General features: G+C 43.8%; 3 protein-coding genes and 1 long non-coding RNA gene across 11 annotated transcripts; 2 read left to right on the forward strand and 2 right to left on the reverse strand.

The window, feature by feature from the left end:
• Window positions 1-2,700: 2,700 nt before the first annotated feature.
• JAKMIP1 (janus kinase and microtubule interacting protein 1) lies at window positions 2,701-84,555 on the reverse strand. 8 transcript variants are annotated; one of them, XM_072126105.1, is made up of 23 exons: window positions 84,405-84,544; window positions 58,089-58,121; window positions 56,101-56,393; window positions 52,240-52,734; window positions 44,331-44,555; window positions 43,893-44,012; window positions 42,264-42,410; window positions 41,844-41,981; window positions 40,098-40,157; window positions 30,127-30,255; window positions 29,127-29,255; window positions 27,929-28,012; window positions 23,722-23,784; window positions 23,446-23,544; window positions 17,329-17,430; window positions 14,308-14,361; window positions 12,094-12,159; window positions 9,842-9,922; window positions 9,360-9,437; window positions 8,613-8,816; window positions 4,806-4,871; window positions 4,146-4,190; window positions 2,702-2,957 (listed from the first exon to the last, which is right to left on the reverse strand). In XM_072126105.1, exons 3-23 carry the CDS (start codon window positions 56,227-56,229, stop codon window positions 2,925-2,927), a joined length of 2,547 nt encoding a protein of 848 aa, XP_071982206.1. In that variant the 5' UTR covers window positions 56,230-56,393; window positions 58,089-58,121; window positions 84,405-84,544; the 3' UTR covers window positions 2,702-2,924. The 8 variants fall into 8 exon arrangements, with proteins under 8 accessions (XP_071982208.1, XP_071982211.1, XP_071982206.1 ...); XM_072126107.1 differs by lacking the exon at window positions 58,089-58,121 and having other exon boundaries at window positions 2,701-2,957; window positions 8,613-8,807; window positions 84,405-84,555; XM_072126110.1 differs by lacking the exon at window positions 58,089-58,121 and having other exon boundaries at window positions 2,701-2,957; window positions 4,146-4,221; window positions 84,405-84,555.
• LOC140079780 (uncharacterized) lies at window positions 6,979-23,387 on the forward strand. The gene is made up of 2 exons (XR_011849907.1): window positions 6,979-7,054; window positions 23,323-23,387. It is a non-coding gene; the product is annotated as an uncharacterized lncRNA (long non-coding RNA).
• On the reverse strand, window positions 34,594-35,097 carry LOC140079764 (uncharacterized). The gene has a single exon (XM_072126112.1). It carries the CDS (start codon window positions 34,777-34,779, stop codon window positions 34,618-34,620), a length of 162 nt encoding a protein of 53 aa, XP_071982213.1. The 5' UTR covers window positions 34,780-35,097; the 3' UTR covers window positions 34,594-34,617.
• Window positions 84,556-109,592: 25,037 nt separating the features above from the next.
• On the forward strand, window positions 109,593-129,110 carry WFS1 (wolframin ER transmembrane glycoprotein). The gene is made up of 8 exons (XM_072126113.1): window positions 109,593-109,893; window positions 112,284-112,453; window positions 115,609-115,685; window positions 121,157-121,301; window positions 121,468-121,638; window positions 122,881-122,958; window positions 124,396-124,541; window positions 125,572-129,110. The coding sequence occupies exons 2-8, from the start codon at window positions 112,324-112,326 to the stop codon at window positions 127,378-127,380; spliced, it is 2,556 nt and encodes an 851-aa protein (XP_071982214.1). The 5' UTR covers window positions 109,593-109,893; window positions 112,284-112,323; the 3' UTR covers window positions 127,381-129,110.
• The last annotated feature ends 4,634 nt before the right edge of the window (window positions 129,111-133,744 follow it).

A 133,744-nucleotide genomic window follows, 5' to 3' on the forward strand; every position in this document is an offset into this window, starting at 1 on the left:
TTAGGGCTCACTCCTGTCTGTCCTTCCAAGTGCCCCAAGCTACACTCTCTGTACATCAACCCTATGATCTCTTACTTAACCGTCTAATGTGCCCGTTTTACTTAATGACAATTATTGAGAAAAGTCCTCCTAATGTTCAGTATTAAACAATATAGACGTATCTACCAGTCCCCTATGACAATTTTGGGGTCTGGGTCCTGCTTGGGACCATATTGGAACATCCTCTTTTATTTAACCATCTCCGGGCAGGATCAGTTTACCGCTCCCTTTTTTCTGGCTTCCATTAAGAAATAAACAAACACTTGTAATAATGAGATTTTATACTTTATTGACCCTCTAAACCAGTGGTGGCTAACCTATGGCACTGGTGCCAGAGGTGGCACTCAGAGCCCTTCCTGTGGGCACTCAGGCCATCACCAGAGATGACCCCAGGTATCTTCCTGTAGTCCCAGACAGCCCAGGACTTGCTGTGCACAGAGCTATTTTAAAGTGACAATTCTTCCTGTTTATGGGACCCTGGAGGGAAGCTACAATGATCATCCAAATTTCTTCTATTTTCTGCTTTATTGGTGTCCTCATGGTGCTGGCATCAATGAAAGCTGTGACAGAGAAGGGAGTATAAATCACAAATTAAATTTCTGTGTTGGCACTTTGCAATAAATAAGTGGGACTTGGTTGTAATTTGGGCACTCAGTCTCTAAAAGGTTCTCCATCACTGCTCTAAACTGTTTTTCGTCTGCATATGGTTCCCGCTCACTTTGTGCCACCTAGTGGTGGTTAGAGGGATTTTTTACAGGTCTGCGGATCTCTGCTTGCTAATAAATAAATTTAGCGCAAACTAGCTTCACCAGTCTCAAAGGATGAATGAGACACGATTAAGCGTCTTATTGAATTTTATTGAAAGACAACGCGTTTCGACATTGGAATGAAATCTTCTTCAGGTCAGATAGCCTTCAGGGTGTCGAGGTATTACAGTGGAGTGTGAATATCTGCTTCTCATTAGTAACACGGATATGCTTCTCCTTATTGGTGAAGAACAACTATCCAGATTCAATTGTACAGGCTCATAACCTGAAGATCTTGACACGTGTTTTTTTAGTTGTTCAATAAAATCCCTAAGAGACCTCATCATCATGATCTTCCTTTTACTCCAAGGCAGGGTCATTGCACCCAGCTTTCCCAGACCTTCTACAAGAATGATTTTACCCATTTTGGGACACAATTCTTGGTAAGTATTGGCGGCGTGCAAAGGATTGGCGGAAACTAACGTACATTGGCTGTCATTTTTACCATTTTGTTGTGTACTGTATAGGAAGGGAAGAAAATACAATATTACACATTTTACAGCACTGTTTTTTTAGTCTAAACGTGGGTAACTGAACAAAATACATGGGGGACCTGTGGCTTCTTTGCTGTTAATCCAGACGTATAAATTCAACCATAAATCCTGGAGTACAGGACTTTGTTGATCTTTGGGGATACTTCACCTGGGGTGTGTTTGGAGTATTAAGACAGGAGTGTACCCAGGCTACGAGCTGTAGCGGGAGGCCTGAATGACTACGGCATCGTGAAAAGGAGCCAGGAAGGGGTTAACTGTGGGAATGGTGGAGTAAGAATTGATGGAGCACTGGTTGGGCACTTAGTGAAACACACCATACTCCGTTTCTGAATCTAGGGTTCTGTTTGTAGGGGACGGTGCACTGTTGTTGGTAAAGGTGTGTTTGGTGTTGCCGAAGGGGGTAGGGGTTGTGAGGTCGGACAGGGGTCCTTGCAGTTTATGAAAATTGGGTGGGGGAGGGATTCAGCATGGGATGGTCCAATGGTCCTAGTTATTGGGCTCCCATTCGGGGGTGTCTCCCGGTTGATAAGTACAAAGCCAATGCATTTCGAACTCTTCAAGTCCTCTTAGGTCTTATTCACACTGCCATATGCTTCTCTACACCACATCCCAGACATAGCATAGAGAAGGGGGGGAGTAAGTGCTCCTCACCCCTCCCCTCATGACATAAAGCAGTGTGGCTGTCTGGCTTGGTCACGGTGCACTACACATGCACACTACACCATGGCCGAGTACCATCGACGTATATTGTGACCATGATCACGGCCACAATTAGGATGGTGTGAATAAGGCCTAACTCATAGATCTTACTCAAGAATTTTGGATTTTACTACGATTGATGCCAGATCAATTCCTTCATCTTTCCAGTGAAGTGGCGCGCCAGATTTCTCGCTTCCGTTTCCTATATTTAAATATTACATACAAATGGAAACTTGTCACAGAAACACCATCCATATCAATGTTATATTAAATTATCCTTGTAGCCAAATCGACTCCATCTCCCATTTCTGTGCATTATTTGGGGAGAGATGGGGGAGGTGGAACCGAGTCGGTAAGTGAAAAGGAATAGTAGGTAGAAACCCGGTCTCCTGTGGACCTGCCAAAAATGGCAAAGATTGAGATTTGCACTGAAAATCTACAACAAAAATGAACATCCACTATGTGGCATCTGTAAGTAGCTGATGGTGATTACGTGGCACGGCCGTGGCTCTTTGATGGCGATCTGTACTTGTATATCTGTGGTCCGGTGTACACAACTGGTGGATCTCGCACCGTGTTCCTTCCATGTATGGTTTCATTAGGTTCACACTGACCCCAGTTTCCAAACATTATAAGAAAACTCTTCCAATACTGTAAGTAATAGTTATTTTTTTTCTTTTTATTATTTACTATCTTTTCATCCATTTTATTAGAGTCTCTGAATAGCAGGACTATATCGTAGCTGTACAACAAATTTAGTCCAGTTAAAAACTAAATTAGAAAACTCAGAAGTAAAGAGACGCCTGGGGGTCTCCAGCCACGTCCGGGGGGGTTATTACAAAATAACGGGAAATCGGTGATGTCTGTTTTTGGCAGTTCAGAAGTATCAGATGCTCATCCCATGTGCTCTCTTCAAACCCTAGAAAAGAGAATCGAGTAGTTATATCAGTGTTTGTAGGACGAGAGAATTAGTCACCGCTAATGTCATCTGACTAATTAAACCCCTACTATGTAAAGGAAATCTACCCGCAAAATCCATCCTGATAAACCAGGGAAACTTACTCACAGATTCCGACACTGACTGTGCTTATCTTCTTTTTATTTGTTATCCATGGCCTCCTTCCTTCTAAAATCAACTTTCGAAATTATGCTAATGAATCTGAAGGGCTCGTTCAGGTGTTACCAGAGCCCATCCATGCTCTGGCTTCACAGGCTGTGACACAGTCACTCCCTCTGCTTCTGCTCACCCAGCACTTCCCTCCTCCCTCTGTCTGATGTAATCTCACTGCAGTGGAGGAAGTTTCCACACGCAGAGGGAGGGCGGAAGTGCTCCTGCTCAATGTAACAGCCTGTGAAGCTGCAGGACTAATTACTCTTCTATGCTCTAATTTAGCTTTGTCGTTCCATTTGTGGTCTGCCTATGGAGCAGGTCATGGGAGCAGTGTATGCTACTTTCTATATGGAACTATTTATATGGACACTTTTTCATTGTTTTTTATTTTGGTCCCATATGGCACTATTCATATGGTAGTCGCACTGTACGGTACTTTTTATATGGGGCCTATATGCCATTAGTGTCCTATGGACACTGCACTGTATGGTGCTTTTTATATGGGGCCTATATGGAACTATCCATATGCAAACTGAACTATATGGTACTTTCTATATGGGGCCTATATGGCACTATCCATATGCAAACTGCACTATAAGTTAATTTCTATATGGGGCCTATATGGCTCTATCCATACGGACAAGGTAATTATGGTACTTTTTAAATGGGTCCTATGTGGCTCTATTCCTATGGATATTGCACTATATGGTACTTTTCTATATGGGGCCGATATGTTTTATCTTGTCTCTATATAGAACTACTCATATGGAGGTTGCACTATATGGCAGTTGTTATGTAATTCCTATTCTATGCAGTCTATATGAATGTCATGTACTATTATTTCTACAAGATGACATTTCTATGTATATGTATAGTTATCCAGAAGCAAATATAACCATGTAAAGATCTAAACCTTATAGCACCAAGCCACATCCATTGAAATATATAGCAGATTTCTATATAGTAGATGATATATATATATAAATATATACCAACCATGATTGATTGCTGGAATAGATCGTCAAGGCCACAGAATGAATGCTAGTGAGAAAAACAAAAAAAGGAACAAAAACTATAAAATAAGATCAAAAGAAAAAAGAAAAGAAAAAAGGAGAATGCAGTGAGAGGTGGAGAATAAGATCACAACGCGATGCATACATTTCCTACACACAACTTGGAGCTGTATCATCTTCTTATAATAAAATGCTTTGGGGGAACTGATTGACTAAAAACATGCAAAACTAATTCTATCAGATCTCCTGCAGTCTATAGATTGTATGCCCCACCGAAACAAATGTGCTAATTTGCATATGCCCCACCCTGTTGGCTTTTTATGAAAATGTGCATATGCCCCACCCTCATTTACGGTCCAGTTTTCTCTCTCTTGTGTAGCCATTTGGGATGGCCCCAGAATCTGAATGCTGGACAATTACCTAAATGTTGCAATTTATTCTTATTGCCAATTAGTGGATTATTAATGTATCCCCTGCAGTCAGCCATGAATCTCTATTACTGTTGCTAGGGCTGGTGACTCCTCTCCGGATCTGCTGAATGCATCCTAATGGATCCATTTACTGGATGACACATCAGCAGTCTAGACACGTCACATAACTGAGCTCACATAATAACCTGCCTACAGAAGCCAGAGCCACCTACCTTCTCCTCGATTTCCTTCAGTTGTCGCTTTTGAAGTTCTATCCTGTCTTCAAGCTCGCGAATTCTCTGCGGAGAAAGGGGTGAAGATCAGAGGCGACTATTGTGTATTATAGGCTTATTAATACTGGTCATAGAAGGATATTACTAGAAGAGATAATAATGCTAAGAGCTGGATCACAGGTTGAGATGAGCAAATCTATTTGTCGATTCACAGATTTGGAGCGAGATTTTCCGATGACAGATCAAATCAGAATTTTCGGAAATAAAATCCGATTGGCTTTGGAAGAACCGATTATGTTCTATTTATTGTTCTATAAAGTTGTATATTACCGTCTAAAACACAGATTTGTTAAAAAAAAAGGTTCTATCTAATTTTGTTCATTCTCTATGAATTAGGGTTAGGGATAGCGTCACTTAAAGGAAACCTACCATAAAAATCATGATAAACCAGGGACATTACTCATAGATCCAGGCACTGTGACTGTGGTAATCTTCTTATATTTCTTATCCATGGCCTCCTTCCTTCTAAAATCAACTTTTCTAAACTATTCTAATGAGCCTGAAAAGGCTTTGAGGGATTTTACCAGAGCCCCCCCCCCCCCCCCCCCCCGTGCTGTAGGTTCACGGGCTGTTACTATGTCACTATGCAAGAGAACTTCCCCCTTTCACTGTGTGAGATCACAGAAGGCAGAGGAAGAGGGAAGTGCTCCTGCACAGTGTAACCGTCTGTGAACGCCGCGAGAGACCTTCAGAGTCATTAGCATAATTTTAAAAGTTGATTTTAGAAGGAATGAGGCCATGGATAACAAATATAAGATGCCATAGCGGAGAGTTTTGTGATAAGGAGGAGATAAAGTGAACCTGTCACCAGGAATGTCATATAGACTATGCTATGCTGATTTTAAAAATGCCTCTGTCAGCATTCTGAATGATTTCAGTACTTTATAAGACTTAAATTCACATTACCTGGCTCCATGCCAGCAGCGCGTCGCGAGTCCCAGGGAGGAGGAGCTTTTGCCGTTGTGTGCCTGTGTCAGTCTTTTCTCCTCCACCCTCATCCAGCTCCCTCCCCCTTCCCCAATTCCTGCCATGTGCATTGAGTAGGCAGGCGAGGGAGGGGGATAGTGTAGAGTAGAGGACAAATGTAGAGGACAAATGTAGAGGACGAATGTAGAGAACTCACCACACACTGCTGGCAGGGAGCCAGGTAATGTGAAATAAACTTTTATAAAGTTTTGAAGTCATACAGAATGCTGTCAAAGACATTTTAAAAATCCGCATAGCATAAGCTATTGGAACTCTTGGAACTAACTAAAAATTACATTCCGTGTGACAAGTTCACTTTAAGGGGGTGCAGCGGTGCAGTCAAAGTATCTGTAAGTCATCACAAGGATCAGCTGTCTCTATATAGCCACTTAGATGAGCTGTGCTTTGTGCTGTGGGCTGGTCATACTCTATGTATATAGTAGGATATACTGTAGTACATCTCACTCGGTGAACCAGTAAGGGCCTAGTAGGATCCAATATGATTGGACAGTGTTAGCCCTGTATAGGGAAATGTGTGCCTAGAAGGACATCTTATCACTAGATGGCAACCTAGAGGCAATCTGATCTTATACAAATGTATTCACAGTGAAATCCATGCCCCCCCCCCCCCCTTCTCCCCAGTTCTTGCAGGATAATAGGCATAAGCGGGTGGGTAATGCTATTTGTAATAATCCTATAACAATGGAGAGCAGCGACAGGCGGCGTGGTGATCCTGCCTCCCGCTTCCTCAGTCTATGACCCACAGGTTGTCATTACTACAAGGACTAATACACATGAAGATTTCAGTGTCTGGGAAAGCTGGGTAACAACCAGTATGACTTCCAAAAAAAACCACCAAAAATCTGCAAATAAAATAAAAGAGAAAAGATCCACATTTGTTCCAAGTGACGTCTTGTGTGGACGTTCCCATAATAGGCAGATTTAGGGTCCTAGAGGTCATACCCCTAACCAGTCTACAGATCACTGCCCATAGATGGCTATAGTGACTTATAGTAATTCATTGATGAGCTCAGTGATAGGATTTTACTCCACTAGGCAAAGTTTAAAGCATGTGAAGGGTGCAGGGCGAGGGCAGACTGCTAAGCCGATTACTGTGTCTGTATTATCAAATGGGAGGACAGGTATATATATATAGTCTGACAGGTAATCAATGTCACATATGTGGGTGAAGACGCAAAGGGATGTGATAATTGAGGAGCAAGGTAAGGAACAATTTATAATTTCTGTAGTAAGAGGTAAGGTAGGTAGGTAGACTCTGTTGGCTTGCACCCATACATGAAGTTTTAGTAGTACTGCTATGGAAGAAAGATAGATAGATGTGAGATAGATGATAGATATATAGGAGATAGATAGATGATAGATAGGAGATAGATAGATAGGAGATAGATAGGAGATAGATAGATATGAGATAGATAGATAGATAGGAGATAGATAGATGATAGATAGGAGACAGATAGACAGATAGATAGATAGGAGATAGATTGGAGATAGATAGATATGAGATAGATAGATGATAGATAGATAGGTGATAGATAGATATGAGATAGATAGATATGAGATAGATAGATGATAGATAGGAGATAGATGATAGATAGGAGATAGATGATAGATAGGAGATAGATAGATAGATAGATAGATAGATAGATAGATAGATAGGAGATAGATAGATATGAGATAGATAGATAGATAGATATGAGATAGATAGATAGATAGATAGATAGGAGATAGATAGATAGATAGATAGATATGAGATAGATAGATGATAGATAGGTGATAGATAGATATGAGATAGATAGATATGAGATAGATAGATGATAGATAGGAGATAGATGATAGATAGGAGATAGATGATAGATAGGAGATAGATGATAGATAGGAGATAGATGATAGATAGGAGATAGATAGATAGATAGATAGATAGATAGATAGATAGGAGATAGATAGATAGATAGGAGATAGATAGATATGAGATAGATAGATAGATAGATATGAGATAGATAGATAGATAGATAGATAGATATGAGATAGATAGATAGATAGATATGAGATAGATAGATAGATAGATAGATAGATAGATAGATATGAGATAGATAGATATGAGATAGATAGATGATAGATAGGAGATAGATGATAGATAGGAGATAGATGATAGATAGGAGATAGATAGATAGATAGATATGAGATAGATAGATAGATATGAGATAGATAGGAGATAGATAGATAGATAGATAGGAGATAGATAGATAGATAGATAGATAGATAGATAGATAGATAGATAGATAGATAGGAGATAGATAGATAGATAGATAGATAGATAGATAGATAGATAGGAGATAGATTGATAGGAGATAGATAGATGATAGATAGGAGATAGATAGACAGATAGATAGATAGGAGATAGATTGGAGATAGATAGATATGAGATAGATGATAGATAGATAGGTGATAGATAGATGATAGATAGATAGGAGATAGATAGATAGATAGGAGATAGATAGATAGGAGATAGATAGGAGATAGATAGATAGGAGATAGATAGATAGATAGATAGATAGATAGATAGATAGATAGATATGAGATAGATAGATAGATAGATAGATAGATAGATAGGAGATAGATGGATGGATAGATAGATAGATAGATAGATATGGGATAGATGCCACTGCCCAAGTGATCACTAACCCTATAAATTTTGACTTTTTAAGTTACTTAGTCCACCGATTTTTCTGTGCTTTCATTGCTAGTCCTTGTGTCCTGTACCTGATGTGCCTGATGTAAGAGCTCCATGCGCTCATGTAAGATCTGGCAGTCAAACTCTCGGCTTTGCCGTAGGATTTGCCTTCGTAGTTTTTCCACGGCCGCCCTCAAGTCCTCCCTCTGCGTCTCATTCAGACATTCACTGACTCTCCTCCCGGGCTCGTGCTGCAAGGCATTATAGAGTGTGGCCTCCAGCTCCTGGATTTTCTAGCGCAAGTCATCACGTTCACCAGCAGTCGCATGTTCAAGGGATCAAAAAGAGAGAGAAGCAAATAAGAATACAGCAATGTACCACGAATATACTGATCCAAATATAGATGGATTGGCTTTTATACGAAGTTATGGATTTGAGAAAAATGGTGGCATGAACCATCAGGGGATATAACAGGGGCTTTGGTTATGACCAGCGAGACCAGGAAGATGATTTAGTAACCCACTCGAAGAAGTGAGGTAGGAGTTAGTTTGGCGACAACATATTTTTTGGGGTTGGCAGAAGAAGGGCAGGGGCGTAACTATAGGGGGTGCAGAGGTTGCAGTCGCACCCGGGCCCAAGAGGTTTAGGGGGCCCTTATGGTGTCACTTTGCCATATGGGAAGACTATTACTATAAACCATACATTATAGTCGGGGGCCTGGCACAGACTTTGCACTGGGGCCCATCAGCTTCTAGTTACGCCACTGAAGAAGGGTCCTTAGAGGCGTCAAATTTTAAGGTGAATCCAAAGTACCGTATGTACTTCCTTATCCTTACCATGTGTGCTTGATCAAGTGCTTGCTTCCGATAATCAAGTTCTTCTTCTAAATAGCCCTTCTGTTTGCTGAACAATTCCTAAACCATGAAGAAGATAGGAATCGGTGAGAGAAAAGTGATCCAAGCGAGTGACCATATGACGTCCTCCTCAAGCTTGACGTTACGTAACCGAATATCTGACTCATGGATATGGAAGCTTCAGGAAATGATGGAGAATGAGCTTCCAACTCTACCTAGCAGCTCGATGACGCAAGGTAAAGCTATTGGTGCCAATGATATAGCAGATAAATTACAGATCACACGCATGCCTAGGATGACAAGGTAGGTTGAACGTTTCCCAACATCTGGAGAAATGAAAGGACCAAGAATCTAATGGAGCTTTCTTCTGAAAGATGTAAACAATGGAAGACTTGTAGACAGGGAGCTGAGGAGAATGAAGACGGTTCTGGTGATCTGAAGTATTTTACAAAATCTCCACTTACTCGTAATCTTACCTTCTCATTTTCCAGATCGATCATTTTCTGGGTCAGGGCGGCTTCTGTCACCTCAATCTGTTTTAACCACTGTAACCAAGCACAAAAATGATATCCAGCCAAAGACTCTAAGCAAGGCTTCTTACCTCTACAAATGTATTGTGATAGATGTATAAAGGACAGGTTATCACAGATTAGACTAGGTTGCAATCGAGACTTTTGTTGCTTTTTCCGTTATAGAACCATAATATGTATGGCATCAATAACACCACTTCTTGGGCACTATTGGTGTTTTGTAATGTGTGTATTTGTGTGGGGGGGCAGGATATTACGGTAAGTAATTTAACATTTTACGTATATTAAAAGTTCTGCTCCGCTTTCTTGATATGTAAAGTGAAACCTCCAGTCTTTTACTTCATCAGCCGGAGATTCCTGTCCATAAAATGGCCGCAGATGGAGGGTCATGTGATCTCTAACTGTCCATGAGCAATAGCTCTGCCAGGAGCTTATGATAGTATTCATCAATATAAGATCAAGGTCCTGGCAGGGTGATTGTTCATGGACAGATAGAGATCACATGAGCCTCCATCAGTGGCCATTTTATAGACAGGAATCTCTGGACAGGAGGCTTCACTTTACATATCAAGAAAGCGGAGCAGAACTATTAATAGATGTATATTGGTAAATTATCTTATATCCTGCAACACCCTCCCCCCCCCCCCCCCGCCACACTCACACGTTATAAAAAACACAAGGTAAACTGGCCAACCCCTTTGAAGTGTCCATTATCTTACTGGATAAAAAGGCCTTCAATAAAGGGGTTGTAGCAAATGAGAATCGTATCCCCTATACACATGATAGAGGATAATAAGCTAAACAGTGAGGGTCCGACTGCGGGATTCCCACCGATCAAGGCAACAGATCCCAAGCAACTGCTTTGTTTATCGCTACGTGACAGGAGAACCATGCGTCCGGCTTTCTATGGGAGTGCTGGAGATATCGGAGCACTGTGCTTAACAATTTCCACACTACTATACTATTGAATGGAGTGGTACGATGCATGTTGGACCCGCTGCTCCACTCATTAGGGAGAGCGGGACCTGTATTTTCCTGATTGCTGGGGGTCCATTTTTGCGATTGTTCTGGAGTTATAGCAGTCATACCCTCACCAATAAGATCCTGTGTATAGGGGCTAACATGCAAATTCAGGACAATCCCTTTAATGAAAGATGGTTGGTCAGTCCCACTGATATTAGTGTAATCGCCCAAGTCTTCGGTGAAAACCCCTCATAGAAATTTTTTTATTTTTCCTTAGCTAAATTGGGTAGAGAAAGGGATTCCAGTACAGCTTATCCCTGAAGGTCCTGTGAAGTCCAAGCAAAACCACTGGTCACATCACATTTGTGCAGCGGGAAATGCTGTTCAGACTTGGGTCCCGATAAAACTGGGGTCTCACGTGAACAGACTCTCCAGTTGAGGTGTTTTGGGCCCACAAATTTCCCGGTGCATGGGAGAGGGAGTACGGCAGTACCTCTCCATAGAGATACATGGCGCACGGCGCCGTAATACAGGGATAGATAGGACATGTCCTATCTTGTCCCCAGGTACGGAGCGTTATGGTACCGCACGTGTGCTACACCGTACCACTCCGTGCACCCCTATTCCCGGCCTATGGGGGATGTATATACGGCCGCAATCTTGTCCCCCATCGGTCGTTTGAATGTAGCCTTAGTCTTAGCTAAAACTAAAGTGAACTGTAAACCCAAAACGCGTCAGTACAACCTCTGATAGTGGAACCCATGTTTTAACGAGACCCCAATAAACCTCAGAAATATTTTACTTCATACAGGAATCCATTTTTTTGTTTCTTCGTTAAATTATGAAGCCTCTTAGTCCAATCACACGTCCTATACAGAAGCGGGCGATTGAGAGACGCTAAGCAACCAGGAGACAAAACTGTGGTCTCTTTACCAAAGAAAGAAGCTTCATAAATTATCTCGCCGGCTCTTTCAATACTAATCTCTAATTAGTGGCTGAACCAGATGAATACAAGCTCCATTATACTCTGAGGCCTCAGAGCCCGGTTATATCTCCACGCGTCAGGTACAATATTCATCATTAAGTATTTTTGTTAAATACTCAGAATCTTCAAGCAAGTCCATCTAATCCCTCGCTGCTTCCTCGCAGGCATCAGGAGCAGATTATACCTCTGATTTACATGTATTCTGTCAATGGAATAAGCAGAGGGGAAAGGATTGTACCTTTTCGCAGAGAGAGAGTACGGTGCCCGCCTGGATGACCGCCACCTGCTCTTCATTCCGCAGATTCTGAAAGAAAGCCCCATATTACACATTTACCCCCGGATTATAGGGTCTTTACTTCCTATATAATAGAGTAACAGTAGAAGGGTAGACAAGTGCGGACATCCAAAAACTAGTTTGTGGTAGAATGCTATTTTTAATCTTAAAGGAAATCAACCATGTGGATTATATGGTTATAACACAAGCATCTGGTTTCGGTTTTCGTTTAGCTCTTAATGGCTTATTTTTTTGTGAAAAGAATACTTGTAAAGATATGCAAATGAGCCTCAATGGCTCCTGGATATGTCACAAAACCCCTTCTGCCACTGTCAGCTGTTAATTCCTGTCTCCTTCCCCAGCCAGAAAGTCAGTGACGGAGCTAGAGGGGCGTGACGAACACAGGAGCCACTGAGGCTCATTTGAATATCCCTTTTCACGATAAATAAGCCATTACCAGCTAAATCCTATTTCAGGAGGCACATACCAGCTTATGATTGGTTAAAAACAATAATTTCATGTGATTGACTCCCTTTAAATCACCCTTGAATGTAAACTCCTTTAACACAAAGACATAGGAGAATCTAGCCAAAATATACAACCTCTGACAGTCCTGGAGTAATTTTATCCGTGTTGGACTGGCCCACCAGAGCATTGGAGGATCCTTCGTTGGGCCCACACTCTAATCTAACACTGGACACCATAGAGACAAACTAATTTGGAGACTGGTAGGGGTTCTTTTTTCCTGCGGGATAATGAAGGGTGGGCCCAAGGCACCCCGGCCTACACCGAGTTTTATGGAAAGGTATTGTGCAGAAACATGTCATCTATGGGTCACAGTCTGATTCCCAAGCTGTAATACCACACAGAACAGAAGCTGTAATAATCCTTCAATATAGTATGCAGGATATAAGTACATCCTCCTTTCTGAATTTCATAAAGTCAGATTTTCTTTAATTTGTGTCTTTAACTAGAGAGTGCAGCCATCATCAGGGGGACCTACAATATCAGGTGAAATTCTTCATTTAATAAGAGATCACAGACCATATGATATTTGGGGGCTGATGCTCTTTATCCTGAGGATCTATCACACCTCAGTGGCTTGGCCTTCACATATTAGATGCGCTCTAGGTATAAGCTGGTGATCACTGGCCCATAATAAATCCATTTTTTATAAATGCTGAAAATATTAATGGAAGAAAGCTATGGAGAATCTGTTTTATCCCCAGATAAGGATCCTCAGACATGGTCAGTGATTCCTGAGAGGGCAATGAAGACCACAATATCGATCTCAATATATCGGCTACTTTAGTCCTTCAAGAAAGACCCAATGAACTAATAATCAGTCATAAACATAATCTGACACCTGTATGTAGATAGAGGAAAGGTTGGACTTGGTGCATGGAAAGGTGCACATATCCTTGTAGGTTTGGCAACCTCCAAAAACACTTATTTGGGGATAAATCTATGTCATCTATCAATAAGATAGATCATTAACATAGGATCAGAGGGAATGTAGCACCCAATTATCGCTCCGATCAACCGCCCATAGCGTTGCGGCTATCAGGCTCACTGAAGACTCAGCATCTTAAAGGGGTTGTAACAAGTTTCCAAGTAATCCACAGAATAGGGGATAACCAGCTGATTCGTGAGGGTCCACATGATGGGAGTCCCGATTATGAAAACAGGAACCCCAGCGATCCTGGGATCTGCTGTTGGGAAAAAAGGGAGAACTTGCAAATTTGGTGGAACCTCTTTAAAATAAGCTTGGATCGCCAATACCCTGTGGACATAGCTGTCGGCTATCAGCACCCCCTGTGGGCTGGGAGTGACAGCCGCAGGACCAGTGTGAGATCAACAATCCTGCTAATATGAAAGAGGCCGCCATTGATAAATCTTAATAAAAATAACAATTTCTTCCAAGAACAGCACCACCCCTGTGTAAAGCAGCAGGACTAGACACAACCGATGAAGCGTTATGTGGTTCTGTTACAGACATATATAAAAGCTGGACTGCCAAAGTATTGGGATGGTTGAATGGAAAAATTGCCCATTTTGACCACTTTTGTCACTGTTCCAAATCTTTACAAAAGGAAAATGGATCCTTCGGTCAAAACTTGTTCTTAAACCATAAATAAGCCTCGGATTATTCATTATGAAGACAAATCGTGAAGTTACCCCATTGTCTCCCAGTATATCCAGCTTCTTCATTAGCTCCGAAATATCCACGTCCTAAAAGAAAGCAACCCCGTAAGTAAGAGCAGGTCATAGCCTACAGCGACAATCCAGATACACGGCTGAGAATGACTGAAACCAAATGTACATACAGAAATACAGCTGAAAGGTGAAGGTTGATGAGGAATACATACCATGCAGTCTGAGGACTACAACAGATTGTAGAGCAATCAGCTGCAGGTCCCACCGTCACTAAAGAGCCTCAATCACTGCTCAAGCGGCAATACAGACTGTGCTATACAATGGCACGAGAGATATGGAGACACTAAAGGCGGGGGGCGTAGATGATCTTCAAGGAACACTCCAGTGAAAGCCAATTCATTGAATACTACATGGTGCAGGGCCTAAAGGAAGGAGCAGGACTCATTCTCATTGTATTCCTAGAACCTGGAGTCCTGCACAAGGTAGAATCCAATGAATCAGCCTTGACCGTTGTGTATATCTATGTGTTGGTAGTGTAGGCCTCATCCATTATAGTGAACACGCCCTAAAAATGGACCATCGTCCAGCCGGATTACACGGACTTACTGACCACCAGCGTGCCACTGGCCTTATTTATGGTGCCCATCTGATCACTGGCTGCAGTGTTTTTGGATCTGATCTGTTGGGTCGTGTAATGTAAGTGGATGCCTCTACTGCTTTTACCACATTTCTATGTCTACTATAGTGTTTGCTAATTTTGGATAGCCTCACCTTTTAGGTTCACCGAAGTTCGGGCAAACCTCGAAAGAAGTTTCGTTAGGGTACGCAAACCCCTGCCGGTAAAACCTGTAATCGGTTCTGGCACTGATAGCAGGTGTTAATGCTTTAAATTCCAGCCGCAGATCAGCTGTAATGGCACCGATCAAAGGTGTTACCCATGGGGGGGTGACCCGAAAGTGCAATATTTGGCAGACACTGTAGTTGGAGGTCCAGTCTGTTACCTGGAGGTCCCCAAAGTCCATTTGCATGTCTGTTATTGCCACTAAATAAACCTGATCGGATCGTGATATGCACTGCGTGTGGACTACCTCATTGTGCTATAAAAATGGAGCTATTCCTAGCTAAATGGTTTGTAACAAGATTTCACAGTGACGGCAGCCATTTTGAACTGAGCAACGGTTACTAAATTATATTGCCCAATGAATGAACAAGAAGCCTCTCTTATAAGGACACCATTTTCATCCATGATACAAAATGCTATGGGAATTGTTTAAAGGGAATCTGTCAAAAGATTTAACTATGAAAAATTTTGATAGGTAACCATATCTCTTTGTAGGACTGTCATAAAAAAATAGGATTGTAGCTTCTCTATCTGCACTGGGGTGTGTCCTCACACTGCTGTGCTCTTTGCTCTCTCCATTTAACTGCTCCACATCAATGCAGCAGCAGTGTGAGGACACCCACCAGTGCTTTTGGAGAAGTTACAATCCTAAAACATACCACTTTTCAGGCTAAGAGACACACTTAGCAAGAAAAAATTTTTTGCTAAAAAGTGCCAGCATCTTATAGTCATAAGGTCAGGAGGATCCAGCACTGCCAGACCCTCCTGACTGCTATTCTGGAGATTTGGTGAGGCGCTGACACAGCATTTCAACCGATCTCCTGGAGAACAGAGCCCCTGCACTTCACTCTCCCACAATCGAGCATGTCCTATCTTGCAAGGCCGCCCGGCCAGTCTCTGTGCGGTGAGTATAGCAGTGCCCAGTGTGTTCTCATCTCTTTGTATAGCAGCACCCGGTGTGTTCCTGTCTCTGTGTATAATAGTGCCCAGGGTGTTCCTATCTTTGTGTATAACAGCACCCAGTGAGTTGCAGTCTCTGGATGGCAATGCCAAGTGAGTTCCTGTCTCTGTGTATAGCAGTGCCCAGTGTATTTCTATCTCTGTGTATAACAGTGCTCAGTGTGTTTATATCTCTGTATATAACAGCACCCAGTGTGTTCCTATCTCTGTGTATAGCAGTGCCCTGTGCGTTGCGGTCTCTGTGTTTGGCAATGCCAAGTGAGTTCCCGTCTCTGTGTATAGCGGTGATCAGTGTGTTCCTATCTCTGTGTATAGCAGTGCACAGTGTGTTTATATCTCTATGTATAGCAGCAGCCAGTGTATTTCTATCTCTGTGTATAACAGTGCTCAGTGTGTTTATATCTCTATGTATAGCAGTGCCAAGTGTGTTCCTATCTCTGTGTATAGCAGTGCCCAGTGTGTTCCTATGTCTGTGTATAGCAGTGCCCTGTGCGTTGCTGTCTCTGTGTTTGGCAATGCCAAGTGAGTTCCCGTCTCTGTGTATAGCGGTGATCAGTGTGTTCCTATCTCTGTGTATAGCAGTGCACAGTGTGTTCCTATCTCTGTGTATAGCGGTGATCAGTGTGTTCCTATCTCTGTGTATAGCAGTGCACAGTGTGTTCCTATCTCTGTGTATAGCGGTGATCAGTGTGTTCCTATCTCTGTGTATAGCAGTGCACAGTGTGTTCCTATCTCTGTGTATAGCAGTGCACAGTGTGTTCCTATCTCTGTGTATAGCAGTGCCAAGTGAGTTCCCGTCTCTGTGTATAGCGGTGCACAGTGTGTTCCTATCTCTGTGTATAGCAGTGCCCAGTGAGTTGGTGACTGTGTTTGGCAATGCCAAGTGAGTTCCTATCTCTGTGTATAGCAGTGCCCAGTGTTTTCCGGTGTCAATGTGTGTGTAGCAGTGCTCTGCTTGTTGGCAACCAACAGGGTAATATGGTGCAAATTCTACTTTTCCTGTTTTTTCCCTCTTGCAAAATGTAGCGCTAAACATGGGAAATTACAGAACCTTCAATTGCAGAGTTGAAACATTACACAACAGCTGTACGTACAATGGCAAGATGACCATGCATGACCTCAAGTTTAGGGGGTACCAGTAATGAAATAAGTAAGGGATGCTGACTGAACATGGGTTAAGGGGTTAATGGCAGTGGGAACACATAGTATGCACCAGAAGAGAGAAGTGAATCTGCATCTACCTTAATTCCTTCCTGCTGACAGAATAGCTGCAGAGCGCTTCCATTATTTTCTGGGAAGCTGGCTACATGGAGGTTAAAGGCTGGAGACCTTCGTTCTCTCTCCTGGGAAAAAATGTGTCATTTTACTTTTGTACCTAGTAGATTTTCATGGAGAATCGCCCTGATATACACACACATCTATTCTCTGGCTGTTTACACTTGCCTTTAAAACAGACCTCACTTTGACATTCACATAATAATATACAGTGAATCTTGTTAAACTTGCATGAAGGTGCACGGAAAACAGGAAGTTCATGTTGCCTGAAGGTGGAGCCACATGTAACAAAACCTAAGAAAAGTTCTGCAACTTTCATATTTTATCTAAAAGAGGTTTACAGTTTATGTACATTCAATATAGAACATATTTGTATAAATCTGCAGAGAGAACATATACCCTTAAAGGAAACCTACCATGAGGAATCTAGGTTCAGAAATAGATCTGATGGTAGATTCCTATAGCCTTACTTATACAAACTCAACTTAACACAGCTTTGAAAATTGCTACTATACATAATTACAATTATCCCTATATTGTTATTCCCCATGCCTGAAAAGTTCCATAGTTTGTTTGCAAAGTTGACTCACCATTTATGCAAACGACCCTGGAGAGAAAACAACCATTGTCTAGGACAGTGATGGGCAACCTTTTGAGCTTGGTGTGTCAAAATTCGCCAAAAAACCGAGCAAAACGCGGGTGCTGTGTCACCTTTAGAAAAAAAACCTAATTTTGTAATAACATGTCCAGCAGCGGCCTCCCCTTATTAATAACATGTCCAGCAGCGGCCTCCCCTTATTAATAACATGTCCAGCAGCGGCCTCCCCTTATTAATAACATGTCCTGCAGCGGCCTCCCCTTATTAATAACATGTCCTGCAGCGGCCTCCCCTTATTAATAACATGTCCAGCAGTGGCCTCCCCTTATTAATAACATGTCCTGCAGCGGCCTCCCCTTATTAAGAACATGTCCAGCAGCGGCCTCCCCTTATTAATAACATGTCCTGCAGCGGCCTCACCTTATTAATAACATGTCCTGCAGCGGCCTCACCTTATTAATAACATGTCCTGCAGCGACCTCCCTTCCCTAATAAAATACCCCAGCGGCCTCCCTTTACTATTAAAATGCACCTAGCGGCCTTCCTTCCCTAATAAAATGCCCCAGCAGCCTCCCTTTACTACTAAATTACCCCTGGTGGCCTCCCTTTACTACTAAAATACCCCTTGCGGCCTCCCTTTACTACTAAAATACCCCTTGCGGCCTCCCTTTACTACTAAAATTCCCCTAGCTGCCTCCCTTTACTACAAAAAATACCCCTAGCCGCCTCCCTTTACTACTAAAATACCCCTAGCCGCCTCCCTTTACTACTAAAATACCCCAGCGGCCTCCCTTTATTAGGGAAGGAAGGCCGCTAGGTGCATTTTAATAGTAAAGGGAGGCCGCTGGGGTATTTTAGTAGTAAAGGGAGGCGGCTAGGGGTATTTTATTAGGGAAGGAAGGCCGCTAGGTGCATTTTAATAGTAAAATGCCCCAGCGGCCTCCCTTTACTACTAAAATACCCCTAGCCGCCTCCCTTTACTACTAAAATACCCCTAGCTGCCTCCCTTTACTACTAAAATACCCCTAGTCGCCTCCCTTTACTACTAAAATAACCCTAGCGGCCTCCCTTCACTACTAAAATACCCCTAGCGGCCTCCCATTACTACTAAAATACCCCTAGCACCCTCCCTTTACTACTAAAATACCCCTAGCGGCCTCGCTTTACTACTAAAATACCCCTAGCACCCTCCCTTTACTACTAAAATACCCCTAGCGGCCTCCCTTTACTACTAAAATACCCCTAGCGGCCTCCCTTTACTACTAAAATACCCCTAGCGGCCTCCCTTTACTACTAAAATACCCCTAGCACCGTCCCTTTACTACTAAAATACCCCTAGCACCGTCCCTTTACTACTAAAATACCCCTAGCACCCTCCCTTTACTACTAAAATACCCCTAGCACCCTCCCTTTACTACTAAAATACCCCTAGCACCCTCCCTTTACTACTAAAATACCCCTAGCACCCTCCCTTTACTACTAAAATACCCCTAGCACCGTCCCTTTACTACTAAAATACCCCTAGCGCCCTCCCTTTACTACTAAAATACCCCTAGCTGCCTCCCTTTAAATATAATATAATAATAAACTTCTATAGTTACCCAGTGATGTCTTCTTCCCTGTAGCTTTACGGCAGGCGGCTCGGCACCTCCAGTTTGCACCGCGCGCCTCGGGTCACGTGACTGAAGTGACCTGACGTCAGGTCGCCTCAGTCACGTGACGAGCAGCGCGCATTGCAGCCTGGAGGAGCCGGAGGAGTTGCAGACGGTGGGCGGACCAACGCGGCGCTGGACAGGTAAGCAGGGGGCAGAAACACAGGGACGGGGGCGGGACATTTACACAGGGACAGCACATTAAACAGGGAGGGGGGGGGGGGGGCAGACCGCAGGCGCTGGGCGGCCGCGTGTCACCAAAAATGGCTACGCGTGTCATAGGTTCGCCATCACTAGTCTAGGAGGATGCTAGAGGAACAGCTGATATAGAAAAACACGAATATGCATAGATTGGTGAGTCAACTTTAGACACTGGTAAGCACTAAAGCCTTGCAGCACTGAGGTCCAAGTCCCTTCAGGTCAACATCTGGAAAGAGTTTGTATGTTCTCTCCGTATTTGCATGGGTTTCCTCTGGTTCCCTCCTATACTCCAAAAACATACTGGTAGGCTGATTAGATTGTGAGCCCGGTGGGACAGGGACAAATTTTGCAGCGCTACGTAATCTGTGTGCGCTATATAAAGGAATTATTACAGACTGTGGAACTTTTCAGACATGGGGAATAACAATATAGGGATAGTTGTGCTGCTGTATACTGTAATAGTAGTTTTCAATTATATTTTTGGGTTAGTTTCAATGACAGGTTCCCTTTATGGCGAAACTCCATCTTTGAAATTTTAACAGCCAGTCACCTAGCAAAGCTTCCAATCAGTAACATATCTTTTCTATTCATAGATAAAAAAAATTATATAAGACCAGTTTCCTAGGGCCAGGTTCAGAGCATGAAATAGAACATGTGAGGAACCGAACTCATCCAATCTATTGTCACGTGGATAAGGGCTACCACGTGACCTAACACAATTACCTAAACCATACTTGAGCTTTCACAATAAACCCAACTCAAGCACCGGGTGAATTCAGCCTAAGGGAGATCAGTAATCTCTGATCTGGACAGGGGGGTTAAAAAAAAAATAATAAAAAAAAAATCTTTTTTTGGAGAAGACTTGTAATAGACCACTTCTTGGGTATATTTTGCATGTGACACTCCACGTACCGTATATACTCGAGTATAAGCTGACCCAAGTATAAACCGAGGCCCCTAATATTACCACAAAAACCTGGTAAAACCTATATATTTTTTTTACTCAAGTATAAGCCGAGTTTGGGTTTTCAGCACATATTTTTGTGCTGAAAAACTAGGCTTATACTCGAGTATATATGGTATTTAAGTTGGTTTTCAATAAAAGTAAAAAAATAAAAATTACTGTCCAACTGGAAGACAAATTTTTTGTGTTTTAATGTGTTTTTGGAAGATTTCATGTATCAGTATTTCAATGAGCTTTACAGAATGAAGAAAACCTCATGAAACTGGAAACCAAAAGAAGATAAGTCAAGTATATAAACAGTAAAACAGTATACGGTGAACTGAAAACTGTTTGGTGAAGGTAGGGAGTCATAGTCACCATGAAACCTGAGCTGAAAACCTACAGTTTTTACCTCCTAAAACTTGCAGCCCCCCTCAGATTGGGAATGAAATGTCCTTACTAGAATTCCCTCTTTCATGTGAACTCTTGCCTGCTTAGATATTTAAAAGAAAAATTTGGCACGTGATGATGAGCAGAGAAGAGTCATATTTGCCCAGGGGGAGAATACAATATGTGTTATATTAAAAAAAGTTAAGAATACAACCCCCCTCTGGTTCTGTAGCTTTTAACAAGCACATATGAAGGATAAGAGTCTTATCTCATGTTTGTAAGTAATGAAGAACTGAAGATAACGGTGCCTGAAGTGACCCTCGCCTGCAGCCTCTAAACTTGACTCCTCTCAGGTAAATATGACTCTTCTCATTTTCACATGACTTTGGAGAGAATTTTAAAAGAGGGAATTCCAGAAAGGATCTGCAATACTCTTCCTGAGGCTGCGCTCACATGGTTGTATTTTGAGACGCAATTCAAAGACTCCAACCGTGATCACATGGCGAGGTAACCTTGCGTTTCTATCACGTTTGCTAAACATGTGGTCACAGGGGAAGCATTCATATTGGTAGTTGAGTGGGGTAAAAGCTGGCTTTCGAGGGCCTTGATGGTGCTGTCCAGTTAGTGGTCTCCCCCCCAATTTAAAATAATACCAAAAGTAAAATCATACTTGTATTTGTGTGTCAATTTTTGATGCTAACTCTTTGAACCCGGATCGTTTTATTCACATTGAAATCTATTTTGGGAAACCGGCCTCAGGCTATCTGCACATGAAAATGCTTGGATGGTAGAAATATGCCCACGTGCTGGTGGGATAAGTGTCAGCACAGCCGACGGGCAGGGAGTCCTTGCATCACATTTCACTATAATGCAAGGACTCTAGTCCATTGCACTGTGTTCACTCTGTGTGATGGGACCAGCACGCGGGCCCGTTTCTACGGATCGAGTGCTTAGGCTGATCCATATGAAAGCACTTCAACTCCCAATTTTTTTTTTTTTTGCCACACTTCGTTCTACATCTTAAGAGTCAAGCCAAGTTTCAAAATAAAGACATGTGGGAGCTGCACCTACATTTAAAGGAAATCTACCATTTGATTTGGTGCATTATGAAGCAAACATACCTTGAGAATGCTGTAGCTACACTGATGCAGGATCATAGTTTGATTAATACTGGAGATGAGTGGTTTTGCTGAAAAAACAAATTATAACATTCAGGACCTCGGGAAAGCTGGGTCAGCATGGCTGCCTAGATAAACACATTGGACACGGAGCTTGTAATTACAAATGGAGGATAGTCAAGACATGAGTAATCAACGTGAGCGGGATCACTCATACACAGCAGCTGGGGGATGGTGCAGCAATTGATTATTATGTCTGTCAGGGAGACCAGTGATTACATCATCCTCTCCTGCAAAGAAAAACTCACAGGCTAGGAGAACCTCGGAACCAAGCGCTGAAGGAGCCATAGAAGCGACAGAGCTTTATTATCATAATGTTACATCTGTTTAATCAGACAAACCACTCAGCTCATGGATTAACCAAGATATGATCCTGCATCAGTGTAGCTACAGCATTCGCAAGGTATGTTTGCTTCATAATGCATCAAATCACATGGTAGGTTTCCTTTAAGATTAAAACCCTCTTCTATACCCTTCCTTCTGTCATTGATGCGTGAGCAGTTCTAACACATTGATGACACAGGGGCCACAAGCAACAGACCAACATGAAGCGATTGTCAGATTTTAGTATTTAAAGTGTCATTGTGAAATTAATAGTCAATGGTTTCATGCTGGAACAAAAAGATATAACCAAAAAAAAAAACTAAGAAACAAATAACACACACCGACTTATTACATGCTGGAAAATTAGATGGACGAAATTAAAACAAAATTAACTTGTGGAAAAGTTTTTTTATTATGAGAATTTTTTTTTTAAAACAATATTTAGTTGCTTATTGAAGAAAAACAAAACAAAAAACAGGTTTAAACATGCAGAACACAAAGACATAAAAAAAATGAATAGAATGAACAAAATTCACAGTGTGCACATTAGACATGCAGAAAAAGAGACGACTGCAACAGGGAAATATGTACAAGACATAAAGTGCAACATAATGTGCCGATTATTAATCTCTCGCAACGTATAAAAGGCAATGTGTTTTCTCTTTTTTTCCTAGTTAGACGTCCCCCGCTCCCATATATCCGTGTGCTGTAGGAAGCATCGTGCATTAAATGTATTTAATTCGAGACTCAAAAACAATGTCTGATCCCGAGGAGAGTTTACAGAGAGAATCTCTTACTTCCAGTTCCAGAACGCGGAATTCTAAGAGTTCATTCTGGTCCCTGGTGTCCTGGATTTCATTTTTCAGCTGGCTCTCTTCTAGTTCATACTTAAATATCTAACATAAAGGAATTATCATTATAAATGACAATTATTAATTATTATTATGACAAAAAAAAAATTGAGTTAAAATTCGAAATCTTACTTTTTCACAGAAAAGTATCTAAAGTGAATGAAAAAAAAAACAAAACAAAAAAACTAACACTTAAATTTAAATTAACTTCAATTTTTTTACCTTTTCTAACAATTCTTGGTTTTTCCTCAGAAGATGCTGCTTCTCTTCCACCCATTTGGAATCCTTAGGAAGACAAGATGTGCAAGAATATTTATATAAAAACATATTTAAATACATATATCAAGATCATAAATACTAAAACACAAGAGGAAGTAAAAAAATTCCACAAAATTTTTCATATCTTTGTCTCTATGTTCTATAGAAAATAAGAAGTGACACGCCCCTGCAGCCTCTAAAACTGACTCTTCTTAGGAAATTTTATGGGTAAACAAGGTGAGATTTCACATAAGAGTGGAAATTCTAGAAAGATATTTCATACCCTACCTGAAGGGGCTGCTAGTTTACAGGGTAAAATCTGATGATGGATTCCTTAAACCCTTCTCGACGCATGCTAGAATAGTAACGCACACGTCGTCTTTGGGTGCTTGGAGAGGGTTCACGGGCTGAAAATCCCCAAATACTGCCACACTGTAGTATGGCAATTTATGGTAGGATCAATCAGACAACCTAGGGTTAAAGTACCCTATGGGGTCTGAAAAAAAAAGTTCTATTTATTATTATAATATATTATATAAAAAAAACCCCTAAAAATTCAAATCACCCCCTTTTCCCTAGAAGTCATATAAACAAACAGTAAAAATCATAAACACATTAGGAATCGCTGCGTCCGAAAATGCCCGATCTATCAAAATATCAAAAGTTTTTTCACTGCGTTTAACCCCATAACGGATAAAAATCGCCCTAAGTTGAAAATGACACTTTTTTGCAACTTTGAAAAATACAAAAAAAATTCTATATAAAGTGATCTAAAAGGTTGTACAGTCCTAGAAACAGAAGCATTGAAAACGTCATCAAAAGTTGCAAAAATGACACCACCCACAGCTCTGTGCACCGAAGTATGAAAAAGTTATTAGCGCCAGAAGATGGCAGAATAAAATAAAAAAATAAATAAATAAAAATTGTGTACAGGAGGTTTTAATTTTTGTAATTTATGAAAACATTATAAAACCTATACAAATGTGTTATCCTCGTGATCGTAAGCGATCCAAAGAATAAAGTAGACATGTCATTTGGGGCGTACAGTGAAAGTTCTAAAATCCAAGCCCACAAGAAAACGGCGCAAATGCGTTTTTTTCACCATTTTCACAACATTTGGAAATTTTTTTCCTGCTTCTCAGTACATGGCATGAAAAAGTCAATGCCATCATTATGAAGTGCCATTTGTTACAAGCCCATACACAGATCATTACATGTAAAAATAAAAAATAGTTATAGATTTTTGATGATGGGGAGTGAAAAATGGAAACGCAAAAACTAAAAAAGGGCCAGGTTTCTTTGCTAAACCATAACCTTCCCGATGTGACCTCAGATACCATTGATGTGATGCTTAGCGTAAACAATTGTCTATTTCAGAAAACTCCCATCACTCTTGCAGCGTCTGCTGGCTGGAAAGCTGACAACCCGGGGTGAGAGGACATGCTGAGTTCAGTTCAGTAGTCAGGGTTTGGGTCAGACGATACGGCCAGCACAAGCTGCAGGTGGTACGCATTACACTCATGTCTAAGGGGACATATAGGTTTATTTAAACTGTGGGGTTATTGTATATCAAAATGCTGGAAACGGGTGAGTACAGCAAGCGGTGGTAGAGGATCATACTGCATGAGCAGACGTCTTGGAGGGGTCACATTCCAAACTATCAAAGTAAGTACCAGCGTAAGTAAATGTACAGTGCATGTCAGCCTGACATACTCAATCCAAATCTTACTACACAAATATGTGTATGAGGCGAGTTGAGCCTCTTGCTTCAGGCAGCACCAACTGCAGCAAAATAGGGGGGGGGGCAACGTCAAGGGAAGAGTCACCAGCCATAATGACGGCCCTGACTCTTAAAAATAAGGTCCCTTCATACCCGCTTACTAAAAGAAAAATCTGATATATTACTTCTGAATGGGGTGGAGTGGGTGGCGTTCTATGGCTCGCCTCAGGCAGCTGAGAGTTTAGGTTCACCCCTAAGTATGGGCATCTCTAATTTCAAACAGATTGGGAGTCACTTCGTGCATCACCGTAATCCCGAAGAAGGACCAGAAAGTGTAATTTGCATTCACGTGTTTACAGAAAGTGACGAGAACTGAAAAATCTAATGAACATGGGTGCAGCCACCGAATAGTAAGAGATTTTTGGGCTTTCCGCATATCCATGGAGGGGGGGGGGGGGGGGGGCGGGTGTCATTATTTCTCCTAAATCTTAGGCCTCTATGCATCACACTGAAATTTATAACGACCTCTGCAGGCCGGGAGAGGCGAAATATTTCCCTGTGAAGGCAGCCTTGCATAGATGGAAATGTGAATTTGTTGTCTCTACCACCACCTTCAGTAGCTTCTGTAGCAATTTTTGTAGAAGCTTTGTGATAGAGTATGTGCGAAACCAGTGAATCTGAGAAGGAAGTAATAACAGCGAGCTCATCATCAGGGTGTAATATCAGAGGCCTTTAAATGTATGTAAGGCCTAGTTCACACCTGCGTCTGGGCTTTCCATTACATTCTCAATATAAAAGGAATAAATCATCAGTTTTGACCATAACAAACTATTGTCTTTGGATATCTGTGTAAAAGTAGCTTTGTATTTGTAATATGCTTCGGCTCTAAAAAGTTAACTTTTAATCGAAGTCCTCTGGGGCGGTTCTTTCAGCCTGAAGAGCTTTCTGCTCTTTTGCAATGAACTGTTGCACGGCTCCTCCCCTCTGCTCTGAATGACTGATATAAGTAGCCAACCACAATCCAGATACAGCTTCAACTCCTAGCAGAAGGGAGGGACTGTGAAGCAGCACTGTGTGGAAAGCTCTTCAAGAGCTGGAATTTAACTTTCACAATCCAACTTTTATGTGATCAAAACTGCTGACAGATTCCATTGAAGGAGATCGGAACGAAAACTAAAAACGCTAAGTCTTGCCTTCCCTCCCATTATGAATTCATTAGTAAGAAATGTTGCCAAATGAAAGGTATGAACTTGGCCTAACAATAACCAAACCTCCAGGTCTAGTCCAAACATGATGCAAGTGCCTGGTGGACAATGATGATGTAGAATGAATACTGTACAGAACACACAGGTGGATGATGGGTAATTGTATGTATATAGTTTTGTTTTTAGAGGAGAACAGTGTAATATGTCTCCTCACAACTTCTGTTTTATGTAAGAGAAAGCTCTGGCAGCTCGGCGGCTCTCATGTAGGAGTTTGGAGAGGGCTCTTGCCAGGGTTTCTGTTCCGCACAATGATAGATTATTATGTGTGGGCACAGACACAGAATATTAACGAGACTCCAATCTAATCCTTGTTTCCCAGGACCAAGGTCAGAACTTCTGTAGCACTTTATCTGCCTGTATCTTCATTTCTGTAAATCAGAGAACAATGTGTTGTTTTGTAAAGACATAGTTGGAAATGTAAGGTGCAGATAAAGATCCAGTTCCCATCTAGTCCTTTAAGCGTCTGTATCTCCAGTTCTGTTGCCTGATAGGATGAGATTCTTATCTTTGATATGACACCAGCAGCATGTTTTTAGGTGCTATAGAACTGAAGATAGGGGCAATCTGGATTGACTCCTCAGGCAAACCATGGCTCATCTCTGCTCATTTTCACATGACTTTAGATATTTTATCACCAATAAAGTCATGTGATAACGAGAAGAGTCATATTTTGCCTCAGATGAGTCAATTTTAGAGGTAAATGGGTGAGGTTTCACATAAAACAGGGAATTGTAGAAAGGACATTTCATAACCTATAGGAGGGGCTGGTAGTGTAATGGGGTAAAACCTTGTTCCCTTTAAGAGGAGAGGAGTCAAATCAGCAGTGAGGAGAGAAATCTAGGAGATGGGGGCTGCATAGATAAGAGCTGTTAAAAAATGTAGACTACAAGTCACATACAGGCGGCAAACTGTGCCATTCCTTAAGAAGAAACTCCAGACCTCCGGATTTTGTAAAACAAGGTGAAGTATTTTACATGGAAATTATGTGATTTTCTATAACTTGCTCTATGTGCTACACATGGATTCATGGCAAAAAAGACAATAGTAAAAGTCATTATAAAGAGTTTTTTTTTTTTTTTTTTCAAAAATACATCGCCAACCACCAAGACACCAGGCTGAAAACCATGGTGCAAAGAAGCACCGACGAGACAGACTTATCCAGAGAGGCTTTTCCTCCTGTGGTTACCTGTCCTTTGTCACATAGGGAGTTCTCCAGGTCTTCAATCTTGGCTTGGCACCTCAGTAGGTCAGCTTGTAACTGCTCCCTAGTCTGTGTAGGATAAAAAAGAGAAAATTGCAATTAAATCCCAAAAATTTTTTGCAGTAATTTTGAAAATCTAAAGAAAAGAAAAGTAATAAAACCATGGTAAGATACAGTATGAATTGTTGCTCTGATGCATTAAAGGGGTTTTCCCACGAAGGCAACTTAGGCCCTATCCATGGGATAGGGCCTAAGTTGCTTATCAGTAAGGGGTCTCAGCGCTGAGACCCCAGCAGATCACGTGAACGAGGGGTCTGGCCGACCCCTCACCGCTCCTTAGACTAATGGAGCAGACAGCCGCACAAGAATGTTCTGCTCCACTAATCTGTATGGCGCTGACGGAAATTGCTGAGCGATGCGCTCACTGATCTCCGATAGCTCCATAGAGATTAATGAAGCAGAACGATCATGTGCGGCCATCTGCTCCATTAGTCTAAGGAGCGGCGAAGGGTCGGTCGGACCCCTCATTCTCATGATCTGCGGGGGTCTCGGCATCAAGACCGTCACTGATCAGCAAGTTAGGCCCTATCCATGGGGAAAACCCTTTGTGGGAAAAGCCTTCAATGGATGCTAAATCTGGGAAGGAAGAACATAAAGGCCTTGAACAGGAATGCATTGCCAGGGGTAGCAGAAATCTACCTTTATCGTGATAAACCAGGGACATTACTCATAGATCCAGGCACCGCATGTGGTGTCTTTTTGTACTTGTTATCCATGGTCTCCTACTTCTAAAATGTTTAAAATTAAGCTAATGAGCCAGAAAGGCTTAGGGGGCATTACCATATCCCTTCTGTGCTGCAGCCTCACAGGCTGTTACACTGTGCAATGTACACCTTGTGAACTTATAAAGGCAGAAGGAAGGGGGAAGTGCTGAAGGAGCAGAGGGGGGAGACAATGTAACAGCCCGTGAAGCTTCAGCATGGAGGGGCTTTGTTAACGTCATCCAGAGCCCCTCAGGCTCATAAGCATAATTATAAAAGTCTGATTTTAGACGGAAGGAGGCCATGGATAACAAATATAAGAAGATTATCGCAATCACGATGCCTGGAGCTATGAGTAAGTGTTTATCAGGATGGATTTTGACGGTATTTCCTTTTACAAGGAACATAAAACGAAAATGTACCCTGGCTTCTCTCTCAGCGTCAAGCGTTCCTCCCACTTGTTCTTGCAGTAAGGCGTACGCTCTCTGCAGGGCCTGGTACTCTCTGGTTAGCTGACGAAACCTTAAATCAGCTTCCTCCTTAGGCGTGCTCTTCAAAAGAGATGAAAGATGGAGAAAATTATCACTGAATATGAATCATATAAATACTTAAATTATAGCTAGATTCAGAATGTGATTCACGATTTTACAAGCGCAATCAGATTACAGCCCCCTATAGTCATGAGTCTTAGGATATAGCTCTGCGGATGCAGGGCCTGAAAACAGGAGCGAGGCTATGCCCACACAGGTGTACGCAAAACCTACTACTACAAAAAGTCTACCCTACGCCAACTCCTGGTTCCAGAATCACGTTGGTCTTCGGGCTCCGGGGAAGTCTCTTATTTTATGTCACCGTTTGGCTAAAATGGGTGACGGGAAGACTGATACTAAGCCAGAATCAGATTCCAGGTAACATCCCTTTAAAGAGTTTTTCAACTTTACTTGGGTCAGGTACTACAGCGCAGTTCCAAAAGAGACTTGGTTTATATAGAGGAATGGACACAAGGCCTCGGACACAATTCCAGCAAAGCTTTTTGTTGGACTATCCGTAACAGTGTCTATAACTTCATAAATGTAGTGCAATCCACTGACAATGTATTTTTGGTGCAATTTACAGCAAGATTGTGTTGTAAACCAATGAATGAATCTGCCCGTGCCCCTTTGCCGTGATACTATGCAACCCCTTCACCACTGTTACACCTGACCAAGGTTTGTACTGATATTGCAACTCCTATCCATTCATCTCAATACAGTTGTTGCAATACCATGATCAGACGGGGCGCCGTTTTTTAGGAAGCTAGTGTACATGTTTTTCAACCTCCGGACAATCCCTTTAAGAGAATGCAAGCAGGGTGACCCCTATTTTGCCAAGGAAATCTGAACAGAGTGGCTCACATAGCAAGCAGTGGTAGAAGTGACTTACATCTTCTATGTCTTCTTCTGGCGTTGCTGGTGTTCTGTCCGTTTTATCCGTGTTGTAGGAGGTGACCGAAGAGGTTTCGGAATCGACGGATTCCTCGTCAAATCCAAAAAACGTCTCCACAACATGCCTCTAAAAACGAGAGCCGCTGGTTACTCCAACAAGTATCTATACTTTATTATACAGAGAGAAACCTCTCAGTAACGCATACAGTACAGTAATGTGCAATGGTTAAGGATGTTGGGTAAATGGAATCAAATAAAGGAGGATAAAAGCTTTTCAATTTACAGGGCGATAGATCTGCTGCTGCTTCACAAACTACGGAGCATGTTTTCACAGTATTCAGCTTTAAAGGGGTTGTCTGAAGGTTAGAAAACATGGCTGCCTTGTTTCAAAAACAGCACCACGATGTGTGCCAGTATTGCAGCTCAGCTATATGGAGATGGAGCTTAGTTGCAATACCACGCACTACCCAAAGTCACATGTGGCGCTGTTTTTGGTAGAAAGCAGCCATGATTTTCAACCTCCGGATCACCAATAAGGAACCTTGCAAGTGCATCATCCTTACTTCGGGTTATTATTTGTATTTGTGACTTTTACGTTCAGGAAAAAGAGCACTTTGGTGCACTGTGGGCGTGACTTTGTCAGTCGGGGCAAGAAAGAGTGCACTGAAACTCAATGGAGCTCATTTACTAAGGGTCCGAATCGCGCATTTTCGTCAGGTTTCCAGAATATTTCCGATTTGTGCCAATTTTGGCGCACGCGATCAGATTGTTGCGCATCGGCACCGGCTTTCACGCGACAGAAATCGGGCGTGGCCACCAGAAAACCCGACGGATTCAGAAATACTGCAGAATTTTAAAAAAAATTTGTGTCACAAAATAGCACTCGCATACACTGGCACAAAGAAGGTAAACTTCAGCGCAGCAGCGACACCTAGTGGATATTGGGCGATCGCGAATGGACCGGGTAAGTAAATCTGCCCCAATGTCCTGCTCCACTCGTAAAACTGGCCATGAGTCAGTGCACTGGACCCTGTGGCCATGTCCGAAATTCTAATTTGCATATAGGTAAAAAATTATGATTTTTCAGCATTCATGATCTAGATTTTCTCAGCCAACACATGCTTATAATAAAGAGCACTTTATGTTTACTTTATAATTGACCCAAGAGCTGACAACAACCAGAGGCTCATAGGAATTTAATACTTGTAGCACCGGATACCCGGGCAGCATCATCAGTAATGGCTCAGATGATATTAGTTATAATACATCCACTTAGCACCCGGTGAGGGGTTGCTAACGTTACTGCTCCCAGGGGCCACATTGTCATCATCCCACAGCACAATGTGATAATTTATGCCTACATGTGCCGAAACCCAAGCACAACAATAATTAACAAGCATCAGTAGACAACATACAGCCTACAACCACACACAAATTCACATTCTATGTAACCTAGTAAATACCCTCACGTTTTATGCTAACACACATTTTTTTTTTCTCCAGTGATAATTAAAGCAAATTAAAAAATAAAAATAAAAAAATTTGAGGACTCTTGTAGATTAGTTTCAAAGAAACCAAAGTTCCGGTGCACATTTTTCAATTTGGTCCATTCTAAAGTTCAGAATTTTAGCTTTCAAATGACACCAGGATCTATTTCTATGTCCTGGGCACATCGCTGCTTTGAAGTCTCTTTAAGGACGTGGTAGAACTTTTCTTCCATGTCATCACTCTTCTTAATAATCTGGTGGCTCTGATTGTCAGATTTAGTGGGAACCTATTATTTTTGATACCGAAGTGATGAGAAGATGAGCAGTTACACATATTATCACCGCCCCCGCCTATAATCAGACCAGTTGTCCGCAAGTCAATGCATTCCAGATGTCCGTATCTTTTATCTCTAAGGCTCCACATTGGATATAACACATTGGCTCCTGTGTGCTGGATATCAGTGGATATAACATGCAGGTGTCAGATATGATATGACAGTATACATGGTGGTAGAGGTACAGCCTGATCAGTGTGGATTGTACAGATACTTCATTAGGTTCCTAGTCCTGTAGATAACATCGCAGTCAGAAATAATGATACCCGACTACGAAACCGAACCAACTACCCAGTCCTGCCGCAGCACATCTCATCATTCACATCGTCCTGTAATATCATATATTTTTCGGACTATAGGGCGCACAAAAAAATCCTTTGATTTTCTCAGAAATCAAAGGTGCGCCTTATATATATAACCGTACAGACAACAGCTGCCTTGAACTGTGCACAGTCATTCATCCTAATAATCAGGTGCGCCTTATATATGAAACTAGACATTTAAGCAGGCATTTATTGATGGTGCGCCTTCTAATCCGGTGCGCCTTATAGTTAGAAAAATATGGTAACTAGGAGAGTCCTGGAAGCTCCGCTGAAGGAGTTGTAAGGAGCTATGACATTACATATGGGAACATCCACTCAGCTCCTTCTCACTTCTACTGCGGTTCTGGCATATTCATCAAACAGATGGTATATAGTCTAGAGCACCACTTTATGGCTCCATTCACACACGAATATACTTATATACTTAATATATAATAATAATATAAAATATACTTGCCTAAAAATGTCTGTTTATTACATAAAATAATACAAAACAAAAATACATACAAATATAAGCAAAGTTATTCATGAAACAGGGAGATCAGGATGGGTCTTTAGATCAGACACAAGTCTTTACAAAATAGAAGATGTTAGGCAAGTTCCATTAGTTCCCCCAAGGGGTATCTGTACGCACCCCATCACCCTTCAAAATGCAGTCAATTATTTTAAGACATCTTTTTGCTGTATTTGCTCCACACCCTTATAATCTCTCATTTTGTACAGTCACTACTTATTGGGCATTCTGGAAGATGGGCCACAGTGGGGGGTATTACGGTATATATGGGATCCACAGGGGAACATTACACAGATTTGGATTTGGCCACCGGACAGGAGGCTTTATAAAAGGTGTGTTAACACAGTAAGGTGACATTATATTATGGAGGGGGCCCACTATGTTGTATATTAGCTGTAAGCTGGTGTCCATCTCCTAGAGCAGTGGTGGCGAACCTATGGCACGGGTGCCAGAAGTGGCACTTAGAGCCCTCTCAGTGGGCACTCAGGCTGTTGTCCAATGGTAGAGTTTGCCAGACAGGGATCCTACTACAGTCCCAGGACTTGCCATGCTTAGTATTAGCATACCTGAGACTGCAGGAAGAGGGAGGAGGTGTGGGCAGGGTCAGGTTATCATTGGAGCTCCTTCTGTGTGACCCCTGAATCATCCTCTGCAGGAAGCTGTCAAGGGAAGCTCTAGTGGCAATCCAAATTTCCTCTCCTTGGAGATATTGGTGCCCTCAGGCCCATTGAAAGCTGTGGTACAGCACAGACAAGAAAATCGAAATAGGTTACTTCTTTAATTGCTGTTTTGGCACTTTGCAAAACATATGCAGGTTTTGGGTTGCAGTTTGGGCACTCGACTTCCAAAAGGTTCGCCTTCGCTGTCCTAGAGGGTGGATTCTTTAAAAGAAGGATTTGGTGAAGTAATGGGTCAGAAATATCATTTAATTCATCTGCCGTAGAGATACATTTCTTCAATTGTATGTTATATAAAAAAAACTACCTGTGTGAAGATAATGTCCCATAAATGTGCCCACATTGTCCCTTAGAAATTAGAATGCTGTCCTTGGATACGACTGAAGTGATCGCACAAAGAAACAAAATCTTTTTTTCCCCTCCATGTGAAATGGATGGTAGTTACTGCCTATCCTATGGTAATGGACAATGAATACAGGTGGTCAGGCAGGGCTCAACAGCCCATGTGTGGCTACCACTGGCAGAGTGCGGGGGTGGTTGTATCCAAGGACAGCAATGTCGACAACATGGCTACATTAATGGGAAACTATAATCGCACAGGAACATTTTTTTTTCTTTAATATAACATCCAATAGAAGAACTGTACATATATATCTATATCTCAGATGAATTAAATGTAAATACCAAGGGGACACCCCTTTAAGTGGAGACTGGATGTGAGGCTAGAAACTACATTGCATTACTTGGGTGAGTACCGATCACCTATTGCAAGGAAGTTATGAGGTCACTTCTACAGTAGGAAACTGCAATTGAAACACAGCCCAGAGAAGCAGTACCATACGGGTGGTACCAAGCTCATACGCCAGTAAACTAGTCCCCCAAACCCAGTTGTATCTCCGTTGAATGAGACAAAGTCCTAGCTAAGACATAAATAATACAAGACGCTGTGATATCACAATAAGGTTATGCAAGCGACTGCAGAAGGTAGAATTAACTCCGATGCTCAAAAGCTGCGCTGGAGATAAATGACAAACTCAGCTCTACTACATCTACATACATTACTTATGGCAAATCTAAATTGTAATACAAATATACAGTATAAATGAATATGCGCGCACACACACACACACACACACACACACCACATTCATACTCAGGCTGTAATGGAGCTACGCAGATAACGTAGAAAGGAACCGGCGCGCCCGTTACCGTCGTGTTTATAAGTCAGCTCCTGGCATCCGGAGAAATACAGGCAGACCAAGGCGCAGAGGCAGATGAAGAAGGAGAAGTACAAGATGAGTAGGAAATCTTCCATTGTGTGCGAGTGAAGAGCATCCACTTCAGTAACCCCTCATCTATTCCTCAGCCGCACCGGGCGGCACAGCAAGTTCCCCAGCCTCATTCACAATGAGCGCCCGGGCAGAGGGAGGGGGCATATATCAATGGCCGCTTATGAAATTATCAGAAAAGCTTCTCCTCCTTCGTGAGGACTGGGTGCAGGTAGCACCGGGTCCCCAGACTATTCCATATGAGCTCTGTATGGCTAGCAACAGTAACCTGGAGCCGGCAAACAGGAAAACTAAAAATACTCTAAAAAAACCACACAGCTCAATAACCTTCACTGTGCGGTAATGGACGACTATGAAAAGTCTGTCGTCCAATTTGTCAGGAAATAAAGACGATTCTCTAAAATCCTAGCAACAGGTAAAAAGCAGGGCAGGGGGAAAGCAGGGATCGATCGGGAGAGCAGACTCCATCTTCATGAATTAAGACGTCTATATCTGTTCTGTCCTTCATAATACAACATGCTGAAGAAAGCCCAGACATGTGGCATGGCAAGGAAAACTTTTTATTGTACCGTATTTTTCGGACTATAAGGCGCACCGGATTATAAAGCGCACCATGAATAAATGCCTGCTAAAACGTCTAGGTTCATATATAAAGGCGCACCGGATTATAAAAGCGCACCTGATTATAAGAATGAATGACCAGCAGGTGGCAGACCTGTGCACAGTTCATGGCAACTGTTGTCTGTAAGTACGGTTCATATATAAGGCGCACTGGTCTATAAGGCGCACCGGATTATATGGCGCACCATGAATAAATGCCTGCTAAAATGTCTAGGTTCATATATAAGGCGCACCTGATTATAAGGATGAATGACCAGCAGGTGGCAGACCAGTGCACAGCTCAAGGCAGCTGTATGGTTCATATAATAAGGTGCACTGGACTATAAGGTGCACCTTTGATTTCTGTGAAAATCAAAGGATTTTTTGTGCGCCTTATAGTCCGAAAAATACGGTATATAAAAGAGGAGTTCTGGCTTTAATATCACATTTCCTAAGAGAAAGGGGGTCCCTTATCTAACAGCCAATGAAGAGAGCTGCTACAAATACATTACTGTGTAATAGCTGAACATTCTCAGTCCTCCAGAGAGCCCATTGATTTGAATGAGAAGCATGTAATGCTCAGTTCTACCAGAGGAGGCGCTGCAAGCAGATTGAACATATTTTTTTTTCACTCACACTGAGGATATCTTCTGATCATCCTATCACCATAACATCTTAGGCCCAGTTCACACTATCCTCCTTCGCGGTGTCCGTTGTTAACTTCAAGAATTTTGAAACTTTTGCCATTATAAATTACAGATGCATCACAGAAGCGAAACTTCCTTACATTCAAGACAATGGCAACAAATTGTAAACAGAAAGTCTTCAGATTACCGTCAGTCGTAGGCATCACAAAAAATAATCCATAAGGCAAAAGAGTAACGGACACCACAAGCGATCTCCTAACTTAACGTATTTTTTCGCACTAGAAGGTGCAAAGTTGGCTGGACCGAGCAGGCACATGCCGATGACAGACCCAGGGACCTTCATTAGGACCCCAGCTGCCCGGCAGTGAAGACGGGAACCCGCGATGCAGGAGGGAGCACCCTCCCTCTGAAGGTTCATAAATCTAAAGGGTTAAACAGGCCAAATTGGAACACATTCCATTCCGGACTGTTAGAGCAGGGTCCTGGCTGTCATAAGACACCTGGGGTACCTATCCTACAAGACCCTTTAATAGCTACATCTAAAATTAACCCTTTCCCTTACACCTCTACGCAGCACATTCAGAGTTAAGACTTGTAACAAGTGATGCAGATATCCTTAATTACACATCATTAGTCGCCTTGGGGGACACAGGAGCAGTATGAAGCCTCTTAATCTCCTAATCCTGGCTGTATAACATATCATTTCTCCTGCCGCTCATTGCCGTAAATCCCGGGAGGAACGAGACAGGTGAAGCCCTTCAGGCTCATGTTATGCAGATGAGCAGGATGGCGCTGATGATAATGGTACCGCGTGTATCAAGAAGTCATTTGTAAGAGGTTATTAGTGACATAACGGAAGGGGAAACGAGAAGGTTATTGTAATTCAGCGAAAATCCACTCAAAGTGATAACATTTACATCTGTGACCATCAGGTCTGGTTTCTGAAGTGGATCTTACAGAATATGAAGAGTAAGGTGTAGGATAGCCGTAGTCCCGATTTTGTAACCAGTGGGGGTCCCAGCAGTCGGACCCTCACTGATCAGCTCCCTTATATTGTGTGTAAGTGATAACAAAGAGAACCTGTGACCGGTTTTTACCTCCCTAAACTATAAGTTCCCTCAAGTAAGGTATAAAATGCCTTATTTGAAATCTCCAAAGTCAGGCAAATATGACTCTTCTCACCTCATTTTCACATGAGATGGTAGCAGACAGAGTGTCACTTCAGAAGCCCGCATCTTCCATTCTGTAGCTCCTAGAAACATGATTGTGAGCTACAGAACTTGAGACCCGGGCCGCTAAAAACATAGTTGGAAATGCATTTATTTAACTCCATTTATGTCCATTTCTGTAGCTCCAAAACCAAAAGCCTGATGGTATCTGAAAGATGAGATTCTTATCTTTAATATAACACAAAAAAGGTGTCTCTAGGTGCTATAGAAAATACAGATGATATGACACTACCTCTGGAACTCCTAAACTTGTTTTCTGTGAAAATTAAAGAACATCTATTATTTGTTTTCATGCATTATGAACCAAACATACCTTGAGAATGCTGTAGTTACACTGATGCAGAAACATATCTTGTTTCAGAGTGGTTTTGCTCAAAAAACAATTTTAAAATTCAGGACCTTGGGAAAGCTGAGTGGAGCTGCCTGAACTGTCCAGACAGGACTAATGAAGCTGAGCTGGATAACTCATATACAGCTGCCTGGGGATGGTGCAGCAATTGATTACTTCTGCCTGTCAGGCACAACAGAATTAATGCAGGGTTCTCTGACGGAGTACATAATTAGAGTAAGCGGAGAAGCCCTGGGCCAGCCACAGGAGCGACAGAGTCTCATCATAATTTTATAATTTTTTTTTTTTTTCAGCAAAACCACTCAGTTCAGGAATTAAACAAGATATGTTTCTGCATCAGTGTAGCTACAGCATTCTCAAGGTATGTTTGGTTCACAATGCATGAAAAAAATTTGGTAGATTTGCTTTAAGTGGAAAGAGACATTTCATACTTTACTCTGATGATAGGTCCCCTTTAAAAGAGCACTCTACAAAGACTGGATCCATTGTGTTATGCCTTGAAAAAACACAAGCAGTCTCTTTTTAGTGTATGGTCTTGCACTGCCCTCTACAGGCATTAGCTACAACAATTAAAACAATGGGGCACATTTACTTACCCGGTCCATTTGCGATCCAGCGGTACGTTCTCCGACGCTGATTCGGGTCTTCCGCCGATTCACTAAGGTAGTGCGACCGATGTCCACCAGGTGTCGCTGCTGCGCTGAAGTCCGCCGGAGTTCACCAAACTATCCTGGGTGCAGGTAAGCACGGCGGTTTTTCCGAATCCGTCGGGTTTTCCGACGGCCACACCCCCGATTTCCGTCGCATGCATGCCGGTGCTGATGCGCCACAATCCGATCGCGTGCGCCAAAAACCCGGGGCAATTCGGCGCAAAACGGAAATATTAGGGAATCCCGACAGAAAAACATGATTTGTAAATGACCCCCAATATGTCTTAGCGTTCGCCAGTCTCTGGCTAGAACACACTAGTCTTTTGCTACGACTGATTCATCACTGTGATGATAATAAATTCTGGTGCAGTATAAGACTGTCAGTTCCTACTTTAGAACTACTTTTAGTTGGTCTAAACCGTTTTTGGTGCATAAACCATTTTCCACTGGCCACACCCCTTTCCCACAAGGGCACACCCTTTTTCCAAAGGTCAAGCCAACTTAGTCAGACAAGTGCTGAATATAAAAAGAATTTTTTCTTTTGTCCCTAAAACAGCACTGACCACAGGCCATGTGTGGTATTGCACGGTATTGACAGATATATTTTAGCTGTATAAGGAGGTTTTTTGCATTTACAGTACAGTACTTGCCTTTTATTCGATTTTTTTGGTTTACAATGCATGAACCGAATGTGGCCATGAACTCGGTTAATTAACATTGTTGTGGAATATGTCTTTAACCCCTTAACGACCTGGCCCTTTTTTCTATTTTATTTTCCTTTTTCACTCCCCACCTTCAAAAATCTATAGCTATTTTATTTTTACACGTTAAGAGCTCTAAGATGGCTTGTTTTCTGCGTAACAAATTGAACTTTACAGTGATGTTATTTAATTTTCCATGTCATGTATTGGGAAGCGGGAAAAAAAATTCCAAATGCAGTGAAAATGCACCGTTTTATTGTGGGCTTGGATTTTAGAGCGTCCCAAATGACATGTCTACTTAATTCTTTGGGTCGGTGCGATCGCGGGGATACCAAATTTGTATAGGTTTTATAATGTTTTCATACATTTACAAAAATTAAAACCTCCTGTACAAAAAGTTTGTTTTTTTTAATTTTGCCATCTTCTGGCACTTATAACTTTTGCATACATTTTTTGCGACTTTTGATGACCTTTTCATTGCTACCATTTTTTAGGACTGTACGAACTTTTGATCACTTTTTATAGAATTTTATGTTTTTTTTATAATGGCAAAAAAAAATGCGTCAAAAAATTTTCGACTTTGGGCGCAATTTTCCGTTACGGGGTTAAGCTCAGTGAAAAAACGTTATTATATTTTGATAGATCGGGCATTTTCAGACACGGTAATACCTAATGTGTTTATGATTTTTACTGTTTATAGGACTTCTAGGGAAAAGGGGGCGATTTGAATTTTTAGGTTTTTTTATAATAATTTTTTAAAAATTTTTGCTAATTTTTCAGACTCCCTAGGATACTTTAACCCTAGGTTGTCTGATTGATCCTCCCATAGACTACCATACTACAGTATGGCAGTATATGGGGATTGTCATCCTCATACATTACAATGTGTAATGAATGGGTTAAAAGGAGACAGCTTCGGGTCTTCAGAAGATCCAAAGCTGTCATAGCAATGGATAGCCATCATAGGGAGCAACGATCTTCGGCAAGATGGTGGCACCCATGCGTTGAGCTAACACCCACAATCGGTGCTGGCACCGATCGTGGGTGTTACCGGTAAGTCTTTGCGAGTCAGCCTGCGAGTCCTCTCCATGCACTGGCACCCAATGGTAAGGGGTTAAGAAGATCACTGTGTAAATACCAAAGATATAAAACAATTCACATGAAATACCTTTGGATGCTTTAAGCTTTTTCTTTTCGGCTTTTTGAAGCGCAGCATCCGGTCTTTCTCCTGAGGACACAAACATTACATTATAAAACTGATCAGTAAGAAGTGAGGACAATGAAACTACATCAAAAACACCTAAACATACTATTAGAAAAGAGATGTAAAAGAGAACATGCGTTTATTATATAGCCAATCCTCCACAACCTTCCTGGAGTACACACAATGCCTGCGACGTGTACCATGCTGTGCCGTGCAGCCTCTCCTGTGCCGCACATCTGTATCTGTGCTTCCAGCATCCGGATCACAATCCTGATCACACGTTCTTGGATGAAAATGACAGGACATAGGAGCAATCTAATACAATAAAGTTCCAGTTATCTGGTACCCAATGATCCCTTATTAAGCCCATCTCGACCAGAAGGGATTTAATGTCTAGGACTTCAGACTCCAGTGTATCTCAGGGTCTTGAAAACAAGGTATACTATAAATAAGAAGCTGCTGCCCATGTGTCAGGCTCTAGGTATAAAGGAATGTAATGACAACTGTGTGGGGTGGTAAACGTGATAGTACTCGTGTAATACACAGGAATTCACAGCCATGACCTGCATTTCATGGCTGTGGTGTCATGAATGATCTTCAAATTAAAAGTATTAATATCAATGCTGTGAATATTACCACTGTGATGTCATCAGTGCTCTGCATATATCATGTGCACTACCACTGTGATGTCATCAGTGCTCTGCATATATCATGTGCACTACCACTGTGATGTCATCAGTGCTCTGCATATATCATGTGCACTACCACTGTGATGTCATCAGTGCTCTGCATATATCATGTGCACTATCACTGTGATGTCATCAGTGCTCTGCATATATCATGTGCACTATCACTGTGATGTCATCAGTGCTCTGCATATATCATGTGCACTACCACTGTGATGTCATCAGTGCTCTGCATATATCATGTGCACTACCACTGTGATGTCATCAGTGCTCTGCATATATCATGTGCACTACCACTGTGATGTCATCAGTGCTCTGCATATATCATGTGCACTACCACTGTGATGTCATCAGTGCTCTGCATATATCATGTGCACTACCACTGTGATGTCATCAGTGCTCTGCATATATCATGTGCACTACCACTGTGATGTCATCAGTGCTCTGCATATATCATGTGCACTACCACTGTGATGTCATCAGTGCTCTGCATATATCATGTGCACTACCACTGTGATGTCATCAGTGCTCTGCATATATCATGTGCACTACCACTGTGATGTCATCAGTGCTCTGCATATATCATGTGCACTACCACTGTGATGTCATCAGTGCTCTGCATATATCATGTGCACTACCACTGTGATGTCATCAGTGCTCTGCATATATCATGTGCACTACCACTGTGATGTCATCAGTGCTCTGCATATATCATGTGCACTACCACTGTGATGTCATCAGTGCTCTGCATATCACGTGCACTACCACTGTGATGTCATTAGTGCTCTGCATACCACAAGTACTAAAGTGATCACGCGTACTACCACCGCAATGTCTTGAGATCTGAGAATCACATGTACTACCGCTGTGATGTCATCAGTGCTCTGCAAATCACGAGTATTACCACTGTGATGTCATCAGTGCTCTGCAAATCACGAGTATTACCACTATGTCATCAGTGATCTGCATGTCACATGTACTACTACTGTGATGTCATCAGTGATCTGTAGATTACGTGCTTTACCATTGTGATGTCATCAATGATCTGCTGCTGCTCCATGACTTGAAGTCGTAGGAACTCGATCTCCTGCTCCTGAGCGTTACTCAGATCATCCAGCGATGAATGGCGCTTCAGGGAGCTCACAGACGACAACTTCTCCTTCTGTGAACGCAACGCAGACCCATGAATAGCAGTTTACATCACATTTGTACAGATAAATAGGGATTTTATCCATTGCTGTATGCGAGTATGGAAATATAAAAATTACCCTCACTTCAGGAAAACAAAAATCTACTCTCAGATGATAATACCCCCCTCCACCTCCTGGTGATAAATGGGGCGTCCCCTCCCACTTGTACAGGAGGATCCCGGAATACTATGATGTCACTATATGTCTAGATATCCTGTGTAAATCCTCTTCCATGGGGGACACTGTTCTCTCACCATCTCCGCATTGTCCCGGGATAAGGCTTTGATTTTTTCCTCCATCCTCTGGATGGTCTGTAACGTGTCCTCGTGTTTTTTGGACATCCTCTTATTCTTTTCCACCAGAGGCTTCAGCTGCGTTTCAGTCTCCCGAACACGTTTCAGCTTTAAAATAAAATATGTGTAGGTGAACATTTATCCACAGGGCAGAGGCACCACTAGGGCGGAAGAGGCGGGTGCACGACATTATGTCCAACATTGAAAGTGGACAACAAATTCATGGATCGATCTATAAGATGTCCAATGTTAAAACGGGGTATAAAAAAAATGAATCCCTATCACAGGCTGGTGACCATAGACATTTGTAGTCTCTTAAGCATACAAATATTTACCATATAGTGTCAGGAGTTATATCTGCTATGTCTGTCTATGGTGGCCACCTAGTGGCTGTTATATTGACTGCAGGCAATCAAACATTTTAACAACATTATCTCCCTGTCATTGTACAGGGAGGGGGAGGAGATAAGCTGTGACATCATCTATTGTCAGTAGTGATGTAATGATGGGTCAGTGTTATCTATATAGATGTCATTGTACAGGGAGGGGGAGGAGATAAGCTGTGACATCATCTATTGTCAGTAGTGATGTAATGATGGGTCAGTGTTATCTATATAGAGGTAATTGTACAGGGAGGGGGGGGAGATAAGCTGTGACATCATCTATTGTCAGTAGTGATGTAATGATGGGTCAGTGTTATCTATATAGAGGTAATTGTACAGGGAGGAGGAGGAGATAAGCTGTGACATCATCTATTGTCAGTAGTGATGTAATGATGGGTCAGTGTTATCTATATAGAGGTCATTGTACAGGGAGGAGGAGGAGATAAGCTGTGACATCATCTATTGTCAGTAGTGATGTAATGATGGGTCAGTGTTATCTATATAGAGGTCATTGTACAGGGAGGAGGAGATAAACTGTGACATCATCTATTGTCAGTAGTGATGTAATGATGGGTCAGTGTTATCTATATAGAGGTCATTGTACAGGGAGAGGGAGGAGATAAGCTGTGACATCATCTATTGTCAGTAGTGATGTAATGATGGGTCAGTGTTATCTATATAGAGGTCATTGTACAGGAGGGGGAGGAGATAAGCTGTGACATCATCTATTGTCAGTAGTGATGTAATGATGGGTCAGTGTTATCTATATAGAGGTCATTGTACAGGGAGGAGGAGATAAGCTGTGACATCATCTATTGTCAGTAGTGATGTAATGATGGGTCAGTGTTATCTATATAGAGGTCATTGTACAGGGAGGAGGAGATAAGCTGTGACATCATCTATTGTCAGTAGTGATGTAATGATGGGTCAGTGTTATCTATATAGAGGTCATTGTACAGGGGGGAGGAGATAAGCTGTGACATCTATTGTCAGTAGTGATGTAATGATGGGTCAGTGTTATCTATATAGAGGTCATTGTACAGGGAGGGGGAGGAGATAAGCTGTGACATCATCTATTGTCAGTAGTGATGTAATGATGGGTCAGTATTATCTATATAGAGGTCACGGTACAGGGAGGGGGGAGGAGATAAGCTGTGACATCTATGATATACAATCTGTTACTGTAGCAGTCGTTCCAATCACTCACCAGCTCATTGCGCTCATCTGACAGCAGAGTATTCCTATCTTCCAGCTTCCTGATCACGGCATATAGCTCGGCAATCTTTAACTGGAACCTCCTAAGATCTCGATCTTCCACATGTTGATCCTAGGATTGGACAACACAATACACGGATAAGTGTGAACTGGAAGGAGACCTATTGGAGCGGCTTTACTGATGGCCGGAATTCCTTAAAACACTCTCCAATTCTATGTTCTAAAATAGTTTCCTTTAGAATTAGAGGTCGGGTGTAGATGTGAATGTTGTAGTCTGGACTCCGAGCACCAAACAAATGCAGGGACAGAGGACACAGAACACCCTTTGAAGGGAGGCTACATGCTTAACTTAAATGACATCTTTCATAGTCAGAAAATATCATTAAAAAAATTCTGGAGAAACACCCAGGACCCCTATTATAGGATTTACCTCTTTTGCTTTCACCACGTGACCCATCAGCTCGGAGATGTCAGCGACACCGGTGGGAAGCTCTTTCTTCGGACTGCTGTGGTAACGTTCTGCTTCTTTTGCCTGCACCAGCTGCTCATCCAGAGCCTCCTTCTGCAGCAGTAATTTCTGTGTGTGACCGGCCTGTACACCCAGCTCCTTCTCCAGGGCCAGGATCACCCGCTCCTTGCTTTTAATTTCATCCATCTGAAAGCGTGATAAAATATTACAAGAGCTGAATATGGAGAGAGGAGAAATTATTCTCAAAGAAGAGTTTTATTAACCCCTTAACGCTGAAGCCACTTTTCACCTTCCTGACACGGCCCATTTTTTAAAATCTGACATGTGTCTATTTAAGTGGTTATAACTTTGGAACGCTTTAACATATCCAGTTGATTTTGAGATTGTAATTCATGTTGGTTGAGAAATTTAATCAATATATTTAGTATTTATTTATGAAATAAATGGAAATTTGGCCAAAATTTTGAAAAAAACAATGTTTTCCAAATTAAAAATTTTCTACTTTTTGGAAAGTTGGTCATATCACTAAACTAACTTGATAACAAACATTTTCCATAGGTCTGCTTTAACTTGGCATCTTTTCCTTTTTTTTTTAGGATGTTAGGAGGCTTATAACTTTAGGTGCAATTTTTCAGATTTTCACTAAAATCGTCAAAACCTACTTTTGGAGGGTCAATTTAGTTAGAAGTGACTTTATAAGGTCCAGAAATTACAGAAATGTAAATGGCAAATATGGCTGAAAAAGTTTTCATGTGTCAGGATGCATTTGGAGAGCCATAATGGTACCAAAACAGAGGAAAGCCCCAACAAGAGACACCATTTTGGAAAGTACACCCCTGAAGAGTTTAGCAAGGTGTCATTTGTGCATTTGCCCCAACAGGTGTTTGATTCAATTAGGCCCCAAAAGGGAAAAAAGGTGAAAATGTTCTCAAAAAAGTCACTTTTACCCCAAATTTTTGTAAGCCACAAGGGATAAAAGATGAAACAACCCCATAAATGTGTAAAACTATTTCCCCTAAGCACAGAACTGCACCACTTTTGCATATAAAGTGTTGTATGGGTACGCAGTGAAGCTCAGAAGGGAAAGAGGGGCTATGGCCTTTTAGAAGCCAGATTTGATAATCATCCTTTACATGTGTCAGGATGCATTTGGAGAGCCGTAGTGGTACCAAAACAGAGGGGAACCCCAACAAGTGTCACCATTTTGGAATGTGCACCCTTTGGAGAATTTAGCAAGGTGTAATATGTGTATTTGTCCGTAAAGGTGTTTTATGTACGTATATACTCGTGTATAAGCCGAGTTTTTCAGCACAAAAAATGTGCTGAAAAACCTCGCCTCGGCTTATACACGAGTCAATATCCTATAAAGAGTAAAAAAATACTTAAAAAATAATAAACTTGTATACTCACCCTCCGGTGGCCCCGATGTGCAGCGCTGCTCCCCCGATGTCCGCGTGGCTCGTCTTCAGGCTTCCGCGCCCGTCTTCTTTCTTCTGCTGGGCGCCGCCATGTTTTTCCCCCAGGCGACGCCTAGTATGACGTCAGCAGCGGCGCATCATACTAGGCGCCAGCCGGGAGAGAACAATGGCGGCGCCCAGCAGAAGAAAGAAGACAAGTGCGGAAGCCAGAAGACGAGCCACGCGGACATCGGGGGAGCAGCGCTACACATCGGGGCCACCGGAGGGTGAGTATATAAGTTTATTTATTTTTTAATGCTGGGGGCAAGCTGTATGCTACAGGGGGCGGGCTGGCCGTATGCTACAGGGGGCAAGCTGTATACTACTGGGGGCAGGCTGTATACTACTGGGGGCTGGCCGTATGCTACAGGGGGCAAGCTGTATACTACTGGGGGCAAGCTGTATACTACTGGGGGCAAGCTGTATACTACTGGGGGCAGTGCTGTATACTACTGGGGGCAGTGCTGTATACTACTGGGGGCAAGCTGTATACTACTGGGGGCAAGCTGGGCTGGCTGTATACTACTGGGGGCAGGCTGTATACTACTGGGGGCAGGCTGTATACTACTGGGGGCAGGCTGTATACTATAGGGGCTGGTTGGCTATATACTGGGGGGTTCTGTGACCAATGCATTTCCCACCCTCGGCTTATACTCGAGTCAATACAGTATTTAAGTCCTAATTAAACCAAAACGTGAAAATTTTCTTATAAAGGTCATTGTACCCCTAATTTTTTATAGCCACAAGGAATAAAAAAAATGTAATAACCCCCCAAAATGTGTAAAGCTATTTCTCTAAAGTGTAGAAGTACCCCACATGTGTATATAAAATGTTGTATGGGCGCACAGTAAAATGAAAGGGGGATGTATGCTTTTTAGAAGCCAAATTTGACAGAAATGTTTGACATGCATTTGGAGAACCCTAGTGGTATACAACAGAGAAGAATCCGAAAAGTGACCCTAATTTTTGAATGCACACCCCTTAGAGAATTTTGCAATGTGTAATATATGTATTTGCCCCTACAGGTGAATGATCCAATTAGGCCCGAATCATTAAAAAGGTGCAAATTTTCCTATAAATGTCACTTTAACCCTAATTTTTGTAAGCCACAAGGGATAATATATTAAATAACCCCAAAAAAGGTGTAAAACTATTTCTCCCGAGTGTAGAAGTACCCCACATGTGCATATAAAATTATTTATGGGTGCACAGTAGAGGAAAAGAGGGATGTTTGTCTTTTAGAAGCCAAATTTGACAGAAATCCTTCACACGTGTCAGGATACATTTGGGGAGCCGTAGTGGTACCAAAACGAGGAAAACCCGAAAAGTGACCCTAATTGTTGAATGTACACCCCTTGGGGAATTTAGCAAGGTGTAATATGTGGTGTAGTGTAATACACGTGGTGAAATGAGCATTTTGGACACATAGGTGGTTTCCAAATATGATGTGCAATGGAGTCCAAGATGGAAATTGCAATTATTTCTGGAACGTTCAGTGCCCGTTATGTGGCGCCCCTTATGAGATAATGGAGGGGTATAGGGAGCAACGTAACCAAAACAGTTGTTACAATTACTCATTTTACCGAAATTAATTCACAATAGGTTGGGCGTGAATTGTGAATGTGTTGCGTATAAGGAGGTAGAATATACCAGGGGACCAACTAAACTTTTGTCACTCTGGAGGTGTCGCAGGTCTCTTAGTAGTATGTAGTGTCCATACAAAATACAGGAACATCTAAACCAGAGGTACTGGGGCCCCGTCCTTCTTGTCCCAATATTAGTTTCCTAATAGAGGCAGTCCCCGGGTTACGTACAAGATAGGGACTGGAGGGTTGTACTTAAGTTGAATTTGTATGTAAGTCGGGTTGCTGGCAACTAAGGATGCATTAGCTGGTGCGATCTCACGCTTCCTTAGTTACCTGGAATCTCCGTCTTCTAGTGCACTGGCTGGTAACTAAGGAAGCAAGAGATCGCACCAGCTAATGCATCCTTAGTTACCTGAACCCCCCGATACTGCCGGCAATTACTTCATATCGGCAACGGATTGCGATCCCGGGCACCTCCATGGCCGCTCCAGCCTTTCGTTCGCCCCGCCCCAATGATTCCCGTCACCTCATGGCCCGTCCAATGAGGAGGCGCTGCACTCCAAGCAGCGCTAGTGAAACTCAGAAGTGGACTGCGCATGCGCGGGGTGCCAAGTGCCCAGTTCGTATCTAACTCGAAACGCCGTGAGTCGGGGACTGCCTGTATCTTCCTCTTGAAAACGGAGAAATGATATGGCAGGACGTGCACATTGGAACAGCACGTAAGAGTTGTACAGCGTAATCTGTACAATGTACACGGCCAGCGCTTTTGTACCAAATCTTTGTTTTTCGTAGGGAAATTATCGCCAAGTGTTGCTCTTATTCACCCTAGCGATGCCCATTGTGACGAATATTGCTGCTTTTGGCTGGACCAAAATCGACCAGCCAATAGCGGCAAACATGGACAGAGGGGGGAAACAAAACCCCTCTGAACCACAAGGCAAAATTGGTGGCTGTCAGGAACAGCCGCCACCCTGCCCCGATCACCGTGTCTACAGACATAGTGACCTGTATTACTGACGTCATAAGTAAATTCGCTTCTATTGGCTGGTCTGAATTGATGAGCCAATAGCAGCGATCATGAACTGTGGGTGTGGGGGGGAAGGAACCATTCTGGTCCATGGGGCAGGATGGATGGCTGTCAGGAATAGCCGCCATCTTGCCCTGATCACTGTGTCTGACCGGTGTTGGCAAGTCACTACCCGCCGCACCGTTCTATAACAACGCGCATTGGGAATAGGCTATACAATCTTTATTTATTTTTTAAGCAATGTAGACAAATAAGGGCTTATTTTTTGCGAGACGAGATGCACTGTAAAAAAAAAAAAAACCTTCATTTTAGTGGGTTTTTAGCTTATTGAATCAATTTTATTAACTTTTTACGTGTGGAGGAAAATAAAATCATCAATTCTTGTTTTGAATTTTTAGCATTTTTTTGGGGGGGGGTGTTCACTGTAGCATAACAATAATATATTATCTTTATTCTACGGATCACTACGATTACGGTGATACCTCATTTATATAGTTTTATTTTATATTTGTCCAATTTTATTGAAGGAAAACTAGAATAGAAAAAATTTGTTTTAGTATTGCCATTTTTATAGCGGCATAACTATAGTATTTTTTAGTTGACAGAGCTGGTTATAAGCTTATTTTTTGCGTGACAAGTTGCTCTTTTCAGTGGTATCATTTTGGTGCTCGTAACTTTTTCGGATCACTTTTTAGAACATTTTTTGTAAAGCAATTTGATAAAAATTTTTGGCAAGTTTTTGGGTTTTTTTTTTTTACCACGTTCACCGAACTGGTCCAATTATGATTAGGATTTATTGTACAGATTGTTACAGACGCAGCGATACCAAATAAGTGGGTTTTTTTTGACAGTTAACAAAGAAGAGAGTCATATTTTGCCAGAGATGAGTCAAGTTTAGAGACTGAAGGCGAGGGGCACTTCAGATGCCCCCATCTTTTGATCTTTTTGAAAGAAACATACTTTTGATTCCATATTCAGCTTGTGCTTCTGCAAGAACGATAGATGGGAAAAATGAGTTTCTTATCTTTAAAATAACACCAGAATCATGTTTCTAGGTACCATAGAACTAAAGATAGGAAGGGGGGGTCTTAAGTGACTCTCCCACTGCAACCTCTAATCTTGCTTCATCTTTCATCTGAGGGGGCTTTAAATACATTATAGCATATAACAAAATCACAAGATCAGTTCAACACATGTAAAGTTATTCTATGCCAAGGAAAAGACAGTGTAACATGGAGTTTCCCTTCAACCCTACTGAAAACATAAAACAAGGCATTTTCGACTTCCTAAAGTTTGCATGAGTCATGGAATAGTATCCAAAGTAACAGGCGGTTGTCATGGTTATGTGACAGAGAAGACCATAGGATGCATTCACATCTCAGAATGAGGAAGCTCAAAAGCTGCCAAGTCATTGCCCCCCATGGCCCCTGCTACAATATCACTCAATTTAGAAGGATTATCCCCAGATGGATAATAAAAGGTCCAGAGATCCAAGTCTGTATCCCAGAGTCACAGGAAGGAAGACTTCTCTTATATGGTGTATTATATGTAAGAAAGACCCGAATATATTCTGTGCATCTACTAGAATTCATATTGGACTCAGCAGTGATTTAGGGATTCAGCACTTGGTCTCTATGGTTCAATTAAAATGAACCTGTCATCAGGTGTAATTTTTAGCTGGCAACAGGTTCCAATAACCTTTGCCATGAGGATTTTAAAAATGCCTTTAGCCAGCATTCTGAATCATTTCAGTACTTTATAAAAGTTTGGGCGGGGCAGGGGCCGGCAGGCTACATACTGGCGGGGCAGGGGCCGGCAGGCTACATACTGGCGGGGCAGGGGCCGGCAGGCTACATACTGGCGGGGCAGGGGCCGGCAGGCTACATACTGGCGGGGCAGGGGCCGGCAGGCTACATACTGGCGGGGCAGGGGCCGGCAGGCTACATACTGGCGGGGCAGGGGCCGGCAGGCTACATACTGGCGGGGCAGGGGCCGGCAGGCTACATACTGGCGGGGCAGGGGCCGGCAGGCTACATACCGGCGGGGCAGGGGCCGGCAGGCTACATACCGGCGGGGCAGGGGCCGGCAGGCTACATACCGGCGGGGCAGGGGCCGGCAGGCTACATACCGGCGGGGCAGGGGCCGGCAGGCTACATACCGGCGGGGCAGGGGCCGGCAGGCTACATACCGGCGGGGCAGGGGCCGGCAGGCTACATACTGGCGGGGCAGGGGCCGGCAGGCTACATACTGGCGGGGCAGGGGCCGGCAGGCTACATACTGGCGGGGCCACACTGGATAAAAAGGAGACACCTAGTGGTTGGAGATGTCATTACATTATCCATCTATGCAGCCCCATCATACAGTACAGCAGTAGCAGTTCAGCAAATCTGTAGGGGGCGCCATAGGGCTGCAGCTACATGTATTGTCTGGTGTCTAAGTGTGAACACACATCACGTCTCTCTGTTTAGAAACCATTCCAGGGGTAGGTAACAACTTATGTATATATGTATATATATATATATATATATATATATATATATATATATATATATATATATATATATATATACACACACACACAGTATATATATATATATACACACACACACACTCACTGGCCACTTTATTAGGTACACCTGTACTCACAAAAGTAGATTAAAAAACAGGCCTTAAAAATAGATTGTGGTGCACGTTCGGCGTCAATACCCGACTTGAGTTTCGCCAGTAGCGGCTTCTTCCGGGGTGGCCGTCGTGCACAAGTTAGGATTTTTTTATAGTTACCTATATATATAAAAAAAATCCTAACTTGTGCACGACGGCCACCCCGGAAGAAGCCGCTACTGGCGAAACTCAAGTCGGGTATTGACGCCGAACGTGCACCACAATCTATTTTTAAGGCCTGTTTTTTAATCTACTTTTGTGAGTATAATATTAAAACATTTTCTTCACTAAATAGAAGCTCTGCTGCACTATTTTTTCCGTATCCCTTTCTTTCCTATACGGACCACTACGGAGTAAAGTGGAACCAAAAGGGCTGCGATCGAGTTTCCATCTGGAGGAAATAGTAACTCACACAGCCGCCCGCTGCATACCGCAAGTGGAAACATGGGATCCACGTGAACATCGCAGAGCCAGTGACACATGGAGAACCTGATGATCTTACCTTGTTATTACATCGCTTACCAGATTTAAGGTACTGTCCCACATCTACATTGAATACCTGAAAGACGTTGATGCAGAGGGAAAAGCTTCTTAGGCAGAAAAAGAAAACCTTTAAATTGATCCTTGACAAGCTCTTTACACCTTATGTAGTACAATCCCAATCCTGAGGTCACTTACAGACGCACCCGCCAGTACAGAAGAGACATAAAACGCTGAGGGTTACATAAAGTTCTTCCTTCTGAATAAGCAGATTTTAGTATAAAATGACTGTTTTGTGCGGTGCGTACACTGAAAACAACAGATGTAAAGGCCCAAATCGCATAAACAGCTTTACACTGTAATTTTCCAGTTGCCACGTAGGACAGAAGATACCAGATGGCTTCACCATTCAGCCACAAAACTCTAAAATTTTAATACTGCAGAATAAAAAAAAAAACTGGAGGAAACAGAGGGGACTTGCTTGGCATCACTCTGCGTTTTGGCATCTGTATTTATTTTGCAATCTGGACCTCTAGTGGTTCTACAGAACTGAACCGAGATAACCCAGAGGTTCAGGTTATCTTCTACCAGATTTAGACCCATCGAGGACAACGGGTGCCTAATGACCAAACATTACTGTGATATTCTCCACAACTCACCAGCCGGCGGATATCCCGCTCAGATTCCCGTTTTATCCGGGTAATTTCGTCCTGGTGCGTCTGATACGCTATCCGCAGATCGGACGCCTTCGTCTTATCCGCTTGCATGACATTGTTTAGCGTTTCCTCCAGTTGTCTTTTGCCGGTTTTCAGTTCTAGAATCTCCTGCTGTAATTTGATCCGTTCGCTATCGAACGACCTCTTGGCTTCCTCCCTGGCTTCGTTCAATAAAGCCGTCTTGACTTTGTCTGCCGCTCCGTCCCGTAAGACGTTGACCGTGGACTGTAAACGCTGGATTTCACCGTCTTTGATTTTAACCACACGGGCTACATCGAGTTCATGCTGGCGGATCAGCGCCTCCCGGACGGACTGAAGCTCCTTCATCTTCTCCTCGTGGAGCTTGGCCTTCAGCTCCGTTACATAGACCGTATGACGGTGCTGTTCCTGCTCCCTTTCCTGTTTGGCATCTTGAAGCTTTTCTCGAAGTTTTGTCACCTAAGAATACACAAAATATACAGAATATTTATACAAGTATAAGTCCTGGTGATATAAATGTCACATAGGTCAAGACACACCTCTCTCTCTACCTCCATTCATAAAAGAGTTGTACCAAATATTTAAGTAATAAGATAACAATCAGTCTGACTCACGGGACCTCCCCATGATCACGAGAACAGGATCCCCAGCAATCTGGAGAACAGGGATCCCATTCTCACAGGTGTAGGAGCAGGTCAAGCATGGGTCCTGCAGCTCCAGATTACACAGGAGAGCCCTTACAATTGAATTAGTTGGAGTGAGAATCTGTTCTGGCGACCGATGAAGGTCCCATTCTTGTGATTACTGGAGGTCCCCGTAGTTGAACCCTCACCAACAGTGTCGGACTGACCTATTGATGAAACCACCACTGGGCCCCTCGCATTTTAGTCACTGGCTCTGCCTCAGTCATTAACTCCGCCGTACCCCCCCCCCCCCCTCCTCGCTGTGCCGACACAGAGAGAGTCGAATAAGATGACGGTGCAGAAATCCATGAGCTCTCTGCATCATCAGTGTTCTGCTACTTTAGCTGCATGGAGAGGCTGGTAGACGCAATGTGATGATGTCATGATGTATGATGCATCACTGCACACAGACAGCAGGCAGAGGAGAGCGGCTGGGGAACAGGGAAAGGAGAGTATGTGGGGTTTATTTATTTACTTTCAGCTGAAACAAGGACAGGAGGAGAGAGGGGGTCTACAACATGATGGAGGCCCACAATATGAGGGGGAGGATAGGGAGGCCACAATGTGAGAGGGGGGAGGAGAGATAATGAGGCCGCAATCTGAGAGGGGGAAAGAGAGATAATGAGGCCACAATGTGAGAGGGGGAGATGAGAGGGAAAAATGAGAAGGGGGCCATAATATGAAGGGGAAATTAAGGGGGCCACAATATGAGGAGAGCCCTATAACCACCAGTCCGACCCTGCTCACCAATCAACTTATTATGCCCTATTCTGTTATTAAGGGATTACAAATGGCTATGGCTTCTTGCAGCAGACAGAATTCTATAGTGAGAAAGCGGAAAAAACTTCTTTTCTTTCAGTAATAATATAAAAACCAGTTTAAACCCCCTGCCCTACTGACTACCATCAATTACATCAAATCACAGTATGAGGTAATGGATCTGTGGCCAAATTGAGAAAACCTGTAGTTCTAAACTCTAGTAAAGCGAGTGATAACTAATTAGGGCAGTAATGAGTCTTATTGGTTCCTAAGCTGTACGTCAGCTGTAAGGAAGGGCCCAACTTCCACCCCAATGGCAGAAAAGGGAGGGGTATTTTGAATTTCAACATGTCTGATCTTTTTGTTTTTCGAAGATCAACAGGCCCGAGAGGTGTCTGACTTCTTCAGGTGAGAGTCCAGAGGGCGGTCCTATACAATTGTTTAATTCCAGTCTCTTTGTATCCAGTTTAAATGGAATTGTGTCAATCATTTAGGAAGACACTCAACCCAAATCACTAGACCCAAATGTCTTCTGCTGCTCTGCAATTATTTCCATGTGACAATTGTAGAATCCTAATATTTTCCTATAAGGAGTTAATCTCAATTCTGTTCTTCAGAAATCCTTAATATATGAAAGGAGGACTAAGCCTGGGGCACACGTCTGCTTACTCCTACCATTTATTAGAGGAAGAAAAAAAAGCCAGACGTTCGCTTTCTACTTTTCCCAAATAACCCAAAGGAAAAACGTACATGTATTTATCATCTTTTCCCAAAATAGATTCAGTTATCCAATTTCCTATAGAAGACTCCTTTGTCTTACCAATTCTCTATGTAGGTCTCTGTGATAAATCACACAGAGAAAATGTGGAGAAAGCGGAAAGAGTTGGTAAAATTCAAGAATATAGATATTTTAATAACTAATTTTAAAGAAATAAGCAAAAATCTACCTGCATGTAGGACTCTTCCTTTGGCCTAGTCAAAATGTGAAGTTTCCCCTGCCGCGTGGACAGCTCTGTAGCTAGACACTAAATGAAGCTGCTCTTTCCCCTTTCCCTTAGCAGGAAATCCCAGCAGTTAAAGTAGATGAATTAATTCAGCTAATATGATGTCAGTGAAGCACATTTTTTTTAAGTAAGTTAAATAAGATAAATGAAACCCAAAATATCAATAAGCAATGCGGTATATTTTGTCTTGGGTATATATTACATATTGTTCCCTAAAGTCAGATTCAATGTCACAGACTGCAAAATTTCAGATGGTTTATTTTACCTCCCACAATGGTCACCATAGCATGAAAATAATAAAACACACAATACATTGGGTCACTTTTGTAACTTTCTTTTGTAATGAAATAATTGTTTCATTACCTCCCTATCCCCCAATATAAGGTACTGCTATCCAATTTTGGGTATCCCCAGGATCCTTTCTCTTCAGTTGAGTCATATGGTCTTATGGGGACCCCTAAGAATTACATGCCTTTTACCAAGGAGGTTGCCATCTAAGGCACTAGGCTGCATATCCTGGACAGTACCACACTGGTTCTGCACAGGGGGGAGCACAACTCCTATCACAGTGATGAATGAAGATGACAATGAATGTATCTTTAGTGTTTTTTTTAGATTTTGAGATGGATGAAAAAACAAAGAATTATCACACTCTCCTCCCAGCCAGCAGAAATAGTACTGTGCTGAGGCATCATGGGATTGAGAACAGATTACCGCAAGTACTGAGAAAAAGAAATCTAACAAAGCTGTTTTGATCAGAGAGTTTTACCGGGAAAGGGTCCATTCACACGCGGTATGCCCGTCGTGCGGGCATACCGCCGTGTGCTGGAGAGGAGGAGGAGGTGACCCCTCCTCCCCCCATAGAGAATAACGGCGCACGGGCGCACACACACACCAAAAGATAGAGCATGCTCTATCTTTTTGCGGTGTGCGGCCCGGATCGGTGCCACACGTGTGGCACCGTATCTGCGCCGCTATTGCCGTCTATGGGGACGTACATGCGGCCGCAAATTTGCAGCCGCATGTACGTCCCCGCAGACGGCCAGGTGAATGTGCCCGGCCTCTCAAACTTTACCCAAAGACAGGGCAACAGTTGTAGGGATCGAAATTAATAATTTTTTTTTTTTTTTTGCTGGAGTGTTTATTGGGCATGACATTGTTAGGATTTTAGTGCATCTAAATCTTTATCAACTTTGCCTTTAATGCCAGTGAATAGGGTTTTTGAGGGAGGATTTTTTCCATAAAGTTTTTTCTAGAAGCTCCGTAGGTCTATCCTAGGCTATACAGTCCCAACAAACAGAGAGAATATAGATCGACCATGTGGATAAGGATACGGATGAGCGGATATGAAAAGCATGGAAGAGCGGGGCGTATTTTACCTTGTGTTTTTCCTGTTGAAATTCTATTTGGATTTGTGTGAGCTTTGTCCGCAGTTCCTCGTTGGCGGTCTGAAACGCCTCCATTTCCACGTCGCACTTGTCTCCTTTGGCTCTGGTTTTCTTTGACATTTTTTTCCAGTCACTCGTGTCCACACAACATACAAGCAATTATTTATATTCCTACTGAGTTTTCTTTGGCATTAATGGAGGGGAAAAAAAAAATTCAACTATTTTTCAATTCGCAAAACCTGTATGTGCGACTCTTAGCCATCCTCCTCCTCCTCTCCGTTCACCTGCTGAAGAGACAAAAGACACGGATGAGATTTATCCACTGCTAAGCATTTAGGTTTTATAGGGAATGCACAATTATTTCTTTAATAAAAAAACACTATTGTTTTGATGACGGCAATTAAAACATTGGGGCAGATTTACTTACCCGGTCCATTCGCGATCCAGCGGCGCGTTCTCTGCGGTGGATTCGGGTCCGGCCGGGATTCATTAAGTATAGTATGTATAGGAGAGATACAACAGCTCCAGGCAGCCATGTTATAGCAGAACATGTCAGGTACTTGTGTAGCTGATGTCTGTGTCACACACATGTGTATAAGGAGGATGCAGCATGTCAGCAGATGCAGCACACACACTAGCCATGCTTTACTATACATTACACACAGACATGAGCAGGGGGAGGAGAGGGGAGGGGTAACAGGGGTGACATCACTGCCTCTGACCATGTGACCAGTCTCATTTACATAATAAAGACAATATGATTGTATAATTATTAATGTATAAATCGACTAGATAAAGGCTGGGATGGGATCCTTGTGAGCTGCTCCAACAGGTAGTAGTGACAGGTGACAGGTGTCTTTAACACTCAAAGTCAAAAACATGGCCGCCTTCTTCCAAAAACAGTGCCACACTTGAGCATGGTTTGTACCGCTATCTTACATCCGTTCCATTCATCTCTATGCAGCCGGGTTGCAATCCCGATACAAACCATGATCAGGGTTGGTTTTGGAAGAAAGCAGCCATGTTTTTCAACCTCTACACAACACAATTAAAGGAAATCTACCATCAAAATCCACTTACTCGTAGATCCAGGCACTGTGACTGTGGTAATCTTCTTATTTTTGTTAAAATCAACTTTTATAGTTATGCTAATGAGCCTGAAGTAGTACAGGGGTGGTTATCTGGGATCCCTACCCGCTCAGCACTTCCCCCTCCTTCTCCTGCTGTGATCTCACTGCAGCAGAGAAAGTTTCAGCACACGGTGGGAGGAGGGTGAATTGCTCATGCACAGTGAGCCTGTGAAGCTACAGCACGGAGGGGCTATGGTAAGACCCCCAGAGCACTTCTGGCACATTAGCATAATTTTAAACATTGATTTCAGAAAGAAGGAGGCCATGGATAACAAATATTAAAAGATTACCACAGTCATTGTGCCTGGATCTATGAGTAATCTCCCTGGTTTATCATGATTTTGATGGTAGATTTCCTTTTACTAAAAACAGCATAAAAAAAATATTATACTGCTCCCGATTAAAAGATGTAAAAAAAAAAAAAAAAGTAAAAATATAAATTCGTCTACCCCTGGTGTTTTTCTGCATCCGGCTCTCTATAGATGGGTGACGTATATATTAGACTATCTATATACATTGCCCGTCAAGCAGAACCCTGGGGATTACCAATGTTCTTTACACAATTATGTACTTTTCTGATGAAAACTAAGTTTACATAGAAAACCTGTGGCAGAAACACGGAGATTCACATCCTTCCTTTCAGTTATGACTGATTGTAAAGACATTCAAACTAACAATTGTAAAATTAACAGGAATATACTAGCCCAAAGATAAAGGATTTAAAAGCCTCTTCTCATTAGAGACCCCATAACAGTAAGTTGCATTTATATGGGAATGGGAAAAATTCTTTACCCAATTTTCAAGCCCTCTGTCCTTCCTAACCCACTATCTACCCCCAGCTGGGCTTACCTTGTGGTGGAGGTGTACAGGGACATCCTGAAGCTGTAAGACACAGCAGACCTATATGAGGGAGGAAAATACTCACAAACTAGGGGATGTGCCCAGAAAAATAGGTGTACTGCATAAAGCCGAATTTGTAGTCCATTAAATGCATCACATCTAGAAGAGATAATGGGGCAGATTTACTTACCCGGTCTATTCGCGATCCAGCGGCGCGTTCTCTGCGCTGGATTCGGGTCCGGCTGGGATTTATTAAGGTAGTTCCTCCGCCGTCCACCAGGTGGCGCTGCTGCGCTGAAAAGCATTGGAACGCGCGCTGGAGTTCACCGAGCCGGGCTGAGTGAAGTGCAAGCATTTTTTTAAAATGCGGCGGTTTTTCCGAATCTGTCGTGTTTTCGTTCGGCCACGCCCCCGATTTCCGTTGCGTGCATGCCAGCGCTGATGTGCCACAATTCGATTGCGTGCACCAAAATCCCGGGGCAATTCCGGGGAAATCCGCGCAAATCGGAAATATTCGGGTAACACGTCGGGAAAAGGCGAATCGGGCCCTTAGTAAATGACCCCCAATGGATCTATAATGTTCCTACAACTTCTGGAGGAAGTTACAATTCAAGGCACTATGTAAAGCACAGAGTACAGTGGTAGAGCCATGAGTGAGCACTAAGTGATGTAGGAAGTCTGGTCCCTACCTCCTATGAAATAAAGCAGTGCTTAGAATAGACTAATCAAAGGGCGTTTAAAACTGTGCCTAGAAGCTTGTAGCTGCAGGACTATGAAAAAAAGCATTTGTATTCCAGGAATGCAGCTGGACTTTAAGTAAGGTGCCACACTAGTGTGCGAGATATCTTACTTTGAGCACAGAACAGTCCCTTCTCTATGCTATGAAGTAGCAGGCTTCTCTTTCGATATTAGGCTGAGGAGCGGTTAGCATGCAGATATCAAAGAAACACAGCAATGTGAGACCAGCTCAGAGCTCCAAGTCCAGCTACAATCCTGAATTATAAATACATTTTCACAGTCCTGCAGCTAACAACGAGATACACCTTATATATCATACAATCACACACCGACACACTTTAAAAAGGGGTAACCAATATGGGGCTATCACTGTGACCCATCTGTGTCAAGACCATCATAGTCATATATGGACAAATGCAGTGCCCTCTGGAGAACAAAGGTCAATTAAAAGGTGTTGTCGAGAGGTTGGAAAACATGGCTGCCTTCTTCGGAAATACAATGGGGCACATTTACTTACCCGGTCCTGTCACGATCCCCGATCCGGACGGTCCGACAAAGATGAATTCCGGCGCGATTCACCAAGATTGTGCGGCCGATATCCTGCATGTGTCGCTTCCCCGATCAGGTCCGCCGGAGTTCACTTTCTTCTGCCCGGTGCATGTAAGTGCATTGTCTTGCTACACAATTTAAATGTTAAATCCCGCGCTCAGTCTGAATCTGTCAGATTGTCCGACGGCCCGCACCTTTCTTTCTCATGAAAGCCGGCGCCGATGCGCCAAAATCTGACCGCGTGCGCCATAATCTCCTTTTAAATGCGGCACAAAATGGTAATCGTCGAAATATCCCACGTTTGTGTGTTCCGCAGACCCTTAGTAAATGAGCCCCATTGTCTCACCAGACCAGGGTTTGTGATGGTATTCTTACTCAGCTGTATAGAGAGGAGCTGCAATATCAGCACAAACCATGGTCATGTGTGGCGCTGTATTTGGAAGAAAGCAGACATGTTTTTTAACCTCTGGACAACCCCTTTTAGAAAACTAATTTTTTTTCAACGCAGCATCTACAATGCTGATTATTTACTGCAAAAAACCCAGTGTCAATATCGGAAATTCCATAAAGCAGATATTCTACACCAGGTTATTAGTAGAAACACATAAAAAGTTGTATAAATCATTCACAAAGCACCGATACGATTCATATACCATTGATAAAAAAAATTTGATTTTTAGTACAGATGCCACTGTTGATGTTCCCTGCTGTGTCGGAGTAGCCCCACAGCCTCGTCTTGTTGGTTTTCTGTCTACAATCAGCACTTCCTATGCAGCTCACCACCACATTTCCTCTTAAATAACACAAGCAAGTACATATATAACACTGCTGTGCACTACACAGGGTAAACTAACCATCCAAACATATCCCCTGTATACAGGCCCCATTACTTAAAGGGCATCACCACTTTTACTCATGTTACACCCATCCAACTTACAAGCTCCTGAAGAATCCTTCTCAAAAGTTTCTTTATTATAACCCTGTACGCCACAATTTTGAAAAATAGAGTTATAAAAACTGTTTTAATCAGTCGTGGGGTTTTCTGGTCACCAGGTCACAGGAGCACCCCCCCTCCCCCTGTGTGAGACTACATCAGACAGAGACTAGAGAGGGAGAAGAGGGAGGGGAGACAGTGTAATAGCCTGTGAAGCTACAGCACGGAGAGGCGCTGGTAATGACCTCAGAGCCGTTCAGGCTCAATAGCATATTAATAGTTGATTTTAGAAGGAAGGAGCTCAAGGAAAACAAATATAAGAAGATTACTGCAATCACGGTGCCTGGATCTTTGAGCCAGAGTTATCATCATGATCATAAACCCGATTTGATCCCATAGAAAACTATCCACTGACACTGTAAAGAGACATCCCCCTTCTAACTAATAATGTGGATGCGACAAAAAATAAAAAAACCTAGGCCAGTGGTGGACATGACTCAAGGTTTCCTCCTGCGGTCCAAAACTATTCTTGGCAACACCTTCTTGGCTGCCAGGACTACACAAGAAGCGAGAAGGTGTGGACAGAGATGGATTATGGTTGGAGCTCCTGATTCTTCCTCTTCAGGGAACCCTGGAAGGAAGCTACAATCCAAACGCCAAGACTTATGATACAGTTGGGATCAATAGGTTACTGCTTAAAATGTCATCTTGGCACTTTGCAACATAAAAGTAGGTTTGGGTTGTAGTTTGGGCACTCAGTGTCTAAAAGGTTCGCCATCACTGACATAGGCCCTTGCTTGACAATAACGCCCCCCGAGGGATGGGTGTTGTAAGGACAGCACTGAGCCCTCGGAGACCACTTCTTCTGCATCATTAGGAAAACCATTAGGAAACAGAACGCTGGGCAGATGTAAGGGTGCGTTCACACAGTGCGTTTTTGCATGTCACCATGCGTTTTGCTTGTTTGTGTCCGTTTTTCTTAATTTCTGGAAGTGTAAGCAGCGGTGAAAATGAAGAAAAACGGATTCAAACCAGTCAATCACATGCAAAAACACAAGCGTTCACAATGCGGCTAAAAACACACTGTGCGACCCCATCCTGAGGTAAACCCCTGGATAACTACACTAATGACCAAAACCAAAATTCAGCTGTTGTCATGGAAGAAGGAATCCCAGCTCAGTTGATGACAGGATAACGATGGCCGCGGTCACACGTTCCGCTAGCGTTGCGTTCATGAGCGACCTTTCACACTTTGCGTTGCGGTTTTTGATGCGTTTTTGATGCATTCGAATGGCTTCAGCCTTGATCACATGCGTTTACACTGCATCTGCTAGAATGGAATGTATCCTCAGCCTGTGAACAAGGCTGAAGCCTTTAGAATGGGTCAAAAGCGCATAAAAAAACCGCAACAACGTATTGTGTGAAAGCGACGCTAGCGCACAGGGGGGGGGGGCGCATGTGATTGATAACCCGATCGCATGAGTTTCCCTGGAAACACATGTGCGACCAGGCTGAGCCCCCTGTGTGCTAGCGTCGCGTTATGAAATCAACACTTGTGGAACTTGTGACCGCGGCCTAAGCAGTCCAGTCAAAACGGTCGCCATCCTGAGGGTGTGTTCAAACGTGGCCGTAACGCATGTGTTTTCAAACGCCTCAGAACAACTGAGAAGAGGAGATGTGCCGGATTACGTAGCTGGTACCATTGGGGCAGATTTATCAAGCTGTCTGAAAGTCAAACTATTTGTAGTTGCCCATGGCCACCAATCAGCTTTCATTTTACCAGTGCTCATGAATATTGTAGAGGGGTGCTTTGATTGGTTTCCATGGGCAACTAGAAATATTCTGACTTTCAGACAGCTTGATAAATCTGCCCCATCGTGTTTACAAAAATCCATGCATTAACAAAGCATGTTGACACATGTTGACATTTAGTTAACACATGGGTTTTGTTAACAGCTATGTCATCAGGCAAATCTCTTCTTCTCATTGGCTCTAATGCGTTTGAAAACACGCGCTTTACTGCCGCGCTTGAACGCACCCTGACCAAAAATTGACCACAACTTCTGGAGAGACGTTTTCCCTCCAAAAGATTAACTCTTTAACTCATGTAAACTTTCACTTTGCCATGTGGATCCCTTCTAAGGGTCCTGCCATTCCTAGGGGTAGATTAATGAGGACTTGTACACAGTTTTTGGGATAAAAGCCATTACTTTCTAAAATGCCGAGCATTGCAATTATTTTCCCATTTACACCCCGGCACAGGAGGGGTGGGGACTTTATTATAACCGGGGGCACAAGTGATGGCATATCAAAAATGTCCCCCTCGGTGTGCATGCCATATAATAATATGCTAAAGTCTGATGTATGTGGTCATACCACAACCCTCCACTGGTATAAGGGGCCCACAAAAGTTATTATTCCGCACTAAACTACATGAATGGAGCCCGGACTATGAGGAGGGATCCCCATGGATTATCCCAGGGTCATTAGTTCAGAATTTTGGTGGGAAGATATTTCCCGCCAAATTGGTATTGGCAACCTGAAGCTACCTGCCAGGTTGGCAATAGTAGTTAATTGGTTAAGGAAATCAAATTTTCCATTAGAAAGGTTCCTGGTTAAAACAAAATGTACAGTCCATGGCCCAGTAGCTTCTGTGCAAAGACATCTTAAAAGACATCTATCATCAGGATAAAGGATTGTAAACCTAGCACACTGACATACTGGTGTGCGCCCCCTCTGGCAGGATCTGCTCTTCTTTTAGCTTCTTATGCCCTTGTTTTCAAGGAAAAAAAAAAGCTTTAACCCCTTCCCGCTCAGCGATATATCGGACGCAGAGCCAATGCCGGTTCAGCTCAAGATCTGAGCCGAACCGGCATCGGAAAACACTGGGTGCTGGCTGTGACTAATAGCCGGCACCCCAGTGTAGCACCCGCGATCGGAGTGGCCTCTGATCGCAGGTGCTTAACCCATTAAATGCCGCGGTCAGCGCGACTGCGGCATCTAACATGCCTCTGGGGGGGGGGGGTGTCTTTCCCCCACGATGCCCCCCCCCCCCGAAAACGCCGATCGTTGCTATGGAAGTGCTGGGGTCCGATCTGGACGTCAGCTTACTGGCACAGTGCCAGCCTATGCAAGTGTATAGGCTGAGACTGCTAATACCCTGAAACACATGAGTATTGCAGAGTATTATCATGAACAAGCAATCAGATGATAACTGTTATCAACCCTGCAAAAATTATGATTTTTAGCTATTCAATCCCACAAAAAATGCTATAAAAAGTGATCAAAAAAACATATGTACTCCAGAATGATACTGTTGCAAGGTACAACATGTCCCGCAAAAAAACAAGTCATCAACTAGCTCTGTAGTCAAAAAATTAACAATGTTATGCCACTTGTAAGACGGCAATGCAAAAATGATAGATTTTTCCCCACATTAGGGTTTTATTTGACAAATTTAGTAAAACGTAAGAAAAAAATATTCATATATGGTATCCCCGTAATCGTATCGACCCGTAAAAAAAAGATAAAATGATTATTAGGCTAAACGGTGAACAGAATTGATGCTTTTCTACTCCTGCCCTCAAAAAAAAGTTCCTAAATTTTCAACAATAGGGGATACCAACCCCAAAATGGCAACACTGCCAAAAGCAGCTCATCCCGCAAGAAAAAAAAAATGCCGTCACATGAAAATTTGACCAATTTGACCATTTGGGCCAATGAGGAAACTAAAATGTGCAAATTTTAGGGCTAATTGAACGCATAACCGGCTAAGGGGTTAACAATCTTCCTAAAAGCTGTTTCTGATAGTTTGAGGGCTGAAGATTTGAAAATGAGTTGATACATAGGGGATTTTTGATGCCAAATATGTAAAATTTCATTCAAAACTGAATCCAAAAAAAAAAAAAAAAAAAAAAAATCGGGCTGAGCCTTAAAGGGGTTCTCAGGAGGTGGAAAAACATGGCTGCAGTCTTCCAAAAACAGCACCACACCCGACCATGGTTACTGCCAGTACTGCGGCTTAGCTGTATAGAAATGAATGGAGCTTAGTTGCAATACCACACACTACCCATGGTCAGGTGAGGCGCTGTTTTTGGAAGACTGCAGCCATGTTTTTCCACCTCCAGAGAACCCCTTTAAGCTACAAAATGGGGTCCTTAAGGGGTTAAAAGTTATGCAAATTAGCTTTAGGGGATCCATTAACACTTATAGAGCCCGGAGACCCTAAGGCTCATTTGCATAATTCTAAAATATTTTTTTTTTTTAACAAACAAGGCAGAAGAAGCTAAAAGAGTGGGACACACACCAGTATGTCAGTGTGCTTGGTTTACAATACTTCATCCTGGTGGTAGATTTCCTTTATTTACACGGAGATGCAAATAAGCGCTCCGATGCACCATGGGTGTGGTCATGAGGTCTTATGCACCCTCTCCCATCCGGTATCAACACATAGGCACCCCCACCCCCATGCAGACTGATTGACAATGGCTTGCTCCCCTTGTAAAACTGACCTGGTGGCCTCGCCCACGGAGCACCAAGAAACTGATTTGCATATAAATAAAATATGAAGGCTTTTTTTTTTGCATATTTTCAAGCAAATGGTAATGATAAAGGAAGGAATGCAAAATAAGAAGTCTCCCAAATTCTTACAAAATGATGCTTACAGTTTAGCAAAAAAATTATATATATATATTTAGTGGTTTTCTATGAGAATGCACGTAATGTAAAGGATCACGTTACAATTGCAGCCGCCTACTGACAAGCTGGGCTCTGCTACATCATTGGGTGTGTGTAGTGTAAGGACTCGCCGCTGCTCCCATAGGTGTGTATGCAGTTAGCCGCTGTGGACACTTGCGCGGCTCCACGTCTGCCCTACTTTGAGAAGCTTTTCGCCCTGCACACAAACCTTTTCCTGGAACAAGCGCTTTTATTATGAATTATTTATGTTCCCCCACCATCGGCATAATTAAGAATGCAAAAGACAAGCTGGGCGATAGAGGCCGCTGCTACTTATGCAGCACGCTGCCTCACTGTGACTATAACTATCAATCTGTGCAAAGACAGCAACAGGAAAGACAACTCTGCCTCTCATCAGAGCTTGTAAGAATACCGATGAAGAGGACATATCCTGCCATACTAAGATCTGCAGGCAGCATGTTACAGAGCAGGAGGAGCTGAGCACATTGTACACAGGGTCCTATCTGCAGGCAGCATGTTATAGAGCAGAAGGAGCTGAACAGATTGTATATAGTGTCCTATCTGCAGGCAGCATGTTATAGAGCAGAAGGAGCTGAACAGATTGTATATAGTGTCCTATCTGCAGGCAGCATGTTATAGAACTGGAGGAACTTAGCACATTGTACATAATATCCTATCTGCAGGCAGTATGTTATAGAGCAGGAGGAGCGTAGGACATTGTATATAGTGTCCTATCTGCAGGCAGCATGTTATAGAGCAGGAGGAGCTGAGCAAATTGCAAGTTTTGTGGGAAAAGATTCAGTACAGAATGGCATTCCAACCTCTGCTCTCTTTAAAAGTCTAGGACAGTGGTGGCGAACCTATGGCACGGGTGCCAGAGGTGGCACTCTGAACCCTTTCTGTGGGCACCCAGCACAGAATTTACCAGATAAGACTCTAGGCTTCCTCCTGCAGTCCAAGACAGCCCAGGACGAGCCACGCTCTGTGCTATTTTAAAGTGGCTTACTTGGTTGCCAGGACTACAGAAGGAGCGAGAAGGTGTGGGCAGAGATGGATTATCTTTGGAACTCCTGCTTTTGGTCCCCTGATTCTTCCTCTTCAGTGAACCCTGGAGGAAAGCTACAATCCAAATGTCTCTTGCTTTCTATTGTATTGATGTCCTCAGGACGCCAATACGATTTAAACTTGTGATACAGCTGAGATCAATAGGTTACTGCTCATATTGTCATGTTGGCACTCTGCGACATAATAGTGGGTTTTGGTTGTAGTTTGGGCACTCTGTATCTAAAAGGTTCGCCATCGCTTGTTTAGGGGGAAAGTCCTATTATGAAGGACATCTCCTATTGTATGCACAGTCCTATATGATGGCTGCAAGTCACTGATGGAAAGTCTCCTTGACTTCTAAGCATGGAAATGACTAGTAGTTATCCAGACTCATCCCCCACTAAATCAGAATGCTCAGCTCCTCCTGCTATATAACACTATATAAAATCCGCTGAGCTCCTCCTGCTCTATATTATGCCTTCTGCAGATATACTAAGGGAGGCATTTACTATGCTATGTAATAAGCCCCATCGCCACCATTTTTTAGGCTTGCACACCAGTTTGGGCGTGACAGAACGGAGAGCTAGGCAAGGGTTGGGACCACGATGGAGTGAACACCCTGACCCGTCTTATTTATTATAGTCCTCGCTGGAAAACCGTTGGAGACTATAGCAGAATTCTCCACCAGGTCAGACCCATCCGAAACCGACCCGTCCTGGTGGAGATTGCATCTGGATCTACTTAGAGGACGGTGTCTCTTGATAGATCCGGCAAACCGGAAAATGCCTGTGTTAATAATGCATAATCTGTGAGAGTCGGTCACACATGGTCACATGGCCATTTTAGGTTAATCCACGTGCAAAAATCACAAAAAAATACTGTGCCTCAGCTTTCTACCACAATTCTGGTGCCAATTTTTAGGCTTTCAAGGGCTTGTAGGGAGGTTCAAAAAACATGGCTGCTCTCTTCCAAAAACAGTGCCACGCCTGACCATGGGTTGTGCCGGTACTGCAACTCAGCATTTTAGTTTTTGGAAAAAAAATGGCCAAGAAGCTGAGTTGCAATACCAGCACAACCCATGGTCCGGTGTGGCGCTGTTTTTTTTTGGAAGAAAGCAGCCATGTTTTTGAACCTCCAGACAATACCTTTACACCTTCTTAAAAAGCTGTTGTGACGCGTTGTGCTACGACGAAACTTCCGATGACTTTATCATGGCCATGCAAAGGCTTTGATCTAGTATAGGGCTATTAGTAATGATCGCTAATTTGGGGTACAAAGAATTTGGAGGATAACCCTAAGAGGAGCACAAAAAATGACACGTATTAATCGGCATCGGGCAGAGGTGGACGTTGGTCATTCCTCAGTACCCATTCGGACTCCTGATGTCCAGGTAACTTGCCCTTTAATGAATACTGTAAAGGGATTTTACTGCTCGATTTGCAGCTACTGTTCACCCAGGAGGCAACAAGGATTACGGAAAGCAAAATTAATTCTTGTCCCATTTTGGGCCTCAAGTGACTCTTGCCAAAACAGACAGCAGGATGCCAACAGAGTACTGAGGCGCTGACCTAAATGGAGCCGTGCTGCCAACCAGCGTATCTAAAATGCACACTAAATCCATCCGCAACTCAATGGAGCAATAAAACACAGCAAAGTCATCCCAAGCCTGGAGATACTACATACAATTATCTCTATACATGTCGGTAGCTATATCCTATTGATATGACACCTGATCAAAAAGCTTCAGGTAGAGGGGAAGGGGGGGGGGGTGAAATATAGTGCATATATTAGGAAGCCAATTTTGGTTCTTAAAGGACACCTGTCATCAGGTCTGTGTCACTAGTCCTGTCACTACTACCTGTTGGAGCAGCTCACAAGGATCCCATCCCAGCCTTTATCTAGTTATTTCATACATTATTCATTGTAAAATCATCTATTCTTTATCATGTAAATGAGGCTGGTCACATGGTCAGAGGCAGTGATGTCACCCCTGTTCCCCCTCCCCTCTCCTCCCCCTGCTCATGTCTGTGTGTAATGTATAGTAAAGCATGGCTAGTGTGTGTGCTGCATCTGCTGACATGCTGCATCCTCCTAATACACAGGTGAGAGACACAGACACCAGCTACACATGAATCTGACATGTTCTGCTGTAACATGGCTGCCTGGAGCTGTTGTATCTCTCCTATACACACACACACACACATGCACACACAGGCTGCAGGGGGCGTGGCCACCAGCACCAGGAAGCACATCATTATACAGGCTGTCAGTCAAGCACTGGGGGTGTGGCTGTGCCTCCCACTCATGAATAGAGTGGACAGCTTGAATATGCTAATGCTTCATTGGACATTTCACAGGTCATTTGCATACAGCTTTAGGACCTCATTGCTTAGGTTTACAGGCATGTAGAGGGACAATGAAGGGATAGAGGCAATGCTCTCTAATGGCAGTTTATGAAAATATATTTAGTTTAGGGGGGTTATTTTGCATGACGGGTTCTCTTTAATTGTAGTAGATTTATATTTCATCAATTTAGATTCCACAAGAGAACTGGGTGGAGCAGCCTCACAATGCATGTGTTGCTTCAAACCCTTTCTCCTCTGCTGCAAGTGACTGCTCAGGTTTCTAACCAGAAGCCTGCTACTGCTTTATTCAGGGCATACGAGAGAGGCTGGAGCAGCTCAATGCAGAGAGCTAAGAACACAGCAGTGTGTGGCTGCTCCACCCAGTGCCCTTGTACAAGCTATAACCCTGGATCTATAAGTGTGAGGACGCCTGGAAAAGTTACAGTGAACATAGCACAGTCTTTAGGATCCCCAAACCTTCCATAAATGGAAGATAATTTGCCCCCCCCCTCCCCCCGTCTTTTGCCAGAGGTCTGTACACTTGTTATACCCGATATGAGGTCTCGTAAGCGATTTAATAAAAAGATGACATCAATTAAGCTATTACAGAGGGCGCTCCTGAATGTATTCATTGTGACCAGGATTATTATGGCTATTTTACTAATCTTAGCCCTTTCATCCTAAATATGGTGGTTGGCAAAGGATTAAAGGAGATTTGGTGGAATAATTCAGTAATGACCAAATGAAGTTAAACAAGATACAATCACTGGTAGGAAAAGGGCTTTTATGTTCTTAGAATAGTAACAGTTTACATAATGGAGAAAAGCTAAAAAAGAAAAATCATTAAAAACCTGACGTACAGGGGTTGTCCCAAAAATGTAAATGTTATCGACTAAGGTGCATAGGCAGTGAATGGAGCGGCAGGGAGCATGCTGGACCTGCTCCTCCATTCATTCCCCCATGCTTGTGAACACATAGGCATACAGTGTACTGTGTAATGATGTGCATTATTGAAATTCATTAGCATGTAATTATCTATATATGCTAATGAGTCATGATTTATAACCTGACTGTAATTATCACCTGACATCTCCATATTAGCAGGTACACGGAGGTGTACTAAAAACTGGCATAGCTGTTGTGCCCTTATGATTAACCCTTTCCAAGTAGCTGGGTGTGCCCGTCACTGGTGTTATTGATTGTGACAATACTAGGAATGGGATTTGTGCTGGGAACAAGACAACTAGGACTTACAGGTGTTAACTAAAATGGTGATCATCAAGTATTAAGGAAAGGATGAGGCTTTGAGGACAATGATCTCTGTAAGCCCCATATAAGTGAAAGGGTTAAAGAGAAAACGCTGTTTGCAAATTGAGGATTCCGAATTGTAGGGATCTATCATTTGTGTCAAAAATGGTGCATGTGTTATCAAACCCAGCAGAATCCTGCACTTTGCATAATGTAACCTGCAGTAACCTGCTCGTCTTGTCAGACACGTTTCTACCCTACAACATCTCATGGCTGCCGTACTTGCCATATGCAAAGAATCAGCGCAATATACAAACTCTCTACACTACATGTTGCATCTCTCCATGCAATAGCAAAAAAAAATATAATAATATAAATAATTTATCATGTCAAAAAAACTCCATGTATCATGTGACCAAATAATAACTTAATTAAAGGGGTATTCCCATGAAGACAAGTTTCTTAAATGTACTCAGGATAACACCTTCTCTAATTCACTGTTTTTAACAAAAATACAGCATTTCACAGATACAAGTCCAACCTGTCTCCATCAGTCCTGCTGTACACAATTTCAGACCCTGGATCTTCTGACTTTAGGGTTGGCAGCCATTTTGCTTTTCTGTCTGACGCTGTGGAGCTGAGATATTCTCTATCTGCAGCGGCAACTGACACAGACACTGACTTTCTGCCAGCATGTACAAGCTACAGGCAGATAAGTTCTTTATCGGAGGAGGGAGGCTCATCAAATCTGATAGTGTGTGTGTGTGTAGCTGACATGCAGCAAGAGCTAGAGAGTGTCATTGTGTGTAATATGCATCTCATGGATATCATCATTTCTCATCTCTCTCTATGTGTCAGATACCAGTGCAATGTTCAGAAGGTAAATGAAAGTGTATATAAACCTTGTACCCTGATAATCTAAGCACATTGTCAGCACACAGCATCTCGTAGCACAGAGGAATCATGAAGTGTCTGCTTAGAGAGTTCCCGCCCACATTCTGGAGTCTCTGGAGTGCTAGGAGCTAAAACAGCAATAAAACTGAGTAAAATTGTACTGTAAAGGGTTAAAAATTATCTTTATTGTGTTAACATCACTGGGGGGATTGAAATTTGATAATTTTCTATCATGGGTAAACCCCTTTAACAACCATAACACCACAGAAGTAGAGTGCCCATTAACCATGCAAAGGAAAAAAAAGAAAATGATTGAATGGGACATGATGAATGAAGTACAAGGAATAAGAGCCTAGGTCACATTATGAGAGATGCAGGGTCTGTGTCACCAGCCACAGTCACATATTATCAGAGATGCAGGGTCTGTGTCACCAGCCAGTCACATATTATCAGAGATGCAGGGTCTGTGTCACCAGCCGCAGTCACATATTATCAGAGATGCAGGGTCTGTGTCACCAGCCGCAGTCACATATTATCAGAGATGCAGGGTCTGTGTCACCAGCCGCAGTCACATATTATCAGAGATGCAGGGTCTGTGTCACCAGCCGCAGTCACATATTATCAGAGATGCAGGGTCTGTGTCACCAGCCGCAGTCACATATTATCAGAGATGCAGGGTCTGTGTCACCAGCCGCAGTCACATATTATCAGAGATGCAGGGTCTGTGTCACCAGCCGCAGTCACATATTATCAGAGATGCAGGGTCTGTGTCACCAGCCGCAGTCACATATTATCAGAGATGCAGGGTCTGTGTCACCAGCCGCAGTCACATATTATCAGAGATGCAGGGTCTGTGTCACCAGCCGCAGTCCCATATTATCAGAGATGCAGGGTCTGTGTCACCAGCCGCAGTCACATATTATCAGAGATGCAGGGTCTGTGTCACCAGCCGCAGTCACATATTATCAGAGATGCAGGGTCTGTGTCACCAGCCGCAGTCACATATTATCAGAGATGCAGGGTCTGTGTCACCAGCCGCAGTCACATATTATCAGAGATGCAGGGTCTGTGTCACCAGCCGCAGTCACATATTATCAGAGATGCAGGGTCCGTGTCACCAGCCGCAGTCCCATATTATCAGAGATGCAGGGTCTGTGTCACCAGCTGCAGTCCCATATTATCAGAGATTCGGGGTCTGTGTCACCAGCCGCAGTCACATATTATCAGAGATGCAGGGTCTGTGTCACCAGCCGCAGTCACATATTATCAGAGATGCAGGGTCTGTGTCACTAGTCGCAGTCCCATATTATCAGAGATGCAGGGTCTGTGTCACCAGTCGCAGTCCCATATTATCAGAGATGCAGGGTCTGTGTCACCAGCCGCAGTCCCATATTATCAGAGATGCAGGGTCTGTGTCACCAGTCGCAGTCCCACATTATCAGAGATGCAGGGTCTGTGTCACCAGTCGCAGTCCCATATTATCAGAGATGCAGGATCCATATCACCGCCAGAGTCAGGGCTGAGGCTAGAAGTACGGAAAGATAGGAGCTTATTTAAGACAATGGGTCAGATTTATCAAGTGTCTGAAAGTCAGAATATTTCCAGTTGCCCATGGCAACCAATCACAGCTCCCCTTTAAAATATTCGTGAGCACTGGTAAAATGAAAGCTGAGCTGTGATTGGTTGCCGTGGACAACTAGAAATATTCTGACTTTCAGACACTTGATAAATCTGCCCCAATATCTTTCTCCCCTGAGAGTGGAGTCACATGGTGTTTTTGGCACAATTTCACCCTATTTACTTAGATTTCATCCTATTTGTGTATAATAAGGGACCAATCAATCAGGCAGGGAGAAGTGAGAGAAAGCTTCAGTCGGTTTTCTGTGAAACACAGTGGCAAAGTGATGGTACCTGTACAATGAGAGGTGTACAATATGGGCCTGCTAACAATGGCCCTTCACTTCAACGATGCGCAATGTCATAACGCAATCCACACAGAATGGGGAGCAGCAGAGACCAAACGCATATGTGTTTCAACAAAAATGCATGCGATCAGTAACAAGCTACTGGTATTTTGCAAGGAAACTACTAAAACACATGCGATTGGGCTGAGCCCTACCCATTTCAGATTGCGTATATACGTCCCCCATACACTGTTATGGCCTCATGGCCCTGTCCAGGAGCGGTACGGTGCCGCACATGTCCTATCTTTCTGCGTAATATGGCGCCATGCTCTGTATATTCCTATGGAGAGCTGCGTGGGGTACGCTGCTCCTCTCCGCAGCACCAATGTATGCCCGCCATACTACGGTACGGCGGGCATACATCATGTGAATATAGCCTTAACCTGTGACTATGCAATGTTTGCTGAATGCAGGGAAAAAAAAATTTCTGTACAACAATTCTAATTCAGTGAAGATTTTTTTAATCTGCAGCAGATTTAAAGAGAACCCGTCATGCAAAATAACCCCCCTAAACTAAATATATTTTCATAAACTGCCATTAGAGAGCATTTCCTCTATCCCTTCATTGTCCCTCTACATGCCTGTAAACCTAAGCAATGAGGTCCTAAAGCTGTATGCAAATGACCTGTGAAATGTCCAATGAAGCATTAGCATATTCAAGCTGTCCACTCTATTCATGAGTGGGAGGCACAGCCACACCCCCAGTGCATGACTGACAGCCTGTATAATGATGTGACGCTGTATAATGATGTGCTTCCTGGTGCTGGTGGCCACGCCCCCTGCAGCCTGTGTGTGTATAGGAGAGATACAGCAGCTCCAGGCAGCCATGTTACAGCAGAACATGTCAGATTCATGTGTAGCTGATGTCTGTGTCTCTCACCTGTATATTAGGAGGATGCAGCATGTCAGCAGATGCAGCACACACACTAGCCATGCTTTACTATACATTACACACAGACATGAGCAGGGGGAGGAGAGGGGAGGGGTAACAGGGGTGACATCACTGCCTCTGACCATGTGACCAGCCTCATTTATATGATAAAGAATAGATGATTTTATAATGAATAATGTATGAAATAACTAGATAAAGGCTGGGATGGGATCCTTGTGATCTGCTCCAACAGGAAGAGGTGACAGGACTAGTGGCAGAGACCTGATGACAGGTGTCCTTTAACACAGAATTTTAAATGGGGTATCCTGGGTTTGAAAAACTTGATTGCTTTCTTCCAAAAACAGCGTTACCCCTGCCCATGGGTAGTGTGTGGTATTGCGACTAAGCTCCATTCATTTCTATACAGGCCAGCTGAAATACTCTGCTGTTTATGGAAGAAAGAGGCCATGTTTTTTAACCCTATTAAAACCAAAATGAACTCCACTGAGAAAATCTGCGCCTCATGTGGATTTCCCACACAGCTTTTGATACGGATCTTTAATGTGAAGAAAATAAAGCAGCAGAAAATTTTCTGCGGGAGGCTAAATCCACAAGAACCCATGTTCATATTCTGCTGCAGATCCGCAGCAGATATCTCCTTTCCATGAGACTAAATAAAACGCAGAGATGAAGGACTCATAGGCCGCAGTTCTTTCTGGTATTTTCTCATCCCTCCGCAGCCTTCTATCGCCGGCTTACACTTGTAATATCCTACTTAAGCTTTGTTCATGTTCTTCCCTCCATCTTTACTCCTCGGTAACCTAGCAACCTATGGCCACCAGCCTCCTGTAGGCCTCATGTAAACATCTACCACTGCGGCTAGTTACTGTACGCTCCAGTGCTCTCACACTGCATTCTGCAGAGCCCATCAGACGTAGAGTTGGGAGGATTTTCCAATATAAACCTTTAATAATGAAAAGTTAAGACTTAAAAGAAATAAATTTGGTGTTGCTGCGATCAGTCACAAAATGATCATGTCACACTGCGAACACTAAACACGGAAAGCAACGGCTGATTCGGGTTTCATTTCCAAACACCCCCCCCCCTCACAAATAACACTGGGGAACACTCATTTTGGTGCCGTTTGGACCTGTTTTTAACCCCTTATCACCGACACTAGTTTTCAGCTCAATGACCAGACTCGATTTTTCAAATCTGACATGTCTCACGATAATTGGTTATAACTTCGGAACGCTTTAACATATCCTGGTGATTTTGAGAATGTTTTCTCGTGACACATTGTACTTCATGTTAGTTATAAAATTTAAGTGATAAGTTTTGCGTTTCGTTCTGAAAAAAAGTGAAAATTTGGCAAAAGTTTGTAAAAATTCTTCATTTTCCAAGTTTGAAATGTTCTGGTTTCCAGACAGGAAGTAAAACTACCCAAAAAGTTTGATAATTAACATTTACAGAATATCTGCTTTATGTTGGGATGATATTTTATGCTTCCGGTCATTTTTCTAGGATGTTATGAGGTGCAGAACTTTAGGTGCGATTTTTCTTATTTTCATGAAAATTGCCATAACTCACATTTTGAGGGACAACTCGGCTTCCAAGTGACTTTGAGAGGCCTAAATAATAGTAAAACCTCATAAATTACCCCACTATAGAAACTTCACCCCTCAACGTATGTAAAACAACTTCTATTAAGTCCATTAACCCTTTAAGTGTTTCACATGGGTTAAAAAATATGGACCTGCGATTTAGAAACTATGGAATTTTTTTGGAAATACATTCATTTAGGCCAAAACTGACATTTTCAGAATAAATTAAATGATGAAACGCACTGCAACGCTTGATGCCCAATTCCTCCCGAGTGTACTGATACCCCATATGTGGTGGTAAACTGCTGTACGGGCGCACGGCCGAGCATAGAATGAATGGAGGCGCCGTCCACAGCAGATTTGTATTGTCACATTGTACGACCTATAAATTTTTATTTTTTTTGGTAATGCGATCATATGAGTGCTTATTTTTTATGGGATGAGATACAATGTATAAATAATTTATTTTGGGAGTCTAAAGCTTATTCATGAGATTTTATTAACTATTTCAAGGGGGACACAAACAAAATCATCAATTTTTATTTTGGATTGTGAGCATTCACCCCCCCCCCCCCCCCGCTCACCGTAACGTAAAAATAATATTTTATCTTTATTCTCTGGTTCACTACGATTGCGGTGATACCTCATTTATATAGTTTTTCTTATTTTGCTCAATTTTCCTGAGCAAAACCAATATTGGAGAAAATCGCATTGTTTTTACTATTGACAACTTTTCAGGGCCATAACTTCTGTATTTTTCTGTTGTCAGATCTGGTTGAGGGCTTATTTTTTGCGAAAACAGTTGTTCTTTTCAGTCGTATCATATTAGGTACCGTAACTTTTTTTGATCACTTTTTAGAACATTTTTTGTGATGGTGTTTGATGAAAAATTGTATATTATGGGAAGTTTTTCGAGTTTTTTTTTTACGTAGTTCACCGAGCGGGTTCAATATTGATTTAGATTTATTGTACAGATTAATACGGACGCGGTGATACCAAATATGTACGTGTTTTGTGTTTTATATACTTTATTTGCATTTTATGTGTTACTGGGGAGATTATGGGACTTTTATTTTATTTATTTATTTAATTATATTATAAAAAGATTTAATTTTTTTTTTTTTACTTTTTTACATTTTCTACTTCTTGGCTTGAATAAGCGATCATCCGATCGCTTATTCAAGCCTTTACACTGCAATACACTTGTATTGCAGTGTATAGTGAAAGTAACTGCGCATGCTCAGTTACTTACAGCCGGGTCCTGCCAGGAAGGCAGGACCCGGTGAGAAGAGGAGCCGACAGCCTCGGGTCACTCGTCGGAACCCGGGGCAGCGGCAGGAGGGATCGGATCCCCCGGTAAGCACACCGGGGGGGTCCGATCCACGGGGGACACACTTGCACGCCGCGGTCATGCTTGACCGCGGCGTGCAAGGGGTTAAACACCCGGGATCGGAGTTTTTCCGATCCCGGGTGTTAGTGCCGGGTCTGGGCTGTGATATCACAGCCCGACACCGGCACTATACTGACCCGGTGTCCCGAAAACTTCTTCTGATGCGCCGCCGTAGAAAGGCGTCGCATCAGAAGAAGTACCCTTAATGACCGCCGTAAAAACCCGATAGGGCGGTCATTAAGGGGTTAAGAATGGTTGGGGCCCTGATTCTGGAAATAACACCCGTCCCCCCCCCACTCTCTACTTTTGGAGATCTGGCACTGCCATCTTTCAAAGTATACGCTGCTCAAACTAGTGGTCACTCAATATTGTGCTAAACAAATTTTGGAAATGTCATATTTGCAGCTATAGACTCTAAACGCAATTCTACAGCTGTGGGGAGGGGCTTGGCCGGATAACATAAGCGTTTTTACTGAAATGCTTGAAATCTTTAATAGTGATTTATGAGGTGGCGAGTTGTAGAACTGGTAGTGGGATTCACCGTAACATAAATTACTATCGTTCTACGGATTCATTCACACCAAGGGGGACATCTATCATAAGGCCGCACGCAGTCACACATTCCGCTAGCATTGCATTCATAACGTTAGCGCAAAGGGGACGGGCCTTGGTGTTTCCAGGGAAACGCATATGATCGATAACCCCATCGCATGCGTTTCTCTGGAAACACGTATGCAATTGGGCCTAGACCCACCCCCTGTGCATTAGCGTTGTGTCCACAGCAGAATGTGTAACCGCGGCCTAAGGCCGGTAGCACAACTGGCGTTTTGAACACGTTTTTAGGCCATTTTAAGAAGTCCGTTAAAAACGCATGGAAAACGCATCCGGTTTTTACAGGTTTTACCAATTATCTTAATTAAAACTGGTCAAAAACAGATGTGTTTTCAAAAAACGCATGTGTTTTTAAACGGACTGCTTAAAAACGGCCCAAAAACGGGTTCAAAATGCCACGTGTGCTGCCAGCCTAAGTCTAAACATCGCGTTTACAGTGCGTTTTGTAAACGGAAACCTTAACAGTAATGTAATTAGGCAAATCACCTCATCTCAGCTGTTGTAATGCGTTTTAAAACGCAATGAAAACGCAACCAAAGCGCAACATGTGAAACCGCCCTTAGGGTGAAGACCCACATGGTGTTTTTGGGCCGTTTTTGGGCCATCTTTACTAAGTGCGTTTTCAGATCGTAAAAAACGCATGTGTTTTTAATCGCGCAAATTCGGAAAACCGGACAAAAACGCATGCGTTTTTAAAAACGGATGCGTTTATTACCGCATGCGTTTTTTACGATCTGAAAACGCACTTAGTAAAAACGGCCCAAAAACGGCCCAAAAACGCCATGTGTGTCTTCACCCTAAGGCTTTGGCCTCGCCTGATAGGCCGGCGGCACACGTGGCGTTTTGAACCTGTTTTTGAGCCGTTTTTAAGTAGTCCGTTAAAAAACACATGCGTTTTTGACAGGTTTTACCAATTATCTTAATTAAAACGGGTCAAAAACGGACTGCTTAAAAACGCCGCATGTGCCGCCGGACATATACATCTTGAAGGTTGATAGATAAGGCCAGTCTGTTAATTTTTTGAGACTGTCTGAAAAGTTGCAGAAAAGGCTCAGGGTGATGCCACACATGGCGTTTTGAACACGTTTTTGGGCAGTTTTTGAGCAGTCCGTTAAAAAACTCATGCGTTAAAAAAAACGCATCAGTTTTTAAAAACCGCATCCGTTTTTTGAAAACGCATCCGTTTTTGTCTGGTTTTCCGAATTCGTGCAATTCAAAATGGACAAAAACGGATGCGTTTTTTAACTAAAAACGGCATGTGTGGCATCACCCTCAGGCCGGCGCCACACGTAGCGCTTTGTCTGCGCAGCCGGCCTCAGGCAGGTTCATAACACGACGCTAGCACACCGAGCCGAGGCCCACCCCCTGTGCGCTAGTGTCATGTTATGAACACAATGCTAGCGGAACGTGTGACCGCACCCTCAAATGTTTAGGTAAGCCCTTGACTATGCCTGCTCTGGAGTTTATTTGCACCAAAATTTCACCGCGATTAAACATAAATGTGCTACTTTATCAGGCATCCACATCTGGAAACTTCTGACAAATCAGGTGCTCCACTGTAAAAACCCAAACATGACGGAATTTTCAAAACAGCAACAAAATTGATAACTGTCCCCAAAGTGTTTTCCAGCTCACATACAGACATATAAACTGGTCCTTGTGGTGCCCACACTGTGGCTGCACCGTGTACATACAATGAATCAAGTACATAAATCATCACACATGTATTTAACATATACCCTGCAGCACCATCACATACGGGTCACATGGACCTCCGACCCAAAAATACACACAATTCACTGTACAAAGCTCCCCATACACTTACCTTCTATCCCTCATCCTCTGCCTGGCCGAGCTCTGGGCTCACACACACCTGACACCACTTCTCATCCCAAGAACCACTCAAGCAACTTAAAGGGGAACAATCCTAAGGGCGCGTTCACACGTTGCGTTTTGACCTGCGCTTTCATTGCGTTTACAACAAACGCATTTACAACAGCTGAGGAGGGGTGATTTGCCTAATTACATCACTGTTAACATTTCCGTTTACAAAACGCATCATAAACGTGATGTTAACACACGTGTTAACAAAGCGTTAACGCATGCGTTTTGTTAACTCATGCGTTAACATTGTAAACGGTAATGTAATTAGGCAAATTACCTCTCATCAGCTGTTGTATATGCGTTTCAAACGCAATGAAAACGCAACCAAAACGCAACGTGTGAACACGCCCTCAGGGTGAAGACACACGTGGCGTTTTTAGGCCGTTTTTGGGCCGTTTTTAGTTAGTGCGTTTTCAGATCGTAAAAAACGCATGCGTTAAAAAATGCATCCGTTTTTACGATCTGAAAACGCACTAACTAAAAACGGACCGAAAACGGCCTAAAAACGCCATGTGTGACATTACCCTTAGGCCCCTTTCACACTTGCGTTTTTCACGCGCGTTTTCTGCGCATGCTTTTGTACTTGCATTGCACTCTGACCCATTGTAACCAATGGGTCTTTTCAGACTTGCATTTTTTTTCACGCACACACGCGCTTTTTTTTTTAACGTGCGTTTAAATCTCGACATGCTCTACTTTTGCAAGTCACGCACGTGAAAAACGCACCATACAAGTCTATGGAGATGCATCAAAAACGCATCGCACTCTGAGACACATGCAAGTGCAATGCAAGTGCAATGCGTTTTTCACGCATCAATTGCCATAGAAAAGATAGAGCTCAGTCCTAAGGCCCCTTCCACACTAGCGTTGCATTTCACGTCAGGCTGCAATGCGTGAAAAACTGACGTTTTTGGCTGCGTTTTTGTTCCATTTTTCCTTGGAGTCATTAGCGTGTTGTTTGCGTTTATTCTTCCGTTTTCGGTGCGTTTTTCACGCGCTATATATGTGTGTGAAGAACACATTGCAGATGTTTCCATACAAAAATATATTGTTCTTCACATGCTATTTTGTTTGCACCGTTCCGCGCGTATCTCCCGACAAGTAAGCAGATGTGCCGAACATCTGTAATCTATTCTTCACTGTGTTCTGCACTGTGTTTTTATCTTAAATGATCCTGTGTTCACTGTTTTTATTCTATTCTTCACTGTTCTTCACTGTGTTTTTTTAATTAAATGCTCGATCTCGAGCAGGGGAAATACTCCTATTCATGTCACCTAGCAACCATAGACTTGAATGGGGCGGGAAAAACGCACGTGAAACGCAAAAGTAGAGCATGCTGCGATTTTGACGCGCGTCAAAACAAACGCATGCAAAAAACCGCAAATAAGGACAAGCCCATTGCAAACAATGGGACAGAGTGCAATGCAAATTCTGCGCGTCAAAAGCACACGCGCGTGAAAAACGCTAGTGTGGTAGGGGCCTAAGTCCATTTCACGCGCATTTTCTGCGCCTGAAAAATGCATTGAAATTGCATTGAAAACGCGCGTGAAAAACTGAGACACTGAACAAACTCTGACTGAAAACTGATTGCACTCTGATGCAAAATGTGCGTTTTTCACTGATCGCACCCTGATCAAACTCTGACGTTATCTGCAATGCAAGTGTGGAAGGGGCCTTATGAAGCTCTCTGAATGCTTTAGGCCCCTTCCACATTTGCGTTGCAGACGTCAGAGTTTGCATCAGAGTTCAATCAGTTTTCAGTCAGAGTTTGTTCAGTGTCTCAGATTTTCACGCGCGTTTTCAATGCAATTTCAATGCGTTTTTCACGTGCAGAAAATGCGCGTGAAATGGACTCAGGACTGAGCTCTATCTTTTCTATGGCAATTGATGCGTGAAAAACGCATTGCACTTGCATTGCACTTGTAAGTGTCTCATAGTGCAATGCGTTTTTGATGCATCTCCATAGTATGGTGCGTTTTTCACGCGCGTGACTTGCAAAAGTAGAGCATGTCGAGATTTAAACGCGAGTTAAAAAAAACGCGCGTGTGTGCGTGAAAAAAAATGCAAGTCTGAAAAGACCCATTGGTTACAAGTTCTGTGCATCAAAAGCAAGTGCAGAAAACGCGCATGGAAAACGCAAGTGTGAAAGGGGCCTAAGTATAGTCTCAGACTGCAATGATCAGCTGTAAGGCGTCTGTAAGGAATCTTTGTTGATAATCCTTGGTTCAATTACAGCAAAAAATTTGGAAACTCTGATTGTCACTGGGCCAAATTTATTTTTGTCTAGACCTACAATTATAAAATATACAGTTTCGACTTGCATACAAATTCAACTTAAGAACAAACCTATCACTGTATCTTGTACGTAACCCGGGGACTGCCTGTACAGTATATGTATATGTAAAATAATCCCATTCAAAAATGAAACTGGTTCTGCAAAAATACAAGCCTTCATACAGCAACTTTAACAGAAAAATCTGCACTGGGATGCCTTGGACCCACCAGTAAAATCTATTCTGGAGACTTAATTGTACAGCTACATGCAAATATAACCAGACAACCAATAGCAAATACCTAAAGATTATTGCTAACATATGTAGTAGCTTTCTGTTCCACTTCCATCCTAGAAGCCCTGTCAGCACCCTGCTGACCAGCGCCTGCACACAACCCTGGTCCCTCTGAGCTCCAGAAGCCAGGAGTACATACCCGCACCACAGCAGGCCTCAGGGTGATGCCACACGTTGTGTTCTGGGACTGTTTTAACGCATGCGATTTTCAATGTTTACCTTGTATTTGGCTGGTTTTTATCTGTTTCAAAGCTGTTTACACTTTTAGAAATGAAGATACACAGGTTCATAGTAGCCAAATGCATGGTAAGCATTCAAAAACACATGCGTTAAACGGTCCAAAAACGCAACGCGCGGCATCACCCTCAGGCAGCAGCAAGACACTGCAAGATGATCAGGGCCCTGCAGTGTGATTGCACTTCCTGTAATTCAATTGCATCTGTGTCCTTTAGAAACAGATACAATTGAATATGTTATCTCTGTGAGCAGGAGTCCTGCCATGACAAGATTATCTGGAAGCCAATATTTTCAATTTGGGTGACAATGGACCCGGAAGTCGCATCCACATGTGGCATTTTCATTGCAGTTCTGAAACGTATTTTTAAAGACATCAGGCAAAACGTATCCTATGAATTCATAGGGGCTTTCACCAAAAAAGCAAGTGTTTACAATGAGTTCAAAACTTCTATTAAAAAGGCATAAAAATGCCACATGTGAAAGCAGCCAGATTGTTGTAAACATTTTGTGGGGAGGGGGCAGACTGGGTATTGTTTTTTTTTATAATCAGACACAGTGGGGGGGAATTTACTAATTGTGGCGCAAGCATGACTGACGGCATCAGAGATCAATCTCCGGAAACCGCAGCCTGATTTTTTAAAGTGGCGCACGGTTGTAAGTAAATAATGGGTAGACGGTAATAATCAGTCGTGCGCCATAAAAATGTCCACATCAATGAGATGTGTGCCAAAATCTTACATGGACTGTGTCTTTATTTTGCTCTCTGACCAATTTTTTCCTGGTCTGTTGTGCGCCAAAAATTGCGCCTAAAAATGCCAACAAAATACACATAAATGTGACGGATAATGTGGAAAAGTTAGGCCACGTCCACTTGCGCCAAAAAAAGACGGAGGAGACGGGATAGTCGGAAACATCTGTTCTTTCTGGCGCAAACTCATTATAAATGATCCGCAACAATTCTGCGCCCAAAAAAAAAGAAAGATCCCAGCATTTTTAGGCGCAAATACGATAATACATGTCCCCCAGTGTGAACCTTTTACGCAAAGGGAACCTATCAGAGGAATTTAAGGACACTAAACCAATTCACAGATCTTTAGTGTCCCAAATCGCCACACATCACCTACGTCCATGGGCATGACACAAAAAAATAAACACTAAGCATGTGCAGAGGCCGTGAACTATCCGCAGTTTGTGTGGCTCCTTCATGGCTCCATAACCTTCTACGATGCATGCACCACACCTCATGGCACCAGGAATATGCTGGGTGGTCGTGACCCAATATAGATCTATTAAGAGTTCTGCGCCGCTTCCTGTTTACCTCATCAGCCAGAGATTCCTAACCAAAAAATGGCCGGAGATGGAGGGTCATGCAACCTTATCTGCCAATGAGCAGTCACCCTGCCTGGATCTTATGATAGTATTCATGAATCAAGGTCCTGGCAGGGCGATTGTTCATGGACAGATTAGATCACATGACCCTCCATCAGTGGCCATTTTATGCACAGGAATGTCTGGCTGATGAGCTTAAAGACAGGAGGCTTCACTTTACATAATTTGGGACACTAAACCACAAGGACCTGTGTTGATTGAATTTACTGATATCAACAAATAAAATAAAAATGAAAAGCTCATTTATACGTTATATGTACCCAAGAACGGCGCCATTAAAAAAAACTGCTTAGGCCAAGATAACACAACCTAAAGAATGGAGGTTTAACGTATCAGTTAAAAATATCATTGACATGTAAATTTTGTTCACTTTTTGCGATCTTCAGTTTATGCCTGTGTCCGTTTTTCATGCGTTTTTTGACAGAAAAAAATTTACGTTGGTTGCAGCACTCTGCATGGATAACGGGTACCTGCCTAACTGATCATAACAGATCACCTAAAATTTACATTGATGTTGATGGGATTTTTAATTGATACCTTAAACCTCCGTTCCTTACTTTTTTTGACTGAGATAAGGAACCGCGGTTTGAAGGGTAGTGAGAACTTAGCCTTAGCCTGCAAAAAAAAACAAGCCCTCATCCAGCAATTTTTACATCAAAAACACAGAACGATACAAGTCTTCAAATGGGTTTTTGTCAAGGACAAAAATTATTTGTGTCCCCTAGCTCCCCATTCCTGCACGTGATTAGAGGGCCGCTCCATGGCAATGGGGCACCCAAAGAAGGTAAGTATCTTTATTTTTTTTCCTTTGCTTGTGCTCCTGCCAGCCAAGGAAAACCACATTACAGTATTGAAAATAAAATATGTTTTTGGACCGTACGATCCAAACTAGACAGAACCCTAAGGGGATACACATCCTGTTCTTGTTATGATGCCAGTTCGGTGCCATCTGAGGCGGGCGCTGCCCAGGATGATACATGGAGGTTTCTATTCACTGGGGATTTTTTGTAATTTTATTACGGTAGGTGGGAAAGCTTTTAAGCCGTGATACTGAGCGGCTGTGTATACATCAGGCCATGTTAGGGGGATATCCAGCCGGCTATGTCATGCCACCACACCCTCCAGCAATACACAAGTCTGCAATTCTCCTTATCTACGCAGGGCAGACACCCATAATGTCAGGGATACTATACACTGTATACACTACTCCTATAGGCACCCATGCAGGCTCTGCAGCCATCAGGGGAGGGGTAAGGGTGGGTCCCTTCTCCTGCCAGCTGCTGGAGGGCATAGGGATGGCAATCACATGCACATCTATACACATAGCAATGCACAATGCACACGGGGCAGCACTCACCCTGGTGCAGGACACTTCCCGGGGATGCTGCAGGGCTGCTGCTGGCCGTCACACCGCCTCCATCCACCATCCCGTCAGGAGGAGCTGTCTGTGGAGCTGGTGCTGCTGCAGTGCTGCCTGTGCACAGCGCCGGGGAAGCAGCAGCAGAGGGTGCACCACGTGTGCCTCCATACAAGGCGGCGTCGCCACAGCGCTATCTAGCGGCACAACTCCCATACTACACCCTGCCAATGCTAATACACATCTCATAATTATTTCTTCTTATAAAAGGCCACATTTTAGCTCCAACACTGCAATTATAACAGACAATCACTATGGATTCATTGGGGGAGATTTATCAGAGTTGGAATAATCGGGCAGTGTGAGAAATTGCTATTATTCTTGCAATTAAACCACCTCTATGCTATTTAGGCATGAAGGGTGCGCAGGCGCCAATGTAGGGTGCACCTGCCTTGTGCCTGTGCACTCCTTAGGGTGCTAAATGTTTGCAGGTATTTATGCAAAATGATGCCCGGCGTTGCAGCCTCCCGACAAATACATCAGGATGTCTAAGCCTCATGACGTATGCTCAAAAAATTATACGCTGGTGTTATGATAAATTCCTCCTATTTTTTAATTTTGGATTTATGCCTTGTGTAGAATTCAGATATAACTTGAACAGGGTCTGGCGGGGTCTGTAGTAAATTCATTCTGAGTATATAGTAGATTCTGGCTGAATATATAGTAGATTCTGGCAGCATCTGTAGTAAATTCTTTCTGAGTATATAGTAGACTCTGACTGAGTATATAGTAGATTCTGGCGGGGTCTGTAGTACATTCTGGCTGAGTATATAGAAGATTCTGGCGGGGTCTGTAGTAAATTCTTTCTCAGTATATAGTAGATTCTGGCAGCGTCTGTAGTAAAATCTTTCTCAGTATATAGTAGATTCTGGCTGAGTATATAGTAAATTCTTGCTGAGTATATAGTAAATTCTGGCGGGGTCTGTAGTAAATTCTTGCTGAGTATATAGTAAATTCTTTCTGAGTATATAGTAAATTCTGGCTGAGTATATAGTAAATTCTGGCAGCGTCTGTAGTAAATTCTTTCTCAGTATATAGTAGATTCTGGCTGAGTATATAGTAAATTCTTGCTGAGTATAGTAAATTCTTTCTGAGTATATAGTAAATTCTTTCTGAGTATATAGTAGATTCTGGCTGAGTATATAGTAAATTCTTTCTGAGTATATAGTAAATTCTTTCTGAGTATATAGTAGGTTCTGGCGCGGTCTATATTCAGCCTATGCCCCAGCCTGTGGATTGGCACAAGGGGAGAAAAATGACGTAATTCCTGGCCGTGCTTTTATTTCATGCTTTGTTCACTAGAAAGCTGGTGTACAAGGTATGATAAATCCCCCCTTTGCCTTTTTACATTACACATTTCAGGTGGTGAACTATCCCCTTTAACAGGTTTCTTCATATGTAAAAAGTCAAATAATAAAAGCAACTAAAAGTCACTGAAATGGCAAAGATGATATTGCTTCTGTAAGAGGACATATAAGGGGACACTTAAAATAGTGGGGGCTCTGTGCACAGTGTGTGATAAAAGCCCCGTCCACCCAACGCTGTAGATACATATTAACAGCATATTGGAAAACTATAGCACAGAAGCGAGTTGGGTCTTGACTTTTTTCTACTTTATGGTTTTTCCCAATATTTCTGTACACATCAGCACATTTGTGGAAGACAATGAAGTCTGTGGTCACTCAGTTACATAGTTAGGACGGTTGAAAAAAGACATATTTCCATCAAGCTAAACCAAGTGCGTTGCCTAGGTTAGGGGTGGACCCAAAACTATGTTGGGTCCGCCAGGCGCCGAGGTAGTGTCACCATGTGTTGCTGCTCTCCAGAAGGGAAGATAAGGCCTGGTGCACCCCAATGGGAAATAATTCCAGAGAGTCAGGGTCTGCAGTGTTTCCTTCTTCTATCTCCTCCCTGGCAGAAGAAGGGTTAATGCTGAGGAAAGGCATGGGCTAGCTGTAGAGGTGGAGTAACCTCTTTTTATATTTCATTGCTTATTATACCGATGTACAATATTGATGCACCTCTTTTTATTTTCTTGGACTCAGGTTCCCTTTATATTAGGTCAGGCAAAAACTGGTCAAAAACGCATGCGTTAAAAAAATAAAGCGTATTTTGACGGACTGTTAAAAAAAACGGGCCAAAAACACGTTCAAAACGCAACGCGTGCCATCACCCATAGTTACACCCCTTCTCAACACGGCACTCTCCCAGATTTAATCCCCCAAGGACATATGTTGTACATGGATTATTATTGAACGTCATTAGCTGAATGCCCAAACACTCAATGGGGGGGGGGGGTAATCTTTAAATTTTCTGTACCAGTGTTGTGTTTTTTTGGCGAAGTTGTGGTGCAGTTTCTTCTTTTCGTCTTTCCATTGTGCCGAATTAACAAAGTCACTGAGACTTTTCATTTAGGCTCAAATTTTGGCACAAAATGACTCCAGTCATTAAAATTGTCCACCATTGTGTGGTGGAATATTCTGATGCTGGCCATGTTGCGGCTTCTATGTGTATAACAAGTAAATGAACAAAAGAATCAGAACAAGCATAGTAATGCTGTCTATGACAATGGGGCTCATCCACCAGATCCCCGGATGCGGCAGCACTAAGAGCCTTACCATGATTAATGGCGCAGCTTTGTACATATGTCACCTCAATCTGCTCCACTTTCATGAATGAAGAAGTGGAGCGTCTTGTAAATTCGGCATTAGTCAGGGGTAGAGCTGGCAGCCTCTCTGCTATCTCCTTACTATTTTTACTTGTAATCTCCAGTCTTCCTGAATTAGACCTAATCAGCTTGTGTTGTGGCCGGCCATGCATGTAATCTGCAGTAATGCTGCTCAATCTCCCGTCCCCTGCTGCTGCTTTATTACCCGTGGCCATAACTACCTGCTAAGCTGAAATTTATCTATAGGTTTCTTTTAGGGGAGATTAAGGGGAACCTGTCAGCAGCTGTTACTCCACTAAACTAGCAGCTTCCTCAGGGAGGGGATGAAACAACCATTCTAGAATTCCTTTAATTCTTGTGAAATCTCACCCATTTCACTAAAAGAAAAATTGCCTTTAATGTCAGATAAAGAAAATGAAAAGGAAAGAGTCACTTTTTGCCAGAGATGAACCAGAATGTTTGAAGTGACATTCTCCCTGCAGCCTCTAAAAGTGACTCATCTCAGACAAAAAAGTGACCCTCCGCTTATTTGCATATGACTTTGGCCATCATGGGCACCCAAGGCACGTAAAGTCATGTTTGGTGTTAGCCGTTTAGCATAATGTCGGGTTTGATGGTTTGATTTAGATTTTTGACATATCTGATTTTGCAAAATCTACATTGAAGGTCATGATCTCCCCGTGGCCTGAATACATATATTTTCATTTTCACACAGTTTATGATAAAGGCTACTTTCTCCCTAGTTCTATGTTAGAACAATATCCACCTCACGTCTTACACCATCCAAACTCCCTCAGGACTTCCAGGGGGATCACTCACCAGTATACCAGGGGAATCACTCACCAGTATACCATGGGGATCACTCACCAATATACCAGGGGGATCACTCACCAGTATACCAGGGGAATCACTCACCAGAATACCAGGGAAATCACTCACCAGTATACCAGGGGAATCACTCACCAGTATACCAGGGGAATCACTCACCAGTATACCAGGGGGATCACTCACCAGTATACCAGGGGAATCACTCACCAGTATACCAGGGAAATCACTCACCAGTATACCAGGGGAATCACTCACCAGTATACCAGGGGAATCACTCACCAGTATACCAGGGGAATCACTCACCAGTATACCAGGGGAATCACTCACCAGTATACCAGGGGAATCACTCACCAGTATACCAGGGGAATCACTCACCAGTATACCAGGGGAATCACTCACCAGAATACCAGGGGAATCACTCACCAGTATACCAGGGGAATCACTCACCAGAATACCAGGGGAATCACTCACCAGTATACCAGGGGAATCACTCACCAGTATACCAGGGGAATCACTCACCAGTATACCAGGGGAATCACTCACCAGTATACCAGGGGAATCACTCACCAGAATACCAGGGGAATCACTCACCAGTATACCAGGGGAATCACTCACCAGAATACCAGGGGAATCACTCACCAGTATACCAGGGGAATCACTCACCAGTATACCAGGGGAATCACTCACCAGTATACCAGGGGAATCACTCACCAGAATACCAGGGGGATCACTCACCAGTATACCAGGTGAATCACTCACCAGTATACCAGGGGAATCACTCACCAGTATACCAGGGGGATCACTCACCAGTATACCAGGGGAATCACTCACCAGTATACCAGGGGAATCACTCACCAGTATACCAGGGGAATCACTCACCAGTATACCAGAGGAATCACTCACCAGTATACCAGGGGAATCACTCACCAGTATACCAGGGGGATCACTCACCAGTATACCAGGGGGATCACTCACCAGTATACCAGGGGGATCACTCACCAGTATACCAGGGGGATCACTCACCAGTATACCAGGGGAATCACTCACCAGTATACCAGGGGAATCACTCACCAGAATACCAGGGGAATCACTCACCAGTATACCAGGGGAATCACTCACCAGTATACCAGGGGAATCACTCACCAGTATACCAGGGGGATCACTCACCAGTATACCAGGGGGATCACTCACCAGTATACCAGGGGGATCACTCACCAATATACCAGGGGAATCACTCACCAGTATACCAGGGGAATCACTCACCAGTATACCAGGGGAATCACTCACCAGTATACCAGGGGAATCACTCACCAGTATACCAGGGGAATCACTCACCAGTATACCAGGGGGATCACTCACCAGTATACCAGGGGAATCACTCACCAGTATACCAGGGGAATCACTCACCAATATACCAGGGGAATCACTCACCAGTATACCAGGGGAATCACTCACCAGTATACCAGGGGAATCACTCACCAGTATACCAGGGGAATCACTTACCAGTATACCAGGGGAATCACTCACCAGTATACCAGGGGGATCACTCACCAGTATACCAGGGGGATCACTCACCAGTATACCAGGGGGATCACTCACCAGTATACCAGGGGGATCACTCACCAGTATACCAGAGGAATCACTCACCAGTATACCAGGGGAATCACTCACCAGTATACCAGGGGAATCACTCACCAGTATACCAGGGGAATCACTTACCAGTATACCAGGGGAATCACTCACCAGTATACCAGAGGAATCACTCACCAATATATGAGGGGAATCACTCACCAGTATACCAGGGGAATCACTCACCAGTATACCAGGGGAATCACTCACCAGTATACCAGGGGAATCACTCACCAGTATACCAGGGGAATCACTCACCAGTATACCAGGGGAATCACTCACCAGTATATCAGGGGGATCACTCACAAATATACCAGGGGAATCACTCACCAGTATACCAGGGGAATCACTCACCAGTATACCAGGGGAATCACTCACCAGTATACCAGGGGAATCGCTCACCAGTATACCAGGGGAATCGCTCACCAGTATACCAGGGGGATCGCTCACCAGTATACCAGGGAATCACTCACCAGTATACCAGGGGAATCGCTCACCAGTATACCAGGGGAATCACTCACCAGTATACCAGGGGAATCGCTCACCAGTATACCAGGGAATCACTCACCAGTATACCAGGGGAATCACTCACCAGTATACCAGGGGAATCACTCACCAGTATACCAGTGGAATCACTCACCAGTATACCAGGGGAATCACTCACCAGTATACCAGAGGAATCACTCACCAATATACCAGGGTAATCACTCACCAGTATACCAGGGGAATCACTCACCAGTATACCAGGGGAATCACTCACCAGTATACCAGGGGAATCACTCACCAGTATACCAGAGGAATCACTCACCAGTATACCAGGGGAATCGCTCACCAGTATACTAGGGGAATCACTCACCAGTATACCAGGGGAATCACTCACCAGTATACCAGGGGAATCATTCACCAGTATACCGGGGGAATCACTAACCAGTATTCCAGGGGAATCACTCACCAGTATACCAGGGGAATCACTCACCAGTATACCAGGGGAATCACTCACCAGTATACCAGGGGAATCACTCACCAGTATACCAGGGGAATCACTCACCAGTATACCAGGGGAATCACTCACCAGTATACCAGGGGATCACTCACCAGTATACCAGAGGAATCAATCACCAGTATACCAGAGGAATCACTCACCAGTATACCAGGGGAATCACTCACCAGTATACCAGGGGAATCACTCACCAGTATACCAGGGGAATCACTCACCAGTATACCAGAGGAATCACTTACCAGTATACCAGGGGGATCACTCACCAGTATACCAGGGGAATCACTCACCAGTATACCAGGGGAATCACTCACCAGTATACCAGGGGAATCGCTCACCAGTATACCAGGGGAATCACTCACCAGTTTACCAGGGGAATCACTCACCAGTATACCAGGGGAATCACTCACCAATATACCAGGGGAATCACTCACCAGTATACGAGGGGGATCACTCACCAGTATACCAGGGGAATCACTCACCAGTATACCAGGGAAATCACTCACCAGTATACCAGGGGAATCACTCACCAGTATACCAGAGGAATCACTCACCAGTATACCAGGGGAATCGCTCACCAGTATACTAGGGGAATCACTCACCAGAATACCAGGGGAATCACTCACCAGTATACCAGGGGAATCATTCACCAGTATACCAGGGGAATCATTCACCAGTATACCGGGGGAATCACTAACCAGTATTCCAGGGGAATCACTCACCAGTATACCAGGGGAATCACTCACCAGTATACCAGGGGAATCACTCACCAGTATACCAGGGGAATCACTCACCAGTATACCAGGGGAATCACTCACCAGTATACCAGGGGAATCACTCACCAGTATACCAGGGGATCACTCACCAGTATACCAGAGGAATCAATCACCAGTATACCAGAGGAATCACTCACCAGTATACCAGGGGAATCACTCACCAGTATACCAGGGGAATCACTCACCAGTATACCAGGGGAATCACTCACCAGTATACCAGAGGAATCACTTACCAGTATACCAGGGGGATCACTCACCAGTATACCAGGGGAATCACTCACCAGTATACCAGGGGAATCACTCACCAGTATACCAGGGGAATCGCTCACCAGTATACCAGGGGAATCACTCACCAGTTTACCAGGGGAATCACTCACCAGTATACCAGGGGAATCACTCACCAATATACCAGGGGAATCACTCACCAGTATACGAGGGGGATTACTCACCAGTATACCAGGGGAATCACTCACCAGTATACCAGGGAAATCACTCACCAGTATACCAGGGGAATCACTCACCAATATACCAGGGGAATCACTCACCAGTATACCAGGGGATCACTCACCAGTATACCAGGGGAATCACTCACCAGTATACCAGAGGAATCGCCCACCAGTATACCAGGGGAATCACTCACCAGTATACCAGGGGAATCACTCACCAGTATACCAGGGGAATCACTCACCAGTATACCAGGGGAATCACTCACCAGTATACCAGAGGAATCAATCACCAGTATACCAGAGGAATCACTCACCAGTATACCAGGGGAATCACTCACCAGTATACCAGGGGAATCACTCACCAGTATACCAGGGGAATCACTCACCAGTATACCAGGGGAATCACTCACGTATATACCAGGGGAATCACTCACCAGTATACCAGTGGAATCACTCACCAGTATACCAGGGGAATCACTCACCAGTATACCAGGGGAATCACTCACCAGTATACCAGAGGAATCACTCACCAATATACCAGGGTAATCACTCACCAGTATACCAGAGGAATCACTCACCAGTATACCAGGGGAATCACTCACCAGTATACCAGAGGAATCGCTCACCAGTATACCAGGGGAATCACTCACCAGTATACCAGGGGAATCACTCACCAATATACCAGGGGATCACTCACCAGTATACCAGAGGAATCACTCACCAGTATACCAGGGGAATCGCTCACCAGTATACCAGGGGAATCACTCACCAGTATACCAGGGGAATCACTCACCAATATACCAGGGGAATCACTCACCAGTATACGAGGGGAATCACTCACCAGTATACCAGGGGAATCACTCACCAGTATACCAGGGGAATCACTCACCAATATACCAGGGTAATCACTCACCAGTATACCAGGGGAATCACTCACCAGTATACCAGGGGAATCGCTCACCAGTATACCAGGGGAATCACTCACCAGTATACCAGAGGAATCACTCACCAGTATACCAGGGGAATCACTCACCAGTATACCAGGGGAATCACTCACCAGTACACCAGGGGAATCACTCACCAGTATACCAGAGGAATCACTCACCAGTATACCAGGGGGATCACTCACCAGTATACCAGGGGAATCACTCACCAGTACACCAGGGGAATCACTCACCAGTATACCAGGGGAATCACTCACCAGTATACGAGGGGGATCACTCACCAGTATACCGGGGGAATCACTCACCAGTATACCGGGGGAATCACTCTCCAGTATACCAAGGGAATCACTCACCAGTATACCAGGGGAATCACTCACCAGTATACCAGGGGGATCACTCACCAGTATACCAGGGGAATCACTCACCAGTATACCAGGGGGGTCACTCACCAGTATACCAGGGGAATCACTCACCAGTATACCAGGGGGATCACTCACCAGTATACAAGGGGAATCACTCACCAGTATACCAGGGGAATCACTCACCAGTATACCAGGGGAATCACTCACCAGTATACCAGGGGAATCACTCACCAGTATACCAGGGGAATAACTCACCAGTATACCAGGGGAATCACTCACCAGTATACCAGGGGGATCACTCACCAATATACCAGGGGAATCACTCACCAGTATACCAGGGGAATCACTCACCAGTATACCAGGGGAATCACTCACCAGTATACCAGGGGAATCACTCACCAGTATACCAGGGGAATCACTCACCAGTATACCAGGGGAATCACTCACCAGTATACCAGGGGAATCACTCACCAGTATACCAGGGGAATCACTCACCAGTATACCAGGGGATCACTCACCAGTATACCAGGGGAATCACTCACCAGTATACCAGGGGAATCACTCACCAGTATACCAGGGGAATCACTCACCAGTATACCAGGGGAATCACTCACCAGTATACCAGGGGAATAACTCACCAGTATACCAGGGGAATCACTCACCAGTATACCAGGGGGATCACTCACCAATATACCAGGGGAATCACTCACCAGTATACCAGGGGAATCACTCACCAGTATACCAGGGGAATCACTCACCAGTATACCAGGGGAATCACTCACCAGTATACCAGGGGAATCACTCACCAGTATACCAGGGGAATCACTCACCAGTATACCAGGGGAATCACTCACCAGTATACCAGGGGATCACTCACCAGTATACCAGGGGAATCACTCACCAGTATACCAGGGGAATCACTCACCAGTATACCAGGGGGATCACTCACCAGTATACCAGAGGAATCACTCACCAGTATACCAGGGGATCACTCACCAGTATACCAGGGGGATCACTCACCAGTATACCAGAGGAATCACTCACCAGTATACCAGGGGAATCACTCACCAGTATACCAGGGGAATCACTCACCAATATACCAGGGTAATCACTCACCAGTATACCAGGGGAATCACTCACCAGTATACCAGGGGAATCGCTCACCAGTATACCAGGGGAATCACTCACCAGTATACCAGAGGAATCACTCACCAGTATACCAGGGGAATCACTCACCAGTATACCAGGGGATCACTCACCAGTATACCAGGGGAATCACTCAACAGTATACCAGGGGAATCACTCACCAGTATACCAGGGGAATCACTCACCAGTATACCAGGGGAATCACTCACCAGTATACCAGGGGAATCACTCACCAGTATACCAGGGGAATCACTCACCAGTATACCAGGGGAATCACTCACCAGTATACCAGGGGAATCACTCACCTATATACCAGGGGAATCACTCACCAATATACCAGGGGAATCACTCACCTATATACCAGGGGAATCACTCACCAATATACCAGGGGAATCACTCACCAGTATACCAGGGGAATCACTCACCAGTATACCAGGGGAATCACTTACCAGTATACCAGGGGAATCACTCACCAGTATACCAGGGGATCACTCACCAGTATACCAGGGGAATCACTCACCAGTATACCAGGGGAATCACTCACCAGTATACCAGGGGGATCACTCACCAGTATACCAGAGGAATCACTCACCAGTATACCAGGGGATCACTCACCAGTATACCAGGGGGATCACTCACCAGTATACCAGAGGAATCACTCACCAGTATACCAGGGGAATCACTCACCAGTATACCAGGGGAATCACTCACCAGTATACCAGGGGAATCACTCACCAGTATACCAGGGGATCACTCACCAGTATACCAGAGGAATCAATCACCAGTATACCAGAGGAATCACTCACCAGTATACCAGGGGAATCACTCACCAGTATACCAGGGGAATCACTCACCAGTATACCAGGGGAATCACTCACCAGTATACCAGAGGAATCACTTACCAGTATACCAGGGGGATCACTCACCAGTATACCAGGGGAATCACTCACCAGTATACCAGGGGAATCACTCACCAGTATACCAGGGGAATCGCTCACCAGTATACCAGGGGAATCACTCACCAGTTTACCAGGGGAATCACTCACCAGTATACCAGGGGAATCACTCACCAATATACCAGGGGAATCACTCACCAGTATACGAGGGGGATTACTCACCAGTATACCAGGGGAATCACTCACCAGTATACCAGGGAAATCACTCACCAGTATACCAGGGGAATCACTCACCAATATACCAGGGGAATCACTCACCAGTATACCAGGGGATCACTCACCAGTATACCAGGGGAATCACTCACCAGTATACCAGGGGAATCACTCACCAGTATACGAGGGGGATCACTCACCAGTATACCGGGGGAATCACTCACCAGTATTCCAGGGGAATCACTCACCAGTATACCAGAGAAATCACTCACCAGTATACCAGGGGAATCACTCACCAGTATACCAGGGGAATCACTCACCAGTATACCAGGGGAATCACTCACCAGTATACCAGGGGAATCACTCACCAGTATACCAGGGGAATCACTCACCAGTATACCAGGGGAATCACTCACCAGTATACCAGGGGAATCACTCACCAGTATACCAGCGGAATCACTCACCAGTATACCAGAGGAATCACTCACCAATATATCAGGGGAATCACTCACCAATATACCAGGGGAATCACTCACCAGTATACCAGGGGAATCACTCACCAGTATACCAGGGGAATCACTCACCAGTATACCAGGGGAAACACTCACCAGTATACCAGGGGGATCACTCACCAGTATACCAGGGGAATCACTCACCAGTATACCAGGGGAATCACTCACCAGTATACCAGGGGAATCGCTCACCAGTATACCAGGGGAATCACTCACCAGTATACCAGGGGAATCGCTCACCAATATACCAGGGGAATCACTCACCAGTATACGAGGGGGATCACTCACCAGTATACCAGGGGAATCACTCACCAGTATACCAGGGGAATCACTCACCAGTATACCAGGGGAATCACTCACCAGTATACCAGGGGAATCACTCACCAGTATACCAGGGGAATCACTCACCAATATACCAGGGGGATCACTCACCAGTATACCAGGGGATCACTCACCAGTATACCAGGGGAATCACTCACCAGTATACCAGGGGAATCACTCACCAGTATACCAGGGGAATCACTCACCAGTATACCAGGGGAATCACTCACCAGTATACCAGGGGAATCACTCACCAGTATACCAGGGGAATCACTCACCAATATACCAGGGGAATCACTCACCAGTATACCAGGGGAATCACTCACCAGTATACCAGGGGGATCACTCACCAGTATACCAGGGGAATCACTCACCAGTATACCAGGGGAATCACTCACCAGTATACCAGGGGAATCACTCACCAGTATACCAGGGGAATCACTCACCAGTATACCAGGGGAATCACTCACCAGTATACCAGGGGAATCACTCACCAGTATACCAGGGGATCACTCACCAGTATACCGGGGGAATCACTCACCAGTATACCAGGGGAATCACTCAATAGTATACCAGAGGGATCACTCACCTGTATACCAGTGGAATCACTCACCAGTGTACCAGGGGAATCACTCACCAGTATACCAGGGGAATCACTCACCAGTATACCAGGGGATCACTCACCAGTATACCAGGGGAATCACTCACCAGTATACCAGGGGAATCACTCACCAGTATACCAGGGGAATCACTCACCAGTATACCAGGGGAATCACTCACCAGTATACCAGAGGAATCACTCACCAGTATACCAGGGGAATCACTCACCAGTATACCAGGGGAATCACTCACCAGTATACCAGGGAAATCACTCACCAGTATACCAGGGGAATCACTCACCAATATACCAGGGGAATCACTCACCAGTATACCAGGGGATCACTCACCAGTATACCAGGGGAATCACTCACCAGTATACCAGGGGAATCGCTCACCAGTATACCAGGGGAATCACTCACCAGTATACCAGGGGAATCACTCACCAGTATACCAGGGGAATCACTCACCAGTATACCAGGGGAATCACTCACCAGTATACCAGGGGAATCACTCACCAGTATACCAGGGGGATCACTCACCAGTATACCAGGGGAATCACTCACCAGTTTACCAGGGGAATCACTCACCAGTATACCAGGGGAATCACTCACCAATATACCAGGGGAATCACTCACCAGTATACGAGGGGGATCACTCACCAGTATACCAGGGGAATCACTCACCAGTATACCAGGGAAATCACTCACCAGTATACCAGGGGAATCACTCACCAATATACCAGGGGAATCACTCACCAGTATACCAGGGGATCACTCACCAGTATACCAGGGGAATCGCTCACCAGTATACCAGGGGAATCACTCACCAGTATACCAGGGGAATCACTCACCAGTATACCAGGGGAATCACTCACCAGTATACCAGGGGAATCACTCACCAGTATACCAGAGGAATCAATCACCAGTATACCAGAGGAATCACTCACCAGTATACCAGGGAAATCACTCACCAGTATACCAGGGAAATCACTCACCAGTATACCAGGGGATCACTCACCAGTATACCAGGGGAATCACTCACCAGTACACCAGGAGAATCGCTCACCAGTATACCAGGGGAATCACTCACCAGTATACCAGGGGAATCACTCACCAGTATACGAGGGGGATCACTCACCAGTATACCGGGGGAATCACTCACCAGTATTCCAGGGGAATCACTCACCAGTATACCAGAGAAATCACTCACCAGTATACCAGGGGAATCGCTCACCAGTATACCAGGGGAATCACTCACCAGTATACCAGGGGAATCACTCACCAGTATACCAGGGGAATCACTCACCAGTATACCAGGGGAATCACTCACCAGTATACCAGGGGAATCACTCACCAGTATACCAGCGGAATCACTCACCAGTATACCAGAGGAATCACTCACCAATATATCAGGGGAATCACTCACCAATATACCAGGGGAATCACTCACCAGTATACCAGGGGAATCACTCACCAGTATACCAGGGGAATCACTCACCAGTATACCAGGGGAATCACTCACCAGTATACCAGGGGGATCACTCACCAGTATACCAGGGGAATCACTCACCAGTATACCAGGGGAATCACTCACCAGTATACCAGGGGAATCACTCACCAGTATACCAGGGGAATCACTCACCAGTATACCAGGGGAATCACTCACCAGTATACCAGAGGAATCACTCACCAATATATCAGGGGAATCACTCACCAGTATACCAGGGGAATCACTCACCAATATACCAGGGGAATCACTCACCAGTATACCAGGGGAATCACTCACCAGTATACCAGGGGAATCACTCACCAGTATACCAGGGGAATCACTCACCAGCATACCAGGGGGATCACTCACCAGTATACCAGGGGAATCACTCACCAGTATACCAGGGGAATCACTCAACAGTATACCAGGGGAATCACTCACCAGTATACCAGGGGAATCACTCACCAGTATACCAGGGGAATCACTTACCAGTATACCAGGGGAATCACTCACCAGTATACCAGAGGAATCACTCACCAATATACCAGGGTAATCACTCACCAGTATACCAGAGGAATCACTCACCAATATACCAGGGGAATCACTCACCAATATACCAGGGGATCACTCAACAGTATACCAGAGGAATCACTCACCAGTATACCAGGGGAATCACTCACCAGTATACCAGGGGAATCACTCACCAGTATACCAGAGGAATCACTCACCAATATATCAGGGGAATCACTCACCAATATACCAGGGGAATCACTCACCAGTATACCAGGGGAATCACTCACCAGTATACCAGGGGAATCACTCACCAGTATACCAGGGGAATCACTCACCAGTATACCAGGGGGATCACTCACCAGTATACCAGGGGAATCACTCACCAGTATACCAGGGGAATCACTCACCAGTATACCAGGGGAATCACTCACCAGTATACCAGGGGAATCACTCACCAGTATACCAGGGGAATCACTCACCAGTATACCAGAGGAATCACTCACCAATATACCAGGGTAATCACTCACCAGTATACCAGGGGAATCACTCACCAGTATACCAGGGGAATCACTCACCAGTAAACCAGAGGAATCGCTCACCAGTATACCAGGGGAATCACTCACCAGTATACCAGGGGAATCACTCACCAATATACCAGGGGATCACTCACCAGTATACCAGAGGAATCACTCACCAGTATACCAGGGGAATCGCTCACCAGTATACCAGGGGAATCACTCACCAGTATACCAGGGGAATCACTCACCAATATACCAGGGGAATCACTCACCAGTATACGAGGGGGATCACTCACCAGTATACCAGGGGAATCACTCACCAGTATACCAGGGGAATCACTCACCAGTATACCAGAGGAATCACTCACCAGTATACCAGAGGAATCACTCACCAGTATACCAGGGGAATCACTCACCAGTATACCAGGGGAATCACTCACCAGTATACCAGGGGAATCACTCACCAGTATACCAGAGGAATCACTCACCAGTATACCAGGGGAATCACTCACCAGTATACCAGGGGAATCGCTCACCAGTATACCAGGGGAATCGCTCACCAGTATACCAGGGGAATCGCTCACCAGTATACCAGGGGAATCGCTCACCAGTATACCAGAGGAATCACTCACCAATATACCAGGGGAATCACTCACCAGTATACCAGGGGAATCACTCACCAGTATACCAGGGGAATCACTCACCAGTATACCAGGGGAATCACTCACCAGTATACCAGGGGAATCACTCACCAGTATACCAGGGGATCACTCACCAGTATACCAGAGGAATCAATCACCAGTATACCAGAGGAATCACTCACCAGTATACCAGGGGGATCACTCACCAGTATACCAGGGGAATCGCTCACCAGTATACCAGGGGAATCACTCACCAGTATACCAGGGGAATCACTCACCAGTATACCAGGGGAATCACTCACCAGTATACCAGGGGAATCACTCACCAGTATACCAGGGGAATCACTCACCAGTATACCAGGGGAATCACTCACCAGTATACCAGGGGAATCACTCACCAGTATACCAAGGGAATCACTCACCAATATACCAGGGGAATCACTCACCAATATACCAGGGGAATCACTCACCAATATACCAGGGGAATCACTCACCAGTATACCAGGGGGATCACTCACCAGTATACCAGGGGGATCACTCACCAGTATACCAGGGGAATCACTCACCAGTATACCAGGGGAATCACTCACCAGTATACCAGGGGAATCACTCACCAGTATACCAGGGGAATCACTCACCAGTATACCAGGGGAATCACTCACCAGTATACCAGGGGAATCACTCACCAGTATACCAGGGGAATCACTCACCAGTATACCAGGGGAATCACTCACTAGTATACCAGGGGAATCACTCACCAGTATACCAGGGGAATCCCTCACCAGTATACCAGGGGAATCACTCACCAGTATACCAGGGGAATCACTCACCAGTATACCAGGGGAATCAATCACCAGTATACCAGAGGAATCACTTACCAGTATACCAGGGGGATCACTCACCAGTATACCAGGGGGATCACTCACCAGTATACCAGGGGAATCACTCACCAGTTTACCAGGGGAATCACTCACCAGTATACCAGGGGAATCACTCACCAATATACCAGGGGAATCACTCACCAGTATACGAGGGGGATCACTCACCAGTATACCAGGGGAATCACTCACCAGTATACCAGGGAAATCACTCACCAGTATACCAGGGGAATCACTCACCAATATACCAGGGGAATCACTCACCAGTATACCAGGGGATCACTCACCAGTATACCAGGGGAATCACTCACCAGTATACCAGGGGAATCGCTCACCAGTATACCAGGGGAATCACTCACCAGTATACCAGGGGAATCACTCACCAGTATACCAGGGGAATCACTCACCAGTATACCAGGGGAATCACTCACCAGTATACCAGAGGAATCAATCACCAGTATACCAGAGGAATCACTCACCAGTATACCAGGGAAATCACTCACCAGTATACCAGGGAAATCACTCACCAGTATACCAGGGGATCACTCACCAGTATACCAGGGGAATCACTCACCAGTACACCAGGAGAATCGCTCACCAGTATACCAGGGGAATCACTCACCAGTATACCAGGGGAATCACTCACCAGTATACGAGGGGGATCACTCACCAGTATACCGGGGGAATCACTCACCAGTATTCCAGGGGAATCACTCACCAGTATACCAGAGAAATCACTCACCAGTATACCAGGGGAATCACTCACCAGTATACCAGGGGAATCACTCACCAGTATACCAGGGGAATCACTCACCAGTATACCAGGGGAATCACTCACCAGTATACCAGGGGAATCACTCACCAGTATACCAGGGGAATCACTCACCAGTATACCAGCGGAATCACTCACCAGTATACCAGAGGAATCACTCACCAATATATCAGGGGAATCACTCACCAATATACCAGGGGAATCACTCACCAGTATACCAGGGGAATCACTCACCAGTATACCAGGGGAATCACTCACCAGTATACCAGGGGAAACACTCACCAGTATACTAGGGGAATCACTCACCAGTACACCAGGAGAATCGCTCACCAGTATACCAGGGGAATCACTCACCAGTATACCAGGGGAATCACTCACCAGTATACGAGGGGGATCACTCACCAGTATACCGGGGGAATCACTCACCAGTATTCCAGGGGAATCACTCACCAGTATACCAGAGAAATCACTCACCAGTATACCAGGGGAATCACTCACCAGTATACCAGGGGAATCACTCACCAGTATACCAGGGGAATCACTCACCAGTATACCAGGGGAATCACTCACCAGTATACCAGGGGAATCACTCACCAGTATACCAGGGGAATCACTCACCAGTATACCAGCGGAATCACTCACCAGTATACCAGAGGAATCACTCACCAATATATCAGGGGAATCACTCACCAATATACCAGGGGAATCACTCACCAGTATACCAGGGGAATCACTCACCAGTATACCAGGGGAATCACTCACCAGTATACCAGGGGAAACACTCACCAGTATACTAGGGGGATCACTCACCAGTATACCAGGGGAATCACTCACCAGTATACCAGGGGAATCACTCACCAGTATACCAGGGGAATCACTCACCAGTATACCAGGGGAATCACTCACCAGTATTCCAGGGGAATCACTCACCAGTATACCAGAGGAATCACTCACCAATATACCAGGGTAATCACTCACCAGTATACCAGGGGAATCACTCACCAGTATACCAGGGGAATCACTCACCAGTATACCAGAGGAATCGCTCACCAGTATACCAGGGGAATCACTCACCAGTATACCAGGGGAATCACTCACCAATATACCAGGGGATCACTCACCAGTATACCAGAGGAATCACTCACCAGTATACCAGGGGAATCGCTCACCAGTATACCAGGGGAATCACTCACCAGTATACCAGGGGATCACTCACCAGTATACCAGGGGAATCACTCACCAGTACACCAGGAGAATCGCTCACCAGTATACCAGGGGAATCACTCACCAGTATACCAGGGGAATCACTCACCAGTATACGAGGGGGATCACTCACCAGTATACCGGGGGAATCACTCACCAGTATTCCAGGGGAATCACTCACCAGTATACCAGAGAAATCACTCACCAGTATACGAGGGGAATCACTCACCAGTATACCAGGGGAATCACTCACCAGTATACCAGGGGAATCACTCACCAGTATACCAGGGGAATCACTCACCAGTATACCAGGGGAATCACTCACCAGTATACCAGGGGAATCACTCACCAGTATACCAGCGGAATCACTCACCAGTATACCAGAGGAATCACTCACCAATATATCAGGGGAATCACTCACCAATATACCAGGGGAATCACTCACCAGTATACCAGGGGAATCACTCACCAGTATACCAGGGGAATCACTCACCAGTATACCAGGGGAAACACTCACCAGTATACTAGGGGGATCACTCACCAGTATACCAGGGGAATCACTCACCAGTATACCAGGGGAATCACTCACCAGTATACCAGGGGAATCACTCACCAGTATACCAGGGGAATCACTCACCAGTATACCAGGGGAATCACTCACCAGTATACCAGAGGAATCACTCACCAGTATACCAGGGGAATCACTCACCAGTATACCAGAGGAATCACTCACCAGTATACCAGGGGAATCACTCACCAGTATACCAGGGGAATCACTCACCAGTATACCAGAGGAATCACTTACCAGTATACCAGGGGGATCACTCACCAGTATACCAGGGGAATCACTCACCAGTATACCAGGGGAATCACTCACCAGTATACCAGGGGAATCACTCACCAGTATACCAGGGGAATCACTCACCAGTATACCAGGGGAATCACTCACCAGTATACCAGAGGAATCACTTACCAGTATACCAGGGGGATCACTCACCAGTATACCAGGGGGATCACTCACCAGTATACCAGGGGAATCACTCACCAGTTTACCAGGGGAATCACTCACCAGTATACCAGGGGAATCACTCACCAATATACCAGGGGAATCACTCACCAGTATACGAGGGGGATCACTCACCAGTATACCAGGGGAATCACTCACCAGTATACCAGGGAAATCACTCACCAGTATACCAGGGGAATCACTCACCAATATACCAGGGGATCACTCACCAGTATACCAGGGGAATCACTCACCAGTATACCAGGGGAATCGCTCACCAGTATACCAGGGGAATCACTCACCAGTATACCAGGGGAATCACTCACCAGTATACCAGGGGAATCACTCACCAGTATACCAGGGGAATCACTCACCAGTATACGAGGGGAATCACTCACCAGTATACCAGGGGAATCACTCACCAGTATACCAGGGGAATCACTCACCAGTATACCGGGGGAATCACTCACCAGTATACCGGGGGAATCACTCACCAGTATACCAGGGGAATCACTCACCAATATACCAGGGTAATCACTCACCAGTATACCAGGGGAATCACTCACCAGTATACCAGGGGAATCACTCACCAATATACCAGGGGAATCACTCACCAGTATACCAGGGGAATCACTCACCAGTATACCAGGGGAATCACTCACCAGTATACCAGGGGAATCACTCACCAGTATACCAGGGGAATCACTCACCAGTATACCAGGGGATCACTCACCAGTATACCAGGGGAATCACTCACCAGTATACCAGGGGAATCAAAGATGCAGTGTTTTATATACAGTCCCCCCTAATAACTTTCTGTTTCCATATTGCATTTACATTGTGTTTTGAAACCTAGTGGGAATGCATTGGGCAAAATGTGTAAGGTAATTTTTTTTTTGCCTCTCAACATTAACAATAATAATTAACAAAGCAAAACACATGATACTACTTATACAACTGGGCAGATGTATTATCGTAAACGTGGCAAAAAAGTTTCGGGAACTCATGTTTTTTTTGGCATAAAAGTGTTGCTGATCATTTTTAATGCGTTTGCGCCAGAAAGAACATATTTCTGACTACCCCGACACGTCCATCTTTTTTTGCCACAAGTGGGCGTGTCCTATATTTCCCACATCAGCCGCTACCTTTATGTGGCATTTTTCTGCTTTTTGAGGTGGAATTTTTGGCGCAGAACAGACCAGGAAAAAAATGGTCTGAAATCAAAAGAAAAAAACAGGCTCAGCCCATGTAAGATTTTGGCACACATCTCATTTGTGTTGCCAATTTTATATCTCCCGAATGATTAGTTCCGTCTGCACATTAATTACTTACAGCCGTGCGCTACTTTAATGCATTGGTTTATTCTTTTTGTAGTCGGATCTCAGATGCCAACGTTTTTTGGTTGCGACAAAATTAATAAATCCCCCCCGACGTGTTTACGCTTAGCGATGCATTCTGCCCGATGCACTTTTGCAAGGTTTCAAAACACAAAGCGAAAGCTTCATGTCAACCCAGCCTCAACAATGTATTGTGTCCTCTTATTAATATATCCCCCAGACACACACGCACACATTTATTACTCATTTACAGCCCCTTGATGATTTCATATACAGTGCCACAATGACTGTGTGTATGTATATATATATATATATATATATATATATATATATTTACTGCCGCATACAGATGGAACACAATGGGGGTCATTTACTAAGGGCCCGATTCGCGTTTTCCCGACGTGTTACCCGAATATTTCCGATTTGCGCCGCTTGTACATGAATTGCCCCGGGTTTTTGGCGCACGCGATCGGATTGTGGCGCATCGGGGCCGGCATGCGCGCGACAGAAATCGGGGGGGCGTGGCCGAACGAAAACCCGACGTATTCGGAAAAACCGCCGCATTTAAAAACCGAAAATGTGTCGCTTGGGGAGCGCTCACCTTCACCTTCTATGGGATGGTGCATTCCGGGGCGTTAAGATTATTTTCGGCGCTGCATCGCCACCTGGTGGACGGCGGAGGAACTACCATCTTAAATCCCAGCCGGACCCGAATCCTGTGCAGAGAACGCGCCGCTGGATCGCGAATGGGCCGGGTAAGTAAATGTGCCCCAATATTTATCCTCCCCTGTCAGATGACATTACAGATTAGTATTCATCCTGTAACCTCACATTGCACTACATTATATGACAGCTCTTGACTGTACTGAACGGCTGTGTGGACCATACTGCCATCTAGTGGTAACTATACATACTGGCAGGCTTATAGCAGAAGCTGATATGTTTTATAGTAGTTGCTTAAAGGAAACCTACCACTGCCCACATGATGAAATCCTGCGAGCACACCACCCTGTAGGCTATTTAATCCTGATGCCGGCACATGCTTTGGTTAGGCACGGCGATCTTTAGTTTAGCTAATAAAAACAATGAACTCACATATTTAAATTAGCCCTCCGGTACTACCCCTACGTCATCAGCCGTCTGTCAATGCTTTCCGATTGTTAAAGGGGTTATCCGGGTTTAAAAAATTTCTTCTGGCCGGGCTGGGGAGGGCTATTTAAACACAATAAACATGTACTTACCTCGTCCGGTGCTGCCGATGTCCCGCTCCGCGGCCGGTCTTCTCTGTGCGCCGGTTTCATTACACCGGCGCACAGGGAGCTTCCGGCCGGCCGGATGCTCCCATGCGCACCATCTCCCAGCGCTTACAACGCTGAGAGATAGGGACGGATGGGAGGAGCCGTCCACATCACGGACCGGAAGCTCCCTGTGCGCGGCGCCGGACATCAGCGGCGCCGGAGGAGGTAAGTCCATGTTTATTATGTTTAACTAGCCCTCCCCAGCCCAGCCATAAAAAGATTATTAAACCCGGATAACCCCTTTAATTATTCACGCTGCCCTCCTTCAGGTGCCGAGAGCTGTGACGTCACCAAGCTCTCGCATTTGTTAGAGGTACAGCATGAATTTCTCTGGGTCACAATGATGGGCCACAAATGAGCGGACAGATGAGAGTGCCACATTAAAAGGGGGAATGAGAGGGGCCACAAATTGAGGATGAGACAAGAGGGGTCGAAGAGATGTGGGGCTCCATAATAAAATGGGGGAGATGAGAGGGGTTCATAATAAGGGGAGATACCAGGGGGCCAACAAAAAGAGGGATGGGAATAAGAAGCTGAGATATGAGGGGAGAAAAGAGGGGGCCCCCAAAAGAGGGGTAGATGATAGAGGGCCACAATACGAGCGGGAGATGAGTGGCCACAATATAAGGGGAGGGGTAAGGGACCACAAGGGAAAATGAGAGGGGCCACAACATGAGGGAGAGCTGAGGGGGTCACAATATGAGGGGGAGATAAGTGGTTGCTACAATGAAAAGGTGACATGAAAGGGGCCACAATATGTGGGGTAGATGAGGGGCCACAATAAGAGGGGGATATGAAAGTGTGCCACAATATGAGGGGAAAGATGAGAGGGGGCCACAATATGAGGGGGGAATGGGGGACACAATATAAGGGAGAGACGAGGGGGCCACAATATGAGAAGAGATCAGGGGGACAAATTATGAAAGGAAGATAAGTATCCACAATAAAAAAGACAGATGAGAGTCCACAATACCAGGGGAGATTAGGGGGGCACAATATGATGGGGGATTGAGAGGGTCCATAATAGTAGGTGGCGATGGGAAAGACCACTATATGAAGGGGGATTAAAAGGACACAATGGGGCACATTTACTTACCCGGTCCAGTCGCGATCCAGCGGCGGGTTCTCCGACGCTGATTTGGGTTCTGTCTCGATTCACTAAGGTCCGTGCGCCGATATTCACCATGTTTCGCTGCTGCGCCGAGGTCCGCCGAAGTTCACCTGCTTTTTTCTGGTGTATGTGAGTGCCATTCCCTAAAATTTTCCCTTGTTTATCATTCCAAACAGCCCCCTCATAGTTATATTATATACAGCCCCCGCATAGTTATATTATATACAGCCCCCGCATAGTTATACTATATACAGCCCCTTCACAATTATTTTATATAATGGATTCCATATGCTCAGCCTTATGTGGGCCCCCCAGCAGCTCTGGGCCCGGGCATTTACCCAGGTATACCCAGTGCTGGCCCCAGCCCTGCCCAGTATGACGGCCGAATGATCCCTGGGTCTGCAGGGGATAATCAGAGAATCTGGGTCTTATCTGATCCTGTACAGCTCTTATCAGACATTAACCCCAGCATGGGGTCTTTCCATCAGTAACTGGGGCTCTTACAGATCACCACAGTTGCCCCTGTCTGCCAGAGACTATACATAATGGGGCAGATTTATCAAGCTGTTTGAAAATCAGAATATTTCTAGTTACCCATGGCAACCAATCACAGCCCCCCATTTAAAATATTCATGAGCACTGGTAAAATGAAAGCTGAGCTGTGATTGGTTGCCATGCGCAACTAGAAATATTCTGACTTTCCGACAGCTTGATAAATCTGCCCCAATATGTATCAAAATGTATCAAAGCACATCAATCATTGGGAGGAATTTATAATCGCACTTCCGCCACAATTCTGGTGGTTTTGTGGCCAAAATTCTGGCGCACAGTTTCGACCAACTAAAAGTAGGTCTAAAGTAGGAACCCACAGTCTTATCCTGCACCAGAATTCATCATCACAGCGATAAATCTGGCGCAGCAAAAGACCAGTGTTTTCCAGCTAGAAACTGGCGGAACCTGAGACACATCCCCCGCGATTGCGTTTTAAAAACGCAAACCAAGCACGTTTGAAAAAACACATGCATTTTCGGTGCGTTTGAAATCGCAACAAAACCGCCTCCGGTGTCACCGGCCTAAGAAAACGCACATATTTTTAAAGTGTTTGAAAACGCAACAAAAACGCTGCGTGCGTCACCAGCCTTAACGTATCGCATTTAAAAAAGAGAAGTTACGATCATTAAAAAAGTAGGAAAATTAGCTAAAATTAGTGCTAAAACAAACGCTGCAGTGTTAGAATGATAGCGGTATCGTGGTATCACACGAACGTATGGGGGACGTATGTACAGCCGACATATATACGGCTTATATACGTCTCCCAGACACTTCTATGGCCTTATGGCGCCGTACGGTACTGTGCCGCACATGTGCAGCGATGTACCGCTCTGTAGCCCGTAGAAAGATAGGACATGTCCTATCTTTCTACGGAATACGGCGTTGTGCGCTCTGTATTCCTATGGAGTAAAGTGGAGGGAAGCTGCGCTCATCCCCTGCTCTTATCCTCGGCGCCGATGCTTGGCGGACATACATTGTGTGAATGTACTGCGGCATTGTACAATGTAAACGCCGGACCACTCTCAAAGCGGTCTGGTGTATTCATGAGGGGGCGGAATTGTGGGCGGGTTTAGGGGCGGTGATTGCCGCATGACGGTGAGTGGGTCGGTCTGGGGAAGAGGCAGAGCCTCGCCCCACCCCCTCATCAATACACCGCACTGCTTAGAATGGTCCGGCGTTTACATTGTACTCCACCACAGTGTGAGATAGCGTTATTGAAGGTTTGCGATAACACTATCATTGTAACACTGTGGCGTTTGTTTTAGTAAGCAACTAAGAGGCAACTAGAACAGTTTTGCCTCAGAAACTTGATGATAAATCTTCCCTTAATTACCATAATGGGCGTGGATTTTGCATGAAGGCGTGGCTTTTTGTGAGCAATTCATGTTAGAAGTCAACTATATTACACAGATGAATAGACTAGAGTAACCAGAGGGCAGCGAGGACCCCCGGGGGGGTAACTACTAGCACAGGAGACATAGCGCAGGCCGCTCATGTATTCTAGGCTTTATATAGAACACTGTATTCAGCGTGTTCCTACAGAGAGGCATAAGTAATCGCTCGCCGCACCATCCCGCAGTCATTGTGTATGAGTCATCCAGCTGGCGTTTGATTAGTCATGTCTGATAGTGCAGGCTGCTGGGTGTAGGAGGTGGAAGTAATGTGTGTATGGACGGCAGCACCCTGACACCCTGCACCCAGCTCTGAGCCTGCAGGGAGCACCCCCAGCTGTGCACAGGGAGGACGACAAGGCTGAACTGCTGCGGACTGGCTGGTAATGATGAGCAGGGCCCTGCTGCAGTGATGCAATGAGCTGTGTGCTGTGTATACATGGCTCTGGCTGCCCAGGTCCTGGCATTAGTGCATGACTTTATCTCTGGGAAGTTTTAGAGACATTGCCCCTCCATACAGCTATGGCACCCAGCTTTCCCAGGTTTCTGAATGACATTGCAGCATAATGATCTGCAGGATACAGGGAAAGCTGGATGACGAGCCTCTCGTTACACTGTTATGGCTTGTCAGTTCTACAATGTAGAATTTTTAGTGATCTACAATGCTCCCAGTTCTAGTTTTGATTAAAAAAAAAAAATAGACTGCTAAGGGTTAAATGCATGCATAGCTGACATATTTTTTGGGGAAGTTTTCAAGAATGTTTTAGAAAAGGGTGAAATTCCATAATTTCAGCATATCCTAAAAATATAAGCATAGCCAGGGCTGTGGACATCACTGAACTATAATGGGTTAAGGGCTGACATTGCTATGTGACTGTTTGGGGGGGAGAAGAATTTGGGTTGTCCTCTAAGATCCAGCATTCAGAGTCACCAAAGTTAGAGTGGATTGTTTGCTGGGATGTTGTAGATGTAGCAGAGCTGATATTGTCATTCGTGTGTGAACTGTGTCGTAGGTTGGATACATGTAATTATAATATCCATATAGGTTGTGCCAATTAACAAACTCCCCTCTGCTACAATCTGTCCCTGGTCACAGTGATCCCCAGGGTGCTGTGAAGCTCTATATTTATTAACCCCCGCAGGGTTAGAATCTGTATGAAAGCTGTGTTTTCACATGATATAACTAATAGATCAATGGACGGATTCATCCTGCACAATCTCCGGGACCCACCCTGTTTACTCTGCAGATGTTCTCTGTGTCCTCGGCTTATATAGGACTAGGACGGCTGTTTAGCTTCTTTGCGGTTGGGAATTTTTAAAATATTGGGTAATGAGGGAGAAAACATGAGACACATGCCCTGATTTTTTTTTTTTTTTAATTGAAAATTAAAGCCTTGGATGCAGCTGTAATGGCATCTGTGTACAGGTTAGCTTAGAATCGTAAGGTATGATCATGTAGTGTTTATACCTCTAATATATGCTGTAGCGCAGTACAGAACATTGATATGGACAGCGGTTGTCATTGTGAAATAATTCTTAGTGTTTGTTGCTATTCCGATGGGTAAAAGAAGGAACAGAGAAAGACCATGTCATAGTCAGAGCCCTAGGCATGGAGCTTGTACTGTAATACTGCAGGAATTACACTACAAAACCATTAATCTACTAGCCACTAGGGTAGATTATGAAATTTATTTTTGTATATGAATTCTCTTCTGTTAACCTATTAAAAAATCATTTCCAAAGTCATGTGAAAATAAGCAGAGAAGAGTCATGTTTTACTTCAGATGAGTCATGTCATCAGTGGGGAGTGTCACTTCAGATTCCCAGATCTTAGGGTCTGTTGTAGTAGAAATGTGTTTTATTTATCAAACTAATGATCTGATAGATGAGATTACGACACCAGAAGTTTGTCCCTAGGTAACACAGAGCCCATGATATAAGCATCTGAAGTGATCTTAACAATAATAATAATTCTTTATTTATATAACGCACACAGATTACGCAGCGCTGCACAAAGCATGTCAAATTTGTCCCTGTCCCCATGGGGCTCACAATCTAAACAACCTTTTTGGAGTGTGGGAGGAAAGCAGAGGACCCGGAGGAAACCCACGCAGACATGGAGAGAACATACAAACTCTTTGCAGATGGTGACCTGGGTGGGATTCGAACCTATGACCCCAGTGCTGCAGGGCAGAAGTGCTACCCACTGTGCCGCCCGATAATTCCTCTTTAAGCTTCCTTAAATGACTCCTCTCAGGGGGAAAAAGTGACTGTTCTCAGCTCATTTGCATATGGCTTTGTAGGAGATTCTTTTGTTATATGTAAATTGATGGGATGTCACATAAAAGAGGGAATTCTAGAAAGGACATTATATACTCTACTTGATGGTGCTTGTAGATTTTACTCCATTAAACTCTTTAAGATCCATAATTTATGCTTGGCCTGAAATCTGTGCAAATCTGCAGCAATTGCTTGATCAACTTCTCGGTGTAACTTTTGCCACTTCAGTCCTGTGGGACTTTCAATAATCCGAAATTTTCATAATCTGGCGTGTCTCACATCCCATATATCAGTGTGGTATCTGCCAGATTGGGAATATAATCGGGTTTTGTCCTGGAGGCCTGACAATGGGCCGGTTCTTCTGGCGTCCTGCTCCAATGAGCTCTGCATTGTGTCATCTTGGTGCCTGGTTTATTGGCTGCTGCACCATTTTTGGAATAGTTTGTGACTGCCTGGAGCTCAGCTTTTATTTCTGAACCTTCTCTGACTTCAGGCGAGGCTGTATATGCGGTGAAATATTTCCTACAGAAATCATGGAGCCGGACCCAGCAGCGGCTGCTCCGCATCTACTCGGCAGATCACAGCTGAACGCTGCTACTACTGCAGACAACGGTGAAGAGAGACCTGCCAGTCCGGCATCTCCAAGGTTTTCCGCTGTGCCAGGTATGGAAAACCTATATTACACTGATCTGAAGGTCTGAGAATTCAGTGTTGCTGTTCCAATGCACCTAAAACCCAGTTCTGTAGAAACGAGTTATAGGGTTCTATGTGTATCTATGGCAGTGATGGCTAACCTATGGCACTGGTGCCAGAGGTGGCACTCGGAGCCCTTTCTGTGGGCACTCAGGCCATCACCAGAGATGACTCCAGGTGCCTTCCTGCAGTCCCAGACAGCCCACGACTTGCTGTGCACAGAGCTATTTTAAAGTGACAGCTCTACCTGGGACTATTTTCTGCTTTATTGGTGTCCTCAGGGGCTGGTATCAATGAAAACTGTGACAGAGCAGGGAGTATAAATCATAAATTAAATTTCTGTGTTGGCACTTTGCGATAAATAAGTGGATCTATGTTGTAGTTTTGGCACCCGGTCTCTAAAAGGTTTGCCATCACTGATCTATGGTAACAGACTACTATAGATTCTGTGTAGTCTGACCCTCCTATTCTGTGAAGGTTATGATTGCAGGATTGTTCTATATAGAAGTCTTCAACCCCAAACATGGCTGACACATCTATATCTGGGTTACTAGCTGTGATGTATATAAAAAGATCCTATATGGACGCCCTCCTCCATTGCGGAGCCCTCCTTCCCCTGTAGTCATCCATAATCCTGCACATGTTCAGGCATTTATGAGGCTTAGTAGTGTTTACACAGCGGCTTCTTCTAGTGATTGTCATCCAGTGGAAGTATCTGGAGATTCTTGGCCTACCATATATTTACTTCTCCGTCTGTGTAAGAATTACTGAGGTCATTCTGTGTTTAAACCAGCGCCTACTGCTAATGGTACTGTATGAGGGGTGACCGAAAATACTCTGTAGATACTATTTTTATGCAGTGTATCTCGTCTTCTTCCAGTGTTGGAGCTTTTCTCTTCCCATAAACTTCTATGTTAAAGTGACAGGGAAACCTTAATCAACTGTGTAACCTTTGTGTAAGGTATAAGTTGCAGCGAGAATGTGAAAATTCATTTAAATTCCAGGATTGTAGCTGGACTTGGAGCACCCTGGTGCACTGGTGTGTGAGATCTCTTCACTGAGCACAACACAACTCCTCAGCACAACGTAGCAAAATATAAAGAGGTTTTACATTTCTAACAATATTGATGACTGCTAGTCATAGCAAGTTAGGCCCTGTCCACAGGATAGGACTAACTTGCTTATTGGTGGGGTCTCAGTGATGGGACTCCAACCGATCACAAGAATGTGGGGTCCGTTGTACCCCCATAGTAGCTAGAGATGAAGAGAGCAGCCGGTGATGAATGTGCCGGCTGCTACATTCATCTCTATGGCGCTGGCAAGGATTGCCGAGTATGTTGCTCTACTATCTCCGTCACCGCCAAAGAGATGAACGGAGCAGCCGGCACATTTGTGACTGGGTACTGTGGTCATCTCGGATAAAGCAAGGATACAACGGACCCCTGTTCTTGTGATCCGAGGTGGTCCCATCACCAAGACTCCAACCTGTCAGCAAGTTAGGCCCTACCTGTGGTTAGGGCCTAACTTGCTTTGACTGGAGAATCGGGTGGTTGTGGGTTAACACGGAAAATTATGATATGTTAAAAGTAGTCTATAGTGGCTAAGCTGTAACTGCAGTACAGAACCTTAGAGCTGAGAATATTACACAGAAAATGTTGATGTTTTTGACTCCATTCTATGGGGCACATTTACTTACCCGTGCCTTGCGCGATCCCCGCTGTGCATTGTCCGACGATCATGGACTCCAGAGCGATTCACTAAGATCCTGCATATGTCCTGCATGTGTCGCTTCCCCGCTCAGGTCCGACAGAGTTCACCATCTTCTTCCTGATGTATGTAAGTGCATTGTATGCGACACAAATTCAAATGTTAAATCCCGCTCTCAATCGGAATCCGTCAGATCGTCCGACGGCACGCCCCCCGATTTGTGTCGCCTTAAAACCGATTGCATGCACCACAATCCCCTTTAAAGTGCGGTACAAAACGGAAATCGTCAGAATATCCGACGTTTGTGTGGTCCGATGACCCTTAGTAAATGAGCCCCTATGTGTTAAAGTTGTTGTCTTGAGTTTGAAAAACATGGCTGCTTTCTTCCAAAAACTGCGCCACAGCGGACCATGGTTTGCGCCTGCATTGCATGGTCCAGTGTAGAGAAGTTATTGGAGCTTAGTGGACGTAATAATAATTCCTTTATATAGCGCACACAGATTACGCAGCGCTGCACAGAGTTTGCCGAATCGGTCCCTGCCCCCATGGGGCTCACAATCTAATCAACCTACCAGTATGTTTTGGAGTGTGGGAGGAGACCATGCAACATCAGGCACTACCCATAGTCTGATGAGGTGCTGTTTTTGGAAGAAAATTCTTGTGTGGTGTCATTTGTTTTTTTCCAAATTCAAAAACCACAAAATATGAATAAGCCTCTGCCATGCGCATAGCAAGTAAATATTTGCATGGCTGCTCTTTAGGGATCTGATATGGAGCGATGCCTGGGGACATGTTCTCACAGGAAATAGCACAGCTGTCCGATAAGAGTGTTGTGGGAGGTGATGAGAAAATGTTACATACAAGGTAGGTTCCTTGATATTATCAGAGGAAAGGCCATGTTTTATCTCGTTTGGTAAGATTCTCCTAGCCAGGTCATTAAAGGGACAGGAAATGCATAGTACAACTACTGCGTGGGCGTGCTGCTGCTCCTTTAAGACTGATGTAACGGCCGCGCTGCCTTGGGACCCTTGTTCTTGTGTCCCACCAGGTAGGGGTGAACCTAAACTCTGTGCTGCCTGAGGTGATATATGGTGCCCCTCTCTTTCCTATCCAGTAGTATATATCTGGGAATTTTTTTTTTTTTTTTTAGTAAATTAGTTCTCCATGCCTTGTCTCACACCCATGCTGACATCAACTATGAAGTGACACTAATTTAATGTTAAATTTTATGTGACAGGTCCTGCTTTGTAGCAAATAACGTCGCCCCTGACGCACCCTGCCATATCATGATTCAGGTGGGGCTACCTGAGGCAAGAGCCTCAACTTGCCTCATCGCTGGTGCACCACTGCCAACAGGAACCATCCGTCAATCATACATAGATCACTATCAAATAATATATTTTTCATTTGCCTTGCAGAAAATGATGATCGAGAAGCGACTCTTCAGGAACTGCTGGAGAGAGCCAAATCCGGGGAATCAAAGGCCCAGAGCGAGGTAACGGCATGAGGGACTGTAATAACAAGTACTAGATAATTCTGTGATGGAATTTTCTACCGCCCACAATGAATCACTACATAAACACTGCTGGTAGCACACCTCTGCACCGCACTTGACCCAGGACATGCTGATCTGGAGGGAGATCAGGTTCTCATACTTTGTAGAGAGCATTTACCTCTAGCCAAAATCCTGAGGTAAATTTTGCAATATTGAAGTTACACAAGTGATGTAATCCTGTAGTAGATAAAGGCACGGAGTAACTTCTTAATTCTGAGTAGTTTTATTTCCCCACTGCCATAGATCAATGTAATTACCTGAAATAATATTGATTGACGTGTAGGCCCGAGGCCTACACTGCACCATCCTGTAGGTTTGGTACTAGTTGCTGCAGGCGCCTTCAGAATTCAAAACTTTGCTGTATTTTATTAACTCTTACTAACTCTTACTTACTTACTATAGTCTTACTAACCTTCCTGTAGTATTAGTCCATCAAATTTTTATTGACTGGAGAGCCACTGGAAATATATGGATATTTCAATCCATCTTGTTGTTTACATATTTGTCAGACCTTCACTGATCCCACGTATAAAGTGACCCTCCACCCAGAAAATGAAATTATATGGTTAACTTGCGGGGTCAGCTCCAGGCTTCAGTAGGCCCCTGGGCGATAGAACCTCAGTGGGCCCCTTTGCAGTGAACTTTTGTGGCGGTCTCCTGTTCCCTAGTTTATCATACCAAACAGCCCCTTCATGGTTATTTTATATATAAGCCCCCCTCACACCCTATGGAATCATAAGACACGGTCCCCCCTCACTCCCATGGATTCCTTATATACAACTTTATGGGGGCCCCCCAGCAGCTCTGGGCCCTGGCACTTGCCCATTGCTTCATGTGCCGTTTGTAACTTTACTTTTCTACATTGGGTCTCTCTTAACTGACTTCTACAGGGATGCTTCTTTCAAGTCACAGACAAGCCACCCTATATTGTCTCAATTAAGTATACTAAAGGGTCTGTGACCTACAGGAGGTTCATTGTAAAAGTGATTTTAGGAGGGAATCAACAGAGGTGGTATCCGGAGGCTAATATTCAAATTTTGTTTTAGGGAAAGAGGCATGTCTTAAAGGGTCACCAGATTTAAGCTTTCTTGAATTCCCTCTTTTATGTAAAAATCTTACCAATTTATCGATGAAAAATCTACTCCAAAGTCATGTAATAATATATAATAATAATCCTTTATATAGTGCACACAGATTACACAGCGCTACACAAAGTTTGCCAAATTGTGATCCCCATGGGGACAGGGACCAATCGAAACAACCTAACAGTATGTTTTTGAGTGTGGGAGGAAACCGGAGGGCCCGGAGGAAACCCACGCAAACACGGAGAGAACATACAAACTCTTTGCAGATGTTGACCTGGGTGGGATTTTAACCCAGGACCCCAGCGGTGCAAGGCAGAAGTGCTAAGTGCCACCGTGATTCTAGTTTAGAGGCTGAAGGGGGAGAGTCGCTTCAAAAACGTGGTTCAGTTCTGTAGCACCTAGAAACAAGATTTCATATTAAATATAACAATATCATCTTTCAGATCATTTGGGTTCTATAGAATGTAAGTACCTACCTGTATCTAAGGTGACACTCTCCCTGCAGCCTCTAAGAGTGACTCATCTCAGACAAAATCTGACTCTTCTCAGCCCATTTTCATATGTCTTGGGAGGAGATTAAATGAGATTTCACATAAAAGAGGGAATTCTAGAAAGGACATTTCATACCCTACATGAGGGGGGTGTTTACAAGTGTAAAAATTTGTGACGGGTTCCTTTTAAGGCCTTATCTAAAGAAAGAAAAAAAAAAAAACTTTTTAAAAGGGTTGTTCTACAAAACACATATATGGCCATGGGGACCCCCTTCTGTCACAGACAGGCACTCCCTTTGACTGAGGGGAATTAATCTGCCATATACTAGTATCTGTATTACTACTTATTAAAGGGATCATTATAAAACTTTTAGGGGATTTGTAGCTCTCAGCTTGGAGCACATGGGTAGATGCCAGGACCTTTCAGCCAACCTGAGACTTCATATTCAGCAGCTGGAGAAGGTGGCAGAAACCTGATCCGATATGTAGCTGGCATTTTGCTGGCATGTCCTACAGTAAGCACGGACACATATGACCGTATGTGAGGACACCAGGTGCGTGAGGCCGGTCCTGTATTAGTAGCCATGACCCGGTATTACAGGGCATCAATGTTCTCCATTAATTCCAGATAGAGGTACACGGTCCTGTGCTGGCACTGAGCGGTGGGGCATCAAGTTGCCTTATTTTGGAGAGGATGGGAAAGATCTCCCTTAGGCAGCGATCACTTATACTTGTGATAACGTTAATGGCATTTATAGTGGGACTGCCAGCCTTTCCATCTCTTAGCAGTGGCCTTATCTCCTTTCTCTTTAAGAGTATTTTACTATTGACTCTATTGTATCTGGAGGGTTCAGGATGAATTATGTAGCCGTCCATTTGTTACTTTATTACACATATTCACTTCCGGCTTTCCTGAATATGGGTCACTTGACTACGAAAGATTAAGGAACGATTGTCAAGTCGCTAGAACTTACAAAGTGTGGTCACCTGGTGCTCTGTTTGTTTCACAGAGACCGTAAAAAATTATGGCTGGGGCTACAATTCTAAAATATACAGTTCCGACGACTTGCATACAAATTCAACTTAAGAACAAACCAACAGAACCTTGTACTTAACCCGGGGACTGCCTGTATTTTATCACGTGCAGAATTCATATGGGACTTGCAGATGAGACACGTATCCCTGGTACCTTCTAGTTGAAAAAACCTTTAACACACATTTGATGTTGGTACCAATCACAGGTGTTAACCATTTATATGCTGCTAGCGCATGCTCTCTTGGGCTAGCTCAACACCCCCCCCCCCCCATAAGGTCATCTTGGGGTGGAAGTCCATTCCCATGACAGATGAAACCCCCATACCTGTCATTTATGCAGATCTGTAAAGGCCTGCTGGAGGCAAATATGGAGTTGCAGTATATTCACCACATACTGCAATACAGTAGTATTGTTGTATATGGTATGAGCAATTAGACCCCCTAGGGATTACAGAAAATGAACTAGCCAAAAAAAAAAAAAAACATAAATACTCACCCCCGCTCTTGATCTTGGCGATGTCCTCCGCTAGTCTTGACACGCTGGGATCACCTAGAAAAGAAAGATGTAATTAGCAGCCCTGAGCGTAGGGACAAGATATCCAGCGCTCCGGTCTGCTAATTATGCTGGGAAAGGGAGGTGATGTCATGTGAGGGGGCGAGCATAATAAGTTTAAGTAAAATTGATTAAAAGGCTGTATAGTCTCTGAAATGGTATCAATGAAAACATCAGCTCGTCCCGTAAAAAATGACACCTCACACAGCTCCATATACTGAAGTTCAAGAAGGTTATTGGTGTCAGAATAAGACAAAATGCTACATACGTCTGGCAGGCTGTGACTGTATATACTCTCGTATAAGCCGAGTTTTTCATTACAAAATTTGGGCTGAAAAACCCTAACTCGGCTTATACTCCAGTCCTATAAAAAAAACTGTACTCACCTTTCCGACGCCCCCCGTAGGTCCTCTTCTTGCTTTGGTGCTCCGGTGCCTCTTCGGGTCCCCTTGCGATGCCAGCGGCTCACAATGATGTTAGCAAGCATGTGCCAGTCGAGCACGAAGACCCGAAGACGAGCCAAAGAAGACCGAAGGACCCGAAGAGGATCTGAAGCATCGGATGCAAGAAGAGGAACTACGAAGGGCATCGGAAAGGTGAGTACAGTCTTAATTTTTTATTTTTTTTTAATTGTACACTACAGCAGGGCTGGCCGGCTATGTACTGTGGGGTAGGCTGTGACCAATGCATTTCCCACCCTCGGCTTATACTCGAGTCAATAGGTTTTCCCAGTTTTTTGTTAAAATTGGGTACCTCGGCTTATACTCGGGTCGGCTTATGCTTGAGTATATATGGTATGTTCTTTGTTATCATATGTAGAATAAGGGGTAACATCGGCTATAATTTTAGTTAGATGTCCAGGTCCTCAGGCAAATGCTTGTATTAAAGCTCTATTTTGAATTGCCATCCTATGTGAATCCCTGTTATTGCACCTCCTCTTGTCTTCAATTTCCATAAGTATCTACAGGAAAGAATATTGCACAATGCGTCATCTAATGTCCTATGTATAGAGTATCTCTCCGCTTGAAGCATTGCTTTCATCTCTGCTACCTTATTACAACACACAGCGTCCTGTGTATCCTCTGATGACTGCATTACGGCCTGTTGTAGCTATATTTCTTCTTGTTCCTTCTGTTCCGTCTTCAAACTTTTATTACTTTCAAGAAATAATTTTATGGCCATCAAGAATTTACGATGGGCAGGGCGGGTTACAGGACGGCGTCACTGTGAATCTAGGAGAGGGTTACATGTGTTATTACATTTCCTTCACCTTCACAAGGGTCTCTTAAATTTGGGAAACTATCTAAAAACTTTGAGTCCCTTCATTGTAGTGAATCTTCATGCTTTTCTCCCTCCTGATAAACCCTTGCTGTACACCGATTGACGATGGCATGAACCTATAACATGTTTCCACCCGTGTGTTCAGACTTGTGCCAGTTGTCCACCTTCTCCGGTGACTCATACCAGCATGCCTTGTTAATACCACGCAGCGCGTCTATGACCTTCTCCAGTTCCTCTCGTCGCTTCCTTTATTCTTTAGCACGTGTCATAATTCGTCCTAGTCACATAGGCCTCGCTCAGAACGGAAAAAGATGAAACCATCATTATGTTCTTATCACCTCATGAGACTGGGCCATCTAGGACTGAACCGCAGTTAATAATAATATTTATGTATATAGCGCACACAGATTACATAGCGCAGCACAGAGTTTGCCAAATCAGTCCCTGTCCCCCATGGGACTCGCAATCTAATCAACCCACCAGTATGTTTTTGGAGTGTGGGAGGTAAGCAGAGGACCCAGAGGAAACCCACGCAAACACAGAAAGAACATACAAACTCTTTGCCGATGTTGACCCTGGGACTTGCTAACCACTAAGCCACCGTGCTTTCTCCTAGATCGTCTCCATAACCGCTAACAAGCAAACATATAGGGGCTTATTTACTAAGGGTCCCTCCGCCGCATTTTCGTTGGGTTTCCTGACTTTTAGGGGATCGCGCCGGGGTTTTGGACCTACAAAACGGGGTCCTTACTTATGGTATGAGTAAGGACCCCGTTTTGTAGGTCCGAAACGCGTCATCCTCTTTTGTGTCTTATGATGTGATCACACTTTTAATGTTTTTTTCAATTAATTTTGTATTTTTTACTGCAAACTTTTTTGGCCTTTTGCCGATTGGTCTTTCTTTCTCAAGCTTCCATTAGTCGTGTTATGCTGCTGTTTAAAAATTCTATTTTCGATTTATTGCAGATTGGAAAATATTACTTAAAACTGGCTGAAGAGCAGGATGAGGAAGTGAACAGCTGCGCTGCGGTAGACTGGCTTATCCAAGCCGCCAAGCAAGGTCGTAGGGACGCGGTGAAACTTCTACGGACATGTTTGTCAGACCGGAGAGGTGAGCTTAGTCAGCAATCTGAGTTGCATTCTTCCCCTAATTGAATTATAATCAGAGGTGAACCTAAACTCTCCACTGCCTGAGACAAACTATGAAACCGTGCGCCCCTCGAGTTATGTATTAGGATAGAAGCAGAATATTCACCCTTTCTCTATGTATATTTCAGGAATAACAAATGAGAATGAGGACGAGGTGAAGAAACTCTCCTCAGAGACTGATCTAGAGAGGGCCGTGAGGAAGGCGGCCCTGGTGATGTACTGGAAGCTGAACCCCAAGAAGAAGAAGCAGCTGTCTGTATCCGAGCTGCTGGAAAATGTCGGCCAGGTTAACGCTGAAGGTTTGTGAGGAGACCTAATATATAAAGTTAAAGGGAACCTGTCAGCAGAAAGTGGCCTAGTAAACCACTACCAGTATGTTGTCAAGTGGCTCAACTCCTTCCAGATCATGTTTCTTTTTTGGGTCATTGTAAGGCCATTATCCAGTAAATTGGTTGTATATAGTCACGGAGGTTGAGAGCTCAGCTCTGAAGTCAAGCTCTCCTTACCTCAGAATGCCCCCGCTGCTGTGATAATCACCATGTACCAGACCTGTTTAGAGTTGGTTTGTGATGTCCCTGGATGTAGAGTCATCATTTTACAGTGAAAGAGATGTTGTGAGGTGGGGAGAGCTTGACTTTAGAGCTGTACTCTTTCTCACTTTGTATTATTTTTTACAACCATTTTACATGTTATTTACACTAAGTAAATTTTTACGGCTACGGTCACCAGGCTATTAAAATACCATGCAGCTTAATATCTGCCAGATCATGGCAACAAACTGACGGTGTTTTATTAGGTCAATCTCTGCTGACAAGTTCCCTTTAAAGGTCCAAGTGCCTGGTTAACAATATAGTGGGGGAGATGCCAGTTCTGGCAGAGAAGGCACATAAATTCGATCCCCGGCAGTTTACCTGTTTCCTCGACCTGCACGCCACTTTATGAATGTTGGGGCAGGCAAAGTGGTGGGGTCGGTTAGGGGCATTAACGCCCAGGACCACCACATTTACTATAGTTTCTGGCGTAGATTTCTACTGTAGTCTCCACCGGAGACTATAGTAATTGTTGCAGATCATGGGTCCGAACTGGCATAGATTGAGCCCGATCTGCTGGATTTTTGAGATCGGCATTTTAAATCCCCCCCCTACATGTGTTGTATATCATTCACCTAATTTAGAGAACTATTCAGTCATATCTTCACGTGAACCTTTCCAATTAAACCGTTACCTAAAGAATTAAACTTCATTTTCAGAATTTTTGCAACTTAATACATTTAATTTTTTTTTCCTCTGCACTATGCATCCACTTATAAGCTTCATTAGTTAATTCTCCACCATACCTTCAGCTTTCACAAATCCCTTTTAATATACTATTTTCCTCTGTGATAACTACTTTACAGAGCTTAGTATTATCCAAAAATATTGCAATTCTTCTCTGTAAGTCTCTTTTATTTTTAAATTATTACAAATATGTATTTTTAGTCCTCAGAATTAAGTCTACTAGTAGATATAAATGTTGTTTCTCAATTCTTTTGATTTTTCTAGATGGGGAACAGCCAGGTCCCATCCCAAAAGCTGCTCAGAAGGAGCGCCGGGTACTGGAACGTTTAGTTAGCAGTGAATGTAAGTATTGCATCCCAAGTATTAATAACTTTTAGGGTGTGTTTTTTAAGCTGAACTCCAGCACAACTGGGGAATCAGTTCTGCAACTAATAAATGTACCCTAAAGTTATCTTGGAGCATTTACTTTATTTTGTATTGTTATAATACTACAGATTTACACAGGCACTGTGCCTAATACATGACTAAGTGTCCCTGGTTTATCAGGCTGGATTTTGATGGTATAAAAAATGTGCTTTTAAACAACCAGAATACAAAATTCTCCTTCACTGCAAGCAAATTGCAATTAGAAAAGCGCTCCCGCATCATTGTAGACCTTAATGCGAAACAGACAGCTCATTATTAGATGAAGGGGTTTGAATCATCATGATAAACAGCAGTGACCTAACATCCGTGGACATGTCATGAAAATACCTCTACCTATAAAAATCCAAAGCCAGATGCGAATAATAAGATGTAAAGGAAACTTCTATGATGTAATAAACTGCTTATTAGCTGGCAGCAGCCCCCTCCCCTCTCCATAATAGAAGATGAAACTTTCTAGTGAGAGGAGGGAGGAGGAGTAAAACAGCCAGAGAAGCAGAGAAGGAACAATAATTCTTCAATAACAAACATTGATAACAAAGGTTCGTATATTTGCTTGTGCCTTTAATTGATGATAAATTATTTTATTACTGGCAAAAAATATGCTAGCTCTATGGTCCACATACGTCTGGCCACATAGTATAGTACAGTTCTAATGTATGGCATTACTTCATAACATTCTAGATAACATAAACCATCTCCTTGGTTTTGCGCTTTTCTCTCCAAAAGCCCCCCTCCCCTGCGTTATGTAACACGTGTATTCTTTTCTGTCTGTAGTTTTGTGTTTTTGTCTCCCACACATATTCTCACACGTCCTTTTTTTCTGCATTAAAAAATTTTTTATATATTCTCCTAAAAGCATAAAAAAAATCTTTTAAAAATACAGTAGATCCTCCAGTTCAGTATCGGAAAGCTTAAAGGAAATCTACCATCAAAATCCATTATTATAAACCAGAGCCACTTACTCATAGATCCAGGCACCGTGACTGTGGTGATCTTCTTATATTTGTTATTCATGACTTGAAGGGCTCCTGGGGGTGTTCCCAGAACCCCTCCATGCTGTAGTTTCACAGGTTAGTATAGTGTTGGACACACACACACACACACTGTGCTGAAACTTCCTCTGCTGCAGTAAGATTACAGCAGGAGAGGGAAATCATCAATTTCCCACACTCTCATACTATTGAATGGAGCGACACGTGCTTCACCCGTTAGAGAGAACGGCACCCATGTTTCCAGATAGCTGCGGTTCCCATTCTTGTGATTGGTGGCCATCACAGCAGGTGGACACTCACTGCTCAGATAACTTAAAAACTAGTATTTACCTTACCTTTTTACTTTTTGTAATTTTTACAGCTAAAAGCTACATTGCCTTAGATGATTTTGTGGAAATTACAAAGAAATATGCCAAGGGGGTAGTGCCATCAAACTTATTCTTCCACGATGATGATGATGACGAATATGCTGGAAAAGCACCGGAGGAGCTGCCTCTGCAGCAGAAGGTAAAGCACAGATATTCAGTTTATACATATATATGGGAAGTGAGTTCTACAGAACAGGCACAGCACAAGAGAAGTCCTCCAGAAGAGAGAAAATGTAAATGGGGAGAAAGAGTGGCAGGTCCTTAAAGTAACGCTTAAAGTAAACTTACCATGAGGAATGTACCTCTTAAAGGCATCTACCACCAGGATGAAGGACTGTATAGAAATGAGCCTGAGGAGCTCCATGCTCCGTTAACACCAATGGAGCCTGGAGACCCTCAGGCTCATTTGCATACAGTCCTTCATCCTGGTGATGACCTTTAAGGTAGATCTGATGGTAGGTTCCTAGTAACATTGTAAGCCCTAAATTATGTTTCCCTAAACCTATAACACTAGCTTTATCTACATTTATCTGACTAATATGCTAATTTTCGGCAGAAACTACTGGGACGTGGAGAAGCCTTTCCAGGCTGTAGGAGCAAAGGCTACTCCAAGCACCAGTAGTCTCTGCAGTCTCACCTACCAGCGATCCTAGTCGCACTTCTATCGATTCTCCGCTTCTTTCCGAGTTCTGTGCATGCGCAGTAGCTCCAACTGCAATGCCGTGCCACCGTATATCGTTGCTCCAGCCAACAGAGCTGGCAGTACGACAGAGGCATGACTAGGACACACAAGTAGGACTGACAGCAGAGGCTTCTGGGATGTGGAGAAGCCTTTGCTCCCACTGCCCGGATAGGGCCCTAGTAACCTCTGCCATTAATTGGCATATTAGTTAAAGTGTAGATAGTTTAGGGCTTAGAATGTTACTAAGGATAGAGTTCCTTTAAATGTGAGAAGGGAAAGTTGGGGATAAAAACGCCTGCTTTAGGGGGAGACTAGGAAACCTTATACAGAGTGCAACACCTGTATGGTGCAGTTGACACATCTCCTTTTATTCTTTTGGTCAGTACGATTGACCTGTCATTAAGAGGCTGAGTTGTTTCAGTGTGATAATATAGTTTTTCCTGCATTGATGGATTTGGACATTATTTTCCTCTCCCTCCTCCCCCAGATTATGAAGTATCCACTACATGTCATCATGGAGCTGAAGGAATATCTTATCGACATGGCCTCCAAGGCTGGGATGCACTGGTTGTCCACCATTATGCCTACACATCACATCAACGCACTTATCTTTTTCTTTATCATCAGTAACCTCACCATAGACTTTTTTGCCTTCTTCATCCCCCTTGTCATCTTCTACTTGTCCTTTATTTCAATGGTCATTTGCACTCTCAAAGTTTTTCAGGACAGCAAGGCTTGGGAAAACTTCCGCGCCCTCACGGATCTGCTGCTTCGCTTTGAGCCAAACCTTGATGTTGAGCAAGCAGAAGTGAACTTTGGTTGGAACCACCTCGAACCCTATTTATATTTCTTGATTTCGGTATTTTTTGTCATCTTCTCGTTTCCTATATCAGACAGGCATTGGATTCCGTGCTCGGAGTTGGCGGTCATATCTATCTTCTTTACCATTACCAGTTACTTGAGTTTGAGCACCAGTGCCGAACCGTATACTCGGAGAGCTTTAATGACTGAGGTCGCTGCCGGAGCACTCACTTTCCTGCAGCTGTTGCCCGAATCTGTACCATATGTCCATTTACTTAGCAAAACCTTCTTCACGTTGCCAGTGGGGCACTTCATTGTCTTCCACTTCAGTCTCCCCTGCATATTCTTTATATACTTATTTTACCTCTTTTTCAGGATGGCACAGCTGAGAAATTTTAAGGGTGTCTATTGCTATCTTGTTCCATACCTGGTTTGTTTCATGTGGTGGGAGCTTTCCGTTGTGATCCTTCGAGAATCTACCACCATCGGCCTTATCCGTGCTTCCATTGGCTATTTTTTCTTCCTCTTCGCCCTCCCCATTCTTTTAGTGGGCATTGTCATCATATTCCTTGTCAACTTCATAAAGTGGTTTCTAACCTTAGAATTGACCAAAATTGTGGTAACCCTTGTTCTGTGCACGGTTCCACTACTTCTTCGTTGGTGGTCAAAAGCCAACTATTCAGCATTGGAAATGTTTAAATCTCTTACTAAAAGCTCCATTGTAAAGTTGATACTAGTATGGATCACTGCTATCGTCATGTTTTGTTGGGTGTATGTCTATCGTTCGGAAGGAATGAAGGTGTACAACTCCACATTAACCTGGCAGCAGTATAGCTTTGTGTGTGGGCCAAGAGCATGGAAAGAGACCAACATGGCTAGAACCCAAATTTTGTGCAGCCACTTAGAAGGTCATAGGGTAACTTGGACAGGGAGATTCAAATACGTCCGAGTTACCGATATAGACAACAGTGCAGAATCGGCAGTGAACATGCTCCCGCTCTTTGTTGGAGACTGGATGCGATGCTTGTATGGAGAAGCCTACCCACAATGTGATCCTCAGAACGTTACCATAGAAGAAGAAGAACTATGCCGCCTCAAGTTCTTGTCCAAACATTCATGCCATATGAAGAAATTCGACCGGTACAAATTTGAAATTTCAGTCGGTATGCCTTTAAACGGTAAAAACGGGAACAGGACTTTTGAAGAAGATGACGTGACAAAAGATATCGTCCTGAAAGCGAGCAATGAGTTCAAAACCGTGCTCTTGAGCTTACGGCAGGGAAGTGTTATAGAATTCAGCACCATCTTAGAGGGACGTCTCGGAAGCAAGTGGCCAGTGTTTGAGCTAAAAGCCATCAGCTGCTTAAATTGTATAGCGAAACTGACTCCTTCCTCCAGACATGTCAAGATAGAGCACGACTGGAGACGCAACGTTCACACCGCCATCAAATTTGCCTTTGATTTTTTCTTTTCCCCTTTCCTCTCTGCTGTGTGAAAACATTTCCAAGCTTTTGGTGACCTCCAAATACTGAAACCAAAGAGTTGAGCGCCTCTCGGAGCTGGGACTTGTGCATTTTGTCATGTGCCTTCTCAAAGAGGGCCAAAAAAAATAGAGCCAAGATAAAGAATTGGTGTTACCCTGCGCAGCGAATCAAAGCCTTTCGTTTACTAATCTACACCTGTTGATTGGTTGCCATGGAAGACGCCGTTGCACTTATTTGCACTAATTTCAGAAATGGCTCCTGTTCTGTTTCACTTCATCTTGTTACATCACATCCACATCGCGCATTTTAGGGTTGAAGAAATAAAAAGGCATCTACCACCAGGATGATGGTCTGTATGCAAATGAGCATGAAGGGCTCCAGGCTCCTTAGGTGTTAATGGAGCCTGGAGCCCCTCGGGTCTCGTTTGCATACAGTCCTTCATCCTGGTGGTAGATGTCCTCTATTGGCGTCTTCTACTCCCACTTTTTTTTTTTAAGGCCAATGTTTAGGAAACGCCAACAGTATCTGATTGGTAGTAACAGATTCCCAAGCTCTGCACCAAGAAGCAGATGTCTCCGACTCCATAGTTGCCATTGAGTTACTACGCACTTGGCTCCTATGCATTTTAATGGTAAATGAGCTGTAGTACCTCTTAACGGCCACTACATATCTGCTTGCAGGCCTATCCACTATCCCCATCATGTATCTATCTTGGTCTTGAGTGTTCTCCTCAGGATAGGCTATCATCATAAAAAAAATATATATGACTCTAAATTATGTGTTTTATTTATTTGCCTAAAAAAACTAACATTTTTAAATTGGATAATTGTCTGAGCTGTAGAGGTGCCACCTCTAGATCCCAACTGATTATGTGAATGGGGGGTCCTCATGTCCCCTGTGTGAAAGGAACAGTACTACACGTGTGTGACCACATCTGTGATCCATCCACATCTATCAGACTGACAGAGATCTGTAATTGACTACTTCTGTCTGTCCCATAGAAGTGCATAGAGTGATCGCTATACGTGTACACTACCATTCTTAACGGAATCAGGGGAAACTTATGTTTAGAAGCGGTACTTATCACCTAAATTGTTTTGGGTTAAGTTTTAGTTACCGTAAGCAAAAACTATAATAAAGATGGTGGATTATTTGTTTTCTGACTGTATAGTCAATATTAACCGAAGATGGAGTGTCCCTTTAAGTCGCCTTCCTTTCAAGCACGTGCATAGAACACAGTATTATAAATCACTAATAACCCACTAGCATAACTTACATATATATGAAATAAAGGTGAGATTATTGTATAACTCAGTCATGTCTTTAATGCTGTAGTGTATGTAGAATAGGAATGTTATCTCTTGTCTACAAATGGCCTGTAGTTCTATAAATAAACCTGTCTATGGCTTCTAAAGAAATCTCCCATAAAACCCATATGATAAACCAGGGCATAGACACTGCGACTGTGGTAACCTTCTTATATTTGTTATTTGTGGCCTCCTTACCTCTAAAATCAACTTTTAAAAATATGCTAATGAACCTGAAGTGTTCCAGAGCTTCATATGCTAATACACTGTCTTCCTCTGCTCCCTCAGCACTTCCCCCTCCCTCTGCCTGATGTAATCTCACACAGTGGAAGGGGTAGTGCTCCCCAGCCTGTGAGGCTACAGCAAGGAGAGTCTCTGGTAATGCTCACCAGAGCCCTTCTGGCTCATTAGCATAATTTTAAAAGTTAATATTAGAAGGAAGGAGTCCATGGATAACAAATATAAGAAGATTACCACAGTCACAGTGCCTGGATATATAAGTAAGTGTCCCTGGTTTATCATGATGGATTATGGTGGTTAATTTCCTTTTAAAAGGGATGGTTGAGATTATGAGAACTTGGCTGATTTCCTGTAGTATTGGCAGCGCTCTCTGTGGGCTTGTGTCTAGTGTTGCCACTTGTCCTCATTCAGGTGAGTAGGTTAGGGCTTGACTGGGGGTGGCGGGGGCTCCAGATTTCAAACCTCCCCTTTAATGTATAGATACACTACTATCACTATACGTGATGTCTGAGGGAGGGCTTGGACGTGTGGGCTGGGGAAAATACCCAGGAACGGATGAACATTTGATTTTGAATTCCTGCCCCCAGGGCAAATGCAGATACAATACACTATATGATTCTAGGGAACCTATACTACTCACAAACAAGACAAAAGCAACTGTGCAATTGTCATGTTATGGGCTTTTGGAACATTTGCATGCTGAAATTGGGGGTTGTGGTGACGGGTTCCCTTTAAAAATGAAACTGAAGGAATATCCTTTTTTAAATGGAGTCAAACAGCTTTACCAAAAGTCTTAATAAAAACAAAAAAAAATCCTACTGTTTACAACTGCAACATGGAACGGTTTCTGTTGTTCCAGACTACAATAACCTCTGTGTAGTCTGATCCTCCCATTTTTTTTTTTCTATCAACTCAGTCACCCAGTTCTAATAACTGAAACTTCCACAGAGGTGAAAGCGGTTTATTTGAACTGTGTATCAAAGAGAAACACAAAACGATACAGTATTTGGACGGTTACCATATTTTTCGGACTATAATGCACACAAAAAATCTTTTGATTTTCTCAGAAATCAAAGGTGCGCCTTATAGTCCAGTGCGCCTTATATATGAACCGTCCTGACAGACAACAGCTGCCTTGTACTGTGCACAGGTCTGCCCCCTGCTGGTCATTCTTCCTTATAATCAGGTACATCTTATATATGAACCGTCCTGCCAGACAACAGCTGCCTTGTACTGTGCACACGTCTGCCACCTGCTGGTCATTCATCCTTATAATCAGGTGCGCCTTTTAATCAGGTGCGCCTTATATATGAACCTAGACGTTTTAGCAGGCATTTATTGATGGTGCGCCTTATAATCAGGTGCGCCTTATAGTCTGAAAAATACGGTACTCTGATTTGTGATGCACTGAAGCAATAGAAAATGGTTCCAAGAAGGCCTTCAGTGGACTCGTATTAATCTAACTAGTCAGCTAATCAAGCAAATTAACGCCTTCCAGATCTTATTTCTTTCATGGGCCAACATGGTGACATTATCCAGAAAGTACACTCTGAAGTGACATATAAAATGATTGTACTTAAGAACACCCGACTTAAAGACGGCCCTCTGGATGTTGGGCCGTCTGTAGTAGTCCTGAACTCTGTACCTCGATGACTCTATACAACCAATTTACATTTTTTGGGATTTTCTGGATGGTTTCACCACACTGGGTAATGAAAGGAACATGATCTGGAAGGAATCAACATCACTAACGCTGGTGTGAATACAGCCTACCCTCTCAGAGTATATTTTTTGTGATTTATAGTGTCATATATTTGGCAGAGGTTTAGAGAACCTATCACAAAGATTGACATTTTTAGCTGGTGACCGGTTCCAATTTCCTATTCTATGGTGATTTTATAAGTTTATATAAGTGGTCCCAGGGAGGGGCAGCTGCAGCCTGTGTCGGCCTCCTCTCTTCCAGGCTCATCCAGCTCCCTCCACACCACCTGTCATGTGCATTGATCAGGGAGGAGGGAAGAAGGAATACATGATCAGACGCACACAGGCTGCAGCTGCCTCTTCCCAGGGGCTCAACACACGCTGCTGGGAGGGAGCCAGGTAATGTGAAAGAAACTTATATAAGTATTGAAATGGTTCAGAATGCTGACAAAGGCATTTCTAAAATCAGTATAACATGGGCTATGGGAACCAGTCATCAGCTAAAAATTACATTCTTAGTGACAGGTTCGCGTTAAGGCCCAGAAGGGACACAGGGGTGCAAAAAAATCCAGTCCCTTTCCACTACAGAGAATGAGTCCGTGTCAGTCAGGAGACACGGAAAGGAAAAATTATTCAGCGGTGCTAGGCTCCATGAGGAATAGAAATAATTCTTAAAAGCATAATAACGCCATGTAGAATCTCGCCTGTATTACCAGGTACTAGCTGGTCGCTCCACCATAACATTGAAGACAATGGGACAGATTTACTTACCTGGTCCTGTCGTAATCCGTGAGGTGTGTTGTCCGACGATCCTGCATAGCTGCCGTGATTCACTAAGGTCGTGCGCCCCCGAGTTCCTGCATCCGTCGCTTCTGCGCCGAGGTCCACCGGAGTTCACCTTCTTATTCCCGGTGCTTGTAAGTGTGTGTCTTGTGACACAATTCTAAATCTTAAATCTCGCGCGTTGTCCAAATCCAATGCCCCAAAATCCAATCACGTGTGCCAGGGCAATTTGGCGCAAAAACGGAAATCGTCCGACGGACCCTTAGTAAATGGGCCCCAGTGAGCTGCCTCTGTTGTAATGATTATGTAGATGGAATCCTCACTATGTAACAGTATACACTGAAGAGTATATACAATTCACTGTCCTGATGTCACTGTATCATGGCGCCATTAGAAATGTTCTATCGTGATTTCCCATAAAATGTTGCCTTGTACTGTAAATTAAAAAGACTTTACGCCATAGTTTGGTTTTGTTCTATTATGTGTATCATTTCTGTTATCTAGTGTCATATTCTGCTGTATTGTGTAGTAGTTACTATTGGATATAATCTTTTCCTGTCTCTACTCTAGAGACTGTTATCGAAAGGGAGAATTTTATATTTAAAGGGCATCTACCAACAGAATCAAGGACTGTATGAAAATGAGCCTGAAGGGCTCCAGGGTCCATAGGTGTTAATGGACATGGAGCCCCTCAGGCCCATTTGCATACAGTATTTCGTCTTGTTGGTAAATGTCCTTTAAAGGGAGTTTACCCAGTGCCCAAGTATTCCTTATCTGTTCGCTGCATGTTGTAGAAAAATGCAGTTCAAAAATTCTTTTGTTTATCTCTGTTGTTGCTGTTTTTGAAAAATCCCTATTTTAATCCATATGCTAATGAGATAGTTGGTGCATCCAGGCCATGCCCTTAACACCTAGAGCTCTGCCCAGATCACTCCCTCTACATCAGATAAGCAGGGGAATTGTCTTGTAAGATTCATGGGGTGACACTGGAAGAAGTAGGAAGTGCTGTAGACAGGATCAGCAGAGCATGAGGTGCTTGGGAAAATAACTGCCTCATTAGCATATGGATGCAACTGGGAAAACCTTAGAAATGACATAATGGGCAGAAATAATAAAGGTTGGTGGAAAATCACACTGCTTTCCTCCAGAACATGCTGCCGGCAGATGATGGTGCTTGGTGGAGGTGGTGGACACTACCTCCGTAACATTTCATCTTTGAAGACCAAGACAGATTCGTCCAAGGATTTAGAGCAAGTTGAGAAAGAAGCAATTTTCTCCTTCAAGATATCTTTCTATATAAAAAGTGCTAATTGGAGATGTCTTATTACTATTCAGCAATGATAGATCTAGGAACAGTGATTTGTTATCCATGGTCTCCTTCCTTCTAATATCAACTTATATAATTATGATAATAAGCCAGAAGGGCTCGGGGAGGGGGCGTTACTAGAGCTCCACCGTGCTATTGCTTTACAGGTTGTTACACTGTCTACCTCTCTGCTCCCTCAGCACTTCCCCTTCCCTCTGCCTGATGTAATCTCACTGCATTTGCGGATGTTTCAGCACACAGTGGGAGGGGGAAGTGCTCCTGCACAGTGTAACAGCAGCTGCAGCACAAAGGGGCTCTGGTAACGTCCCCGGAGCCCTTCTGCCTTATTAGCCAATTTTAATATGGATAACAAATATAAGATTACCACAGTTACGGTGCCCAGATCTATGAGTAACTGTTCCCGGTTTATTATGCTTGATTTTGATGGTAGTAAGGGCTTCATTTGTAACAAACATAAAATACTAATCTAAGGATGCATCACCACGTTCAGCTCTTCAGATGCAGTTTTTGATGTCCAAACTAGAAGTGGAGTGAAAATAGAGGAGGAGCAGAACTTCTCAATGATACATCCTCACCCATTATGATCCTCACCTGCTTTTGGCTTCAAAAACTGAAACTAAAACACAGAATGTGTGAATGTTCCCTGAGTATTCTATATAAATGTAAAAGAATTCCAGACTCATCCAGTAGAGGGCGCTATTGATTCGCTGATTCTATACCGGCCATTTTTAGCCCAATTTCACGGGTCGTCATTCTGTACACATTGTATGACATTACATTTATAAAAATGAGAAATACTGCATAACCCTTTCCTCCCTCCAGTGATAATACTATGCCCTCCTTCATGAACACCAGTATATATACACAATGATCTGTGCGGTGATATCAGCCAATGTCCTATAGATCTGTTATTAGATGGGATCTATATTGTTTTTGACACCCCAAGCCACAATGTACCAAATGTCATCCAGGAAGGAAAGAGTGTCATCAATCATTTATGTAGAGCAGTCATGGCCT

Source organism: Engystomops pustulosus, chromosome 1 (assembly GCF_040894005.1).
Source record: "Engystomops pustulosus chromosome 1, aEngPut4.maternal, whole genome shotgun sequence".
Lineage (NCBI taxonomy): Eukaryota > Metazoa > Chordata > Amphibia > Anura > Leptodactylidae > Engystomops > Engystomops pustulosus.

Bases quoted from the DNA above. Each gene is read 5' to 3' on its own strand.
- LOC140079764 (XM_072126112.1), bottom strand. From the start codon at position 34,779: ATGGAAGATTTCCTACTCATCTTGTACTTCTCCTTCTTCATCTGCCTC.
- JAKMIP1 (XM_072126103.1), bottom strand. From the start codon at position 56,229: ATGTCAAAGAAAACCAGAGCCAAAGGAGACAAGTGCGACGTGGAAATG. The intron at 42,411-43,892 runs GTGAGTGATTGG...TTTATTTTAAAG, and splicing joins CAGATGAGCGCAATGAGCTG to CTGAAACGTGTTCGGGAGAC. The intron at 9,438-9,841 runs GTAAGTGGAGAT...TTCATGGTTTAG, and splicing joins ATGAGAAGGTAAGATTACGA to GAATTGTTCAGCAAACAGAA.
- WFS1 (XM_072126113.1), top strand. From the start codon at position 112,324: ATGGAGCCGGACCCAGCAGCGGCTGCTCCGCATCTACTCGGCAGATCA. The intron at 121,302-121,467 runs GTGAGCTTAGTC...TGTATATTTCAG, and splicing joins ATGTTTGTCAGACCGGAGAG to GAATAACAAATGAGAATGAG. The intron at 122,959-124,395 runs GTAAGTATTGCA...TAATTTTTACAG, and splicing joins ACGTTTAGTTAGCAGTGAAT to CTAAAAGCTACATTGCCTTA.